Source organism: Rutidosis leptorrhynchoides, chromosome 9, assembly GCF_046630445.1.
Source record: "Rutidosis leptorrhynchoides isolate AG116_Rl617_1_P2 chromosome 9, CSIRO_AGI_Rlap_v1, whole genome shotgun sequence".
In the NCBI taxonomy this organism is placed as follows: domain Eukaryota; kingdom Viridiplantae; phylum Streptophyta; class Magnoliopsida; order Asterales; family Asteraceae; genus Rutidosis; species Rutidosis leptorrhynchoides.
In genome coordinates, this window is record NC_092341.1 from 296,293,743 (window position 1) to 296,437,921 (window position 144,179).

General features: G+C 35.0%; 2 protein-coding genes across 2 annotated transcripts; both read left to right on the forward strand.

The window, feature by feature from the left end:
- Nucleotides 1-14,271: 14,271 nt before the first annotated feature.
- On the forward strand, nt 14,272-18,581 carry LOC139866437 (uncharacterized methyltransferase At1g78140, chloroplastic-like). The gene is made up of 8 exons (XM_071854672.1): nt 14,272-14,524; nt 15,452-15,555; nt 15,672-15,812; nt 15,948-16,032; nt 16,547-16,740; nt 16,852-16,963; nt 18,097-18,204; nt 18,298-18,581. The coding sequence occupies exons 1-8, from the start codon at nt 14,327-14,329 to the stop codon at nt 18,436-18,438; spliced, it is 1,083 nt and encodes a 360-aa protein (XP_071710773.1). The 5' UTR covers nt 14,272-14,326; the 3' UTR covers nt 18,439-18,581.
- Nucleotides 18,582-19,861: 1,280 nt separating this feature from the next.
- On the forward strand, nt 19,862-118,240 carry LOC139868889 (uncharacterized methyltransferase At1g78140, chloroplastic-like). Its single transcript, XM_071857227.1, has 8 exons — nt 19,862-20,028; nt 61,193-61,305; nt 80,761-80,796; nt 114,962-115,038; nt 116,010-116,203; nt 116,283-116,394; nt 116,983-117,090; nt 118,103-118,240. Exons 1-8 carry the CDS (start codon nt 19,862-19,864, stop codon nt 118,238-118,240), a joined length of 945 nt encoding a protein of 314 aa, XP_071713328.1.
- The last annotated feature ends 25,939 nt before the right edge of the window (nt 118,241-144,179 follow it).

A 144,179-nucleotide genomic window follows, 5' to 3' on the forward strand; every position in this document is an offset into this window, starting at 1 on the left:
TGAAGAACGATGTTTGACTTTTTAAAATCAAAACTTTGACTCCAAAATTTGGGTTCGTTATTAGAAATTGAGATGTGAAACTTTGCAGAAAGTTTAACCTATAGATTCCTAACAACTTTGCAATTTTACATTTTGAAATACAAAACGAATTCAAGTTTTTGTGAAAAAAACTGAACGTGCAGAGCAGTTCCGGTTTTCATGCTAAATTTTATTTAATTTTGACAATTAAAAGTTGGAAAAAAATGATAATTGATATTGAGAATGTAATGTGGATTGAATGAAGTAATATATCAGTGTAAATTCTTGTTGTATAGCAAGATTCAATGACAGAAGAAATCGATCGTACACAAAAAAGATAAAGAATGATATTAACTTGTACTGGATTTTGTAGTGTATTGAAGAATTGATACTGACTTATAACAGATTTTGGAATTTAGTCTTTGATCCTGAATTCATGATATCGACCTAGTATCAATTAGGGAGACAGATTATACAGTATGATGGTGATATGCAAACAAATACGTATTCATTCAATATATATCCGTATATATATATATATATATATATATATATATATATATATATATATATATATATATATATCTGTATTTAAAATTATATATATATTAGTCTGTATTTTATATATTTATACGTATTTATATACATATCTGCAAATATATATCATTTAATTTTAACTAATATTAATAATTATTAATGTATTAATTATAATAATATTATTAACATTTATATTAATAAAAATACTAATTTTTAATAAATATAGTTTTAATATAATAATGATACCATTACTTATAATACTAAATATAATAAATTATATATATATAATTCAAATAAAAATACAATTAATAATTTTTAATAATTCTACTATTACTAACATTAATATTACTAATAATAATGAATGTAATAATAATATAACAATTATAATTAACTTGTAATTATATTGTGATATATAAATTTTACAATTTATTTATTTTGTAATATCTAGTAATTATATATAAATCCATCTGTTGAATATTTAACATTTACATATTTTATAACTGTTACAATATAATGATTATTAATAGAAATCATTTATATATATTTATCTATCTAGATTCACAATAATATTATGTATCTATTTATATATAAATATTTAATATTTTATTATTTTATATGTTTAGTTTTAATTGATTAAAGTTTATTTTTATTAACTCATAGTATCATATATACACTTTTATATTTATATTTATTTACAAATTTACTTACGCACAATGGCTTGTGAATCATCGAAAATAGCCAAGGGTTAATTGAATGTATAACAACAGTTCAAAATTTTGAGATTCAATTAAATAGACTTTGCTTATCATGTCAAAACTATATATAGATTAAGTTTATAATTGATCAGAAATTTCCGGACCGTCACAACTATATCATTCACCCTCCACCACCGTGAATCACCATCACCAACCTGCAACCCATCAACCTCCACCACCTTCATCGTTTTATTTTATTTTATTTTTTCTTCAATCATCACCTCACCACCATTATACCCGTCACCAATCGTTACTTCTGCTGCTGTTGTTTGCGAGTTCAAACCACCACCAAGAACCACGTTCACTACCTCTGTCACCTACCACAACCCACCATGAACCGCCACTACAACCCTATCTTACCTCTCTCTCTCTCTCTCTCTCTCTCTCTCTCTCTCTCTTCTCTCTCTCCCTTTTTATGTTTTCTTTTCAAATTCCTAGTTCGAATACAAAACTGCTACTGCAACATACAATCTGTCTCTTGCTGCTGCCGGGGACTAAACATACCACAACAATCATCATCACCACCAATAACTGCAAGTGCTCGTTACAAAAATTGTTAATTTATTTTTATTATTATTTTTTTCTTTCTCTTTCGGTCGTGTAAAGTCACCCTCCACCGTTTATATTTCATTCATCCAACACAATTTATCTGCAGTTACAACAATCCTATGCTACTACTAATGTTCCTGTTATCGTCTTTCTATTTATAATTCTTGTCGGAAACAACCCAAACAATCACTACCAATACCACTACTATACGCTGTTACTTTTTGCTGTTTCTGTCCCGAAACAGTAATGAAGAAAGAATAGAATGATTATTATTATGTTGATGATGATGGAGTTGATTTAAGATATGATGAATAGCGGGTTTAGCAACGCTGTTAAGATTATGGTTTTATGTGATTATGTTGATGACGTTATAAACAAGATTATGATTATGATAACGATGTTGAGGATGAGATGATAGATGATATTGATAAATGATTAAGTGATGAAGATAAAGGAATAGTTCTGAGTTTTAGTTTTTGAAGAAGAAAAGGAAACAGGTACATACTATTTATATATAATTAGAAACTGATATAAATCAGAAAAGTAACAATAGACGGATGGTTAGAGTGGGTGTTGAGTGAGCGAGAGGTCCCAGGATCGAACCTAGCCGGCTGCATACTTTTTTTTAATCATAAATAGAAGCTATTGGGCTTGAGTACTTGTAATCTTGGGCCATAACTGGCTCTTGGGCTGCCAATTGTTTAAACCTTTAGATTGGATCGATTGTTTGGGCTGAATTGAATTATTTTCAGTTGGGCCGTGAGATTTAGCTATTGGGCCGTAAACTTTGATTTAGATATTGGGCCCGATTGTTATATAGATGATGGGTTAGATATGTTGGGTTAGGAGATACAATACAAAAACAGAATTGGAGCCTTGGTTAAGGATGTTATCGGGTTAGCGGGACGTCGCCGGTTCAAACCCGGGCTTGGGCATTTTTTTAAGGGATACTTCTTTGAGGTAGTTTACTTATTACTCATTATTATTTTTATTATTACTCATTATTGCTATTATTATTATTATTATTATTATTATTATTATTATTATTATTATTATTATTATTATTATTATTATTATTATTATTATTGTTGTTACTATTAGTATTATAATTATATTATTATTTTTACCATATTTAATATAATTTTAGTATTGTTATAATTACTATTTTTAACAAACAAATGATATATATATATATATATATATATATATATATATATATATATATATATATATATATATACATACACTTAATATATATATACTTAATATATATGACATAACAAAATTAATATTTTTATATACAAAATGAATATATAAAACATATATATATTAATAATATAAATATGATATAATTAATAAATTTATATATATATGTATATATATGGTCAATTACAAATACATGGTTTAATAAATATATACGAATGATATAGGTTCGTGAATCCGAGGCCAACCCTGCATTGTTAGGTTTCGTCGTATGAATATTTTTACTACAAAATATCGTATGGTGAGTTTCATTACTCCCTTTTTATATATATTTTTGGGACTGAGAATACATGCGCTACTTTTATAAATGTTTTACGAAATAGACACAAGTAATCGAAACTACATTCTATGGTTGGATTATCGAAATCGAATATCACCCCTTTTTAGCTTGGTAACCTAATAATTAGGAAACGGGTATGGCCGCAAATCCTAAAGATAGATCTATGGACCTCGACAAGTCCCATCCGGGGTACGGATGCTTTAGTACTTCGAGATTATTATTAATATACAGACGAGAGGTTCTGTTTGGGGATATTCTATGCATTAAAGTTAAGTCAGTTATCAAGCATTCACCATATGAATGATTTTTAATTCGCGGGTTACGCGTATTATTTTGTACTCGGGTTACGTGTACAATTAAATATCTGGAAATCTTGTGGTCTATTAAAATGATGAAAATGAATGATTATGATAAACTAATGAACTCACCAACCTTTTGGTTGACACTTGAAAGAATGTTTATTCTCAAGTATGAAAGAAATCTTCCGCTGTGCATTTGCTCATTTTAGAGATATTACTTGGAGTCATTCATGACATATTTCAAAAGACGTTGCATTTGAGTCATTGAGTTCATCAAGATTATTATTAAGTCAATCATAGTTGGATATATTATGAATGGTATGCATGCCGTCAACTTTCGATGAAATGAAAGTTTGTCTTTTAAAAAGAAATGCAATGTTTGTAAATGTATCATATAGAGGTCAAGTACCTCGCGATGTAACCAAATGTAATGTATTCGTCCAGGTGGATTAGGACGGGTCTCTACAGGATGGATCCCACAACTAGTTCAAATTCCTCGGATTCCGACAGCTATTCCGATATGGATTTCCACTCGAGCTCCGAAAGCAGTGTAACCGGAATAGATCAACCAATTAGCCATCATCAATTCTGGATGAATTGGGGATGGGTTTGTAGTCGACTTAATCAATGGTGACGAGAAGAAGGTGACCCCTTCCACCAACCGAATTCACCTCTTGGCGAAGAACCTGAAGCACTTACCGGCGAACCAGTCCGAAACACCATTTTCACTCTCATTTCCAGAATAGCTCGCAACGATTACGTAATATCTACAATTCTAAATCTTATTCATTCCCTTGTTCAAACCGCCAATCATCCTGGAGTAATAGAAGAAGTCAACGATCTTCGCGCTCGAGTAGTGAATTTGGAGGATATGTTGCAAAACTTACAAGCACAACAACATCACCGGCACCAACAGTACCACCAGCAACAGCACCATTACCACCAACAACACAAGCCTCAACACCACACGTCCCAACATTACAATCTATGCTTCGAGCATAATCTTCGTTCTACATCTTGTTCTACATCGATTATCTTCGTCCTACGTGTCGTTCTAGATCATTTTCTTCATTCTTCATGGAGATTATGTAATCTCTAATGTTTTAGTGATTATGTATTCTAGTTCTAATGGCAAATCAAATGAGATTCATATCATATTGACTCATTAAATCCATGATTACATATGAAGAAAATATATATGTATATATATTTTCATAAAGATTGTAATTAAAAGTTCTCTTGTACAAACTATTAATGATGAGAATATTTTAACGGGTAGGTAATACCCGAGAAATATTTAGATTTCATATTAACATGTTATACTGTACATTCTTCAATTCCGATTCAACAGTCATTAACTATCCTATTTGCATCCGCAAATATATGTATACGTTCACCGAAGAACAATCATTTTCATTCAATTACATATTCTGATTTTGACAAATCAAAATCCAAGTCAAAAATTTAACAGGTGGCATAATGAAGAAAATTATGGACAAAATAAAAACTGATTAGAAACAAATTAATTAATTATGTGAAATTTGTTAAGAATCCACGCTAACCATATCCTATCTAACTTATCTTATATCCTTTCCTAGTAGAAATACAATATATAGTAGTCGTGATTAATTCTAGTACAATATATTATAGTCTTGATAAAATCGTAAGACACATGTATATAATATTCCTTGATATCCATAGACACGTATACAATGTTTTGACATATCATGTTGACACCATCTATATATATTATTTTGAATAACCCATAAGACACTATATGCGGTAATGCTCGAGTTAGCATATAATGGCTCGAGGTTGATTCTAAAATAATATATATACCATGGGTTGTGATCGAGCCTGAGACATGTATACAATGGGTCGTGGTTGATGCAAGATAATATGCATACTATGGGTATTGATTATATTAAGACAATATATTATAGTTTTGATAAATTTCAAAACTATATATATATATATATATATATATATATATATATATAATATCATTGGACTATATTTGGACTACTAACAGTGGACTACTGACATTGGACAATTAAAAGGTATTAAAATATTGATTATAACATATGAAACTAAACATTTCTTCAAGATTTCCACTTGATTTCATCTTAAACATCATTGTATCTTGACGATTACAATCTGCGTTCAAACCCTTTGAAATTATTGAAAACACCTCGGATTGATAACCAATGATTCAGATAATAATATAGAGAATGCTGATGAAGCAGCAAAAGCTATAGATGGTCTTAATGACCAGAAGCTTAATAATAAAGAATGGTGTGTCGAAAAGACTCAATTTTGGAACTGAAAAACGGATTGAGCAGACTATGAAGGAGGCTGTGGATAAATCACAAAATCTGTACTTACAGAATCCATATGATTCAGTACCTGCTGAAATCTTTAGCGAATACTTTGCTCCTTACTTATTCTAAATCCTTGCGGAAAAATTCTACAACATCCTTTGATCTAGATATTTTAAATTCTATGATATCGTATCTTTCGTTATAAATATCTTCGATATTTCTGAAGATACCTTCATAAATATCTTTGTCCGAAATTATCTATCTCCTCGTGCTATCTACGTTACATCATAAAAGGAACTGTTTTAGTTTCTAAATTTATGTAAAATTTGAGTTTAAATTATGAATGATTTCCGGAGAAGTGTTGGGAATTGAAGCATGAGTTAGTATAATATAATGACGCTTGGCCAACGTGGTTATATTACAGTAAGTCATGCTGAGTTTCTAATGGAATGCGATGATGGTAATATTTGACAGACTTTACCCTCGTCATGTGTCATGTTACATAACTCTTTCATTCTATTTAACCTCTAAAACATATCAAGAAAATATTTTTCTTGATGATTCTGTCTTTTCCGTGATTCCCGATAATTTAACAAATCAAATCATGCTATCACAATTCCTTTCTTAAGAACATTAGACATGTTCATTCAAAACTTGCAGATTTAATCTATAAATCCGAGACGTCTTAATCGCTTTACTTAAGGTCGAGAAGAGAAAACAGAAGCATGGAGCTTCGAAACATAAATAGGAGTATAAATCACAGCAAATAGGAGAGATCGTTAACCGTGGAATTCAATAATTATAGAAAGACATATGCAAGGAAGAATTACGAAAACCACCACTCCAAGAGCGAAGTAGAAGTAAACAGATTCCTCTGGTGGAAGTGGGAAAAGAAGAATGACAGATACGATAGTCAGGAAAATATCAAGAATCAGAACTGGATTAAGCATTTCACTAATCTTTTAGGAGTATGGATTAAGGAAGAAAATATAAGAATGGTGAAAATAATGGAAAGGAAGAGGTAAATTTATAGTGAAATAACAGACACAACAATCGAGGCAGATTACCGTATTTAACTAAAGAGATTCTAATTTCCTTATCTACTGAAGAATCAAATCTTATATAGATTTCGAAGATTTTCTTTAAATCCCTTGAAATCTGGAAATCAGCCGTGACTACGTCAAAAGTTAAAGCGAATTTCTATTACCTCGTTTCACTCGTTTGTGATAGCTTCATCCATACGCTTCACGTAATCGAATTGGTTTATCCATATTACTCAATGGTGATAAAACTCTATTGCTCAACTCATATACGTTATGGAAATATTCTTATTATCAACCATGACAACCTCTGTCAAATTTCGGGACGAAATTTCTTTAACGGGTAGGTACTGTCATGACCCAGAAAATTTCGACTAATTTTAAAATCAAACTCTCGATACGATTTAATATTTTTGACACTGTTATCCTGAGTCTCAAAAATTTTGAACTGTTTCATATATTCAATTGACCTTCGACTGCTATCAACGATTCACGAACAACTAATTGTATATATATATATATATATATATATATATATATGTATATGTATAATAATTTGAAATATTATTTGAAATAATATATGATTAAATTGTTGGAAATAAATATGTAAAATAAAATAATATACGATGTAATGAGAAATATTAATATATATTTAGTTATATAATAAAACATTATATTAAAATGTATTTATATATACATATAGTATATGGAAAATAAATGATTTCGAGCTTAGATAGTAACCGATTGTAATATTCAGTTGGCATTTTATTAGTGTTCATATAGATCTATTACATATATATGAAGGATTAAGATAAAAGTTGGACTGTAAATTGATTACAAAGATTTTAGGTTTGATAGAAATATTTTTACCTTTTTAGTTTAAGTTTTAGTAATCCGTACATATTATTTGGAACAGAGAATAAATATTAGACGCACCTTTTTGATCAGGTTTCAAACAGTTAATGACCAGAATAAATAAATGGTCTTAATTTAAAATTTTGAGATTTTTAGGAACAATTTTATATTTTAACTGTTTAGCAATAGACACGAAATAATGTCCCTAATAAAATGTCGGTAGATATTTTCATATTACTATTGTTTAATCACGTTTTAAAATCTATATAGGCATATTATATATTATATTAAACTTTTCTATAATGCTTCTTCACTTTTGGAATTGCATAGACAACTTGGATACCTATTTGATCCGTGAATTGATTTATAAAACTGTGTAGTACTATGTTACTTTTGCTATCTATCTATCTCTTATATATACAGAGGAGTTATATATCAACCATCCCCATTTACCTCCCTCACACTCTCTTGTACATCCGGCGACACTCTAACCTAACCACCATCATACAACCACCTCACCATACTACAACTTACCACTCGATCACCATCATCATATTTGTTTCCATCGAACACCCTTTAAACTACTTATGTTTTACTATTCCTCTTTTATTCTACAAACTTGCTAATGCTCGAGACTCACCCAACCATATCACACCTACAGTTTGATTAAGGTTTCTTCTGTCCCTTGTTTCTTGTTCGACCCAAGGTCGATGTTGGATCAAACGTGTCCATATTGCCACCATGAACACCACTTTACTTCTTAAGTAGTACACCACCCATGTTGATACTAAGGTACGCATCTGGTTTATATTTCTTTTTGTCGAACACCACAACTCCATCAGACACTAATCCACCACTCTACACCACCTTGTCTCCTCTTCTAACCAATCACCACGACACCACCATCCACCACCTTGTAACCTTCGATCGTTTCAGGCAACCACCAAACCGAAACCCAAGGTTATTTCTTGTTCTCTCCTTCGTGAACCACCACGTGAAACCCACGAACAACCCGGCCACCTCTATTCGAACCCATTTTGATCACCATCCTTTCTATCTACATAACTACCTCAACCCACCATCTTTGAAACCACCACCACCCATTTATGTATTTTTGTTTCTCGACAAATATCACCACCACGAATTTTGAATGCTTTTTCTTTCCTGTCGTGTGTGTTGATACAATGATTTCGAAGATGATGATCTATGTTATGAAGTCGAATAGGATGCTTCCTGGTATACGGTCGAATAAAGATAATGATGTTATGGTTTCTGTTTCTAACCCAAGATCTATCGCCACCACCTGCACAGCCATAGTATACGTTTATGTTTCTTATATAATCAAAAACCTCCAACACCTTAACTGCAACATGGAAGTTCTTGTTGCCGTCTGTTAAGAAAAGAAAAGAAAAATAAATATCGCTAATGCAACTTTCATCATATTTTATTTATAGCCCGATAAACTTTCTTAAGCCCATCTTCAATTCTTTTATAACCGACCCATTAAGTAGCCCAATACCACCAACGTGTGTGACTGCGCATGTTCTATTTCTGATTCTATTCTAATTCGGATAGTATAACGAAAGTGGTGATGATGTTAGATAGTTGGACGTGATCATGAGTATGATTATGATTATGATTATGATTATGATTATGGTAAAGTTTCAATCGAATTGCTTTGTGAAGAAGGAGAAAAAGGAAAACAAATAAATGTACGGGTTAAATAGATTTAGGCATTAATATAAATCAGAAATGAATGAGACAGAAGAATGGTTAGAGTGTTATCGGGTTAGCCAGAGGTCTCGGGTTCGAGCCCTGTCTGGGGAATATTTTTTGGGAAAACACTTTAAAGGTAGCCTATTTTCCTTTTTATTATTTTTATTATCATTATTATTATTTTTATTATTATTTATATTATTATTTTTATTTTTATTGCTAGTATTAAGTATTATTAGTATCATTTTTATTAGTAATACTATTATTATCAGTATTATTACTAGTATCATACTATTAGTATTATTATTAATATGATCATTAAAATATCTATTATAACTATAATTATTATTAAACTTACCATTATTATTAAAAAATATTATTTTTGCTAAAACTATCAATTTTACTTTATCATTATTATTAAAACTATCGTTTTTAATAAAATTACTATTATTACTATCATTATTGTTATTATCCTTAATCTGGTAATACTACAATTATTAATTTTACAAGACCAAAGATATAAATATATATATAAATATATTTATTGCATAAAGTATACTAATATTACATAAAATCATGTTTTAACTAATATTATTGATACAACATTAATTAAATATCAAATAACTATCATAATGTATTATAAGTATTAATAAAATTATATATAAGAATATTAATCTTAATACATAACAAAATATATAAACTTAATTGATTTATATTATAATGTGTTAATATATATACTTGATATAGGTTCGTGAATCCGAGGCCAACCCTGCATTGTTCAGTTCTGCCGTATGCATTTTTTTACTACAAAATATCGTATCGTGAGTTCATTTGATCCCTTTTTATTAAATGCTTTTGCAATATATATTTTTGGGACTGAGAATACATGAAATGCTTTTATAAATGTTTGACAAGATAGACACAAGTAAAACATTCCTCTAATGAATTAGTTGGACGTTATAATTGCCACTAATTGAAGTGAATATTTCCCCCTGATTATTATAGCTTGGTAACCTAAGAATTAGTTTGGACGTTATAATTGCCTACTAATTGACGCGAATCCTAAAGGTAGCTACCGGGTTTAACACCCCCACCCAGAATGTTCACTAGACAGTAGAGCTAGTGGGCGTGGTGTTTAGTACTTCGAGGTTTATATATTTATACAGACGAGAGGTTCTGTTTTGGGGATATTCTTATGCGCATTATATGTTAAGGTCGGTTACCAGGTAAAGGTTATATATAGGAAAAATGATTTTTATACACAGGTTATGTGTATGATATTTTGTACACGAGATATGTGTACGGTTGTTTCGTACACGAGATATGTGTACTGTATTTAAAAGAAATCGCATGTACATTACATGTGGGTATAGGATACGGACCCATTTGTACCATGCATATTTAAATCTTGTGGTCTATCAAAATTACTAAATTTTATTGTTTATGATAAACTTATGAACTCACCAATCTTTTGGTTGACACTTTTAAAACATGTTTATTATCAGGTATCAAAGAAATCTTCCACTGTGCATTTGCTCATTTTAAAGATGTTACTTGGAGTCGTTCATGACATATTTCAAAAGACGTTGCCGAGTTCAAAAAGATTATTATTAAGTCAATGACAGATTAGTCATTCATATTACGAGAATCATATATCATTTGTATCAAAAGGTTATATTTTGAAATGAGTTTGTCTTTTAAAAGAATGCAATGTTTGTAAAACGTATCATATAGAGGTCGGTACCTCGCAATGGAACCAGATGTTATTGTATTCGTCCAAGTGGATTTGGACGGGTCACTACACACCCGATTTTCCTACCTTCGGTTTCTGGATAAAATCACATTCACTGAAGCCTCATAACATGTTTACCCAAGAAGTATCAATCTGGTCTAATTTAGTTTCTTGCAAAGATAAAAAAACTCGGCTTTTCCTTCTAACACAATTTTCTTAACCCACTAAATTTCCCTTCTTCCCCATCTTTCTCAATCCCGAAACTACGAATGTTAAGCGATAGAATCTTCTTAATGAAAAAATAGGAAACGGAAGAGATGGTAAACACTTACTGGGTGAATTTCTCATTCCAATTTAATCCCATTATGTTACCAAAATCACGGATCTCACCACTCTCTGTAGACAATGCGGTTACTCCATTATTATTAACGTAGTTGCTCGCTGTACCCACATTCTTTTTGGTCTTGATATTTACCCTTTCACAAGATGTACATCTAGATCGAATTGGTTGCTTACCCAAGGTCTCCATTCTAGCAACGTTTTTCGCATTAAGAATCCTAGAATATGCTTTCCAGCTTCGAATTCTTAACCAACAACAATCATTTTTAGTGTCTTTCCCTTTTTTCCTTTGTTAAGATGCTTTAGCTCCTTTAACCTTGAGATTCTTATTCTTATTTTGTATCGAACGTTATCTCTTCCTTCCAGGGTTTTGATTTAATTTGTTATCGATATCTTTATTTTTTTTGTGTATCCACTTCAATAGGCCCAGTATTGGGCCCTTTGCTCTTTGATCCGCTGCCACTACGTCTTGGCCCAATAACAGGGTTGTCAACAGGTTTGTGAAAAACATTTTGAAGGCTACACTGAAGCCCAATATGTGGGCTAACCCTAACATTATTACTATTTGTGTTGTTGAATGGACTATGTGTATGCAATGGACTCTCTTCAATACCCCTTACTGGACTGACTTCATATGGACCCAAATTACATATAGGAGACCCATCATCCATCACCAAACCCTGCATTTTACCATCATCAAGTTTTACTTGATCCTCTTGAAAAATACCAACAGTTGTACACGGGGAATTAGGAACATTGGGGGCTACGTTTCCAGCTACGTTTCCATTCCCATTGCCATATCATCATTATCATTAATGGACAGATTCCCAATACCTAGGCACCTCGACCCTTCATCTTCAATCTCCTGGTTTCCCTGTTCCTGGTCCACATCATCACCTGCAACGTTAGGGTTTCCGAAAACATTACCACCGGCGATCGGAGACCCACAATTACCATCATAACAGTTTTCAAAAATATCACCATCACTCACGTCATCGAATTTAATATTCTCATCACTGAGTTATCATAAGTATCACCAATATACTCGTCATCATCATCTTCCTTAGCCTTTTCTACATCCTCCCAATCTGAGCAGTCCACCGGGTCAAAATCAAGATTTACAATTCGATTAATGTCTTCCTTGACATGAACAAGGATGTGAGTATTATTAAGAGACAAAGTAGCATGCCCATCAATAGTACCACAATTTTCCTTTACATGTAGCAGGACACTACCAAACGTAAGATTTTGATTCATATGGTTAATGTTACAATTTTCTAACATCAAAATCATTCCCCACCCGCAAGCCACCGAAGAGAATATTTTTTCATTCCAACACGTAACCGGTACTCCACTTATGTTTACCTACGCAAGTCTTCCAATTCTTCCATGCAGATCATAAGACGAATCAAAGACTTTAATCAAGCTACACCAATTCCTGATAACATGATCCTCCTGTTTAGCAATAGAAACAACCATGCTCTCCGAATTACAAAGAAGTAGGGTATGAGACCACCATGATACTTAACCACAAACTCATCTAAACCCTCCGCCTTACATAGTGCCTCAAATTGGTTGAGAATTTCAAATGACTTAACCTCAACCACCAAAGAACTTCCAAGCATCCCTTGATTACCATCTTTCTCTTTAATGCAAACCACCCTATCCTTTCCAGCCCTAGAGATATTTAATTTATCTCTCTAATCTTCAATCACCACCGAATGTTGTACCTTGGATAACTTCTCCCTAAGATCCACGCTTTTAGGTCGAATATTGGACAACTTTTCCCTTAGATCAACCCTAGATTCACCAGCAACATCACTGTAGTTTCGATTATCCCTATATGCATTATTCGTTGCACCAACGCCATTACGTTGTTGATGTGGTCTAGTGTTCCTGTCGTTTGGAAATCCATCAACCATCTCAACGGCCTTGAAAATCCGGATCGAATTACCATCAAAGACAATCTTCTCCAACGAACCTAGCAGGAGGTCCACACAGCTCACATCGCTCTACCGAACGAAAGTAAACTTTTGTCCATTCCCTAATCGTTTATTAGCCACATAGATATCCCTTAGCACACCATATGGCTTAAAAATTCTCCACATATTCGCCACTTTCCAATGCTCTGGAAATTAAAAAACATGAAGGAAGTCAAATGGATTCCGAATAGCCTCATTAGATGATTCTCAAGCCTCCCGTTGTATCAATCCCGCAACAATCTCGTGCCTGCCCGATATGCTCTCCTCTCAGCCTCACTAGCAATTCTTTCATTCTTTCTCCGCACTTTCTCTCACACACACACCCCATTTTCACAGTAAGTTAAGTTTTTGGGTGGTGATATATCCAAACTAATTTTTGATAGATCCACCCATATTTGATGTCTTTTCCAAAAATACCCTCTAATAAATTTTATCAAAAAATTGTGCAAGACATAATTTACGGATATATTAGTCGATTTAAGTTGATTTATCGAATAAAGTTTGAAAATATCAATTCCTTGGTTTTTAGCACTATTTATCTATTTTTTTTTTTTTTTTTTTTTTTGAACTTTTTAATATATCCATCCATTTTTAAGTGCAATACAGTATACGACGGATCTTTCCGTCGACGGGTACTCAAATGGCGACAAAGATGGTAGCCGTAAACTTATCGGTAGCAGCTCCGGCAGCGTGTCGACTCAGTAGCTCTTTTTCTACTTCAACTCGCAGTTCATATAGTAGTAAGTGTTTATCGTCAATGACGAATTCAACTTTTTACCGGAATTTCGCGGCAAAAATCCGCGCGTCGTCATCAACCGCCACCGTCAAAACCACTCCGGTATATATATGCGTAGATGTAATTACATTAATGCGTTTATTGTGCGGAATCGAAGGCCGGAGATAGTATAATATAATATATTTGTAGATGAAATTGTTTAATAAATACTGAATGGATGGATATGAATTCCACCGGTTTTTACTTCAATTTATTTATTATTGTTTGTTATCGACTTTTACGTTTTAGGCTTAATTGTCACTACTGCTATGTTTTGTGCTTTTAGTATAAATTCATTTATTGGTTGATTTTTTATTTTTTTTTTTTTTTTTTTTTCCTTTTTTGTTTTGATTAAGCTCAAAGCTATAGTTACAACTTACAACTCCAGTTAAATTTGCTACAAACTAGTCCAAGTCAATGAGTATTTGTTTTGCTAAGCTACTTAATAATATATAATAATATGTATATACGTATAATATATACTCCGTACTATATATACTGGTTTTAAAAATATTACAGTTATTTTAGTGATTATTTGTATCATAATCCATGTAAGTTTGAAGGTAGAATCACTAGAGTGATAAGTGTATTTAATTCATAAATCACTACTAAACTTGAATTACAAATATTCTATTGAAACTGCTATTATAGTATCGATTTGTGACTTTTTTTTTTCCGAAACGCATCGATTTGTGACTTTAACCCAATGGTTCTTGACTTATAACTCTAGTTAAAGGACATTTTGTGAAGAAGTGAACCTACATGCTATTAATAAGTTAATATATGAAAGCCACTTGTTTTTGCGTGGTTATGGAGTTCTTGTTGTATCCTTTTAGGATACGAAATTACTTTCTTGTATAAACATTCCCAGTATTCGGCAACCATATTCAAGGCATTAACGTCATAACGTGTCATGTCACATTAATTTGCACTGATTAGTTGTATATTTATTCATACATTCATTTATTTTTGCCCATTCTTAATATGCAGGGAACTAATTTCAATGAAAAAAAATTAAATGGAAAGAAGCAGGTTTTGGCTTGTCCCGTATGCTATGACAAGTTAATATGGAATGGTGATCCAGTTTTTTCAGTGTAAGTTATTTTGGTTATGTTGACATGTTTAACTGTGTCTACTAGTTTTCTTAAACTATTTGTTTTTATTGCTTTTCGATCTTTCTTCTGATTCTTGTCATTCATATATGTGTCAGAGATTGTACGCCTAGGTCTATTTTAAAATGCAGTTCCTGTAACAAAACTTACAGTGGTAATGAAACACATCTTGATCTGACTGTAATTAGTGGATCCAAGAACTATGGTGAATCTATGCCAGCTTCTTCTGAGATTTTCAGGTATTTTTTTAATAATTTCATGAACTTACTGATAGCTAGACCATCTTATACTTGTATACTTGACCAAACCAAAATAATATGTAACTTTAATTATGTATCTAACTGCCCATGAATGTCATGTGTTTACTGATACAGGTTGCCATTAATATCATTCCTGTATGAGAGGGGATGGCGACAGGGTTTTTCGGTATTGGGCGGTTTCCCAGGCCCAGAGAAAGAGGTAATATGTCCTTCATGTAATGGCCTTCCTGGAGAGTCTGTTAAATATATATGCTAGAAGTGTCAATTTTGACCCATTGATTTGGGCTATGTTTTGTCCCTAACAGTTCAGATGGCTAAAATCAAAAAGTTAGCTTAAACTGTAACGGGTTTAATGGGTTGCACCATAGTGTATTTTAAGGCATATAAGCTTCTAAATCATTTTATAGAAAATATTACTCTATATTGTATTAATGTGGAAGATAAAGTTTTGATTTTGTAATCATGTTTTACACAGTAATTATATAAAAAGGAGTTGTAGAAAGTAAAAAAAACAACATTTTGGTCAACACTACTTGATCCATACACAAGCTTTTCCATATTGACTCGAACCCAATTGACCCATTACAGAACCGCCCTTTTGCAACCCCTATTATATACAGAAAAAAAGATGTAACTTAAATCAACTTCCAGACTTATTTTACGAGGTTGAAAATATCAATTATGAACAAATTTTTGTTATTATTTATGTACAGTTCGAATTGATGAGAGATTATCTTAAGCCAGTCATTGGAGGAAGCATAATTGATGCTAGTTGTGGTAGTGGGATGTTCACTCGGCTTTTTGCAAAGAGCGGCTTATTTTCTCTTGTTGTAGGCCTTGATTTTTCAGAGTCCATGTTAAAACAGTGCTATGACTACATTAATCAGGAGGAAAATATATCTAAAGAGTACATATCTTATTTCCATATACCACTTCAAATTTTACATTGATCATTTATAATGCCTGTCAATTTTTTTTATCATGTCCAATGAGTTTGTAATGCGGACTATGTATTTAGGAACTTAATATTGGTTAGAGCTGATATTGCACGACTTCCATTTCCTTCAAGTTCTATAGATGCTGTGCATGCTGGTGCAGCTCTTCATTGTTGGCCCTCACCGTCTGCTGGCGTAAGTACTCTGTTAACATGTCTTTGGGTCATTTTTGGTTTCTATTTTGTTGATTTGGGTCAAACGGGTAAAAGAAAAGTATTAACTAATAATGAAACGAGTTAAACAGATGAAACAGATTATATCAGTCAAAACCTGACTAATGTCATGTGTATAAGTGTATTCAGGGGCGAATTTAGAAAAGGGGGGGGGGGGGGGGGGGGGGGGGTCGATTTCGAAATTTTAGTGTAAAAATTTGGATTTTTTTCATTTTGCCCCAAAACCTACATATTTTGCCTCAAAACCTTCAAATTTTGCCCACAATTCTCTAAATTTTGCCCCAAAACCTTCAAATTTTGCCCACAAACCTTCAAATTTTATCCAAAACCCTCAAAATTTTTGTCCCAAAAACTCCGTATTTTGCCCAAAAAAGTTGCTACGGTTTTAAAAAAAAATTTCGCCCCCGATGAAGAAAAATCCTGCTTCCGCCACTGAGTGTATTCATGTGTTTACTGTTTCCTAAATCATTTTATTCACTAGGAATCAGATCAGATCATTATGATAGTAAATAGTAATATGGCTTTATGATCATATTTAATACATTAACCTTGTACAAAAGAAAATTTAAAAGTTTGATAAAAAAAAATGTCAGTGTGTTGGGCCAACTCGGCCTGTTTTGTGACCCGTACAATATTAGTATCACTTGAACCTACGTACACCATTTACTAGACGGACATGCCCTTTTTGCCATATCTAGTTACATCTACGTTTGTGTAATATTTGGTTATCAACTTTGTTATTCCATATTAAGACAATAGTTACTATGTATTTGAAGAGTATCTCCATAATTTTTATAAGTTATTAACGTATCTATATATTTGCCTTTTGAAATAGTTATAAAATATGGAGATACTGACGTGTGGTCACGCGAACTCTTGTTTGTTTTTAATTTAGAGATTTCATAACTTATTAATAATATAATAAGCCGCATTGCATGCCAAATTATACAATGTTTTTGAACATTGTTCAAACACCTACTAAATTTAATTTTGCTTTTGTGCCTCCCAGAAAAGTTGTTCAATATTTTCCTGTCTTTATATTTGGTCTGTGTTTTTTTCGAACTCGTCTTCACCTAACAATGTGGTGTGTAACAGGTAGCTGAAATAAGTCGAATTCTTCGACCGGGAGGAGTTTTTGTTGCCACGACCTACATAATAGACGGCCCTTTTTCATTTATCCCCTTTTTACGTCCCATACGCCAGGTATGCAATTTTATGACTTATAACTCAATTCATTGCAATGTGAACTTGAGTTATTAATTATAAATAAGTGAATATTTGATTTTGTAATTGTAGAATATCGGTCAGATATCAGGGAGCCACCTGTACCTATCTGAACGTGAATTACAAGAGCTCTGCTCAAGCTGTGGACTCGTGGATTACACATGCATTCGAAACAGAGCTTTTGTAATGATCTCTGCCCGAAAACCTACCTGAAAACCCACTATAAATGTCGTTAAACATAAAGGTAGTTCTCGCTTATTGGAACACTGTACATGTGTCATGTTGTATATGTATATAAAGTCATCACAAAATTGTTTATGTAAATTCTTGGAAAAGTTTCTTTTCTATATTTAACACAGGCTTGATCTGTAGATCAATTAAGCAGTAGTGTTCTCTTTAAGGACGTCTAAAATGATGTATCGTTGCTAATTTTTAACCAAACAAACGTAACTGTATCGAATCCTGTCGTAACACTAGTGTTCTCTTTAAGTACATCTAATATATAATGTATCAAATCCAGTCGTAAGTGTATCATTGATAATTTGTATATACAATCTTTATATTAAGCAGTAGTTTTCTCTTTAAGGACATCTAAAATACTCCGTAATGTATTTTTTTTTTTTTAGAACGGCAATTTCGGCATCGAATCCTTTCATTTGCCACTCACGCACCCGTTACGAAGAAACTCATCGCATCCATTGCGCAAAGCGTACCCGAAATGCTTTAGGTTAACTGCTTAGCCCGCACAAAGTGAAGGATACCAGAGGCACAACCTTGGAGAAAACTCATATTTTTTCAAGGATACGGACCCACAACCAACTGAGGCTTTTTATCACTCAACCAATAATTCGGTGGTATCTAAAATAATGTATTCCCTCCGTCCCAGCTCAAGTGTGCACTTTATATTTTGATTAACCAGAAGACGTTCTCGATAGAGAAGATTTCTGAGTGGTGAAAAATTAAGTTAGTGGAATTTAATGGATGGTGAAGTAAAAAGAAACGGGTGAAAAAGTAAAAGGGTCAATTTTGGTAGTTTAGGGTAATTCTAATGGATGGTGATGTAAAGAGAGACGGTGAAGAAGTAAAAAGGTAAATTCTAGTAGTTTAGGATTACGGATGGAAATGGATATCCGATTTGATGAATATTCACACGATCCGATCCACTAAAAGCGAATATGGATGACCTAATATCCGATCCGAAGTATAGGGATAATAAAGAATAATTTTTTACAATAAAATGTTAACGTTTTCGACAAAATCAATAACTTTATTATATGTAATGTTTACTGGGATAAAAGTATATGTCTCCATTCACCAGTCTGAATTTATTTTTCAAAAACATTCATCATAAAGAATGTTATTATAATCATAAATATAGATAGATATTGGAAAAAAAATCATAAAACTTATTATCATTCACGTATATCATGAAATGGTATATAAATAAACGTACACGTTAAATATATATATGGAGTAAATAAAAACCCAACAGTAGGTATCATCGTGCAAAATCTAAGCACACACAAATTGACAACGTTACACAATGTTAATTTATGTGTGCTTTTCGGCAATCATATATCTAATTTATTACTTTCTAAGGATCATCCCGTCGAGAAAGACTCGAACGGCCACGACAATGGCTGCCGGAAACACATCGGCAGTTGGGCCGGTAGCGAGAAGACGCTCTACATTATTTGCTGACTTTAATGAAAAAGAAGATGCAATGGGAAAGAAGCAGATATTATTGGCTTGCCCCATATGCCATGACAAGTTAATATGGAATGGTGATTCTGTCTTATCAGAGTAAGTTACTTTCATTATTATGACTGAAAAATATTTTCTTTTTATTATGGGTTAATTTGACATGTTTATCTGTTTCTACTAGTTTTCTTATTTTTTTTAATGTTAACTTAAAGGGAATAGTGTTTGAGAATATATTATATATTACTCTATAGCAAGATATGCTTCAAGTGCGATTTGAACTGTTATAAGAATATCAGAATTCAACCACTAGTAGACTATCTTGTGCTCGTTTACTTGAAGTTATACGTATGATAAATTTTAAGTTATAGTTTGGTACATTAGTATTTGAAAAAACTATTCAAGATACCAAATTAAGATGTGTTACGTGGAAAAAAGTGCTCCGTAATTGATACCGCAAAAATAGAATATCAATATTTTTTTTTTTCGAAAAGCAAGGCATTCATTAAAGGGCTAAAAAGGGAGCCCAATCCAATTACAACACGAAAGGAGATTAATGCCGGTATCGGCCATGAGCATACAAACAATCATCGACTGGTTGCAGAGGGAGCAACAATAACACCTACTCTAACAATTCAAACAGCTTGCACAATAATGAACATCAACAAATTAAGAAGTGTATGCTGTAGGATTTGAAAGCCAAGTTAACCACTCGATATTCGTCTTCTTAACTCGGGAGGAAATCCATTCGAAGGTTTTGAGTTGTATCTCCATTAGTGCCGAAGGACCGCTCCAACTTTTATTTGCGAAGACCTTTTGATTTCGGTTATTCCACAAAAGATATGCGCACGTCCACTCCGTAGCTTGCCATATTTTTGTGCCGAGCGCTGTCATTGTTCGATTACTACAACCCCGGAAGGATTCACTTATGCTCAAACTAGATACCGGACCTAATCCCCACCACTTGTATAACCTTTCCCAAACATCAAAAGAGTGTCGACAAAAGAACAAGGAGTGGTCGATTGTTTTCACGTCATCATCGCATAAGGGGCATCTCACGGAGTGCAAGTCTATTCCTTTGTTATCTAATTCCACACGAGTTGGTAAACGTCTCCTTAAAACCCGCAACATGAATACTTCCACTTTCCCTGGTACTAGATTATTTTTTAAAGTTTCCTGTCGATGACTATCATTTAGTAGGAGTTGATCATCAATTAACCTTGCGAGTGTCTTTGTAGAAAATGAACCGTTTGATGCAAGTCTCCAACACCAGACATCTTCACCTTTATCGTGTTTTTCATAGCTTGCAATGCTTTCCGAAAGTGAGTGTAATTCGTCCAGTGCACGTCCTGATATGTCTCGACTCCAATTCCAAATACAGTGATGTGACTGACCCGTTCACGATACCCTATCACGAACTGATATTTCTTTCTCCACCTTCAAATGAAACAATCGTTTGTATTTATCTTTGAGTGGGATGTCACACAACCATGATTCAGTCCAGAAACCTGTCAAGCTGCCATCCCCAATGTCTTTCGTGATTGAGCTTCCAAAATTCAGCCCGATCTCTTCGATGTCACAACCTGCACGCACAATGTTTACCCAAATACTACCCTTCCCTTTCGGCCGGTTAAGGCTTTGAGGAATGAGTAGTCCGTTAGTCCCGTAAATGCTTTTTAAAATTTTCACCCAAAGAGAGTTTCCTTCGGTCTTGATCCACCAAAATCATTTCCCCAAAAGAGCTAGGTTTTTACCCCTGAGTGAACCAATGTTTAGACCTCCTTTGTCATAGGGCAAAAGAGAGTCATCCCATTTTATCCACACAAGTTTATTACGCTCACCCCCCCCCCCCCCCCCCCAAAGTACGTCTAATACTCTCAAGGCACTTAATTACACTCAACGAGGCACGAAATAGGAAGAAATAATATAGAGGCAAACTATTAAGAACCGATTTAACAAGCGTTAACCTTCCACCGAAAGAGATCGTTTTTGTTTTCCATTCCGCGAGTCTTGAAGAGAATTTTTCAATTATCGGTCTCCAACTTTCTATTCGATTCATGTTTTTTCCAACCGGTAGACCAAGATATGTAAAGGGGAATTTACCCTCTTTACATCCGAATCGTGAAGCCATACGATCAATTTCATCTTGTTTCACCCCCAATCTGAAAATAAGACTTTTATGGTAGTTGATTTTGAGACCCAAAACCTTTTCAAAGCAACTTAGAAGCTTCATGAGATTGCTAGAATTTTGTCTACCCCATTCACCTACGAAAATGGTGTCGTCAGCATACTGAAGATGTGAGATCAACACTTTGTCTGACCCGATTTCAACCCCCTTAAATAATCCCCCACTAATGGCATTTTTAGCAAGAAGATTAAGGCCTTCCGCTGCAATGATAAATAAGAAAGGAGATAGGGGGTCTCCTTGCCGGACCCCTCTTTCAAGATTAAACTCACTAGTCGGGGATCCACTGACCAAAACCGATACTGAAGCTGACTTGAGACACACATGTATCCATTTCCTCCATTTAACACCGAAACCCATTCTCTTCATCATCTCTAAAAGGAAGTCCCAGTTTTAGCTGTCAAAGGCCTTCTCGAAATCTACTTTGAAAACTAGACTCTTATTTTTATTTTTCTTAAGAAATTCAATCGCTTCATGTGATGACCCAGAAAATTTCGACTAATTTAAACCAATTCTCTATATGATTTACTATTATGTAAATATACATATAAATATATATATATTATAAGATGTACAAGTAAAACACTATTTGCTACAGTGAAACCGTATTTTGCTACAGTGCTACAGTGAAAACGACTTTGCTACAGTAAACACCATTTGCTACAGTAAACACTATTTGCTACAGTACACTATTTGCTACAGTAAAACACTATTTGATGTCGACGAACTAGCAAACAAAAACGGAAAAGGCGGCCATGCGATCGCATGGAAAAAACACTGAAAACTCATGCGATCGCATGAGCTACAGTAAATGGAAAAGTATTATAAATACGCCAGTTTTCTGCTCGTCAACACATCCTTCTCTTTTTTTCTTCTTATGTAATTTAAATTTATATATATAATTATAATTATAATTATAATTTTAAGTTTAATAATAATAAAGTATATTCGAGGGTATTTTTAATTCGGGTTTCAAATCATTTTAAGCTAAGGAAATATTGGGTATTGTTCGGGGTATTGTTCTTGAATCCAAGGTCAACCATACAGCCGTCTACCATCATTACGTCTACGCAATTTGCCTACAATATTGAGTCTCAATATTGAACTGTGAGTTTATAGTCTCCCTTTTTAAATACTTTAAATATTTTTGGGCTGAGAATACATGCAATTTATTTTAAACGCGATAAGACACAAGTACATACTAAATTCTACACTGAGTTAAACCGAAAATCCCTTAGCTTTGGTAACTAGTAGCTGCCAGTACATAGGATATGGACTGGTGGGCGTGAATAATTGTATATGGATCCATAGGGCTTGACATCCCCGTCCGAGCTAGAGCGCTAGCCTTTTAACGGACGTATATTTTTTGAGTTTAAGACACGTTGGTTTGCGTGTATTAAAACGAATGGGGTAATTATCACTATAGCGTTAAGTTTAGTTACCAGTGTGCTCTGTTACGTAGAATCTATTGATAAACTTTTGATGAAATCTTGTGGTATATCTTTATATATGTTTATGACTCGAGCAATTAAACCTATAACTCACCAACATTCGTGTTGACTTTTTAGCATGTTTTATTCTCAGGTCCTTAGAATGCTTCCGCTGTGATGTGCTTGTTGCCTGCATGGAGTCTCTCATGCTTTGTACAAAGTTTATTTCATTCAAAATAAAACTGCGTTGTGTAATAAATAATTGGACTGTGATGTCAACCTGTAAATTAAAGACTTATGTATTTCGGGATTTTGCTTATACCTAAGCACTCGCCCACATGTTTATAGCTTTCTATGTTTAGAAAGTCACTTATTTTAATGAATGCAATATTTTATCAAAACGTATCATATAGAGGTCAAAACCTCACTGTGGAATCAATGATTAACGTGCCGCGTCAATAGCGATTTTGACGGGTCGTTACACTTCATTTGCAATTAATGCCCCGTCCAGAATATACCTCCCTCTTATGAACGCACTTTGCTCCTCCTCTATGAGCTTCAGTATTACCTTTCTAATGCGATTGGATGTCACTTTTGTCAAGATCTTGTAATAGCTACCAATCAAACTTATTGGACGAAAATCATTCAAACATATTGGGTCGTTCCTTTTAGGTACGAGAGTGATAAATGATGCGTTACATCCCTTTGACACTTCACACTTTTCCCGGAACCAATTTAAAGCCCCGAGTAAATCTCGCTTGATAACATCCCAGTGTAGTTTAAAGAATTTGAATTTCACACCGTCTGGACCCGGGGTTTTTATATTGCAACATTCCTTTATGGCCTCAAAAACTTCTTTTTCGGAGAACATAGTTTCTAATTCATCAGCTTGTGAACTCGTAAGTATTTGTGCAGGTGGGTGTAGATTGTTTTGGTTTGACAGCTTCATGGTGCCGTTTGAACTATGCTGTTTGAATAACGATTGGAAGTGCTCGAAGATTTCCTGTTTTATATCAATGGGATTTTCATTCCATCTTCCATTAATATGCAATCCCCTAATGTTACGCTTCGAATATCTCCTCCGAATTGCCGAATGAAAATACCTTGTGTTTTCGTCCTCATCGGTTGTCCATTTAATTCTAGCCTTCTGTCTTGCCATATTTGAAACAATTTTCTCCTTTTCTATCAATTTTTTTCTCACATTCATCCACTTTTCTTGTTCGTTTTCTGATAGGTGTTTGACTTCAGCCGCATGTTCCCAATCAGATGCAAGTTTTGCAAGATCAGCACATTCTTTTTTTATATTTCCCAATCGATTCTGACTCAGCTCCTTGAGTTTGAATTTAACTTCTTTCAGTTTATTCCTGATGTAATGACCCGGACTTTTTCGATCAATTTATACTTATAAGATTAATATTTACATAAATTAAACCTTACCAACATGATAAGCAATCTAGATTGTTGAGATTTATGTTTTTGAAAAGAGTTTTACACAACGTTTGACCGTCCAATTTGACCGATGATATCACGAACTATATAACATACGATAATTATACGTTTATGTATATATATGTATTTATATATATTTAACATGATCTAAGGATGTTTAACATCTCATTGGGTACTAATAACAATGAGTTATAAGTATATTTTGAAACTACTAACTTAAGTTTTCAAAACGATAACTATACGTAACGTTCTTCGACATAAATACTTATAACCTATAATACTTATACATGCATCGTATAGATATGTATTTTATCACTTTTAAAGGGCTTACATACATAAAACAATATAAGTATATTTACAAAAGATAGCTATATTTGAATCCTCGTTCCGTTTTCTCAAAGATTTCTACACGTATATCTAGGGTATATGTACCCGTATCATACGCAGCTTCTAGATGTATTTACTATTGGTATATACCAATAAAAATCTGCTCCTTAGCAGCCTTAAATGATTAAGAAACATGTGGAACCAACCATTTGTCAAGTAGCATGAATTATTTAGCAAGAAAACAAAGTTAGGTATCTTTTTTTTCCTTTATAACCTAAAAACGTTTTTATGCATGCACACCATTTCTTCACCCCATTTTCTCATACTTACACTCCCATTTCTCTCTCAAAATACTCTTAACTTCATACTTGATCATCTCCAAGCATTTTCCCCATCATTTAGCTTCAAAAACAACCCTTAATCATCATAAGAAAAACCATACAAGAACACTTCAAGAATCCTTTCAAGAACACAAGTTTACTTCCAATCTTTCATCCAATTCCATCACTCTTTTGGTTCTAGGTTCTTACTCCTCTTTTACAGCAATCTTGTCCAAGTAACTTGAGGTAGTAACTTTGTTCATAACCTTATTCGATTCATATATATATAGCTATCTTATTTTATGGTATAAAATTTTAACAACAAGAACATAGTTTGAATGTTTTCAAACTTGTTTGCAAACTAAATAGATCCTTCTAACTTAACTTTTAAAATACTTCAAGACCTGTAATATAACTTAAATATATGCTAATTTAACAAGGTATAACTTGGTTTTTCAAAGAACACCTTAAAACTGAATCTACGGTGTCGGAGTGTAACCGGGGGCTGTTTTGGGTTGGATAATTAAAAACTATTTTGAACTTTGAATTGGAGGCTTATTTTCTGAAAAATTGATATTTACTATGAATATGTTAACACATAAAAATTTCATGATTTAACTCAAAGTATAAGTATTTTTAGAAAAATAATCATTTAAGGTTGTTTACATGATGGAAAATGATCAACTCCATAAGTTTCACTAAAGTTTGACCTATGACCTGTGATTTCGAATACAAACTAAGGTATTTACAGTTCATAGTATTAAAGAGGGACTCGATCCAAGGAAGTGGCAAGTTGAATCAACGAAAACGGAGTTGTAACGAAGAAACTATGACCAAAACGAGATCGGATATCTAAGACTAGTTTAGCTACGAAAATAATTGGAGAAAATTAAATAAATCACATCTTTTTAAAATAACATGATATTTTATATATATGTACTCATAATTTAATTTTATATGGTTCAGGATCACCCGTAAACAATACGAGAAGATTAATCATAAGATCCCATGATTGTACGCAACACGTCATTTGACAACACCGGTACTTTATGTACGCAACACGTCATTTGACAACACCGGTACCGTGGGTCAAGATTAATCTCGACCAATACATATTCGATGGGGGTTTTATTTATTTCATTGGGGGTTTATTAAACACCTAAAAATGAACCATTAAAATTGAATTACTAACATCGAGCTGCTAACTACGGACTAAGGAATTATTAAAAGTATTAAAAGTATAACAAGTATATATATGTGACGATTTTTTAAAAAGAAAAGGTATTGATATATTATATATGGATAGGTTCGTGATATCAATCGGAGACCAAGTCGAAATTACATATCTTCAAGACAAAAGTGAGTATATAGTCCCACTTTTAAACTCTAAGTATTTCGGGATGAGAATACATGTATTTTATGTTTTACGTTATGGACACAAGTAACTGAAAAATATATTCTACGTTGAGTTGTACCACTGGCATAGTTCCCTGTAGCTTGGTAACTGTTATTTACAGCGGTATTGTAAACGCGAATCCTGTTGATAGATCTATCGGGCCTGACAACCCCAACCGGACTGGACGACCAGTATTCAACGGTTGCACAGTACTTCGTTTTGTGACTACACTTGGTACGGTGTAGTAAGATTTCATAATAAAGGGAATATGCGACGTGATTAAATGTTAAGTATGGTTACCAAGTGCTCAACCACTTAGAATATTTTTATTAAAATGTTTATATATGAAATCTTGTGGTCTATATTTATATCGCTGCCGGCATTAAACCTATATCTCACCAACTTTATGTTGACATTTTAAACATGTCTATTCTCAGGTGATAATTAGAAGCTTCCGCTGCAACATGTTGAATTTAAACAAGATCTTGAGTATGCATATTTGTGTCAAAAATAAAACTGCATATCGGAGGATTTGTAATGTAAAATATGCTACAAATCGTATTGTTATCATCACATGTAAAGTTTGTAAGTCTAAGATTATCGCTAAACGATAATCATCTTTATTTTGACTAAAGCTTGTATCAAAATAAGAATTATGGTTTGTAATGTAAAATATATGGAGTTGTTCTTTTAAAAATGTCGCATATAGAGGTCAATACCTCGCAATGAAATCATACGTTATCTAACACGTTCTTATGGTTAAGGACGGGTTATGACATGTGGTATCAGAGCGGTGGTCTTAGCGAACCAGGTTTGCATTAGTGTGTCTAACCGATAAGTCGTTAGGATACATTAGTAAGTCTGGACTTTGACCGGGTCTGATTTAAAAACCATTGCTTATCATTGTTGGTTAAAATTTATATGTAAATATTATGTAGTACTAATGGGTTAGTTGTTGTATGATAGATGTCGGGCTCAAAACTTGTTATCACATTCAGCGACTCCGAACCAGAATCTTCAGATGGTGTTCCAGTCATTAACCTATCCGATGACGAAAATAATATCTTTGGGGAAGACTCACAAATTCCGGATGAACCGACTATAGAGAACCCGGAAAGTGAACCCGAGGAGGAAAGTGAACCCGAGGAGGAAAGTGAACCCGAGGAGGAAAGTGAACCCGAGGAAGAAATACAGGAAATTACAAAAGACGAGTTCGAACTAGGAAAGAAACGAAAGACTAATGAATTAGAAAATTCAAATCCCGAGTTTAGTAAGGATGATGTGGCACCAACTCCACTAGACACTACCACCCCTATTCCCGCTATTCCTATTCGTTCTATCCCGGCATCCAGTTCTTCAGCCCCACAGCCAAAATATAGGCAGACAGCCAGGATAAGCGTTAAGCGATTCTTTGAACCTAAACGTCCTAGAAAATAGACCAAACGATGCGCTGCCGTATTAAACCATGGGATCATATAATGTTTTGTATAATATTATTAGTGTGGTTTGCTTAATGTTCGATGTAAGATAAGCATATGTAAAATAGTGAAGTGTGAAATGCAATAATTTTCCATGGTTAAGTATTACTTAGATGGTAGTAATTGATTCTGTACTAAGCTATTAAGTATGGACATTAACGGGTAGGTACTACCCTAGATATAATTATAAAACGCTAATAAGAAGAAAAGGCTTTTATAATAATACCTGGTTCATATTATTAATAAGCTATAATGTACTGTAAATATACACTACATCTATAATATTCCATGTGAATAATTATTTTCTTTTCATTCTTATAGAAGAATATGGCGCGATTGAACCGAATGACGGAACAAGAAATCCAGGAACTCATCAATCAGCGAGTGAACGACAGAATGTTATGGGTCGAGGCTGCAAGAGGTGCTGCAGTTAACCCAAATCCTCGTGTGGGGTGCACTTACAAAACTTTTCAAGCTTGCAAGCCCTCATCATTCAGTGGAACAGAAGGACCGATCGGTTTAACCCGGTGGATAGAAAAGATGGAGACTGTGTTTAAAATCAGTGGTTGTGTTGAGAAGGACATGACCAAGTATGCATCGTGCACTTTACAAGATAGTGCACTCACGTGGTGGAAAAATTTTGTGAAGGCTGTAGGAGGAGATGTAGCTTATGATACTCCATGGGAAGAATTCAAAACAATGTTAATCAACGAATATTGTCCAAGGAACGAGGTTAGGAAGTTGGAAGATGAATTACGAAGTCTGAAGGTTATTGGTACTGAAATCACCAACTACAATCAGCGATTCATGGAATTAGTTTTGCTATGTCCTGAATTGGTTCCAACCGAAGAACGGAAGATTGAAATGTACAAAGATGGTTTGCCCAAAAAGGTCAAGGCAAATGTTACAGCATCGAAACCTAAGACAATTCATGAAGCTATAACCATGGCAAAAGAGCTAATGGATCAGGTCATCATGGATAAGAAAGTATCCAATACTGATGTGAAGGTATCAGGTAACAAAAGAAAGTGGAATGGAAATTATGATCGAGGTAACCAACAACAATCTTTTAAGAAACAAGAAATCACGCAAGGTGCGGGTAGTGGTTTAAGCTTTGGTTACAAAGGACAAAGTCCTTTATGCAACCGATGCCACAAACATCATTTTGGTTACTGTAGTGTGGTATGCAACAAGTGTAATCGACAGGGTCATCTTGCTGAAGATTGTAGGGCTCTCGTTACAAATACAAATGGTACCAAGACTCCTGCCACCAATGCAAATAGAACTGCTTTGGCTACCGTTACTTGTTTTGGGTGTGGAAAACAAGGTCACTATAAGAGCCAGTGCCCGAATCCAGAGAAGAATGTCGGACCTGCACGTGGGAGAGCATTTATTATTAATGCTAGAGAGGCACGTGAAGACCCGGAGCTTGTTACGGGTACGTTTACCATTAATAACTTATCAGCGTCTATTATATTTGATACTGGTGCCGATAGAAGTTACGTGTGTAGAAATTTTTACACTAAATTGAATTGTTCATCATTACCTCTAGATGCTAAGTACATGATTGAGTTAGCTAATGGTAAACTAATTAAAGCCGATAAAATTTGTCGTGATTGTGAAATAAATTTAGCCGGAGAAACGTTTAAAATTGACTTAATACCCGTAGAATTAGGAAGTTTTGATGTAATAGTCGGCATGGACTGGATGTCCAAAGTAGGAGCTGAAGTTGTGTGTGCTAAGAAGGCAATTCGCATTCCTAGTAAGGATAAAATGCCGGTGATGATTTATGGAGAGAAGGGTAATTCAAAGCTAAAACTCATTAGCTGTTTGAAAGCCAAGAAGTGTTTAGAAAAGGGATGTTATGCTATTCTAGCACATGTTAATAAAGTCGAAAAGAAAGAAAAAGAGAAGTGCATCAACGACGTGCCTGTGGCAAGAGATTTTCCTGAAGTTTTTCCGGAAGAGTTGCCGGGACTACCTCCATTTAGATCTGTAGAATTTCAAATAGATTTAGTACCAGGAGCTGCACCAGTTGCCCGTGCTCCATATAGACTTGCACCGTCCGAGTTAAAAGAACTTCAGAGTCAGTTAAAAGAATTATTGGATCGTGGATTCATACGACCAAGTACTTCACCATGGGGAGCTCCGATTCTATTTGTTAAAAAGAAAGATGGATCTTTTAGGATGTGTATAGATTATCGTGAATTAAATAAGTTAACTATCAAGAATCGGTATCCACTACCGAGAATTGATGACTTATTTGATCAACTGCAAGGATCATGTGTTTATTCGAAAATCGACCTAAGATCGGGCTATCATCAACTACGCGTCAAAGAAGAAGATATACCGAAAACTGCTTTTCGGACACGTTATGGTCATTACGAATTTTTGGTCATGCCGTTTGGGTTGACAAATGCGCCAGCTGTATTCATGGACCTCATGAATCGAGTTTGTGGTCCATATTTAGATAAGTTTGTTATTGTTTTCATTGATGACATTCTTATCTATTCCAAGAGTGAGCAAGAGCATGAGCAGCATTTAAGGTTGATATTAGAGTTGTTGAGAAAAGAACAGCTATACGCTAAATTTTCTAAGTGTGCTTTCTGGTTGAAAGAAGTGCAATTTCTTGGTCACGTTGTTAGTAGCAAAGGAATTCAGGTTGATCCAGCTAAAATTGAGGCCATTGAAAAATGGGAGACTCCTAAAACACCAATGCAGATACGCCAATTTTTGGGTTTAGCCGGTTATTATAGAAGGTTTATTCAAGATTTTTCCCGAATAGCTAAGCCGTTGACAGCATTAACGCAAAAAGGGAAGAAATACGAATGGACCTCGGAGCAGGAGAAGGCATTTCAATTACTGAAGAAGAAGTTAACTACGGCGCCTATTTTATCGTTACCTGAAGGGAACGATGATTTTGAAATATATTGTGACGCTTCGCGACAAGGTTTTGGTTGTGTTCTTATGCAACGAAAGAAAGTTATTGCATACGCATCTCAACAATTGAAGATTCACGAGCGGAATTATACGACGCATGATCTAGAACTGGGAGCAGTCGTGTTTGCGTTAAAGATATGGAGACACTACTTATATGGGGTTAGATGCACTGTGTTTACTGATCATAAAAGTCTTCAACATATTTTCGATCAGAAACAGCTGAACATGAGGCAACGTAGGTGGGTCGAGCTGATAAACGACTACGATTGTGAGATTCGCTATCATCCCGGGAAAGCGAATGTAGTGGCTGACGCATTAAGCAGAAAGGAACGAGAACCAATTCGAGTACGAGCGATGAACATAAAAATTCGCATGAATCTCAACTCACAAATCAAAGAAGTTCAACGAGAAGCACTTACTAAAGAAAACATAAGAAATGAAATAATGAAGAAGTATGAGAAGCAACTCGTTATACGGGAAGATGGAATTCGATATTTTGCAAATCGTATTTGGGTACCGAAGTTGGGTGGATTAAGGAAGTTGATATTGAACGAGGCACATAAGACAAGATACTCGATACATCCTGGAGTTGGAAAGATGTACCAAGATCTTAAGACACGTTATTGGTGGCCTAATTTAAAGACAGACGTTGCAACATATGTTGAGGAATGTTTAACTTGTTCCAAAGTCAAAGCTGAACACCAAAAGCCGTCAGGGTTACTTCAACAACCAGAAATCCCAGAATGGAAATGGGATGGTATTACCATGGATTTCATCACGAAGTTACCAAAGACTGCCTGGGGATACGACACCATTTGGGTGATTGTTGATCGTCTCACCAAGTCTGCACATTTCTTGCCTATAAAGGAAACGGATAGAATGGAGAAACTATTACGATTGTATATAAAGGAAATTGTTTCAAGGCATGGAATACCTATTTCCATTATATCTGATCGTGATAGTAGATTTACCTCAAAGTTCTGGCAATCACTACAAGAGGCCCTAGGAACTCGTTTGGATATGAGCACCGCATATCATCCGCAAACCGATGGGCAGAGTGAAAGAACAATTCAGACTCTTGAAGACATGCTCAGGGCATGTGTGATCGATTTTGGAAACGGATGGGATAAGTATCTACCATTAGCAGAATTCTCGTATAATAATAGTTATCATGCGAGCATTAAAGCTGCGCCATTTGAAGCACTGTATGGGAGGAAGTGTAGATCTCCTATCTGTTGGAATGAAGTAGGAGATCGACAATTAACTGGTCCCGAGATCATACATGAAACAACTGAAAAGATAGTACAAATCAAGGAGAGATTGAAAACAGCCCGTAGTCGCCAAAAGAGCTACGCCGATGTTCGAAGGAAACCATTAGAGTTTCAAATCGGTGACATGGTTATGTTAAAGGTGTCACCATGGAAAGGTGTAATACGTTTTGGAAAAAGGGGTAAACTAAACCCATGATATGTAGGCCCGTTCAAGATCATCGAACGCATTGGACCGGTAGCTTATCGACTCGAGTTACCGCAACAACTCGCCGGAGTACATAATACCTTTCACGTCTCAAACCTTAAGAAGTGTCTTGCAAAGGAAGATTTCACCATTCCTCTTGAAGAAATCCATGTCGACAAGAAACTACAATTCGTCGAAGAACCAATCCAAATCATGGACCGTGAAGTTAAACAGCTCAAGCAGAGCAACATACCGATTGTTAAGGTTCGTTGGAATGCTCGAAGGGGTCCCAAGTTTACTTGGGAATGAGAGGATCAGATGAAACAAAAGTATCCACACTTGTTTCTCGATGACGCAAAATAGGTACAATTTTAAAATTTCGGGACGAAATTTATTTAACGGGTAGGTACTGTAATGACCCGGACTTTTTCGATCAATTTATACTTATAAGATTAATATTTACATAAATTAAACCTTACCAACATGATAAGCAATCTAAATTATTGAGATTTATGTTTTTGAAAAGAGTTTTACACAACGTTTGACCGTCCAATTTGACCGATGATATCACGAACTATATAACATACGATAATTATAAGTTTATGTATATATATGTATTTATATATATTTAACATGATCTAAGGATGTTTAACATCTCATTGGGTACTAATAACAATGAGTTATAAGTATATTTTGAAACTACTAACTTAAGTTTTCAAAACGATAACTATACGTAACGTTCTTCGACATAAATACTTATAACCTATAATACTTATACATGCATCGTATAGATATGTATTTTATCACTTTTAAAGGGCTTACATACATAAAACAATATAAGTATATTTACAAAAGATAGCTATATTTGAATCCTCGTTCCGTTTTCTCAAAGATTTCTACACGTATATCTAGGGTATATGTACCCGTATCATACGCAGCTTCTAGATGTATTTACTATTGATATATACCAATAAAAATCTGCTCCTTAGCAGCCTTAAATGATTAAGAAACATGTGGAACCAACCATTTTTCAAGTAGCATGAATTATTTAGCAAGAAAACAAAGTTAGGTATCTTTTTTTTCCTTTATAACCTAAAAACGTTTTTATGCATGCACACCATTTCTTCACCCCATTTTCTCATACTTACACTCCCATTTCTCTCTCAAAATACTCTTAACTTCATACTTGATCATCTCCAAGCATTTTCCCCATCATTTAGCTTCAAAAACAACCCTTAATCATCATAAGAAAAACCATACAAGAACACTTCAAGAATCCTTTCAAGAACACAAGTTTACTTCCAATCTTTCATCCAATTCCATCACTCTTTTGGTTCTAGGTTCTTACTCCTCTTTTACAGCAATCTTGTCCAAGTAACTTGAGGTAGTAACTTTGTTCATAACCTTATTCGATTCATATATATATAGCTATCTTATTTTATGGTATAAAATTTTAACAACAAGAACATAGTTTGAATGTTTTCAAACTTGTTTGCAAACTAAATAGATCCTTCTAACTTAACTTTTAAAATACTTCAAGACCTGTAATATAACTTAAATATATGCTAATTTAACAAGGTATAACTTGGTTTTTCAAAGAACACCTTAAAACTGAATCTACGGTGTCGGAGTGTAACCGGGGGCTGTTTTGGGTTGGATAATTAAAAACTATTTTGAACTTTGAATTGGAGGCTTATTTTCTGGAAAATTGATATTTACTATGAATATGTTAACACATAAAAATTTTATGATTTAACTCAAAGTATAAGTATTTTTAGAAAAATAATCATTTAAGGTTGTTTACATGATGGAAAATGATCAACTCCATAAGTTTCACTAAAGTTTGACCTATGACCTGTGATTTCGAATACAAACTAAGGTATTTACAGTTCATAGTCTTAAAGAGGGACTCGATCCAAGGAAGTGGCAAGTTGAATCAACGAAAACGGAGTTGTAACGAAGAAACTATGACCAAAACGAGATCGGATATCTAAGACTAGTTTAGCTACGAAAATAATTGGAGAAAATTAAATAAATCACATCTTTTTAAAATAACATGATATTTTATATATATGTACTCATAATTTAATTTTATATGGTTCAGGATCACCCGTAAACAATACGAGAAGATTAATCATAAGATCCCATGATTGTACGCAACACGTCATTTGACAACACCGGTACTTTATGTACGCAACACGTCATTTGACAACACCGGTACCGTGGGTCAAGATTAATCTCGACCAATACATATTCGATGGGGGTTTTATTTATTTCATTGGGGGTTTATTAAACACCTAAAAATGAACCATTAAAATTGAATTACTAACATCGAGCTGCTAACTAGGGACTAAGGAATTATTAAAAGTATTAAAAGTATAACAAGTATATATATGTGACGATTTTTTAAAAAGAAAAGGTATTGATATATTATATATGGATAGGTTCGTGATATCAATCGGAGACCAAGTCGAAATTACATATCTTCAAGACAAAAGTGAGTATATAGTCCCACTTTTAAACTCTAAGTATTTCGGGATGAGAATACATGTATTTTATATTTTACGTTATGGACACAAGTAACTGAAAAATATATTCTACGTTGAGTTGTACCACTGGCATACTTCCCTGTAGCTTGGTAACTGTTATTTACAGCGGTATTGTAAACGCGAATCCTGTTGATAGATCTATCGGGCCTGACAACCCCAACCGGACTGGACGACCAGTATTCAACGGTTGCACAGTACTTCGTTTTGTGACTACACTTGGTACGGTGTAGTAAGATTTCATAATAAAGGGAATATGCGACGTGATTAAATATTAAGTATGGTTACCAAGTGCTCAACCACTTAGAATATTTTTATTAAAATGTTTATATATGAAATCTTGTGGTCTATATTTATATCGCTGCCGGCATTAAACCTATATCTCACCAACTTTATGTTGACGTTTTAAACATGTCTATTCTCAGGTGATAATTAGAAGCTTCCGCTGCAACATGTTGAATTTAAACAAGATCTTGAGTATGCATATTTGTGTCAAAAATAAAACTGCATATCGGAGGATTTGTAATGTAAAATATGCTAGAAATCGTATTGTTATCATCACATGTAAAGTTTGTAAGTCTAAGATTATCGCTAAACGATAATCATCTTTATTTTGTCTAAAGCTTGTATCAAAATAAGAATTATGGTTTGTAATGTAAAATAAATGCAGTTGTTCTTTTAAAAATGTCGCATATAGAGGTCAATACCTCGCAATGAAATCATACATTATCTAACACGTTCTTATGGTTAAGGACGGGTTATGACATGTGGTATCAGAGCGGTGGTCTTAGCGAACCAGGTTTGCATTAGTGTGTCTAACCGATAAGTCGTTAGGATACATTAGTAAGTCTGGACTTTGACCGGGTCTGATTTAAAAACCATCGCTTATCATTGTTGGTTAAAATTTATATGTAAATATTATGTAGTACTAATGGGTTAGTTGTTGTATGATAGATGTCGGGCTCAAAACTTGTTATCACATTCAGCGACTCCGAACCAGAATCTTCAGATGGTGTTCCAGTCATTAACCTATCCGATGACGAAAATAATATCTTTGGGGAAGACTCACAAATTCCGGATGAACCGACTATAGAGAACCCGGAAAGTGAACCCGAGGAGGAAAGTGAACCCGAGGAGGAAAGTGAACCCGAGGAGGAAAGTGAACCCGAGGAAGAAATACAGGAAATTACAAAAGACGAGTTCGAACTAGGAAAGAAACGAAAGGCTAATGAATTAGAAAATTCAAATCCCGAGTTTAGTAAGGATGATGTGGCACCAACTCCACTAGACACTACCACCCCTATTCCCGCTATTCCTATTCGTTCTATCCCGGCATCCAGTTCTTCAGCCCCACAGCCAAAATATAGGCAGACAGCCAGGATAAGCGTTAAGCGATTCTTTGAACCTAAACGTCCTAGAAAATAGACCAAACGATGCGCTGCCGTATTAAACCATGGGATCATATAATGTTTTGTATAATATTATTAGTGTGGTTTGCTTAATGTTCGATGTAAGATAAGCATATGTAAAATAGTGAAGTGTGAAATGCAATAATTTTCCATGGTTAAGTATTACTTAGATGGTAGTAATTGATTCTGTACTAAGCTATTAAGTATGGACATTAACGGGTAGGTACTACCCTAGATATAATTATAAAACGCTAATAAGAAGAAAAGGCTTTTATAATAATACCTGGTTCATATTATTAATAAGCTATAATGTACTGTAAATATACACTACATCTATAATATTCCATGTGAATAATTATTTTCTTTTCATTCTTATAGAAGAATATGGCGCGATTGAACCGAATGACGGAACAAGAAATCCAGGAACTCATCAATCAGCGAGTGAACGACAGAATGTTATGGGTCGAGGCTGCAAGAGGTGCTGCAGTTAACCCAAATCCTCGTGTGGGGTGCACTTACAAAACTTTTCAAGCTTGCAAGCCCTCATCATTCAGTGGAACAGAAGGACCGATCGGTTTAACCCGGTGGATAGAAAAGATGGAGACTGTGTTTAAAATCAGTGGTTGTGTTGAGAAGGACATGACCAAGTATGCATCGTGCACTTTACAAGATAGTGCACTCACGTGGTGGAAAAATTTTGTGAAGGCTGTAGGAGGAGATGTAGCTTATGATACTCCATGGGAAGAATTCAAAACAATGTTAATCAACGAATATTGTCCAAGGAACGAGGTTAGGAAGTTGGAAGATGAATTACGAAGTCTGAAGGTTATTGGTACTGAAATCACCAACTACAATCAGCGATTCATGGAATTAGTTTTGCTATGTCCTGAATTGGTTCCAACCGAAGAACGGAAGATTGAAATGTACAAAGATGGTTTGCCCAAAAAGGTCAAGGCAAATGTTACAGCATCGAAACCTAAGACAATTCATGAAGCTATAACCATGGCAAACGAGCTAATGGATCAGGTCATCATGGATAAGAAAGTATCCAATACTGATGTGAAGGTATCAGGTAACAAAAGAAAGTGGAATGGAAATTATGATCGAGGTAACCAACAACAATCTTTTAAGAAACAAGAAATCACGCAAGGTGCGGGTAGTGGTTTAAGCTTTGGTTACAAAGGACAAAGTCCTTTATGCAACCGATGCCACAAACATCATTTTGGTTACTGTAGTGTGGTATGCAACAAGTGTAATCGACAGGGTCATCTTGCTGAAGATTGTAGGGCTCTCGTTACAAATACAAATGGTACCAAGACTCCTGCCACCAATGCAAATAGAACTGCTTTGGCTACCGTTACTTGTTTTGGGTGTGGAAAACAAGGTCACTATAAGAGCCAGTGCCCGAATCCAGAGAAGAATGTCGGACCTGCACGTGGGAGAGCATTTATTATTAATGCTAGAGAGGCACGTGAAGACCCGGAGCTTGTTACGGGTACGTTTACCATTAATAACTTATCAGCGTCTATTATATTTGATACTGGTGCCGATAGAAGTTACGTGTGTAGAAATTTTTACACTAAATTGAATTGTTCATCATTACCTCTAGATGCTAAGTACATTATTGAGTTAGCTAATGGTAAACTAATTAAAGCCGATAAAATTTGTCGTGATTGTGAAATAAATTTAGCCGGAGAAACGTTTAAAATTGACTTAATACCCGTAGAATTAGGAAGTTTTGATGTAATAGTCGGCATGGACTGGATGTCCAAAGTAGGAGCTGAAGTTGTGTGTGCTAAGAAGGCAATTCGCATTCCTAGTAAGGATAAAATGCCGGTGATGATTTATGGAGAGAAGGGTAATTCAAAGCTAAAACTCATTAGCTGTTTGAAAGCCAAGAAGTGTTTAGAAAAGGGATGTTATGCTATTCTAGCACATGTTAATAAAGTCGAAAAGAAAGAAAAAGAGAAGTGCATCAACGACGTGCCTGTGGCAAGAGATTTTCCTGAAGTTTTTCCGGAAGAGTTGCCGGGACTACCTCCATTTAGATCTGTAGAATTTCAAATAGATTTAGTACCAGGAGCTGCACCAGTTGCCCGTGCTCTATATAGACTTGCACCGTCCGAGTTAAAAGAACTTCAGAGTCAGTTAAAAGAATTACTGGATCGTGGATTCATACGACCAAGTACTTCACCATGGGGAGCTCCGATTCTATTTGTTAAAAAGAAAGATGGATCTTTTAGGATGTGTATAGATTATCGTGAATTAAATAAGTTAACTATCAAGAATCGGTATCCACTACCGAGAATTGATGACTTATTTGATCAACTGCAAGGATCATGTGTTTATTCGAAAATCGACCTAAGATCGGGCTATCATCAACTACGCGTCAAAGAAGAAGATATACCGAAAACTGCTTTTCGGACACGTTATGGTCATTACGAATTTTTGGTCATGCCGTTTGGGTTGACAAATGCGCCAGCTGTATTCATGGACCTCATGAATCGAGTTTGTGGTCCATATTTAGATAAGTTTGTTATTGTTTTCATTGATGACATTCTTATCTATTCCAAGAGTGAGCAAGAGCATGAGCAGCATTTAAGGTTGATATTAGAGTTGTTGAGAAAAGAACAGCTATACGCTAAATTTTCTAAGTGTGCTTTCTGGTTGAAAGAAGTGCAATTTCTTGGTCACGTTGTTAGTAGCAAAGGAATTCAGGTTGATCCAGCTAAAATTGAGGCCATTGAAAAATGGGAGACTCCTAAAACACCAATGCAGATACGTCAATTTTTGGGTTTAGCCGGTTATTATAGAAGGTTTATTCAAGATTTTTCCCGAATAGCTAAGCCGTTGACAGCATTAACGCAAAAAGGGAAGAAATACGAATGGACCTCGGAGCAGGAGAACGCATTTCAATTACTGAAGAAGAAGTTAACTACGGTGCCTATTTTATCGTTACCTGAAGGGAACGATGATTTTGAAATATATTGTGACGCTTCGCGACAAGGTTTTGGTTGTGTTCTTATGCAACGAAAGAAAGTTATTGCATACGCATCTCGACAATTGAAGATTCACGAGCGGAATTATACGACGCATGATCTAGAACTGGGAGCAGTCGTGTTTGCGTTAAAGATATGGAGACACTACTTATATGGGGTTAGATGCACTGTGTTTACTGATCATAAAAGTCTTCAACATATTTTCGATCAGAAACAGCTGAACATGAGGCAACGTAGGTGGGTCGAGCTGATAAACGACTACGATTGTGAGATTCGCTATCATCCCGGGAAAGCGAATGTAGTGGCTGACGCATTAAGCAGAAAGGAACGAGAACCAATTCGAGTACGAGCGATGAACATAAAAATTCGCATGAATCTCAACTCACAAATCAAAGAAGTTCAACGAGAAGCACTTACTAAAGAAAACATAAGAAATGAAATAATGAAGAAGTATGAGAAGCAACTCGTTATACGGGAAGATGGAATTCGATATTTTGCAAATCGTATTTGGGTACCGAAGTTGGGTGGATTAAGGAAGTTGATATTGAACGAGGCACATAAGACAAGATACTCGATACATCCTGGAGTTGGAAAGATGTACCAAGATCTTAAGACACGTTATTGGTGGCCTAATTTAAAGACAGACGTTGCAACATATGTTGGGGAATGTTTAACTTGTTCCAAAGTCAAAGCTGAACACCAAAAGCCGTCAGGGTTACTTCAACAACCAGAAATCCCAGAATGGAAATGGGATGGTATTACCATGGATTTCATCACGAAGTTACCAAAGACTTCCTGGGGATACGACACCATTTGGGTGATTGTTGATCGTCTCACCAAGTCTGCACATTTCTTGCCTATAAAGGAAACGGATAGAATGGAGAAACTATTACGATTGTATATAAAGGAAATTGTTTCAAGGCATGGAATACCTATTTCCATTATATCTGATCGTGATAGTAGATTTACCTCAAAGTTCTGGCAATCACTACAAGAGGCCCTAGGAACTCGTTTGGATATGAGCACCGCATATCATCCGCAAACCGACGGGTAGAGTGAAAGAACAATTCAGACTCTTGAAGACATGCTCAGGGCATGTGTGATCGATTTTGGAAACGGATGGGATAAGTATCTACCATTAGCAGAATTCTCGTATAATAATAGTTATCATGCGAGCATTAAAGCTGCGCCATTTGAAGCACTGTATGGGAGGAAGTGTAGATCTCCTATCTGTTGGAATGAAGTAGGAGATCGACAATTAACTGGTCCCGAGATCATACATGAAACTACTGAAAAGATAGTACAAATCAAGGAGAGATTGAAAACAGCCCGTAGTCACCAAAAGAGCTACGCCGATGTTCGAAGGAAACCATTAGAGTTTCAAATCGGTGACATGGTTATGTTAAAGGTGTCACCATGGAAAGGTGTAATACGTTTTGGAAAAAGGGGTAAACTAAACCCATGATATGTAGGCCCGTTTAAGATCATCGAACGCATTGGACCGGTAGCTTATCGACTCGAGTTACCGCAACAACTCGCCGGAGTACATAATACCTTTCACGTCTCAAACCTTAAGAAGTGTCTTGCAAAGGAAGATTTCACCATTCCTCTTGAAGAAATCCATGTCGACAAGAAACTACAATTCGTCGAAGAACCAATCGAAATCATGGACCGTGAAGTTAAACAGCTCAAGCAGAGCAACATACCGATCGTTAAGGTTTGTTGGAATGCTCGAAGGGGTCCCGAGTTTACTTGGGAACGAGAGGATCAGATGAAACAAAATTATCCACACTTGTTTCTCGATGACGCAAAATAGGTACAATTTTAAAATTTCGGGACGAAATTTATTTAACGGGTAGGTACTGTAATGACCCGGACTTTTTCGATCAATTTATACTTATAAGATTAATATTTACATAAATTAAACCTTACCAACATGATAAGCAATCTAAATTGTTGAGATTTATGTTTTTGAAAAGAGTTTTACACAACGTTTGACCGTCCAATTTGACCGATGATATCACGAACTATATAACATACGATAATTATACGTTTATGTATATATATGTATTTATATATATTTAACATGATCTAAGGATGTTTAACATCTCATTGGGTACTAATAACAATGAGTTATAAGTATATTTTGAAACGACTAACTTAAGTTTTCAAAACGATAACTATACGTAATGTTCTTCGACATAAATACTTATAACCTATAATACTTATACATGCATCGTATAGATATGTATTTTATCACTTTTAAAGGGCTTACATACATAAAACAATATAAGTATATTTACAAAAGATAGCTATATTTGAATCCTCGTTCCGTTTTCTCAAAGATTTCTACACGTATATCTAGGGTATATGTACCCGTATCATACGCAGCTTCTAGATGTATTTACTATTGATATATACCAATAAAAATCTGCTCCTTAGCAGCCTTAAATGATTAAGAAACATGTGGAACCAACCATTTGTCAAGTAGCATGAATTATTTAGCAAGAAAACAAAGTTAGGTATCTTTTTTTTCCTTTATAACCTAAAAACGTTTTTATGCATGCACACCATTTCTTCACCCCATTTTCTCATACTTACACTCCCATTTCTCTCTCAAAATACTCTTAACTTCATACTTGATCATCTCCAAGCATTTTCCCCATCATTTAGCTTCAAAAACAACCCTTAATCATCATAAGAAAAACCATACAAGAACACTTCAAGAATCCTTTCAAGAACACAAGTTTACTTCCAATCTTTCATCCAATTCCATCACTCTTTTGGTTCTAGGTTCTTACTCCTCTTTTACAGCAATCTTGTCCAAGTAACTTGAGGTAGTAACTTTGTTCATAACCTTATTCGATTCATATATATATAGCTATCTTATTTTATGGTATAAAATTTTAACAACAAGAACATAGTTTGAATGTTTTCAAACTTGTTTGCAAACTAAATAGATCCTTCTAAATTAACTTTTAAAATACTTCAAGACCTGTAATATAACTTAAATATATGCTAATTTAACAAGGTATAACTTGGTTTTTCAAAGAACACCTTAAAACTGAATCTACGGTGTCGGAGTGTAACCGGGGGCTGTTTTGGGTTGGATAATTAAAAACTATTTTGAACTTTGAATTGGAGGCTTATTTTCTGGAAAATTGATATTTACTATGAATATGTTAACACATAAAAATTTCATGATTTAACTCAAAGTATAAGTATTTTTAGAAAAATAATCATTTAAGGCTGTTTACATGATGAAAAATTATCAACTCCATAAGTTTCACTAAAGTTTGACCTATGACCTGTGATTTCGAATACAAACTAAGGTATTTACAGTTCATAGTCTTAAAGAGGGACTCGATCCAAGGAAGTGGCAAGTTGAATCAACGAAAACGGAGTTGTAACGAAGAAACTATGACCAAAACGAGATCGGATATCTAAGACTAGTTTAGCTACGAAAATAATTGGAGAAAATTAAATAAATCACATCTTTTTAAAATAACATGATATTTTATATATATGTACTCATAATTTAATTTTATATGGTTCAGGATCACCCGTAAACAATACGAGAAGATTAATCATAAGATCCCATGATTGTACGCAACACGTCATTTGACAACACCGGTACTTTATGTACGCAACACGTCATTTGACAACACCGGTACCGTGGGTCAAGATTAATCTCGACCAATACATATTCGATGGGGGTTTTATTTATTTCATTGGGGGTTTATTAAACACCTAAAAATGAACCATTAAAATTGAATTACTAACATCGAGCTGCTAACTACGGACTAAGGAATTATTAAAAGTATTAAAAGTATAACAAGTATATATATGTGACGATTTTTTAAAAAGAAAAGGTATTGATATATTATATATGGATAGGTTCGTGATATCAATCGGAGACCAAGTCGAAATTACATATCTTCAAGACAAAAGTGAGTATATAGTCCCACTTTTAAACTCTAAGTATTTCGGGATGAGAATACATGTATTTTATGTTTTACGTTATGGACACAAGTAACTGAAAAATATATTCTACGTTGAGTTGTACCACTGGCATACTTCCCTGTAGCTTGGTAACTGTTATTTACAGCGGTATTGTAAACGCGAATCCTGTTGATAGATCTATCGGGCCTGACAACCCCAACCGGACTGGACGACCAGTATTCAACGGTTGCACAGTACTTCGTTTTGTGACTACACTTGGTACGGTGTAGTAAGATTTCATAATAAAGGGAATATGCGACGTGATTAAATGTTAAGTATGGTTACCAAGTGCTCAACCACTTAGAATATTTTTATTAAAATGTTTATATATGAAATCTTGTGGTCTATATTTATATCGCTGCCGGCATTAAACCTATATCTCACCAACTTTATGTTGACGTTTTAAATATGTCTATTCTCAGGTGATAATTAGAAGCTTCCGCTGCAACATGTTGAATTTAAACAAGATCTTGAGTATGCATATTTGTGTCAAAAATAAAACTGCATATCGGAGGATTTGTAATGTAAAATATGCTAGAAATCGTATTGTTATCATCACATGTAAAGTTTGTAAGTCTAAGATTATCGCTAAACGATAATCATCTTTATTTTGTCTAAAGCTTGTATCAAAATAAGAATTATGGTTTGTAATGTAAAATATATGCAGTTGTTCTTTTAAAAATGTCGCATATAGAGGTCAATACCTCGCAATGAAATCATACGTTATCTAACACGTTCTTATGGTTAAGGACGGGTTATGACACCTGAATATGCAATCCCTTCTTCTGTTGGAGGATTCGTCACCGTTATGTTGCTCCCAGACTTCTTTTATAACTTCATCAGCCCCTTCTAGATCAAGCCAGTCATCAAAAAGAGTCACTGGTTTTGGGCCAGCATCTATATTTTTATCACGGAGTACTATCGGACAGTGATCCGATATCTTACGATCTAGAGCTAACACTGATAGTTCATCCCAGTGAAGATTGAAGTCTTCCGAAACCAAGAATCTGTCGAGTTTACTAATTTTGAGCCCGTTGTCGCATATCCTTGTAAATCTCTTGCCCCCCATTGGAATTTCAATCAACCGTGCTATGTTGATAAACTCATTAAACCATTCTGCTCTCTTTTCAACGAACTCACAATTTTTCCTCTCCGATTGGTCTCTTACCTCATTAAAGTCACCACATAGAACATACGCCCCATCACAGTCACCTACAAATTTCAAAAGACTCGACCACATTTTTTGCTTATTAGAATCGTCATGAGGTCCATAAACATTGATAATAACACATTCTTTGTCCCACCCTTTCCATTTACCCTTAATCGCAATGAAAAACTCATCGAGCATCGATTGTTTGCAATCGAAATCATTTGAATCCCAAATCGTCATCAACCCCCCCCCCCCCCCAACTTTCCTACCTTTTCTTTTTGTATGAAATCGGAATCATTTGACCCCCATATTAAATTAACCCAACTTCTTTGAACCGAATTACATTTCGTCTCTTGTAAAGCAACAATAGAAGGTTTTTCACAAGTAATTAATTTCTTACAATCCCCAATTTTGCTTTCTTTACCCCTCCCGAAACCCCGTATATTAAAAGAGAGAATTTTCATAATTAAAACTAAAATATGCGAAAGTAAAGCAAGAAGAAGAAAGGGTTAGACCTGCTCTTCTTCCCAATCGAGGCCAATTTGTTTTGAAACCTCACCTAGTGCAACGCTACTTTCTGATTTTTCAGTTCCAGGAGGTTTCTGTGATTTGGATTTTGTTGCTCGACTATTCTTTGATCTTCTGTCCTTTTTCCCCCCATTACTTCTTGCTTCTTGTTTGCCTGAGTTTCTTACAGAATTTTTCTTTTCCTCCTTATGTTTAGATCTCGCCAAGCATTTTGCCCTCATTATCTTTGAAGAAGCTCTCCAATTACCCAGACTTTGCCAAGCATCGGTACGTCCGTTATCCGAATAATTAGACATCCTTTGCATAGGGATCTCAATATTCACGCCATCATCGCACATATCAGGAACAACTGTTTCTGTTTCGGTGTCTGAGGATGAATCGATGTTGATGTGCTCCTGGTAGTGTGAAGTGTTAGAATCTCTCTTATTGCTTTTGAGCTCTTTTTTCGCACCTGAGTTGGGCTTGTTGGTTTTATCCCCATTTGGGCCCAGCATGTTATCTTGTCCAACTAAGTTTTCTGGCCCAGTTTCTTGAACGTGGGTTTTTTCACCACTCTCTTCAATTATTGTTTGAGGGGATTCATTGGGCCCATTTATATTATTCATTGCTTCATCTGGGTTCGATGGCCCAACATCTTTTAGATTTTCTTCTGTGGACTTTTGATTCTCCATGTTGGGCCTGGATGCCCCAATCTCATCACTTCCTTCCCCGTTGGGCCCCATAGCTGGTTGGTTAATACCTTTTTCATAAGCTCGTGTAACATTATTTCCAGTGAATTCTCTGTCATCTGTTTTTGCCTTCCCCATGTCTTCTTGTCTCCCCTCATTATTATTTTGTTTTACGTCTGAATTGCATTCGGCGGCGCCATCATAATTATTGTTTCTCCCTTTTTCGTTTCCCATGCATCTACCCAAACAACCATACTCCTCATCTTCCACTTCGGTTTCTGGAATGATTTTTCCGCTCAGTTCATCGTTCCTATCTTGTCGCCGGTGCTCGTCGTCTTCATCAGACATGAAACTAGAGATTTCGTCTTCTTCTTGATCACTATGACTGTTACCACTCTCCCAATCGCTAATATCATCATCATCATCTAGGTCAATCTCAATGATATCTCCCATATCTTCTATGACTTTGACATAATATATGCTTAGTCCCACTTTTAGTCTGATTGTTTCGTTGATCAAGTTAATGCCCCGGACCCTGACCAGTACCCTTCCCGCAATCAAGTTTTGATTCCCTTTTAGTGAGCAATTTGCTGTCTCATGTATCACACCATACCACTGTGCTATTTTGCGAAAGGTGCTCTCTTTCCAGTACTTGATTGGGCTTCCCAAGATGTTAATCCAAGTTAGCCTTCCAGCAGCAGGAGTGACTGCATCTCCCCTTCGCATATTGTTTAGCCATTTCTTAAGGAAGTGATCTTCACAATTTAGGATATCTTTAGCTACTTGTGAATCTTCAAATACCACCATTATGTCCATGCCACCAATGTATTTTAACTCAAAATTGCAAAGACCTTCTGCTTCACAGATTGAGCGAAAGTTTTCTAGGGTTTCTATTTTTTAGACTTCCCCTATTATGGCTCTCTCCATGATATGCTGGTTGCTTTCATTCTCATGGATGGTGACGAGCCTTTCTTGCTGTTGAGCTTGGTCTTGTTTCAAGTTGCATCTGTCGCGCTTTTTATTCAACACCGTATCCCTCAGATCAGCTGCGTCATCTCCTGCTATCTTCAATCCCCGCACAACATCGCTGAAGTTTCATCCATCCCTTAGTGATTGAGGGGATGTAGGTTCGTTGTTTGTGCTTTGATTTTTGTTTGGTGGGGCTACTCTCTCACCTTCAGAGTTATTTGCTTCACTTGCATCATCTGCCCTTTCCCCTGTGTTGGTGTTTTTTTCCCTTTCTCTGCCTGCCCTTTCATTTGCTTTGAATACTCTTAACATCCAGCCGTCGATCCAAATTCCCCTTAACCTTTGTAGAAGTCTATCCTCATCCATAACATCTCCAAACCTAACGAAGGCGAATCGTTTACCGTTCCTCAATCTTTTCCTTGCCACGTACACATCTCTTACTGATCCGTCGTTTTTGAACAATCTCCATAGTTCTACTACTCTCCATTCTTCCGGGAAATTAAAGAACATAAACGATTTCCATGGCTTACCAGTATAACGCGAGTTACTAGTCCTAACGTTGCCGCTATAGAATTCCCTTGCCCGATTCGTGCCCGTCGATTTGCCATACCTCACCTCTCTCCATTAGAATTTTTCACTCTCTCTCTCTCTCTCTCTCTCTTGTTTCTCTCTCATCTCTATTGTTGTCGAAACCTATCATAAATCAATTTAATTTACGAATATCAATAATTAAGTATTATAAAATCAGTTATAAAACACATGAGTCTGTTTGCCACGGTACAATATATGACTTACGTTTCATATTAATAGTCCAGTATTATATTTTAGAATATTCTAAATTAATAGTCCACTTTCATAAATAGAAAAAAATTAGAAGCTTAAGTTCCATTATATCCTTAATGTATGTGGATATAATTAAAGAAGAAATAAAATGTAAGAGTAAAACTGGAAAGTAACCGAAAGTACAGTACTTTTATGAAATTTCCTTAAACTGTGTATTTTTTTGTCTGTTAACTATTAATATGAGACGGAGGGAATATATATTTAGAACCTATTTGTTGAACTAGTACATAGTATTTTCTTGAAATTTTTTTATAAAACAAGTCTACCCGGAGTTACCAACTCCGGGTTTAGCCAAGTCAAGAAAAACTGGTTCAATGAAGTGCTGATTTTAACCACATTTTCTGACATCTTTGTAAACCCATTGTAGCCAACATTGAATTTCCATTATTAGTGAGTCATATTTTTTTTTTACCAAAATAATGAAAACTATAAAAAAAGAAGGTTAATTCATCAAAAGATGCATGAACCGAACAAAGATACAGCAAGATAACGGAAGGCTCGAAACTAGAAAACAAAAACCTAACCACTATTTATGACCGAGCCTACCGAAAAAATAAACAAAACATCACAAACAACCAACTAAAACAATCACCAAACTAAACTTAACTAACTACTAACTACTAACTAAATGATCGTCACAAGAATCAAAGACAATACAATATCCCCATACGTTGTCACCCTTGATGATTTTTATTTTGACGTGGATACTACTGTGCCTACGGATGGCGCCCGCGAGCAACGGGTACGGGTTCTATATACCCGCGACCCGCCCGTCGGGTTGGTTTTTTCTCGTAGAGAACCGTTACCCGCCCGTGGTTAAAAATATTTCGCCCATGCCCGTGACCCGCGAATACCCATGACCCGCAGGTAAACCCGCGGGTAATAATAATATACAACTTCGTTAAATTTTTTTTTTTTACAAAAGTCAGGAAATTTTATTAATTATAAACAATATGTACAATAACATGTGTAAAATCACGTGAAAGTCAATCTTGTTATAATTCAGTAGGCTTATAACTACCTTTAGTGGTTCTTGACTGTAGAAGGTATATAGAGATAGAGATACTGTAAAACGGAGAAAACAAAGGTTGAACAAAAGGTATGAGTAATTGGTTTTTTATTTATAGAAAAATGTACAATGAGAGTTTGGTGGCATTTGGAATCTAGAGAGAGAGAGTGTTTTTGTTAACCAAAAAATACATATAATAAACTCTAACTCAACACACCTATTTATACTCAAAATAAAATATACTATGCAATATCTATAATAATAATAAAATTATCATCCAATTATTACTTTTATAACACTCCCCCTTGGATGATAATTTTATTAGTGAATAACTAGTACTGCCTCGTTAAAAACCTTGCTAAAGAAAACCCTTTGGGATAAAACTTTAGCTAAGGAAAAAAGAGTGCAGCATAGAGTTGACTCCCCCTCAAGTAGGCAACGCCTGAGTTGTTACATCTTCTGAACATGCCTCATGCCAATATTATGAACGTGTGTTCTGAAAATAGCAGTTGGAAGTGCTTTGGTGAAAAGGTCAGCAGAGTTTTTGCTGGACTGAACATATCTCATTTCAATCTGGTTGTCCTTAATGAGATTTTGAGTGTATGAGAAGAATCTAGGGGGTATGTGTTTTGTTCGGTCACTTTTGATATACCCTTCTTTCATCTGTGTTATGCAAGCTACATTATCTTCATAGATAGTTGTTGAACTTTTATTGCGTTCTAGTCCACAAGAATCAGTAATGAGTTGTGTCATTGATCTCAACCAAAAACATTCCCGACTGGCTTCATGTAATGCAATTACTTCGGCATGATTTGATGATGTTGCAACAAGTGTTTGTTTTTGAGAACGCCATGATATTGCGGTACCTCCATTTAGGAATACATATCCATTTTGAGATTTAGCTTTATGTGGATCAGATAAATAACCTGCATCTGCATAACCAACCAAATCTTTTTTTGATTCGTTAGAATAAAATAATCCTAAATCAGTAGTTCCTCGAAGGTATCGAAATATGTGTTTGATCCCATTCCAGTGTCTTTTGGTAGGAGCTGAGCTGAACCTTGCCAACAAATTAACTGCAAAAGAAATGTCAGGTCTTGTACAATTTGTAAGATACATAAGAGCTCCAATTGCACTAAGATATGGTACTTCTGGTCCCAGGATATCTTCATGATCTTCACAGGGATGAAATGGATCAGTGTCAACATTAAGTGATCTAACAACCATAGGAGTACTTAATGGTTTTGCCTTGTCCATATTAAAACGTTTTAAAATCTTTTCAGTATATGTTGTTTGATGTACAAGTAAACCATTAGGCATATGTTCAATTTGTAAACCAAGGCAATACTTGGTTTTTCCGAGATCTTTCATTTCAAATTCTTTCTTTAGAAGTTGAATGGCTTCATGGATCTCTTTATTTGTACCTATGATATTAAGATCATCAACATAAACAGCTATGATCACATATCCGGATGTTGTTTTCTTAATGAAAACACATGGGCAAATAAGATTATTGGTATACCCTTTGCTTATCAAGTAATCACTTAATCGTTTATACCACATGCGACCCGATTGTTTCAACCCATATAAAGACCTTTGTAACTTGATTGAGTACATTTCTTTGGGTTTTGCATTGGTTGCTTCTGATACCTTAAATCCTTCAGGTATCTTCATATATATATCACTATCAAGTGATCCATAAAGATAAGCAGTCACAACATCCATGAGATGCATTTCTAAATTTTCAGAAACTGCCAGGCTGATTAAGTATCTAAAAGTAATTGCATCCATAACAGGAGAATAAGTTTCCTCATAATCAATTCCCGGTCTTTGAGAAAAACCTTGAGCTACAAGTCTAGCTTTATACCTTGTAACTTCATTTTTCTCATTTCTTTTTCGCACAAAAACCCATCTATATCCTACAGGTTTCACATCTTTAGGTGTGAGAATGATAGATCCGAAAACATTTCTTTTATTGAGTGATTCAAATTCAGCTCGTATTGCTCCTTTCCAATGATCCCAATCATGTCTATTTTGACATTCCATGATAGATTTTGGTTCTGGATCATCATCATCATTCATGATGTCATATGCAACATTATATGAAAATATCTCATCAAGATTTTTCATTTCATTTCGGTTCCATAATATTTTTGAATGTGCGTAATTGATTGAAAATTCCGTATTGACATCATCAATCTCCTCTGCAGAAGGAGTATTGATTTGTAGTTCTTCTTGAACACTTTCTTTTACCTCATTATCAGCTGATTTTCTTTTCCGAGGATTTTTATCTTTGGAACCAATTGGTCTCCCACGTTTCTGGCGTGGCAAAGACTCAAGAATAACATTATTGCCAGTTTTTGGAATTTCAATTCGAGCTGGAGCATTTGCTGCTGGTATATATGATTTAGTCACTCTTTTTGTATCTGTAAATGCATCAGGCAATTTATTTGCAAGTTCTTGCATATGCATTATTTTTTGAACTTCGATCTCGCATTCTTTTGTGCGAGGATCAAGATACATTAATTGAGGTTCACACCATGAAACATCATTTTCTTTATTTTTTATTTCTCCCCCTAATCTAGGGAATAATGTTTCATTAAAGTGACAATCAGCAAAACGTGCTGTAAAAACATCACCCGTCATGGGTTCAATATATCTTATTATTGAAGATGTTTCATATCCAACATATATTCCCATCCTTCTTTGAGGACCCATTTTAGTGCGTTGTGGTGGTGCGATAGGGACATAAACTGCACAACCAAATGTTCTAAGGTGGGAAATATTTGGCTGATGACCAAAAGCAAGTTGCAAAGGAGAATATGTATGACTTGCGCTTGGTCTAATGCGAATCAATGATGCAGCATGCAAAATTGCATGGCCCCATACAGATACTGGGAGTTTTGTTCGCATTATCAATGGTCTAGCTATTAGCTGCAATCGTTTAATTAATGATTCAGCTAAACCATTTTGTGTATGCACATGGGCAACGGGATGTTCAACAATAATCCCAATAGACATGCAAAAGTTATTAAATGCTTGAGACGTAAACTCACCGGCATTATCTAGTCTCACCCTTTTAATAGTATAATCAGGGAAATGTGCTCTCAATTTAATAATTTGAGCAAGAAATTTTGCAAATGCCATATTTCGACTTGATAATAGACAAACATGAGACCATCTAATAGATGCATCTATTAGAACCATAAAATATCTAAATGGTCCACATGGTGGATGAATTGGTCCACATATATCACCTTGAATTCTTTCAAGAAACATTGGTGATTCTTTTTCAACCTTAAGAGGTGATGGTCTTATTATCAACTTTCCAAGTGAGCATGATGTACATGGGATAAGTGCATCATGAGGGATCCTTTGATCCGCCAATGGATGTCCATGTGTATTTTGTATTATTCTTTTCATCATTGTTGATCCTGGGTGACCTAATCTCTCATGCCACAAACTGATCATTACAGGATCACATAATTTTTCTTTAACTACCACATTTACTTCAGGTACATTTATATGTGTATAATGTAAACCAGAATGAAGTCTTGGTAGTTTTTCAATTACACGATTCTTATCAGTGATACTTAAATATTTTTCATTTTCTGTTGTCACTGACTGATAATCATATCTATTTTGGTATATGTCAGAGAAACTTAACAAATTTCTCTTTGACATGGGAGAAAATAAGGCATTATTTATCAGAAAATTCGTACCATTTGGTAACATGAATTTTGCCTTTCCCATTCCTTTTATTAAGTCCACAGGACCTGATATAGTATGTATAGTTCCTTCCGTTGCTTTCAAGTCTGTGAAATATTTTTTAGATTTGAGTATGGTGTGAGTGGCACCACTGTCTGCAATACAAATATCTCCACCATTTGACTGATTTTTTACTCCAGCAGTATACATCATGAACTTCAAAAAAAATATGAGAAACAAATAATGAGTATATAATTCATCAATACATTACATTCAAAACATGTTACAAACGATAGCACATAATAAGGAAATATGTAGTAAACTAGATATGGTGTAGATTGAAAATCTACAACCATTTATTTAACGAGAACATATAATAGGATATCTATATATATATATATATATATATATATATATATATATATATATATATATATATATATATATATATATATATATAGATATTAGAAATTTATTCATTAAAGTAGTCACAAGTTGGCTCAGTGATTTTTGTATCAAGGTCATCCACAAGATTTGCTTCTTTTCCTTTTCCCTTTAGGGATTCTTGATACCGATTAACAGAATGCTGATTTGTTCGGCAGTTTTTAGACCAGTGGCCAATTTTACCACATCGGTAACAAGAATCTTCAACATTCTTTGAAGAGCCTTCTTCAACATTGTGATTTGTGGGATTGTATGGTGTTTGGATTTTATAATTTTGTGGATTATTATTTCTTTGTCCACGACCACGACCACCACCACCACGGCCACCACCACGACCATTACCATAAGAGTGATTTCGAACATAGTTATGATTTTTATTATTGTTATGGTAATTTCCATGATGATGGTTTTGGCCAATATGGTTACGACCTCTTCCACGCCCTCGTCCATGTGCATTTCTTCTTTTATTATTATTATTATTATTGTTAATAGCATTAGCTTCAGGAAATGCTAGCGCACCGGTAGGACGAGATTCTTGATTTTTCATCAGTAATTCTTTATTAACTTCTGCAACTAAGAGATAAGTTTGAAGTTTGGAAAAAGTTTTATAATTCTGCAATCTTAAATTTTCTTGCACAGTTATATTTGCAGAATGCATTGTGGAGAAAGTTTTCTCCATCATATCAGCATCACTTATTTCTTGACCACAGAATTGAAGCTTTGAACGGATCTTGAACATGGCCGAGCTGTATTCACTTACCTTTTTGAAATCTTGGAACCTTAGATTTCTCCATTCTTCCCTCGCAGCTGGAAGTAATATTTCCTTTTGATTATCGAATCTACTCTTGATACTTTCTCATAAAACATGTGGATCTTTGATAGTGAGAAACATATGTTTTAAGGTGTTATCAATATGTTTGCGAATAAAAGCAATTGATTTTAATTTATCTTGATCGGAACAAGTATTATTTTCTTTTAAAGTTTCTAGAATACCCAATGATCCAAGATTTATTTCTACGTCCATAACCCATGATGTGTAGTTTGTTCCCGATACGTCTAAGGCATCAAACTCAAGCTTTGATAAGTTTGACATTTTCTATTTTCAGAAAGATGAACAACATAAATCATAATCATAATCATAATCATAATATTTTTTTTTCGTAGATAAATAACAACATGCAATTAGAATTAGTTTAGATTCATAAGTAGTAAACAAAGGAATAATGGTATGATTACAAATAATAAAATCATAAGGGAATATAGGTTCATATTATATTATATTATTAATGATATTATTATAATATATATTAAGTTATAATATATATTATTATAATATATTTTCTTATTTTAACCTTTAAGATTTACTTTTAATAAAAATACAAACTACTTTTCTTATTTTAACTTTTAAGATTTACTTTTAATAAAAATACAAACTACTTTTTTTATTTTAACTTTTAAGATTTACTTTTAATAAAAATACAAACTATTTTTTCTATTTTAACTTTTAAGATTTACTTTTAATAAAAATACAAACTATTTTTTTTTATTTTAACTTTTAAGATTTACTTTTAATAAAAATACAAACTACTTTTTTTATTTTAACTTTTAAGATTTACTTTTAATAAAAATACAAACTACTTTTTTTTTTATTTTAACTTTTAAGATTATAAATTTAAGAATAAACATTAGTATGCATGAAATAAATAATGATTAATTGCATAAGTAATCATAAATGTTAGATAACATATAAAGACCCCATCGTATTCGTATTGATCAGAATTAATCTCGACCCATGGTACCGTGTTGTCAAATGACGTGTTGCGTACATAAAGTACCGTGTTGTCAAATGACGTGTTGCGTACAATCATGAGGTCTTATTAACATAAATATAAATGTTAGTGAAGTTAATAAGAGTTAGATTACAGAAAATATAATTCAGGTGGTATAACCGACCATATATAACTTAAATAACATAAATATAAATGTTAGTGAAGTTAATAAGAGTTAGATTACAGAAAATATAATTCAGGTGGTATAACCGACCATATATAACTTAAATAACATAAATATAAATGTTAGTGAACATAACTGTAAATGTTAGTATACATAAATAAATGTTAGATAACATAAATGTAAATGTTAGTATACATAAATAAATGTTAGATAACATAAATGTAAATTAGGCGACAGTGTCGACCATATATCATTTAGGTGGTATAACCGACCATATATTAGTTAGGTGGCAGAGCCAACCATATTTAGTATAAATGTTGAGATAATCGTGCTGATAACGTGTTATAATTCAGTAGGCTTATAACTACCTTTAGTGGTTCTTGACTGTAGAAGGTATATAGAGATAGAGATACTGTAAAACGGAGAAAACAAAGGTTGAACAAAAGGTATGAGTAATTGGTTTTTTATTTATAGAAAAATGTACAATGAGAGTTTGGTGGCATTTGGAATCTAGAGAGAGAGAGTGTTTTTGTTAACCAAAAAATACATATAATAAACTCTAACTCAACACACCTATTTATACTCAAAATAAAATATACTATGCAATATCTATAATAATAATAAAATTATCATCAAATTATTACTTTTATAACAAATCTTTTTTACTTATATGTAATATTATATTTTTAATCATTATTGCATTACAAGTAAAATCCCTTTTAAATTCATAATTGTATGTATAAACTCGCGAATAAATTAAAAAAAGTCTCATGAATTAGCGGATCAGGTTTTACCCACGACGGGTAGTATGTACAGCAATCTGCCCGTGACCCGTTGGCGGGTATAATTTTTTACCCGTACCCGTGCCCGCGGGTAAGATTTTATGAGTTTACCCGCCCATCAAGGATCGGGTACCCGCGGGTCCCGGGTTTTTTCTCTACCATTGCCATCCCTAACTGTGCCAAGACTTCAAAAATTCTTCGTAACTCCGGCATTCACTTCTCGATTGTTTCGAACCTATACGCTCACCCTTAACCATTTTAGAAGTCAAAAAATTGTGAGATTCGTTGGATCAACCGCCGCACACTTCAATGAAGACGTTTCATGTATGAATGTCTCACCCAACACCTCAACATTCTTTAGTTTAGAATTTTACACCTCATTAAAACCAACACCAGTCACAGCAACCTTATCTAACAGACATGGCAAAGCTACCAAAGAATATAGTGAGTCATTTAGTTATAGCGAATCATATTTACCTAACAATATACTCCGTAATAAAATTATAATGATATAGATGAAGATGTATGTAATGTGGAGCCATATCTACCAAGAAGTTTTTATGATTGTGATTAACTTCTGTCCAATTCATGGGAAGAGCGTCACGTGTCTTATGACACACTGCGAGATAGTACGAAAGAGTTGTACTCCGTATTTTAAAAGTCTTATTTCTTTTTAAAATATACTACGTAGCAAATTACTCTAGTTTTTAATAAATATAAATAATAATAAAGTTCACTCCTATTTAAGATAAAAATAAAGCATAAGACCACGTAGAAGGCGTTTTTTGTGATGTCACTTGCTTTTTTGCACTTTTTTAATGATTAGGACGTGTGTTTTTTTAGTGGAGCAGTGGTTGTGTTTCTTTTTTGTGTTACTTAGGAGTATTGTGGTGATGTGTTAAAATATAATTGGGTTAAGTATTAAAATGAGATAAAAATAATATTTTTAAATTAATTAAAAAAAAAAAGTGACACAAGTTTTTTCTTCCGTCACTTTCTAACAGACGCCTAAGTGACATCGTAGAGTGACACCCTGATACGGCCTTCGCAGGCGTTTCTTGCTCGCCACCTAGGCAAGTGACGGCGTCACTTGCCTCCGATACAAATGGTCTAAGATGTAAAATACATAAAAGGTACAATCTAATAATTATATTTCTGTAACTGTTTGTTTTTTGTTTGTGGATAATTAATATGACACGGATTTCATTGAAAACAATTAATATGGTGCGGAGGTAGTACATTCGGAACACGTTGTACGTTGCACTTCAAAACTGAATTCCCACTAACGAAATTACAACAACAAACCCAATACCACATAAGTGGTGTATGGGAGAGGTGAGATATAGACAATCCTTCTCCTATCCTAGAATAAAGACAAGTCATTTATCCACTCAGAGTGAAAACACTCTCAAAAGTGGAGAAAGTCATCCCTCTCCTTATTCGACAGATAGAGAGATTGTTTCCGTGTGGAGGGGAAATTTTTTTTTTAATAAAATATAAAATAAAATTGAGACGCCATGAAAATGATAAAATCAAACTTTCATGAGTTTTAAATCCTGCCTGAAATTTAATTAGGGTCTAAGAGTCAGTCAAGTCGTCAATAAATCGACGCTTGATGTCAACTCAATAACTAGAGCCGTAACCCACTAACGAAATTGTCCCAAATTAATGATTCGGTTTCATAAGATTAATAATGTGAAGTTCTTTTATGTTATTACTTTATGCATGTAAAACAAAAAATAGTGGTAAAAAGTAATAGGTAAATTTAAAAAGGTAACAAAAGATGTATGTAACAGTCATTTTTTCTTAACTGTTTGATTTTTGTTTAAGAACAATTAATATGCGACATAATGAGTAATAATGGAAACCCGATGTTGGCAGCACCGGGTTTACAGAGATGTTAAAAAATTGGTCAAAACCCGCACCTCGCAAAATCGGTTTTCCCTTACTTGGTTAAGCCTGGATTGGCAACTCCATGCATACTTGTTTTACAAAGAATTTCAAGAAAATTTTAGTTTAACAAATAGGTTCCAAATGTATAATAGCCTGCCAAAATCTTAGTGCATAACGTAAGTCCCTAGTTCATTTTCATGTATTCGTTAGTATTATGGACATTGTAAGTACTTGGACAATTGGTTGTTGGTTTATTATGTTTTCTATTTGGTTTAGAATCAATTGTATGCATTTATCGTTAAGATACTTACTGTCTGTGTAACCGCATCCGCACGGTTGCAAACTGCAACCACACGGTCACACGTGCAGAGCCTATATAGTGAGGATTGTGGGTTCATTGTTGGGGTTACGAACCTTTACACAACCCTAGTCGTCTCTGCTGGTCTACTACTCAATATTGTCGATCTAAAACACCTACAAGTCGATTTAATCAATAGATCAAAGGTGTTTAGTTTGTTTTGATAATTAAACCCAATATTGAGTATTTTCGCGCTCGATATTGTTGATTTGGTCGATTAATATCGTTTAATCGTTCCTACAAGTGGTATCACAGCTCTTGGTATCATTAATCGACCGTTTGTTTTGTCAAAATCGAGTTTTAGGCTTTGGGTTTGGTGGTTTTGAAAGAATTCATTAAGATCAAATATTTATCACGTTAAAAGCTTTGTTTTATTAATCCATTGTGTTAAACATGTTCTAATAAGTGTTTTCAACATGTAACATTAAGGTTTTTGACCAAAGTTGAGTTGCTAGATCGATCCCAACCCTAAACCCTAGTTTTGGTGCAGTTTCTGCCCAAAATTCGTCAAGAACACAACCGCATGGTTACACTTTGTAACCGTACGGATATCATACCCGGATACCTGTAACAGCACGGTTTTCATCATTACATCTGTGTCACTTAGTAACCGTACCCTGCATCCATGTAATCTTAACGCATACTGCATCCGTGTTCAAACATGTAACCATACCATCATTAACCCGGATACACCCTGCATCTGTGTTATTTTTCACCCGACTGCATCCATATAATTTCCTGCATCCGTGTAACTTTTTTGCAACCGTGTATTACAACCACACAGATACAATATCATAAACCAATGATTTTTCAGAAACCCAATATGCCTTATTCAGTGCTTCTTCCTCTGGTTTACAAAGACTTTTACAGACTGAAAATGAAATAGGAAGTTTGACTAGGGTTCCTAGACTTGAATCATTATATGACTATGCTGAATGGAAACCTAGATTCCTCATCACTCTTAACGAGATAGACACCAGGATGTTTAAATGTTTGAAGGAGGAATACAAATTTTCCTGAGAAAGCACCTGGAGAACCTAAAACTCCACTAGAGCTTACTATTGCAGAAAGAGAGACTTATAGTCTTGAATGTAAGACCTACAGTCATCTTACATAAGGTCTCTCAAAGGAAGTTTTCCACCAATTTTAGACTCATATAACCTCATACGGAGTCTGTAATGCTATTGAGACTGGGGTTGAGGGAAGTGTTGAGTATAAAATGTATTATGATTGAACGGGTAAGGTAAGTGGTGGTAATATTTTAAGTTGGGCATTTTTCAAGGCTTAGACTGTTTCGGTATTAGAAAGGAAAACGGTGTTGATTACTTCAAGCATCCTGTTGATTTTAAGACGTTGAAGTATTTCGAAATGATGGAGCTGGCCCGGTTGACACTACTCTATAGCGAGACAGACTGTTGGGGTCAGTGGATGCAGCGTCAGATAAAGAAGAGTTTAAGTATGGTTGGTCAGTGTTAGCTCCACAGTTTCCAAGAATTTCATACCGGTCTGATGCTGAAACTGGACAAAGAATAAAGGTGTACGATATAAGGCTGCGAGGACAATGAAGTATGCTCTGGTTCGCAAGATGCCACAAAACTTTGGTAAGAAATTTAAGTGGTGGTATTACGACAGTCGAACTGAGGAAGCGGTGATGATCTTGGAGTCTGAAAAAGAGCTGACTCAGATTGGGATATTCTATCCAAGGTGGATCAAGAACATGTGCAAAGCGGACATCAAGGTGTTGAGAAGACACCCGATCTTTCATGAGCTTCACAACATGGAGCAAGCTATTCAATTCAATAGTGTAGTCCGTACTTGTTACGCTTATGATTTGTGTACTTAAAGTTTATCTTGTCAAATTTAGCATTTTTTGTAACGAACTAGGTCCTATGGGGAGTTTGTTAGTGCATAAAGTAAGTCCCTAGTTCATTTCCATGCATTTATGAGTATTATGGACATTGCAAGTACTTAGACAATTGGTTGTTGGTTTATTACGTTTTATATTTAGTTTACAATCAATTGTATGCATTTAGCGTTAAGGTACTTACTATCTGTGTAACCGCAAATGTATCCGTACGGAGGCAGAATGCATCCGTACGGATACAAGTGCAACCACATGGTTACACGTGCAGACCCTATATAATGAGAATTTTGGGTTCATTATTGGGGTTATGAACCTTTACACAACCCTAGTCGTGTTTCTGTTTCTCTGCGGGTCTAGCACTCAATATTGTCGATCTAAAACATCTACAAGTGGATTTAATCAATAGATCAAAGGTGTGTAGTTTGTTTTTGATAAATAAATCCAATATCGAGTATTTCCGCACTCGATATTGTTGATTTGGTCGATTAATACTGTTTAATCGTTCCTATAAAAAATTCAAGATATGTACAACCGAAGTAAGATACTTGTCTGAAAATGCAGATTTGAATGTGTGTAGCTACTGTGCAATTTTGTACCTTTTAATTGGTAGGGATGGCCATGTATGTATATATACACTAAAACAAATCATAACCATATATGATTTGGTTATCATCTTTAAGAGGCTCGAAAGAGGAAATACTTGTGAAGCAATCTGGATCTTAAATCAGCCCTTGTGGGTCAACCAAAGCTCTTACACTAATGAGTTATGGGTCAAAAACAGACCCATGGATTGGGTGCAAACTTGACCTAAAAACCAAACCTTTTTCACTTTTAGATCCCAACATTGACCACCTCAGTTTGAAGCAAGATATCTCATTCACCATAACGTAACTTTAAACACATAATATACTGTTACAATTAGCCCTTGTCAAGTGCTACATAAGCATATAAACTATCGTTGATAAATATGTCATATACGTATACATATTTTGGTGGTGTTGTTGTTGTTGTGTATACATATTTTGGTGGAAAAATACATTTGAGAGTGAATATTTTCCCAACAATTACCAATTACTAATCCCTTCTTAAACTATCTATATTTGTTACTTCGGAATTATTTATTGTTTTTCTGCTAATTCTTTTTGGTCCTATTTGTTGCAGAGATTCAACACCTAGGTTTATGTTAAAATGCAGCACATGTAAAGTAAATTACAAGGGTAATAAAACATATCTTGATCTAACTGCAAGTAGGGGCTCCAACAAATATGGTGAATCCACGACGATATTTTCTTATTCGATAAAATAGTTTACCTATGTTATTTTTGTACTAGATATCATACGTGTAAATATACACAGCTAATATATCAATTAGTCAATTGATGTAAATCCCTTCCAAAAATCAAGGGATATTAGTTAAAGATAGACTAGGTTTCTTACTTGTATATATACGGTTGTAAGCTATCATCATCAGTCAATGAAAACGATTTGTAACATGGTATCAGGCCTTGTTCATGAAAACCTTCATAATCAAACAAATCCCCCTCTCTTTTTCAATAACTCTGTCCAGTTTTCTCTTTTCACCATGACTGATAACAACCGATTTCACCCTGCTCTTGCAGTCAACAACATCAAGAACATGATACCTATCACCCTTAATCTCAAAACTAGCCAATACAATTCCTGGGCACAACTATTTAAAATACACTGTTGTGCATACGATGTCATTGATCACATACTTCCAAAAACCTCCACCACAGATTCATCTTCTTCCACTACCACAACCGACACTGTTACTCCTGCACTCTGGAATCGACTAGATGCCATAGCCCTTCAATGGATCTATGGCACCATATCCACTGATCTTCTCACCACAGTAATGGAAGATGAATCCACAGCCGCCAACGCCTGGACACGTCTTTAAAGTGTTTTCCAGGATAACAAAAACACTCGGGCTCTATATCTATCACGCAAGTTCAACACAATTCGATTTTGCTGTTGTTTCCTCATATTGTCAGGAAATCAAATCAATTGCCGATCAATTGGCAAATGTTGGAGACAAGGTAAAGGACGACCGAATGGTAATTCAGCTTATTGTAGGATTGAACGATAACTATGACACAGTGGGTACTTATTTCACATAAATGAGTGAATTACCTTTGTTTTATGAAGCCCGTTCGAAGCTTATTCTGGAGGAGACAAGAAAAAATCACACGTTCAACAACAATTCATCGGCAACTGCCCTATTAGCCGCCACTCCACCTAATCGATCTTCTAATCACAATCAGCCTGATTCGTCTCAATAATCAGATCGGCTCGCCAACAATTCTAGGTCTAACAATTATCGAGGTCGTGGCCGAGGTAATGGTGGTGGTTATCGTGGTAGGAATAATCGGGGAAGAGGGAATGGTTACAGAGGAAATGCATCGAACTGGACATACAACAGTGCACCTAATTGGGCTTCTCCACACCAACAGGCCCAACAGGCTCCTTGGCCTGTTCCTCCTTATCCTTATCCAACGAATACTTAGGCTCCTTCTACCCATCAGCCAACTAGTGAAGGTATACTTGGGCCTCGCCCAAATCAGGCCCACATGTCATCTGCTTCTTCTTCTAATGCAGGTTATTGCCCTACTGACATTGATAGCGCGATGCATACGATGACTCTTCATCCTCCGGAGGATACATGGTACATGGATACGGGGGCCACATCTCACATGACCGCTAATGAAATGTCCCGTTCATGATAATTATAATCGTTTCATATTAATTGATTTCGTTGCGAGGTTTTGACCTCTATATGAGACGTTTTTCAAAGACTGCATTCGATTTTTGAAACAAACCATAACCTTTATATTTTCTATAAAGGTTTAAAATATTACGAAGATTATCAAATAATGATAATCTAAAATGTAGCATTTTATAGTTTTAATTCGGGTAGTACCTACCCGTTAAGTTCATACTTAGTAGCTACTATACAATTCAACTACTATGATTCTATATGAAAAACTAAATACAATAATATTTCGCGTTCAAACTTTTATACAATATTTTTACAAATTAACAATACCGCTATTTTACATATAGCATGAAGTATAGCACAATAACTTTGATACAAGGCAGTTGCGAAAACAATTCTAGTTAATACGCAAGTCGTTTAACAAAGGCAATAAAGACACGTAATTCATAAGTCCAGAAACAAGTCATGCATTCGGATTTTACTAGTATTATTTCCCATTCTTGGTCTTGTGTTAAATAACCGTTGTGACCGTTGACTAGGCAGCATGTTATAATGTTGTCAAAAGGACGAGGGTTACGTAATGCCCAACAGCCCCGTAACAATCTAAAAACCTTGTTTCTCACCCCAACTACCGAATCCGTCACTTGTAGAAACGTTTTATTTAGCAGTTGTAATCCGATGTTCTTTTTCTCAAATTGGTGAGAAGCGAACATCACTAACCCGTAAACATAACATGCTTCTCTAAGTTGCATGTTGGAAGCTCTTTCTAAAGAACTAAGTCCTATGTTGGGATATGTGGAGTCAAAATAAGCTCTCAACCCGTAGCGTAAAATTGCATTTGGGTTCCCCGCATTTAATGCTTTAAAGTAAACACGGGGTAACTTAAAGTCTACCCAATGTGATATACCCCATCTTTCAAAGGAAAGCCTTTTACAAACTAAGGCATGCCTGTAACGTCTTTCAAATGTTTGACAAACTAATTTCGCCATAAATAATTGTGCTGATGAATTCTGACCGACTCTAGACAAGATTTCATCAATCATGTCCCCGGGTAGGTCTTCTAAAATATTCGGTTGTCTATCCTTAACGTCCATTGTGAGTTTTTATACTGTAAAATAGACGAGGATTAGATTCGTAAAAGATAATTAACAAACAAACAAGCAATTTATACATATAACATAAAAGTACAAGCACACTTCAATACATATATTACACATCATGATTACTACTCTTTATTCCGACTCACTTGTTTCTTCCTCTTCGGACTTGGTTCGTTTCGCTAATTTCCTAGGGATATATGGTGCTCCCCTAATACGAGCCGTTGTTTTCATAAATGGTTTAGAAAAATCTGGTGGCTTAGATGTCCCCGGGTTATAGTTAAAACTTAAGAAATACGGGTGTTGACGGTATTTCCCATCGGGATATTTCATGTTAACATAAAGTTCATCGGGGTAAGAATTAGGTTTCTCTATTTTGATGCCTTTTCCCTTATTGTTTTCTTTTGCTTTTTTAAATTGGGTCGGGGTAATTTCTATAACATCATCGGAGTCCTCATCGAAATCTGATTCATCAGAAAATTGGTAATTTTCCCAATATTTTGCTTCCTCGGCAGAAACACCATTGACCATTTTTAACTTTGGTCCATTGGTTGAGGATTTTCTTTTATTTATCTGATTTTCTGTGGTTCCTAATATTTCCTCCTCTGGTGAAGGTATTTCGTATGCCCGAGAGACATATTAAATTAATGTGGCTAATATGTTTTGATCCAAGTCGGGTCATACCCAATAACAAGCTTACCGACACCTTAATCGTATTTTGATCTTAACGATTGGATCGTTGATTAAATTAAGCAACACTTGAGATTTAAGAAAAATGGTTTTCTTAAATAAAATTACTTGATGTGTATATAAATTATGGTATAATTTATATAATAAGAATTTAATTATTTATAGGTTAAATAATTAATAAAGTTATGTTACATTTTATAAAATTGGTTTTATAAAATAAAGTAAACATAACTTATAATATGGAATTCATAAAAATGAGTTTTATAAATATGTATACATAATTTTATAGAATGCAAGTTTATAAAGTGTGTTTTATAAAATCTAATTTTATAAAAACAACTTTATAAAATGTGCAAGTATATAAAATGTGTCTAGTTTATAAAATTATTTTATAATAATGTGAGTGGCTTTGGAAGTGAATTAAGCATGCTTAGATCCCTTTTCTTGGTCAATTACAAGGGCCATTCTTCTATAACATGCAAGGCTTGACTCATTCCAAGAGAACACTTGAAAATACACATCAAAAGAGAGCAAAAAAAAACTGCACAACACCTTCATTCAGGCTGCTGGCTGCCGTGGCCTATTTGTGTTCAAAAGGGGTTCAACATTTGTTTTTTGGAAGCTCTAATCAAGTGCTAATAAGTCCTAACTAAAGTGCAAAGGTTTGGTAATTAAAGGCTTAGGGTATTACACACTTGAGGCTTCAAGTTAGAAGCTCTATTCTCCATCATCTTCATCACTTATCAACAAGCTTGGAGTAGGTATAATCTCCTTTCTTGCTTGTAGTTTGTAAGTATATTTCATAACTTGATCCTAATTGGGATTTAACTTTAATTGGTTAAAGATTAACAAGTTATAAATCGGGTTTTATATGCTTCCGCTAAGTTTGATTCTTATTATGTTTTAAGCATTTTGAAACTTGTTAAATCCCAACAATGGTATCTAGAGCCGAGGTTGTTGAAATAGGCTTCGAGATGGTTATTATACTCACTTTATATTTTGCATTTTATGTACATGCATGATAGTAAAATGCAAAAATTAAAGGTTTTGGGTGGGTTTAATGTTTTGGCCGAATTTAAGGAGACCCAAAATGGGTTTTGGGTTCTTCCATTTGGTCATATTTTGGTTGTATGTTAATGTTCACAATCTAAGCCTTGGCCTTGTGTTTGGTTGCATGTTTGAATGAGTTATATTTATTCATTTGGTATGTAATATTAATTATTCATTTGGTTTGTAAAATTAATTATTCATTTGGTATGTAATATTAATTTTGGTTATGTAATTTATTTTATATTTGGTATGTAAAATAGATTAGGTTGTATTTTCATTTTTTAGAAAAAAATGTATTAGGATATATTTTGTAAAAATGAAGATGCAAGATGAAGTCTTGAAGAACACAAGAAGAAGCATTTGGATGCAAGATTAATTGGGAGATTTAAAATCTCCTACTTTGTGTTATAACCCCTTAACCGGTGGCATTTGTTTTTGGCTAAACAAATGCCTACCAAAATGGCTTGATTGTGAACATATTTGTTTTGCATGCATGGTTGTTTATTGTATGATTGTGGATTGTATGTTTGTATGCTACAAGTTAATCACACAAGTAAAACAACAAGCAAAATGGCAATTTAATTGGTTGAATTAAACATTATTAACAACATGCAAAACGACAATTTAAATGGTTAAATTGAAATGGCAAAAGGACATTAATAAATGGTTATTAGAACACATATAAAATGGTTTATATCAAATCATGTAATTGGCTTAATTACAAGACATGAAAATGGATTTTCATACAAACCATACACTAAATGCATGTTGGTGTATGGTGTAAATGTTTTCTCAAACTAGAATTAACGAAAACTTAAAATCCCTATATTTACAAGGTAAACAAGTTAAATGCCATCCTTATTGTGTAACACTTAGGCATACTAGGGAACTCATGATGGGATAAAGGTCACCTAACCATTATGAGCAAACTAATATGATTAAGGTAAATTTGGCACACTTGTGGGATAAAGGTCACCTAACCACTTGTATGTTGAATTTTACAAGTTTACACAAGTAGGACGACTTGATTTGGGAATCATGAACTTAGGGTCACCGAAGCATGAGGAACAAATAGGCATTGATGGGATAAATATGCCATGCAAAAGGATTGCATGATCCCATAACTTAGAAGTTGCAAAAGGATTGCAATTGTCATATAATGACTACCTAGCTAAATCAAATGACGGGATAAAGGTCACCTAACCGAAATTTGGTTTACCGTTGGATTCTAAAATTTAATAAATATCAATTGGATTTAAAGGGTATTGATTGTTAAATTAAAATTGATACTTAAACTACTTTGTTAAATTTTGTAGATGACCGCCAATAACAACAACATTCCAAACGCACCAATAAACTTTAACAACCTATCATTGAGGTCAATCCTCGAAAAGGAAAAACTCAACCATACGAACTTCATAGATTGGTTCCGCAATCTAAGAATTGTCCTCAAACTAGAGGACAGGGCGTATGTGTTGGAAGACCCCATTCCTGATCAACCGGACGAGGATGATACGGAAGGCATGGCTAATTGGGAGAAATATTGCACCGATTCGGTGCAAGTTTCTTGCCTCATGCTTGGGACTATGATACCAGAACTCCAAAAGGATTTCAAGCATCATAGTGCATATGACATGATCACACAGTTGAAGGAGATGTTCCTTCAACAAGCTCGTGTCGAGCGCTTTGAAACGGTCTGAGCGCTTCATGCATGTCGGATGGACGACTCCCAATCCGTTTCATCTTATGTCCTTAAGATGAAAAGCCTAATTGATTGAGCAAACCGTCTAAATTGCAACGTGTCTAATGAATTAGCCACGGACCTTATTCTCAACTCATTGTCAAAAAGGTTTGACACATTTGTAATGAATTACAACATGAATGGTTGGGATAAAAGCATTGGCGAATTACATGCCATGCTTAAGACGGCAGAAGCAAGCATGGGTAAAAGGGCTTCACCCGTGTTTACGATCAATGAAGGCGGGTCCAAAAACAATAACACTTCTAAGCCGAAGGCAGCTAAGAGGAAAGGACCCCCCTACCAAGGCAAGGGCAAGGGAAAGGGGAAGATGTTTACCCCAACCAACAATAACAAGAAGCAAAAGATTGCTGGAAAGGCTAACCCCAAGGAAGATCCGTGCTTTGGTTGCAGTGAAATGGGTCACTGGAAACGCAACTGCCCGGTCTACCTAAAGGAGTTGAAGGAAAAGAGGGATGCAGGGCAAACCTCAGGTAATGTATATATGGTATACATTGAGCTTAGTATTACTTCTTCTAATACATGGGTATTAGACACATGATGTGGAACTCATATTTGCAATTCTTTGCAGGGGTTCAAAAGAAGTGATCAAGAAGTGGGAACAACAAGTCTCTTCATGGGAAATGGAGCAAGGGTGCAAGTGAAAGCTTAAGGAGACTTTGTTTTAAAGCTACCAAGTGGTTTGGAGCTTATTTTGAAAAATGTTTTATATGCACCCGATTTATCTCGAAACATTATTTCTGTATCCCGTTTGAAACAATATGGTTTTAATCTTAATTTCATTAATGATGATATCCATGTTTCTTTAGATAATGTGTTCTATTTTAAGGCCTCGCCTTCAAATGGTATTTATGAATTGGTTCATGATGACACATCATACAATAGCTCAATGTTCCATGCAAACACCAAGAAACTCAAAAGGGATTTGAGTGATTCATACTTATGGCATTGTCGCCTTGGTCACATAAACAAGAATCGAATGCATACACTTCAAAAGAATGGCCTTTTGAAATCAAATGAACTAGACTCGTTTGATGTATGTGAATCTTGTTTACAAGGAAAAATGACTAAAGCACCTTTCAAAGGGACCTATGAAAGGGCTAAGGACTTATTGGGATTAATACATGCGGATGTATGTGGACCCTTTAAGCCCATAACTAGGAATGGTGAAAGATACTTCGTTACTTTCATTGATGACTTCAGTCGTTTCGGATATGTCTACTTATTAAGACATAAGGACGAAACTTTTGAAGCATTCAAGGAATATCAAAACGAAGTACAAAATCAACTCAATAAGACAATCAAGGTACTTCGTACCGATAGAGGAGGTGAATACCTAAGCGACACTTTCCAAGATCATCTTAGAAGTTGTGGAATTATCTCGCAACTTACTCCACCCGGGACACCACAGCTTAATGGTGTGTCCGAAAGGAGGAATCGAACCCTAATGGATATGGTTTGATCTATGATGGCTAGAAGCTCGTTACCTCTATCATTTTGGGGTTATTGTCTATGCTCCGTGGCTCGTATTCTAAATATGGCCCCAACCAAGAAAGTGGAACGAACTCCTCATGAGATGTGGTTTGGAAAACCTCCATCTCTATCATACTTAAAGGTATGGGGATGTGTAGCTTATCCTAAGTGTTACGTCCCTAATAAGTTAAATGCTCGATCCACAAAGTGTATCTTCATAGGATATCCCAAGGATAATATGGGATATTATTTCTATGATCCTTCTGAACAGAATGTATTTGTTGCTCAGAAGGCTGAATTCCTTGAAACTAAGTTCCTAATGGAAGGTGATAGTGAAAGGAAGATAGATCTTGAGGAGGTTCAAGATCAAGTAGATGATACACAATTGGTTGATACTAGCACTCAACATGAAAATGTTGAGAATAATCAAATGGATGATTAAAATACACAAGATGTTCGCAGATCTGGTAGGATTAGTAATCCTCCTGAGAGATATGGGTTTCTCATGGATGGTTGCTATGTGGTTGATTTGGATGAACCAACAAACTACCAATATGCTTTATCAAGGATTGATAAGGATAAATGGCAGGAAGCCATGAACGCTGAGATGCAATCCATGTATGAAAACCAAGTTTGGGAACTGGTTGTACAACCTACTGGCTCAAGGCTAGTTGATTGTAAATGGCTTTTCAAAATGAAAACCGACATACATGGAAACTTGGATACATATAAAGCTAGACTTGTAGCAAAAGGTTTCACTCAAACTCAAGGGGTTGACTATGATGAAACTTTTTCGCCTGTGGCAATGCTAAAGTCTATTAGGATATTATTTGCCATTGCTGCTCATTATGATTATGAAATATGGCAAATGGATGTCAAGACCGTTTTCCTAAATGGATATCTTGTGGAAGATGTCTATATAGTTCAGCCTGAAGGTTTTGTTGATCCGAAATATCCTAAAAAGGTATGCAAGTTAAAGAAGTCAATCTACGGATTGAAACAAGCATCTAGAATGTGGAATCATCGTTTTAATGAGGAAGCCGAGAAATTTGGCTTCATTAAAAATGGTGATGAAGCTTGTGTATATAAGAAAGCTAGTGGGAACACTATCATGTTCCTTGTACTATATGTGGATGATATATTGTTATTTGGAAATGATATTCCGGCAATGCAAGGAGTTAAAACTTGGCTAAGTAAATGCTTCTCCATTAAGGATCTTGGAGAAGCACAATACGTTTTGGGGATTGGGATCTACAGGAATAGATTCAAGAAACTGATAGGTTTGAATCAAAGTGCATACATTGAAAAGGTCTTGAAAAGGTTCAAGATGGAGAACTCTAAGAGTGGTTTGGTACCTATTCAAAGAGGAACGCCTCTCAGTTCATCTCAGTGCCCTACCACGAAAGATGAACAAGAGAGAATGAAGAGAGTCCCTTATGCATCTGCTATTGGGTCAATCATGTATGCAATGATATGCACTAGACCGGATGTGTCATGCGCCCTAAGCTTGACAAGTAGATACCAGAATAACCCAGGAAATAGTCATTGGATTGCGGTTAAAAGTATATTGAAATACCTTAGGAGGACTAAGGATATGTTTCTAATATATGGATCTGGTGAGGAGGAACTCGCTGTAAAAGGTTACGTGGACGCGAGTTTCCAAACTGATCGAGATGATTCTCGATCACAGTCCGGTTATGTATTTACGTTAAATGGAGGTGCGGTCTCTTGGAAGAGTTCAAAACAGGATGTTGTTGCATTATCCACTACAGAGTCGGAGTACATTGCCGCCTCATTGGCAGCTCAGGAAGCTGCATGGATGAAGAAATTCATCGACGACTCAGGAGTAGTCCCTTCCATTCAGGACCCTCTTGAGATCTTTTGTGACAACGAGGGTGCGATTGCTCAAATCAAAGAACCTCGTGCTCACCAAAAGACCCGTCACATTGAGCGGAGATTCAACTACATAAGGGATGAAGTTGAAAAGGGAAAGATATGTATTCGCAAAGTTCACACAGATCTTAATATAACGGATCCTCTCACGAAGCTCTTACATGGATCAAAACATACAGGACATGTTTGTGCATTAGGGCTTCGATATTCTAGTGATTGGTCATGATCTGTTTTAAGTATTGTAATGGAACGAAATTGTTCAAACTCATTAATATAATTATGGTATTAATTTATTTTGAGTTATGTTCCTATTTTGCATATTTAATCCATGAATAAGTAAATATTCTAAATTCTGTAGTTGATCACATTTGTGGGAGCAAGTGTGAGGTTTAGACTATTATGAACTTAGATTGGTATACATTCACGGACTGAATGTGGGGCAAGGTTGCTACCAAGGTTCATAGATATTTGTGGGATACAAATATTGGAAGACCCGCTCTCAAGATTCACTAAATGGAGCCTTTGTGGTTGATCACATGTAATCTTGAGTAAAGGCGAATATCATTGTATCCTCTGACCTGAGATGCATATTAGGTTCAGATATTTACCAAGTATTGTGCCTTGATTCTTTCCTTCGCTATTCTGAAATATGGTAGTTCATAAGGAAGAGCTCGGGTATAATGCAAGGTGTATATTTAGGACGTATGTAGTCAAGATGGAATTTGTCCCTCTTATTCGTTGAGAGTCAGATGTCTAAGGCCTGATAAAGTTAAATCTAAAAGAGAGTGATCACTCCGTGTCTCTTGGATTTAACATGACATCTAGGACGAAAGGATAGAATGAAAGATTCACCTATTCATATTCAAGATAGGAACTCGAAAGGGATGATGTTATTGAATGGCACTAAGTCATAACATATTGGGGGTGATGGACGGTCGTTAGGTGGTATCCATCACTTGCATTAATTTCTTATGTTTCTCGTGCAAGTGGGAGATTGAAGGTATTTCGTATGCCCGAGAGACATATTAAATTAATGTGGCTAATATGTTTTGATCCAAGTCGGGTCATACCCAATAACAAGCTTACCGACACCTTAATCGTATTTTGATCTTAACGATTGGATCGTTGATTAAATTACGCAACACTTGAGATTTAAGAAAAATGGTTTTCTTAAATAAAATTACTTGATGTGTATATAAATTATGGTATAATTTATATAATAAGAATTTAATTATTTATAGGTTAAATAATTAATAAAGTTATGTTACATTTTATAAAATTGGTTTTATAAAATAAAGAAAACATAACTTATAATATGGAATTCATAAAAATGAGTTTTATAAATATGTATACATAATTTTATAGAATGCAAGTTTATAAAGTGTGTTTTATAAAATCTAATTTTATAAAAACAACTTTATAAAATGTGCAAGTATATAAAATGTGTCTAGTTTATAAAATCATTTTATAATAATGTGAGTGGCTTTGGAAGTGAAGTAAGCATGCTTAGATCCCTTTTCTTGGTCAATTACAAGGGCCATTCTTCTATAACATGCAAGGCTTGACTCATTCCAAGAGAACACTTGAAAATACACATCAAAAGAGAGCAAAAAAAAACTGCACAACACCTTCATTCAGGCTGCTGGCTGCCGTGGCCTGTTTGTGTTCAAAAGGGGTTCAACATTTGTTTTTTGGAAGCTCTAATCAAGTGCTAATAAGTCCTAACTAAAGTGCAAAGGTTTGGTAATTAAAGGCTTGGGGTATTACACACTTGAGGCTTCAAGTTAGAAGCTCTATTCTCCATCATCTTCATCACTTATCAACAAGCTTAGAGTAGGTATAATCTCCTTTCTTACTTGTAGTTTGTAAGTATATTTCATAACTTGATCCTAATTGGGATTTAACTTTAATTGGTTAAAGATTAACAAGTTATAAATCGGGTTTTACATGCTTCCGCTAAGTTTGATTCTTATTATGTTTTAAGCATTTTGAAACTTGTTAAATCCCAACATCTGGAACCTCTTCTTCTTCCGGTTCCTCTTCTTCCGATTCCTCTTCTTTCGGTTCCTCTTCTTCTGGTTCCTCTTCGGAAATTTGTGAATCTTCCCAATATATATTCGACTCTTCATTATTATTAGGTGAGTCGATGGAATTTGTACTAGAGGTAGACATCTATCACACAATATCAAACTCGTTAAGAGATTAATATATCACATAATATTTACATGTTAACAATATGTAGTTTCCAACAAAAAGTGTTAATCAAGCATTTTTAAAGAAAACACGGTCGAAGTCCAGACTCACTAATGCATCCTAACAACTCGGTAAGACACAGTAATGCAATTTCTGGTTCTCTAAGACTAACGCTCTGATACCAACTGAAATGTCCCGTTCATGATAATTATAAACCTTTCATATTAATTGATTTCGTTGCGAGGTTTTGGCCTCTATATGAGACGTTTTTCAAAGACTGCATTCGATTTTTGAAACAAATCATAACCTTTATATTTGCTATAAAGGTTTAAAATATTACTAAGATTATCAAATAATGATAATCTAAAATGTAGCGTTTTCACACGACCATTACATAATAGTTTACAATAATATTACACAACAACTTAAGTCTTCGAATGCAGTTTTTAAACAATATTGTACAAGCATGCAGGCTCCAATCCTGTCTTTATTTAGCATGCAACAGCGGAAGCTCATAATAATCACCTGAGAATAAACATGCTTTAAACGTCAACAAAAATGTTGGTGAGTTATAGGTTTAACCTATATATTTATCAATCGTAATAATAGACCACAAGATTTCCTTTTTATTTCTCATAAATACACATCTTATATCAGGCATTTCGCAAACTGCATAGAGATAAAAATCATTCATATGGTGAACACCTGGTAACCGACCTTAACAAGATGCATATAGAATATCCCCATCATTCCGGGATAACTTCGGACATGATAAATTCGAAGTACTAAAGCATCTGCGACATGGATGGGGCTTGTTGGGACCGATAGATCTATCTTTAGGATTCGCGTCAATTAGAGTGTATGTTCCCTAATTCTTAGATTACCAGACTAAAAGGGCATATTCGGTTTAATAATTCAACCATAGAATGTAGTTTCACGTACTTGTGTCTATTTTGTAAAACATTTAAAAAATTTTGCATGTATTCTCATTCCAAAAATATTAGATTTTAAAAGTGGGACTATAACTCACTTTCACAGATTATTACTTCGTCGGAAAATTACACTTGGCCACTGGTTGATTCACGAACCTATAACAAATAAATACATATATATCAAAGTATGATCGAAATATATATTCACAATATGTTTTATTATGTTGTAATGATTTAAGTTTATTAAGTTAACAGTCCAACGTTCGTAGTCCACAATTAGTTGTCCATAGTTAGTAGTACAGAAATAAATCAATATATATTATCTCGAATCAATCCACGACCAAGTGTATACAAGTCTCAGACTCGATCACAACTCAACGTATATATATTATTTTGGAATCAACCTCAACCCTGTATAGCTAACTCGAACATTACCGCATATAGAGTGTCTATGGTTGTTCCAAATAATATATATAGATGACGTCGATATGATATGTCAAAACATAGTATACGTGTCTATGGTCTATCAAGATTACATAATATATGTTAGAATACATGTATAATACAATATAAGTTAGTTAGGATATGGTTAGTATAGATTTTTGTCAATTCATCCCGTAGTCAAATTAACCATTTTTAACCAATTTTGTTTTACCCATAACTTCTTCGTTTTAAATCCGTTTTGAGTGAATCAACTTGCTATGGTTTCATATTGAACTGTATTTTATGAAACTAAACAGAAAAAGTATAGGTTTATAGTCGAAAATACAGGTTACAAGTCATTTTTGTAGAGGTAGTCATTTCAGTCGAAAAAATGACGTCTTGATGACCATTTTGAAAAACATATTTTCACTTTGAGTTTAACCATGATTTTTGGATATAGTTTCATGTTCATAAGAAAAATCATTTTTTCAGAAGAATAACTTTTAAATCAAAGTTTATCATAGTTTTTAATTATCTAACCCAAAACAGCCCCCGGTTTTACTACGACGGCGTATATCCGGTTTTACGGTGTTCTTCGTGTTTTCAGGTTTTAAATCATTAAGTTAGCATATCATATAGATATAGAATATGTGTTTAGTTGATTTTAAAAGTTAAGTTAGAAGGATTAACTTTGTTTGCGAACAAGTTTAGAATCAACTAAACTGTGTTCTAGTGATTACAAGTTTAAATCTTCGAATAAGATAGTTTTATATATATGAATCGAATGATGTTATGAACATAATTACTACCTCAAGTATAGTAGGTAAACCTACTGGAAGTGACAAGATTTGATCTAGCTTCAAAGGATCTTGGATGACTTGGAAGTTCTTGAAGTAGAATCACGACACGAAAACAAATTCAAGTAAGATTTATACTCGAATTAAGATTGTTATAGTTATAGAAATTGAATCAAAGTTTGAATATGAGTATTACCTTGAATTAGAGAGATAACCTACTGTAAATAACAAAGGTTTCTTGATCCTAGATGATTGCTTGGAATGGATTAGAAAGCTTGGAAGTAAACTTGCAAACTTGGAAGTGTTCGTGATTTTATGAAACTAGAACTTATAGAATTTATGAAGAACACTTAGAACTTGAAGATAGAACTTGAGAGAGATCAATTAGATGAAGAAAATTGAAGAATGAAAGTGTTTGTATGTGTTTTTTGTCGTGGCTCATGGATTAGATATAAAGGATGTGTAAGTTTGTTTTCTTGTAAATAATTCATGAATGAATTATAAATTTTTTTGTAATTTTGTGAGATATTTCATGCTAGTTGCCAAATGATGGTTCTCACATGTTTGATGACTCATTAAGGCTACTAAGAGTTGATAATTGAAGTGTATATACCAATAGTATATACATCTAGGAGCTGTGTATTGTACGAGCATGAATACGGGTGCATACGAGTAGAATTGTTGATGAAAATGAATGAGAATGTAATTGTAAGCATTTTTGTTAAGTAGAAGTACTTTGATATGTGTCATGAAGTCTTTCAAAAGTGTAATATTACATCTTAATACACTACATGTAAATGCATTTTAACGGAGTCGTTAAGTCATCGTTAGTCGTTACATGTAAGTGTTGCTTTGAAACCTTTAAGTTAACGATTTCGTTAAATGTAAATAATCCCATTGTTAATATATTTAATGAGATGTTAAATTGTTACATTATCATGATAACATAATGTATTAATATATCTTAATATGATATATAAATAGTAAGACGTTATTACAACGATAATCGTTACATATAGATATCGTTTTGAATTCCTTAAGTTAGTAGTCTTGTTTTATGTATATAGTTTGTTGTTAATATACATAATGAGATACTTAAATATAATTTCATCATGTTAAACATATCTATATGTCCATATATATATATATATATATATATATATATATATATATATATATATATATATATATATATATATATATATATATATATATATATATATATATATATATATATATATATATATATATATATATTAACATGTCATATACGAGTTATAACGTTCGTGAATCATCAGACAAACTGGGTGGTCAAACGTTAACACAAAATCCGTTTCAAGTAATCAAGTCTTAACAAGTTTGATTGCTTAACATGTTGGAAACATTTATTCATGTAAATATTAATCTCATATAATATATAATCATGGAAAAGTTCGGGTCACTACAGCTAATGCAGGTAATTTACAGTATTATTGTCCATTAACACAGTCTCAAAATATAATTGTCGCAAATGGCCATGGAATCCCAATCAAAGGATTTGGACAATCACAAATCCCTAATACTTCTCGTCCTATATACCTATGAAATATTCTTCATGCCCCTAACCTCATTAAAAATCTTATTTCTGTTCGTCGTTTATCAACTGACAATAATATCTTGTTAGAATTTGATCCTTTTGGTTTTACTGTGAAGGATTTTCCGCAGGGCACACCGGTCCTGAGATGCAATAGTACTAGTGATCTTTACCCAGTTTCTTCTCAACTACTCAGCAACTTGTCTTCACCTTCAGCGTTTACTGCTTTATCTTCGCATTTATGGCATCATTGACTCGGTCATCCTGGCGTTGATGTTCTACGTATTCTTAGTAATAAAAAGTTTATTGATTGTAATAAACCTTCAATTAATAATACTTGTCAAGCTTGTGTGTTTGGAAAACAAATCAAATTACCATTTGTTTCTTCTTCTTCTTCTTCTATTTCTTTATCACCATTTGACATTGTACACAGTGATTTATGGACAAGTCCCATTCCTAGTACTTCCGGTCATAAATACTATATACTTTTTCTTGATAATTACTCTAACTTTCTTTGGACGTATCCCATTAATAATAAATCCGATGTTTTCTCTACATTTCTCACTTTTTCCAAATACATACGTACACAATTTGAAAAGCCTATCAAATCATTCCAATGTGACAATGGTACAGAATATAATAACAAACAATTTCATAAATTTTGTGCCGATAATGGTATGACTTTCCGTTTCTCTTGTCCATACTCTTCACCTCAAAATGGTAAATCCGATCGCAAAATTCGAGCTATAAACAACATCATCCGCACACTTCTTGCTCATGCATCCTTACCTTTATCTTTCTGGCATCACACGCTCAACATGGCCACATATCTTCTAAACATCATGCCTAGTAGACTTCTCCACTACAAAACTCCAACTCAACTCCTTTATGGTCGTGTACCATCATACTCTCATCTCCGCACCTTTGGTTGTTTATGTTACCCATTACTACCATCTCCCACTAGAAATAAACTCCAACCACGTTCTACTCCTTGTGTGTTTCTCGGTTATCCTCCTAATCATCGTGGCTACATTTGTTACGATTATCACTCAAAGAAATTCATAATCTCTCGTCATGTTCAATTCGATGAATCCATTTTCCCATTTTCTAAAATAAATCCCACTTCTACACCTTATAATATGATTACTGATCCTCCACATCCTGCCTTCACCATACCCTCACCGGCCCAATATCCACCTACGGTTAGCCCAACACACTCCACCCACTCAACTCAAAATAATTCCGCTCAGTCCACTTCTGGCCCGTCTCCGGTCCATCTATCACCAACACCAACAGTCCAATCCTCCTCTGGTCCATCTAAGGCCCATCCTTCGCCACAAAATACGATCCAGTCCGCAAATAACCAATCCGCTTCAAGCCCATCTTCGGCCCCATCATCACCTACGCACCAATCACCTTCTATGGGCCAAACAGATCCAGTCACTACAATCGGTCCACATTATCTTCTATACCGCAAATCATTCCCGATCACTCTTTTGATCCTTCTGATTCCAACATAAGTCCACCACCAACTCGCACAATAATAACACGTAGTATGACCGGTGTTCATAAACCGAAAGTTCCTTTTAATCTTTTCGCTACTACTTCTTTGTCTCCCATTCCTCGTACACCTAAAGACGCCATTTCTGACCCTAACTGGCACATGGCTATGACCGACAAATATAAGGCTTTAATAGACAATAATACTTGGTTACTTGTACCACGGTCACCAGATATGCATGTAATTCGCAATATGTGGATTTTAGACATAAGTTGAAATCTGACGGTACATTAGAAAGATACAAAGCACGTCTCGTTGGTGATGGTCGCTCTCAAACTGTTGGTGTAGATTGTAATGAGACGTTTAGTCCCGTTATTAAGCCTGCAACCATTCGTCTTGTTTTATCGATTGCATTATCTAAAGCATGGAACATTAATCAGCTAGATGTAAAGAATGCTTTTTTGCATGGTACCTTAAATGAGACTGTATACATGCACCAATCTTGTAACAACCCAAACCGTAACCGACCGAACACGACAAAATTTCAAGCAAAAAAAAAAATTTTCTGGTGCAGGCCATCTGCGCAGCGCGCCAGGTGGCCGCGCGGCGCGCCAATTCACCTGGACAGCCCGCTGTCCCCGGAAGTCTATTTAACGAAAATGTTTGACTAGTTCCCGACATTTTTAGCCAAAACGCTTTTAACCATACATTCATATAAGTAAAACTAGCACATAACTAAGGTTTGAGCGAGTTTTACAAAGTGGGGCCCACACGTGCCCAAAACGCCACTAAGTTTAAAATACAATGTTTAATACAAATTAGAGTTTCGACCACAAAAGTTTTAATTGCCAAACGACACAACGAGCATGGTATTTGGGGTTAAACTACCCAAGTCTCGGTCAAACTCCAAGCCATAACCCAAAAGTGCTTCCTAATCATCGAAGCGGGAAACTCAATCCAAGGTAATGCCCTTACCCTTGTCCACGCACGATCCTATAAAAAGGTAAACAACGAGAGGGTAAGCAAAGCTTAGTGAGCAAAATAATTATACATATACATATATAATCTACCTACTTGCATCACTTACACAACATCATACGCGGGATCAACAATTCGACAATCATGCAACAATAATATGCATATACCAATAACCGCATTTCCACAAGTAGCTAATAATACAATAGCATACGATTCATAATTAAATACTTTCAATACATAATTCACGCAACCTTGGTTAACCAATTCGAACAAGGGAAACGGTACATACAAGACCGTTGGAGTTCGTAACATCCGTTAGTGCTACTTAATCAACGCGTAGTCACTAATCCCCCGGGTGATGTCTTAAACAACGCGACTCACTCACCCATTACAATGTGGCGTCTTAAACAACGCGACGATTCCACATGCCATTCAATACGATGGATGGTGTCTTAAACAACGCGACATCCCCTCCATTACATTGTGGTGTCTTAAACAACGCGACATCCACTTCTTTACCATGTGGTGTCTTAAACAACGCGACAATGCCACATTCATACGACACAAATAAGTACATTATATATACATACGCATAATTATTCCACTCACCTTAAACCTTCGGTGATTATTAAACCAAGCTTGAATTCCAAGGTAACGTACCTATTTCACAAGCATATAATCAATCAATCGACTTGGCCTAAACTCATAACACACACATCATCCTAGGTCATCTTGACCCATTTTGACACTTAACCCTAATTTGGGTCATTCTTACCAAAAACCCTAACTCTTGGCACTCAAGGCCTTCATACACTTTAAATCACTAGGTTTTAACACAAAACACTAACGTTAACCAAATCTTGGTCCATTTTGACCCGTTTGACTCAATAAAAGTCAATACACCCACTTTGGGTCATTTATACCCAAATCACACCCATTTTCACTTCCTTAAGGTATTCTAGCAAATTATTAGCCAATTAGGGTTTCATAACAACAATTAATACTTTTAAAACCCTAGCTAACCCATTATTGAGCCTACATAACCCAATTTACCCAAGAACACCCAATTTACCCAAAAATGGGTCTTAATGTTCATCTTCACACAAACCCTAACCCATACACGAAATCAAAACAAGAATTGAAAGTTAAGGCATACCACAACTATCAAAATGTAGCAAATGACGAGATGAACAACTTTAGAACTTGGGCTTTAGCAAGAAACCCTCTTCTTCCTCTTCAAAGTGAGCTTTCCCTCTCTAAAACTCACTCTCTCACTAAAATAAATTGGGAGGTGATAAGGTTGGTGAACAAGGGAGTAAATGAGCTCCCAACTACTGAACCAAGCATTAAACTCGGCCTTGATGTGAATTTACCAAAATACCCCCAAAATATCTAATTTAAAAAGAGAAAGGGATCTGTCACAGACAGTTGGCGCGGCGCGCCACAAGGCCGCGCGGCGCGCAACCCTGCCAGTTCAGCTCCTTTTGTATTTTAAATACACGCAACAGAACCCCGTTTCAAGTACCGTACATTACACTTATATACACATATGTACACTATAAATAATCGGGTCTTACAACTCTTCCCCACTTATTCAGATTGCGACCTCGCAATCCATGCCGCATGACAAGCGGGAAGATAAACCAACACAAACTCTTCAGGTTCCCAAGTGAACTCGGAACCCTTATTCCGCCGCCATTGAACTTTAAAAGTCCTAACCTCCTTATGCCTCAACCTCTTGACCTTTTCATCAAGTATTGCAATTGGCTCTTCAACATACTCCAACTTATTGTTTAGCTCAATTTCATCTAAAGGCATCCATGAAGAATCATCCGCAAGGCACTTACGGAGGTGAGAAACATGAAACGTGTTATGGATCCCCGCAAGCTCTTCGGGCAATTCCAATCGATATGCAACTTCACCAACACGAGCTAAAACTTTAAACGGTCCAATAAACCGAGGAGCTAACTTTCCCCGTTTTCGAAATCGAATAATACCCTTCCATGGCGAAACCTTAAGCATAACCATGTCGCCCTCTTGGAATTCGATTGTTCGTCTACGTTTATCGGCATACGACTTTTGCCTATCTTGAGCCTTTTTCAAATGCTCCCGGATAATATCAATCTTGTTATTCGTCTCTAGAACCAAATCGGTACTCCCGATTTCCCTTTGTCCCACTTCTCCCCAACAAATGGGAGTTCGACATCTTCGACCATAAAGCATCTCGTACGGTGGCATCCCGATACTAGTATGAAAACTATTATTGTACGAAAATTCCACCAAAGGTAGATGCTCATCCCAACTACCACCGAAATCGATAATGCACGCCCGTAACATATCTTCCAAAGTTTGGTTCGTACGTTCGGTTTGACCGTCCGTTTGAGGATGATACGCCGTGCTCAACTTTAATTGTGTACCCATATCTTCGTGAAACTTTTCCCAAAATCGAGATGTAAAACGGGTATCTCGATCCGAAATAATAGATATAGGAACGCCATGTCGCGAGACCACTTCCTTGATAAACAACTTAGCCAAGGCCTCCGACGATATTGCTTCTTTAATGGGGAGAAACAAAGCACTTTTCGTCAACCGATCCACTATAACCCAAATCGAATCATATTGAGTTCTCGCCGCCTTAGGTAATTTAGTGATGAAGTCCATGGTAATGTGCTCCCATTTCCATTTCGGGATCTCTAACGGTTGCAACTTACCATACGGCTTTTGATGTTCGGCTTTAACTTGCAAACAAGTAACACATCGTTCAACGTATTTTACAACATCGCGTTTCATGCCCGGCCACCAATAATCTTTCTTCAAGTCATGATACATTTTCGTCGCGCCCGGATGAATGGAATATTTCGACTTATGTGCTTCATCGAGTAGCACCCGTCGGTAATCACCCGTCTTAGGCACCCACACCCTTCTTTGAAAGGACAACAAACCCCGCGGACCCATAGTAATAAACTCCGATTGGCCCACAATTCGTTCCGTGTGCTTATCGTGAACATAAGCCTCTATTTGGTCTTCACCCATCTTTTCAAGAAAGTCGTTAGTGATAATCAAACGTAACGATGTTATACGTATCGCCGGATGTTGAGTCTTTCGACTTAACGCATCCGCGACCACATTCGCCTTACCCGGATGGTAAAGTATCTCACAATCATAATCTTTCACCACATCCATCCATCTACGTTGACGATAATTCAAATCCCTTTGAGTAAAAAGGTGTTTCAAATTCTTATGATCCGAATATATCGTACACTTGACACCATACAAGTAGTGGCGCCAAATTTTCAACGCATGCACAACCGCCGCCATTTCAAGATCATGAGTCGGGTACCTCGTTTCGTGTTCCTTTAATTGCCGAGAGGCATAAGCAATGACTCTACCCCTCTGCATAAGAACGCACCCGAGCCCATTTAAGGAAGCATCACAATAAACCACCATGTCTTCGACGCCTTCCGGTAACACTAACACCGGAGCTTGACACAACTTCTCTTTCAATAATTGAAAAGCAATTTCTTGCTCGTTTTCCCAATTGAACTTAGCACTCTTCCTCGTCAACTTTGTTAATGGAGAAGCAATCTTAGAAAAGTCTTGGATAAACCGACGATAATAACCGGCCAATCCGAGAAAACTTCGGATCTCCGTGGGCGTAGTCGGTCGTCCCCAACTCTTCACCGTCTCAATCTTCCCCGGATCCACTTGGATACCGCTTTCGTTCACAATGTGACCAAGGAATTGAACCTCCCTTAGCCAAAATTCACATTTAGAGAACTTTGCATACAACTTCTCTTTTCTTAGCGTCTTCAAAACTTCACGCAAGTGACGTTCATGTTCGTGCATACTTTTCGAGTAGACTAGTATGTCGTCAATGAATACAATAACCGACTTGTCCAACATAGGTTGGCACACCCGGTTCATAAGATCCATGAATGCCGCCGGTGCATTCGTAAGACCGAAGGGCATAACTACAAATTCATAATGCCCGTAACGCGTTCGGAAAGCCGTTTTCTCAATATCTTCCTCACGGACCCGCATTTGGTGATAGCCGGACCGTAAGTCGATCTTAGAGAAATACGTTGCGCCTTGAAGTTGATCAAACAAATCGTCGATCCTAGGTAACGGATAGCGATTCTTGATCGTCACTTTATTCAACTCACGGTAATCGATGCACATACGCATACTACCGTCTTTCTTTTTCACAAATAAGACCGGAGCGCCCCATGGCGAAGCACTCGGTCGGATAAAACCCTTCTCGAGCAATTCTTGAATTTGATTCAATAACTCTTGCATCTCCGTTGGTGCTAAACGATAAGGAGTTTTAGCAATGGGGGTAGCCCCCGGAACCAACTCGATGCGAAATTCGACTTGTCTTTCCGCCGGGACACCCGGTAACTCATCCGGAAAGACATCCTCAAACTCATTAACTACCGGAATTTCACGAATTGGTGGTGGCTCATTACGAGTGTCGACAACATGAGCAAGGAAAGCCATACCACCGGTAACAACGTGACGTCGTGCCCGAGCAAAAGTGCATATCGGCACCGATCTCATTCGTTTGTCACCATGAATAATCATCTCTCCCCCACTTGGTGTCTTTACACGAATAAACTTGTCGTGGCATGCAATATCGGCTCTATAACGATCGAGCCAATCCATACCAACGACAACATCAAAATCACCCAAAGTCATCGGAATAAGATCAATTTCGAAACTTTCGGCGCCAAACACAACATTGCAATTTTTACACACATCAACCACTAGCGCCGTCTTGCCATCCGCTATTTCAACTTCTACCGGACGACTCAACTTTACTAGCGGTTTATTTAACTTAGGCACAAATCTTGGAGATACGAAAGACAAATTAGCACCACTATCAAAAAGTATCCGAGCCGGATTAGAATTAACCATGAAAGTACCTGAAACGACTTCATTGGATTGTTTAGCTTCTTCATTAGACATCAAGTAGTTACGACCCCTAGCCGTACCCGCCGCCTTCTCTATCCGCTTAGCATTATCATTACGCAACTCGGGACACTCGGGCCGTTTGTGCCCTTCTTTACCGCAATTGAAACAAGTAAACTTGGGTGTAGTAGAGGGATTGGTGCAATCACGGGCCATATGTCCCTTTCGCCCACAATTATGGCAAGTATAACGAAACTCTCCCGGCGCACTCTTCTTGACACTTCCGACACTCTCGGTTGCACCCTTCTTTGAAAAGTTTGACTTCTTGCTTGAAAAATTTGAATGACTAGAACCTTCAAACTTTCTCTTCCTCAACACAATCGCCTCAAACCCTTTCGCCATATTAAACAACTCATCGAAGCTCTTCACCACGTTTACGCTAATCTTTTCTTGATAACTATCATTCAAGGTTCGATAGAAATCTTCTTTCAACATTTTATCATTCCCGACATACTCCGGGCAAAATTGCGTCTTGGACAAGAACACGGATTTGAGAGTGTTCAAGTCCATCGACCCTTGCCTCAAGGTACGTAGCTCGTCCTTAAGTCTTGTAAGATCGGCCGAAGTTCGGTACTCATCGAAGAACTCTGCTTTAAATTCCTCCCAAGTGAAGTCCATACATTGTTCTTCACCATAGAGTTGGATCTTAGCATCCCACCACAATTTCGCATCACCCCTTAACATGCTACAACCATACCTAGTCTTCTTGTCGGGTGGACACTCACAAGTACGGAAGGCCCCCTCCATATCGGAGATGAATCGGGCACTCTTGAGTGGGTCCCGATCGCCCTCAAAAGTAGGAGGTTGAGCATCCCTAAAGTTCTTGAAGAAAAAGTCACGCCTTCCCCCATTTTCTTCTTGAAGAGCAGTCTTAATTTGCTCCTTAACCAAAGTGACGACTTGTTCGTCAATCGTCTCGAGAAACATCTTCTTAACATCTTCGCGAAACTCCGCCTTTTGGCGTTCAAAGATGGCCTCAACCTTGGCCGTGAACTCGGGGTCCTCGCTCGTGCCCCCATTATCAAGTTCGGTGTCGTGTCCGTTTCGCGTCCTCATTCTATAAAACGGAATAGATTAAATAACGAAACGAAAGACATGACAATGCGCATCTCGCTCGACGATCATCGTACATCGCTTGTTTGACACGATTTGCACCCGTAGTAAGGGTAGCTAATCATTACTACGCGAGCACGTCGCGCTAACGCGCTAGTACAATGTCCATTTCGCTCGATGATTACTATACAACACAACCAATAATGCATGATTAGTTCACATAAACCTATGTACTAACCAAGACCCGGTCCGACCCAAAGTCCTACAAGTCCCGCACAATACGCACACAAAGGTCTAAGTCTAGGCGCCTATCTCAAGTCACCTAAATCCCTTAGACCATGCTCTGATACCACTTGTAACAACCCAAACCGTAACCGACCGAACACGACGAAATTTCAAGCAAAAAAAAAAAATTTCTGGTGCAGGCCATCTGCGCGGCGCGCCAGGTGGCCGCGCGGCGCGCCAATTCACCTGGACAGCCCGCTGTCCCCGGAAGTCTATTTAACGAAAATGTTTGACTAGTTCCCGACATTTTTAGCCAAAACGCTTTTAACCATACATTCATATAAGTAAAACTAGCACGTAACTAAGGTTTGAGCGAGTTTTACAAAGTGGGGCCCACACGTGCCCAAAACGCCACTAAGTTTAAAATACAATGTTTAATACAAATTAGAGTTTCGACCACAAAAGGTTTAATTGCCAAACGACACAACGAGCATGGTATTTGGGGTTAAACTACCCAAGTCTCGGTCAAACTCCAAGCCATAACCCAAAAGTGCTTCCTAATCATCGAAGCGGGAAACTCAATCCAAGGTAATGCCCTTACCCTTGTCCACGCACGATCCTATAAAAAGGTAAACAACGAGAGGGTAAGCAAAGCTTAGTGAGCAAAATAATTATACATATACATATATAATCTACCTACTTGCATCACTTACACAACATCATACGCGGGATCAACAATTCGACAATCATGCAACAATAATATGCATATACCAATAACCGCATTTCCACAAGTAGCTAATAATACAATAGCATACGATTCATAATTAAATACTTTCAATACATAATTCACGCAACCTTGGTTAACCAATTCGAACAAGGGAAACGGTACATACAAGACCGTTGGAGTTCGTAACATCCGTTAGTGCTACTTAATCAACGCGTAGTCACTAATCCCCCGGGTGATGTCTTAAACAACGCGACTCACTCACCCATTACAATGTGGCGTCTTAAACAACGCGACGATTCCACATGCCATTCAATACGATGGATGGTGTCTTAAACAACGCGACATCCCCTCCATTACATTGTGGTGTCTTAAACAACGCGACATCCACTTCTTTACCATGTGGTGTCTTAAACAACGCGACAATGCCACATTCATACGACACAAATAAGTACATTATATATACATACGCATAATTATTCCACTCACCTTAAACCTTCGGTGATTATTAAACCAAGCTTGAATTCCAAGGTAACGTACCTATTTCACAAGCATATAATCAATCAATCGACTTGGCCTAAACTCATAACACACACATCATCCTAGGTCATCTTGACCCATTTTGACACTTAACCCTAATTTGGGTCATTCTTACCAAAAACCCTAACTCTTGGCACTCAAGGCCTTCATACACTTTAAATCACTAGGTTTTAACACAAAACACTAACGTTAACCAAATCTTGGTCCATTTTGACCCGTTTGACTCAATAAAAGTCAATACACCCACTTTGGGTCATTTATACCCAAATCACACCCATTTTCACTTCCTTAAGGTATTCTAGCAAATTATTAGCCAATTAGGGTTTCATAACAACAATTAATACTTTTAAAACCCTAGCTAACCCATTATTGAGCCTACATAACCCAATTTACCCAAGAACACCCAATTTACCCAAAAATGGGTCTTAATGTTCATCTTCACACAAACCCTAACCCATACACGAAATCAAAACAAGAATTGAAAGTTAAGGCATACCACAACTATCAAAATGTAGCAAATGACGAGATGAACAACTTTAGAACTTGGGCTTTAGCAAGAAACCCTCTTCTTCCTCTTCAAAGTGAGCTTTCCCTCTCTAAAACTCACTCTCTCACTAAAATAAATTGGGAGGTGATAAGGTTGGTGAACAAGGGAGTAAATGAGCTCCCAACTACTGAACCAAGCATTAAACTCGGCCTTGATGTGAATTTACCAAAATACCCCCAAAATATCTAATTTAAAAAGAGAAAGGGATCTGTCACAGACAGTTGGCGCGGCGCGCCACAAGGCCGCGCGGCGCGCAACCCTGCCAGTTCAGCTCCTTTTGTATTTTAAATACACGCAACAGAACCCCGTTTCAAGTACCGTACATTACACTTATATACACATATGTACACTATAAATAATCGGGTCTTACAAATCTTATGGTTTTCGAGACTACAATAAACCTGATCATGTTTGTCTTCTGAAGCGCTCACTCTATGGTTTGAAACAAGCGCCACGTGCATGGTACCAACGGTTTGCTACGTTTGCTTATTCTATTGGCTTCATTCAAAGCAAGTCCGATAATTCATTGTTCGTATATCACCATGGCTCTCAAACCGCCTATCTACTTTTATACGTTGATGACATTATTTTGGTAGCTCCTCTACATCTCTTCGGCACACCTTAATGTCACTTTTCTCTCAGGAATTTGCGATGAAAGACCTTGGCACTCTTAGCTATTATTTGGGTATTGCCGTGACTTCCAATGAGCATGGGTTGTTTTTGAGTCAACAAACATATGCACAAGACATACTTGAACGGGCTGGTATGAAGCATTGTAACATCGTTAAAACACTAGTTGCCACAAATGGTAAGTTAAGTACATTGACAGGTGCCCCTTATAAAGACCCAACATAATTTCGCAGTCTTGCTGGTGCCCTACAGTATCTTACTTTCACTCGCCCGGACATCTCTTATGCAGTCTGTAGTGACCCGAACTTTTCCAAGTTTATATATATTAATTGAGATTGATATTTACATGATTAAATGTTTCCAACATGTTAAGCAATCAAACTTGTTAAGACTTGATTAATTGAAATATGTTTCATATAGACAATTGACCACCCAAGTTGACCGGTGATTCACGAACGTTAAAACTTGTAAAAACTATATGATGACATATATATGGATATATATATATATATATATATAGTTAACATGATACTATGATAAGTAAACATATCATTAAGTATATTAACAATGAACTACATATGTAAAAACAAGACTACTAACTTAATGATTTTTAAACGAGACATATATGTAACGATTATCGTTGTAAAGACATTTAATGTATATATATCATATTAAGATATAATCATACATGATAATATCATGATAATATAATAATTTAAAATCTCATTTGATATTATAAACATTGGGTTAACAACATTTAACAAGATCGTTAACCTAAAGGTTTCAAAACAACACTTACATGTAACGACTAACGATGACTTAACGACTCAGTTAAAATGTATATACATGTAGTGTTTTAATATTTATTCATACACTTTTGAAAGACTTCAAGACACTTATCAAAATACTTCTACTTAACAAAAATGCTTACAATTACATCCTCGTTCAGTTTCATCAACAATTCTACTCGTATGCACCCGTATTCGTACTCGTACAATACACAGCTTTTAGATGTATGTACTATTGGTATATACACTCCAATGATCAGCTCTTAGCAGCCCATGTGAGTCACCTAACACATGTGGGAACCATCATTTGGCAACTAGCATGAAATATCTCATAAAATTACAAAAATATGAGTAATCATTCATGACTTATTTACATGAAAACAAAATTACATATCCTTTATATCTAATCCATACACCAACGACCAAAAACACCTACAAACACTTTCATTCTTCAATTTTCTTCATCTAATTGATCTCTCTCAAGTTCTATCTTCAAGTTCTAAGTGTTCTTCATATATTCCAAAAGTTCTAGTTTCATAAAATCAAGAATACTTTCAAGTTTGCTAGCTCACTTCCAATCTTGTAAGGTGATCATACAACCTCAAGAAATCTTTGTTTATTACAGTAGGTTATCATTCTAATACAAGTTAATAATCATATTCAAACTTTGGTTCAATTTCTATAACTATAACAATCTTATTTCAAGTGATGATCTTACTTGAACTTGTTTTCGTGTCATGATTCTGCTTCAAGAACTTCGAGCCATCCAAGGATCCGTTGAAGCTAGATCCATTTTTCTCTTTTCCAGTAGGTTTATTCAAGGAACTTAAGGTAGTAATGATGTTCATAACATCATTCGATTCATACATATAAAGCTATCTTATTCGAAGGTTTAAACTTGTAATCACTAGAACATAGTTTAGTTAATTCTAAACTTGTTCGCAAACAAAAGTTAATCCTTCTAACTTGACTTTTAAAATCAACTAAACACATGTTCTATATCTATATGATATGCTAACTCAATGATTTAAAACCTGGAAACACGAAAAACACCGTAAAACCGGATTTACGCTGTCGTAGTAACACCGCGGGCTGTTTTGGGTTAGTTAATTAAAAACTATGATAAACTTTGATTTAAAAGTTGTTATTCTGAGAAAATGATTTTTATTATGAACATGAAACTATATCCAAAAATTATGGTTAAACTCAAAGTGGAAGTATGTTTTCTAAAATGGTCATCTAGACGTCGTTCTTTCGACTGAAATGACTACCTTTACAAAAACGACTTGTAACTTATTTTTCTGACTATAAACCTATACTTTTTATGTTTAGATTCATAAAATAGAGTTCAATATGAAACCATAGCAATTTGATTCACTCAAAACGGATTTAAAATGAAGAAGTTATGGGTAAAACAAGATTGGATAATTTTTCTCATTCTAGCTACGTGAAAATTGGTAACAAATCTATTCCAACCATAACTTAATCAACTTGTATTGTATATTATGTAATCTTGAGATACCATAGACACGTATACAATGTTTCAACCTATCATGTCGACACATCTATATATATTTCGGAACAACCATAGACACTCTATATGTGAATGTTGGAGTTAGCTATACAGGGTTGAGGTTGATTCCAAAATATATATAGTTTGAGTTGTGATCAATACTGAGATACGTATACACTGGGTCGTGGATTGATTCAAGATAATATTTATCGATTTATTTCTGTACATCTAACTGTGGACAACTAGTTGTAGGTTACTAACGAGGACATCTGACTTAATAAACTTAAAACATCAAAATATATTAAAAGTATTGTAAATATATTTTGAACATACTTTGATATATATGTATATATTGTTATAGGTTCGTGAATCAACCAGTGGCCAAGTCTTACTTCCCGACGAAGTAAAAAAATCTGTGAAAGTGAGTTATAGTCCCACTTTTAAAATCTAATATTTTTGGGATGAGAATACATGCAGGTTTTATAAATGATTTACAAAATAGACACAAGTACGTGAAACTACATTCTATGGTTGAATTATCGAAATCGAATATGCCCCTTTTTATTAAGTCTGGTAATCTAAGAATTAGGGAACAGACACCCTAATTGACGCGAATCCTAAAGATAGATCTATTGGGCTTAACAAACCCCATCCAAAGTACCGGATGCTTTAGTACTTCGAAATTTATATCATATCCGAAGGGTGTCCCGGAATGATGGGGATATTCTTATATATGCATCTTGTTAATGTCGGTTACCAGGTGTTCACCATATGAATGATTTTTATCTCTATGTATGGGATGTGTATTGAAATATGAAATCTTGTGGGCTATTATTATGATTTGATATATATAGGTTAAACCTATAACTCACCAACATTTTTGTTGACGTTTTAAGCATGTTTATTCTCAGGTGATTATTAAGAGCTTCCGCTGTCGCATACTTAAATAAGGACGAGATTTGAAATCCATGCTTGTATGATATTGTGTAAAAACTGCATTCAAGAAACTTATTTTGTTGTAACATATTTGTATTGTAAACCATTATGTAATGGTCGTGTGTAAACAGGATATTTTAGATTATCATTATTTGATAATCTACGTAAAGCTTTTTAAACCTTTATTGATGAAATAAAGGTTATGGTTTGTTTTAAAATGAATGCAGTCTTTGAAAAACGTCTCATATAGAGGTCAAAACCTCGCAACGAAATCAATTAATATGGAACGTTTTTAATCATTAAGAACGGGACATTTCAGTTGGTATCCGAGCGTTGGTCTTAGAGAACCAGAATTTTGCATTAGTGTGTCTTATCGAGTTTGTTAGGATGCATTAGTGAGTCTAGACTTCGACCGTGTTTACTTGAAAAATGATTGCTTAACAAATTTTGTTGGAAACTATATATTTTTAACATGTGAATATTATGTGATATATTAATCTCTTAACGCGTTTGATATTATGTGATAGATGTCTACCTCTAGAACAAGTCCCATTGACTCACCTAATAATAATGAAGAGTCAAATGTAAATTGAAATGATTCATGGACTGATTCACAAGTTCCCGAAGAGGAACCGAAAGAAGAGTCGGAACCAGAAAAAGAATCGGAACCGGAAGAAGAATCGGAACCGGATGAAGAAATAGAACAGGTGGGGGAAATAATAAAATGGTTAAGTAAAAGAAAATCCTCAACCAACCGACCAAGGTTAATTATGGTCAATGGTGTTTCCGCTAAGGAAGCAAAATATTGGGAGGATTACCAATTCTCCGATGAATCGGATTCCGACGAGAATTCCGATGATGTTATAGAAATTACCCCAACTGAATTTAAAAAGGCAAAAGAAAATAATAAGGGAAAGGGCATAAAAATAGAGAAATCTAATTCCAACCCCGATGAACTTTATATGTATCGTCAACCCCCGAAGTCCTTAAGTTGTAATAATGACCCGGGAACCTCTAAACCACCAGGTTTTTCTAAACCAATGTGGATAACGACGGCTCGTATTAGGGGAACATCATATATCCCTAGAAACTTGGCAAAACGAACCAAAACCGAAGAAGAAGAAACAAGCGAGTCGGAATAAGATAGTTGTATTTGTGTGGTGTAATATATGTAATATAGTGTGCTTATGCTTTATGATATATGTAAAAATTGCTTGTATTAATAAGTATTTTTTTTATGAATCTAACTCTTGTCTAGTTTACAGTATAAAAACACAAAATGGATAGACAACCCAATATTTTAAGAGACCTACCCGGAGACATGATTGATGAAATCTTGTCTAGAGTCGGTCAGAATTCTTCGGCACAACTATTTAAGGCGAGATCAGTTTGTAAGACATTCGAAGAACGTTCCAAGAATGCCTTGGTTTATAAAAGGCTTTCGTTCGAAAGATGGGGGATATCACATTGGGAAATCCATAAGTTACGATGTGTTTACTTTGACGCATATATTGCGGGGAACCCAAATGCTATTTTACGCAATGGGTTAAGAAATTATTTTGACTCAATATATCCGAATATTGGACTTCGTGATTTAGAAAAAGCGGCTAACATGCAACATAAAGAAGCATGTTATGCTTACGGATTAGTAATGTTCGCTTCTCACCAAAGTGAGAACAAGAACATCGGCCTACAACTATTAAACAAAACGTTCCCACAAGTGACGGAGTCGGTAATTGGGGTAAGAAATGAGGTTTTTTGATTGTTACGGGACTGTTGGACATTACGTAACCCTCGTCCCTTTGACGACGTTACAACACGCTGTCTTATCAACGGCCATAACGGTTATGTTCCACAAGACCAAGGATGGGAAGTAATCCTAGTAAAACCAGAATGCATGACTTGTTTCTGGACGTATGAATTACGTGTCTTTATTGCCTTTGCTGAACGACTTGTGTACTAGCTAGAATTATCTTCACAACCATCTTGTATCAAATTTATTGTGTGCTATATTTTATGCTATATGTAAAATAAGCGGTATTGTAAGTTTGTAAAATATTGTGTAAAAGTTTGAACGCGAAATATTATTATAATCAGTTTTTCATATAGAATTGTAGTAGTTGAATTGTATATTAGCTACTAAGTATGAACTTAATGGGTAGGTACTACCCGAATTTAAACTTATAAAACGCTAATATGAAGAAAAAGCTTTTATAAATGAGTTCATATTATGCTATGAAATACTATTAACTACTCTTAATATTCTGTATGATTAACTTGTTCCATTTGACTATTTTGAAGGAAATGGCACCGACTACTCGACACACCGTAAATATGAATGAAGAGGAATTCCGTACTTTTCTAGCTTCAAACATAGCCACGGTACAGGCTGCGCTACATACCAACAATAACCTTGGATCTAGCAGTACAGGAAATCGTGTAGGATGCACCTACAAAGAATTCACTGCCTGCAAACCTTTGGAATTTGATGGAACCGAAGGACCGATCGGATTGAAACGGTGGACCGAGAAGGTCGAATCGGTGTTTGCCATAAGTAAGTGTACTGAAGAGGATAAAGTGAAGTACGCTACGCATACCTTCACAGGTTCTGCGTTAACATGGTGGAATACCTATCTAGAGCAAGTGGGACAAGACGATGCGTGCGCACTACCGTGGTCAGCATTCAAGCACTTTATGAACGAGAAGTACCGTCCCAGAACCGAGGTCAATAAGCTCAAGACAGAACTTAGAGGGTTACGAACCCAAGGATTTGATATTACCACGTACGAAAGACGATTCACAGAATTGTGCCTATTGTGTCCGGGAGCATTCGAAGATGAGGAAGAGAAGATCGACGCGTTTGTGAAAGGATTACCGGAAAGAATCCAAGAAGATATAAGTTCACACGAGCCCGCCTCCATACAACAGGCATGTAGAATGGCTCACAAACTAGTGAACCAGATTGAAGAAAGAATTAAAGAACAGACTGCTGAAGAGGCCAATGTGAAGCAAGTCAAAAGAAAGTGGGAGGAAAACGGTGATAAGAATCACCAATACAACAACAACAGCAATTACAACAATAATCGCAACAATTATCCAAACAATCGTAACATCAATCGCAACTACAACAAACGGCCCAACAACAACAACAACAACAACAACAGCAACTACAACAATCATCCCAACAACAATAATAACCGCAACAACAACAACAATCAGAAGCAGCTATGCCAAAGGTGTGAAAAGTATCACTCGGGGTTCTGTACCAAATTTTGTAACAAGTGTAAAAGAAATGGTCATAGCGCGGCAAAGTGTGAGGTCTACGGACCAGGGGTTAATAGAACGAAAGGAACAAATGGTGTCGGAACGAGTAATGGCGGAGCAAGTAGTGTCGGAGCAAGTTATGCCAATGTAGTTTGTTATAAATGTGGAAAACCGGGCCACATTATTAGAAATTGCCCGAACCAGGAGAACACGAATGGACAAGGCCGCGGAAGAGTTTTCAATATTAATGCGGCAGAGGCACAAGAAGACCCGGAGCTTGTTACGGGTACGTTTCTTGTTGACAATAAATCTGCTTACGTTTTATTTGATTCGGGTGTGGATAGAAGCTATATGAGTAGAGATTTTTTGCTAAATTAAGTTGTCCATTGATGCCTTTGGATAGTAAATTTTTACTCGAATTAGCAAATGGTAAATTAATTTTAGCAGATAATATATGTTGGAATCGAGAAATTAAACTGGTTAGCGAAACATTTAAGATTGATTTGATACCAGTAGAGTTAGGGAGTTTTGATGTGATAATCGGTATGGACTGGTTGAAAGAAGTGAAAGCAGAGATCGTTTGTTACAAAAATGCAATTCGCATTATACGAGAAAAAGGAAAACCCTTAATGGTGTACGGAGAAAAGGGCAACACGAAGCTACATCTTATTAGTAATTTGAAGGCACAAAAACTAATAAGAAAAGGTTGCTATGCTGTTCTAGCACACGTCGAGAAAGTACAAACTGAAGAAAAGAGCATCAATGATGTTCCCATTGCAAAAGAATTTCCCGATGTATTTCCGAAAGAATTACCGGGATTACCCCCACATCGATCCGTTGAATTTCAAATAGATCTTGTACCAGGAGCTGCACCAATAGCTCGTGCTCCTTACAGACTCGCACCCAGCGAGATGAAAGAACTGCAAAGCCAATTACAAGAACTTTTAGAGCGTGGTTTCATTCGACCAAGCACATCACCGTGGGGAGCTCCTGTTTTGTTTGTCAAGAAGAAAGATGGTACATTCAGGTTGTGTATCGACTACCGAGAGTTGAACAAACTTACCATCAAGAACCGCTACCCACTACCGAGAATCGACGACTTATTTGATCAACTACAAGGCTCGTCTGTTTATTCAAAGATTGACTTACGTTCCGGGTATCATCAAATGCGGGTGAAAGAAGATGATATTCCAAAGACTGCTTTCAGAACACGTTACGGTCATTACGAGTTTATGGTCATGCCGTTTGGTTTAACTAATGCACCAGCTGTGTTCATGGACCTTATGAACCGAGTGTGTGGACCATACCTTGACAAGTTTGTCATTGTTTTCATTGATGACATACTTATTTACTCAAAGAATGACCAAGAACACGGTGAACATTTGAGAAAGGTGTTAGAAGTATTGAGGAAGGAAGAATTGTACGCTAAGTTTTCAAAGTGTGCATTTTGGTTGGAAGAAGTTCAATTCCTCGGTCACATAGTGAACAAAGAAGGTATTAAGGTGGATCCGGCAAAGATAGAAACTGTTGAAAAGTGAGAAACCCTGAAAACTCCGAAACACATACGCCAGTTTTTAGGACTAGCTGGTTACTACAGAAGGTTCATCCAAGACTTTTCCAGAATAGCAAAACCCTTGACTGCATTAACGCATAAAGGGAAGAAATTTGAATGGAATGATGAACAAGAGAAAGCGTTTCAGTTATTGAAGAAAAAGCTAACTACGGCACCTATATTGTCATTGCCTGAAGGGAATGATGATTTTGTGATTTATTGTGACGCATCAAAGCAAGGTATCGGTTGTGTATTAATGCAACGAACGAAGGTGATTGCTTATGCGTCTAGACAATTGAAGATTCACGAACAAAATTATACGACGCATGATTTGGAATTAGGCGCGGTTGTTTTTGCATTAAAGACTTAGAGGCACTACTTATATGGGGTCAAAAGTATTATATATACCGACCACAAAAGTCTTCAACACATATTTAATCAGAAACAACTGAATATGAGGCAGCGTAGGTGGATTGAATTGTTGAATGATTACGACTTTGAGATTCGTTACCACCCGGGGAAGGCAAATGTGGTAGCCGACGCCTTGAGCAGAAAGGACAGAGAACCCATTCGAGTAAAATCTATGAATATAATGATTCACACTAACCTTACTACTCAAATAAAGGAGGCGCAACAAGGAGTTTTAAAAGAGGGAAATTTAAAGGATGAAATACCTAAAGGATCGGAGAAGCATCTTAATATTCGGGAAGACGGAACCCGATATAGGGCTGAAAGGATTTGGGTACCAAAATTTAGAGATATGAGAGAAATGGTACTTAGAGAAGCTCATAAAACCAGATACTCAATACATCCTGGAACGGGGAAGATGTACAAGGATCTCAAGAAACATTTTTGGTGGCCGGGTATGAAAGCCGATGTTGCTAAATATGTAGGAGAATGTTTGACGTGTTCTAAGGTCAAAGCTGAGCATCAGAAACCATCAGGTCTACTTCAACAACCCGAAATCCCGGAATGGAAATGGGAAAACATTACCATGGATTTCATCACTAAATTGCCAAGGACTGCAAGTGGTTTTGATACTATTTGGGTAATAGTTGATCGTCTCACCAAATCAGCACACTTCCTGCCAATAAGAGAAGATGACAAGATGGAGAAGTTAGCACGACTGTATTTGAAGGAAGTCGTCTCCAGACATGGAATACCAATCTCTATTATCTCTGATAGGGATGGTAGATTTATTTCAAGATTCTGGCAGACATTACAGCAAGCATTAGGAACTCGTCTAGACATGAGTACTGCCTATCATCCACAAACTGATGGGCAGAGCGAAAGGACTATACAAACGCTTGAAGACATGCTACGAGCATGTGTTATTGATTTCGGAAACAGTTGGGATCGACATCTACCGTTAGCAGAATTTTCCTACAACAACAGCTACCATTCAAGCATTGAGATGGCGCCGTTTGAAGCACTTTATGGTAGAAAGTGCAGGTCTCCGATTTGTTGGAGTGAAGTGGGGGATAGACAGATTACGGGTCCGGAGATTGTACAAGAAACTACCGAGAAGATCATCCAAATTCAACAACGGTTGAAAACCACCCAAATTCGACAAAAGAGCTACGCTGACATTAAAAGAAAAGATATAGAATTTGAAATTGGAGAGATGGTCATGCTTAAAGTTGCACCTTGGAAAGGCGTTGTTCGATTTGGTAAACGAGGGAAATTAAATATAAGGTATATTGGACCATTCAAGATTATTGATCGTGTCGGACCAGTAGCTTACCGACTTGAGTTACCTCAACAACTCGCGGCTGTACATAACACTTTTCACGTCTCGGATTTGAAGAAATGTTTTGCTAAAGAAGATCTCACTATTCCTTTAGATGAAATCCAAATCAACGAAAAACTTCAATTCATCGAAGAACCCGTCGAAATAATGGATCGTGAGGTTAAAAGACTTAAGCAAAACAAGATACCAATTGTTAAGGTTCGATGGAATGCTCGTAGAGGACCCGAGTTCACCTGGGAGCGTGAAGATCAAATGAAGAAGAAATACCCGCATCTATTTCCAGAAGATTCGTCAACACCTTCAACAGCTTAAAATTTCGGGACGAAATTTATTTAACGGGTAGGTACTGTAGTGATCCGAACTTTTCCATGTTTATATATATTAATTGAGATTGATATTTACATGATTAAATGTTTCCAACATGTTAAGCAATCAAACTTGTTAAGACTTGATTAATTGAAATATGTTTCATATAGACAATTGACCACCCAAGTTGACCGGTGATTCACGAACGTTAAAACTTGTAAAAACTATATGATGACATATATATGGATATATATATATATAGTTAACATGATACTATGATAAGTAAACATATCATTAAGTATATTAACAATGAACTACATATGTAAAAACAAGACTACTAACTTAATGATTTTTAAACGAGACATATATGTAACGATTATCGTTGTAAAGACATTTAATGTATATATATATCATATTAAGATATATTCATACATGATAATATCATTATAATATAATAATTTAAAATCTCATTTGATATTATAAACATTGGGTTAACAACATTTAACAAGATCATTAACCTAAAGGTTTCAAAACAACACTTACATGTAACGACTAACGATGACTTAACGACTCAGTTAAAATGTATATACATGTAGTGTTTTAATATGTATTCATACACTTTTGAAAGACTTCAAGACACTTATCAAAATACTTCTACTTAACAAAAATGCTTACAATTACATCCTCGTTCAGTTTCATCAACAATTCTACTCGTATGCACCCGTATTCGTACTCGTACAATACACAGCTTTTAGATGTATGTACTATTGGTATATATACTCCAATGATCAGCTCTTAGCAGCCCATGTGAGTCACCTAACACATGTGGGAACCATCATTTGGCAACTAGCATGAAATATCTGATGATGTAGCATGAGGGTACGAAATAGTATTATTTTTAATACAAAATACTACAAAATATGACACAAGTTTTATTAATTTACGGATGGGATATACCTAAACCTTGCTACAACACTATAGGCAGTGTACCTAATCGTAGAGTAGTGTAGTTTTTAGTAAGTCCGGTTCGTTCCACAGGGAGCTGGTGATACTTACTATATTTTTAACTATATTTATACAAAATATATATAATTATATAAGTAGTAATATTATTATAAAAGGGGGGTTTTACCGTTTAATGACCGGTTTGTCGATTCTATATTTTAAGCGTAAAGATAAATGACGATAATTAAAGTGCGTAAAATAATGACAATAAATAAAATGACAGTAAATAAAATTGCGAGTAATAAAATGACAGTAAATAAAGATACGATGAGAAATATAATAAAAGAATTATGCTTATTTAAACTTCCGTAATCATGATGTTTGACGTGTTGATTTTAATTTATTACCATGGGTTAATTGTCCTTTGTCCTGGTTTATTTGATACATCTATCTGGTTTTTTGTCCATAATAGTCCATCGGTCATAAATATAAAGTGCGAGTATCCTCGTCAAATTACCCTTATACCCGAAGTCAAATATTCCAACTGATTAAGGATTTAAACTGTGACGCAGTTATCACTTCTGTCAACAATTACACCAGTTATCACTGTATGTAATTCACCCCTGTTTTAATTAGTTTATGAATATTAATTCATCCACTTGATCAGAATGAATAATCAATTACCCAACCCAATTGATTAATTAAATGATTATAACAGATTCCATATGAACATCACTAAATAGGACAACCATAATCATTATTAATTATTAGGTTAATTAATTTGAAGATAGGTTCGACAGACTCCAATGAGTTGTCACTCAATTAGACAATACCCCCCATCTATTAATAGTCAATAGTTCAATTTCCACAAGCGTCGGTCTTTTGCCCAAACCTTAATTATGGTACAAAGCCCAATTACCCAATTTTAGTAATTAGCCCAACATCATGATTACTTCGTTTTAAATAAGCATAATAATAACTTAGCTACGAGACATTAATGTAAAAAGGTTGAACATAACTTACAATGATTAAAAATAGCGTAGCGTTACACGGACAGAATTTCGACTTACACACTCAAACGATCTCTATCATAAATCTTATTATTATCATAATTTAAAATTAAAATTAAGATTATTGTTATATCTGATTACATTAACATTATGATAGAGAATTATAGATATAAATTATAGATATTGATATTGATAGATAGAAAAATAAGAAAAAGATAGAAAAAATATCGAAAAGGGTCTCCCTACTTTGATCGTAAATCATCGATCTTATAGGCGAAATTAGAATTGAAATTTTCATTTACGACCCCTGAACTATGCTCAATTAACAACTTTTTATTATTTAATATTATTCTTATTATGAATTATTTAAATATTATATTTTATTCTTGTGCATAGTTGACTCGTAATTTTTACACCGTTGCGTCGAGCGTTGAGAGTTGGTTCATGTCCTGGTTCCGGATTTTCGAACGTCCTTTCGTACAATTTAATATCTTGTACTTTGCGTTTTGTAACTTGTACTCTTGTCATTTTTAGACGTTCTTCATCAATAATTTGAACCTTTTTAATTGTATCTTGTACTTTTGAGCTTTTTGGACCTTTTTGTCTTCAATTTGTCGAATCTGCCTTTTGTCTTCGCACTTATTTAATATAAACGAATATCACTTGAAAATGGAACAATTGCAACTAAAATCTTGTCTTTCTTGGGGGATAATGCTATGAAATATATGTTCGTTTTTAGCCTTATCAATATCCCCACACTTGAGCGTTGCTTGTCCTCAAGCAATATAGTCTTGAAATACTAGAATCACTTCTTTATTCTTCACACTTTGTACATCAGTGATTTTGATATGGCGGTATGAACAATGGTAGTAACGATATGGTTTACAGTCCCACATGACTATAAAAATTTAGATCCATTAAGGAAATTGGATCTTTATGAAAACATTTGATCTTTTGAAAATTCATTCTAGCTTTTACCCTAGATAAGTTTTCTGATTTGATCCATCATCGGTGTTGCAAAATATATTTGTGGATCAATATTTTGGCTAAAACTTTTAGGTTCGTGTAATCCACTGCTATCCCGGTATCGGAAAGCACACATCCAGTTTACTTGTTCCGTATATTACCTTTCGGTAAACTACCGTCCGGTTGTAAAGGAAAGCGATGAACAAGAAACTGTTAAGGCAATGTCCCGTGACATGCAGATGATTATGGTCTTATTAACGTGTCGGATGCTAGAACTATCCTTGGTAGGAGCGATAGTAAAGATCATCCTATGATTTTTCGGTCTGGCACAAGGTCCTGTCTCCGACCATGCTATGCAACCACCGTTCTTACGGTTGACACCCGATTTAGTTCAGGTGACCTAATGAATTCCAGGTGAATTCCTAGGATTTTACGTTCAATTGTAATGAACGCATTGAAAATGGATTTTCAGAAAACAAATCGGTTTGCAATTTTGATCAAAATATTTTCTCGTTCAAGCTCGAGTTTAGATATCATTGAATTCCATGAGTTTGAATTCTCAATCTTTAAGGTCAATCTCTAGGATTGAGTATCATCAGTCTTAAAAGCTGATTTTTAATCTTTAAGGAGATTATCCTTTTCTGGGGATCTGATTCATTAGTCTTATCAAGCTAATTTGCACGGTGCCTCCCCATTGTACGAGATAAATCCTTCTCATGGTTAGGATAAATCTGACCACTTGGCGACCCTGTTTGATGCTGAGGTCCGTGGATTTCCTGCTGATTTTAGAGATGACTTTTCTAGATTTTTCGTCAACCTACAGCTGGTCTGGACGACAACTTCATGACCTAAATCAAGAAGCGCGTGTCTTTTTCGGAAGACTTTACTTCCTTTTAATGATGGAATTGATTCATCGTGTAGATCCATCTTTCTTTCAAAAGTATTATAGTAAATCGGGTAAAACTGATTAGTATCATCCAAAACAAAAGTACCTGCAATAATCTTGTACAAAAATATGTGATAGATAGTTTTTAATTGAATAACTTGGTACATTCTCCCCACACTTAGTTTCTTTCTTTGCCTTTTTATTCTCCTTTATTCCATTTTAAATGAATTCAAGCATTTTAGGTTGTTTCTCAATTTATGTCTTTTTCGAGGTAACGATAATTTCGGTATTATCACCTAGTTTTCAACGTTCATAAATATATATAAACATGATTTTAAATTCATTTAGTTGAAAATTTTTTCAAATTTTCACAAAATTTGGCAAATAGACTAAGTGCAAACCCGAGAGAATTTATAACCCTTCCCCACACTTGAGATCATGCAATGCCCTCATTTGCATGAAATCAGACTATAATTATAAATTCATGAGGGTGATTAGTGTAGAAAAGTGATTAAAAATACCCAGTTTGTAAGCATATTATTTTACATCACATTTGATATTTTGCTTCTTGTCGTCAAAATCAGTAGCTATTGTTGAACTTAATGTTAGTCTTTGAAAGTGTGTTGTTCTACCCTGTTTTGTACATAATATAAAATACAAACATATATATACATATTTTTGAAGTTGGGTATATAACCCCACGTTCAAAAATTTATAAAACATAGTATTTTTTTTTGGCATACTTTAAATCAATAAAATTAAAAATAATGATAACAAAATTTTTCGTCCCGCCCTCGGGTAAAGCAATTTCGGTTCAACTACCTAATCTTCAACTCACGACGAATTTTAGAAATCATTTTTTTACTTAATGAAATAAAGTAAATTTTGTTTTTAAATTCACACAAAACTTAAATTTAAAAAGCATATTAATTTCATTTAAAACCTACAAAATAAAAAAAAAATCAGAATGGGGGGAGAAAACTAGTTCTTTAGTGTCTGCTAGCGGAAAAGACCAATCGAATTCCATTCTCGGAACTACACGAGAACAGAACAAATAACTTTAGACAGCATTATCTTTTTAGAACATTCGAATCTCCCCACACTTAGGTAGCTGTGGTGTTGAAATTGTGATTAACTTCATCGTCAATTTCTCTTGGTCCATAATCAACTTGCATATCCGTGACTTTTTCTTTAAGCCATTGGTCGGATTCCTGTGTAATATCCACAATTTCAACTAGTTTCTCCTTTTCTTTAGGTGATAGATTGGATACTAACCGGTTACATAACTTAAAGTTCCCCTTGGTTTTAGCATCGCGAATCCGTTTAATAAGTTTCTTCATTGAACTATTAATTACGGGATCATTTAATTTCGTATCAACAATGGGGTTCTTTGTTATCATGTCATCATTAGGTGTTACTTCATTTTCCCCACACTTAGGCGTTTCATTATTGCTAAGTATTACCGTTGGAGTTGGTAAAACAACATGGTTCTTACCAATCGTTTTTGCTGGTTCAACGGTTTTGGTTGGTGGAGATTTAGTCTTTCGAATCATAGAGGTGATCGATTTGTCACCACTACTAAGTGTCATTCTTCCATTTCCTACATCAAATAACGCCCCGGTGGACGCAAAGAATGGTCGACCTAAAATTAGAGGAATGTTTGGGTCCTCTTCTATGTCAATGACAATGAATTCGACTAGAAAGGTTAAATTGCCTACTTGAACGGGTAGGTTGTCAGCAATTCCAACTGGGTGCTTAATGGTTTGATCAAAGAGTCGAACACTCATATCCGTTGGACTTAACTTACCTACACCTAATCTCTTATATAAGGAAAGAGGCATAACACTTACACTTGCACCTAAATCTGCTAGTGCATCATACATGACACAATCACTAAGTAGACAAGGAACAATAAATTCACCCGGATCACCTACCCTAGGTGGAGGTTTTGGTGGAACTGTCTTCACCGGGTTTATATTTACGGCTTTTGTTTCTTGCACTTTCTTATTCTTTTTCTTCTTCTTCTTTCCAGAGGTATCACAATCTTTATTACCTATCACTTGCTCATACTCAACTCCTTTTCTTGGAAACGGGATGGGTGGTTTGTATGGTGCCACCACTGGCTTTACATACTCGGGTGGTGGTGGTGTAACTTCTTCATTGTTACTCTCATCTAAAACCTTCCCATCTTCTGGTGCTGGTTTTTCAGAATTCGTTGAAACCATATTAACATTCTCATTCCGAGGATTTACTTCAGTATTACTCGGTAGCTTTCCTTGTTCCCTCTCACTCATCATGCTAGCAAGAGTACCTACGTGTTTTTCTAGATTCAAAATGGAAGCTTGTTGAGTTCTTAATGACTGATCAAACCTCTCGTTCGTTTGGGTTTGAGTTTCAATAAATTGTGTTTGAGATTCAACTAGCTTGAATACCACGTCTTCCATATTTGACTTTTTCTCTTCGGTTTGTTGTTGTGGTTTATATAAGCCAGGTCTTTGTTGATTGAAAGTGTTCTTTTGAGTTGGTTGGTTATTCGGACCTTGTTGGTTGTACGAGTTGTTGTTGGGTCCATTTGGATTGTAAAGAATGTTTTGATTTCGATTAAAGTTTAGCTTTGGCGGTTGATAATTATTCTGATAATTATTTTCCGGCCTTTGGTTCATATAGGAAACATTCTCTCGTTGTTCCATCGTTGGTTCAATGTGACAATCTTTCGTTAAATGTGGTCCACCGCATTGCTCACAACTGATTCGTATTGCGTGAATATCTTTATTCATCTTTTCCATTCGTCTTTCGAAAGCATCTATTTTTGCTGAAACGGAATCAAAGTCATGGCTAGAATCGGCTCTAGCCGCTTTAGATGATCGAAAGATATCTTTTTCTTGATGCCACTCATGTGAGTGGGAGGCTGTGTTATCAATAATTTTGTAAGCTTCAATTGCGGTTTTCTTCATAATGGAACCACCAGCTGTTATGTCGATGTCTTTTCGTGTGGCGATGTCTACGCCTTTATAGAAGATTTGTACTATTTGAAAAGTATCTAATCCGTGTTGAGGACATCCTCTCAACATCCTTCCGAATCTTGTCCACGCCTCATATAATGTTTCATTTGGCTTTTGCGCGAACGTAACAATTTCTCCTTGAAGTCTCACGGCTTTAGATGCCGGAAAGAATTGTTTAAGAAATTTTTCAACTAAAACATCCCATGTGTCAATCGCCCCTTCAGGTAACGATTCTAACCAATCTTTGGCTTCTCCCTTTAAAGTCCAGGGAAACAACATGAGATAGATCTGCTCATCTTCCACTTCTCGGATTTTGAATAGTGTACAAATTCTTTTAAACGTACGAAGGTGTTCGTTAGGATCTTCATTCGGTGCACCACTGAATTGGCATTGGTTAGTTACCATGTGTAGAATTTGTCCTTTGATTTCATAATCTGACGCATTAACTTCTGGCTTAATAATGGCGTGACCTTGGCCAGTGCGTGTGGCTCTCATTCGATCTTCCATACTTAGAGGTTCCGTTACTTCCATAATTGAATTTGTTGAATACGAATCACTAGAGGATTCTGATTTAACGGTTTGTGGTTCAGGAGGAATAATTAGTGGTTCAGGATCTTGGAATTGTCCTTGAATATGCTCCGGGTTCTTAATTGTGAAGTCGGGTTCAAAAGATGGATTATCGGAAATTTGAGTTGGAGTTCTTGTTCGACTAGATGACGATTCTAAAGAAAAATCAACGGCGACAATATTTGCTAGATGTCTTGATCGAGTTACAGGTGGTGAACGTATGAAAGGTGGTGAACGTTTTGCTCGGTGCATTCACTGAATATCCTATTAGTTTTTAAAAAGGAAAGAAAAATTATAATAAGTTATCCAATTAATAGACTTTTCTGATTTTGCCCACGTTTCGAATAGCCAAAAGATGCAGCAGAGGGGCAGGATTCGTTTGGTCTCAATATAATTGAGGACTGTTTGGCTCCAATAACCCGGTCCACGTACAAATCCAACTATTACTACGAACCAGAAAATTTTGATGTCTATCAATTTAACCACTTAAAATAAATTTTCGTAATTTTAAGAAATTTAGAGAAGAAGTAGAAAAAATTCTAAGTCCTAAAAACTAGAATGACGAGAAATAAGAGAGAAAAAGAGTGCACGTCGAAAAGTGTCGAAAAACGAAAAAGGCGAAGAGTGGCTTATAAGACTTTAAAAACACGCGATTAATCCAACCTTATAACTATCACTATCTTAAAATTAAAACTACAAATAGAGATTACTAATTGGAATTGTAATTGATACATAGGTAAAAGGCGTCGAAAAAAAAAAAAAAAAAAAAAAAAAAAATAAGAAAATAGCACGAAAAATGGCGTCGCAAAATTTTAAGGCACCTAAATTTTAATCTAAAGAAAAAGTACTTAAGGGATTTTACGGCAATACTAAAAATTCTAGAAGTAAAAATAACTATGGCAAAACTAAACTTAATACTAAAAGTTGCGAATATAGTCTAAAAATCTAAAGGTAATAAAACTAAAAAAATTTTTTTTTTATAGACAAAATCTTAAAAATATATTTTTTTTTTTTTAAAAAACGTTTTTTTTTTTTACAGAATTTTTTTTTTTTTTTTTTTTAAAAACGAATTTTTTTTTTAAAAAAAACGTTTTTTTTTTTTTTTTTTTACACAAACTTGATGTGTGTCGCGAGTAATAGCAATATCGGCGTAAATGAGAGATGTTTGAAATATTAAGGTGCTTTAATCATCCACTAGCAAGCCAAAGAGTTGATACAATCTTTGATTTTCTCGATTTGGGAATGTTAAAAAAAAATCAGAGGATGTGGACAGTTAAATGGTAATGGTGGATTTTTTTATATTGAAAAACTCTACCTTCACGGCTTCACCTAAATTACACTCAAATAATTTGTGGGATTTAAAAAGAAAAGTGAAAATATTCACCCTTACTAGCAAGTGGGGTTTGTTTATTTTATTAACTATAACAGCAAAATGTCGGTTTGTTTTATTAATCATCCACTAGCAAAATGTCGGCCATCAATTTTCAATAACATCAACATGAATAAAATAAGGCTAGTGTAATTTTCGACCATGAGTGTGGTCCAAGGTGGGACGGCCCGGTTATTTGTAATTTGTGATGATGCGATTTTTTTTATATATCTTATTTCTTAAATGATGTGTAATGACTATGTCAAGTCTTCATGTGATTGACCAAGACCCACTACTAGTATGACACCAAGTAAATTATTAGTGTTTAGTTGATGAGTGCTTTTTTTTTTTTTTTTTTATCAATTTTTTTTTTTTTTTTTTTTTTAAATAAAATTAATTAAACTTAATAGTACTATGAATGGAAGTTGTCTAAGACCACAGCCAACGCTCAACGCTATAGTCATTTTCTCGTCATTTTTCAATAATTAAAAGACACGTAAGGAGTAGCATGTGCTTGCAGTCCTTTTGAAGCAATAAACTCGAAATAGTCCTACTGAAAAATTTGAAAGACATACAAGGATGAGCCCCAATATAAAATAGTTAATTAAATATGTCCTTCTTTATTCAACTTGTGGTGAAATATACTAACACGTCTCTTTTTTTCTTTTTATTTTAATTTTACTTTAAGATTATTGTAGTAGTTTATTTTAATAATGAATGAATGGGTCCAGTGTGTCTAATGAGTAGCCGAAGTCTCAATTCCAGCTCTTTTTTTTTTTTTTTTTTTTTTTTTTTTCAAACTTAAATTACAATACGCAACTTCAAATAAATTAATTAAAAAAAAAAAAACTTGTTGTCAATTTATTCTTTTTTTTTCGGAAGGAAAAAAAACGTGGTAATGATTAAACATTTGGGACTGAGGTTTAGTTTAATTAATCGCAATAATAGTCTTATTATGTATACCACTCATAAATACAAAGTACTTTTTTCATAGATCAAATAATCCACTTATGGTTACTTAGTGGCTATCATATTCGTTCCTTTAACTCTACACACTTCCTAATGATCTAAATGAATCTGGGTCCTTTCAAAATAAGTATTTAATTTAAACTTAAATTTAAATAATTCAACATTCAATCTAAACCGATATTAAATTCAAAATGCCCAAAATTTTAAACCATGAAGTTACTAAAGAGTTTTTTTTTTTTTTTTTTTTTTTTTTTTTTTCACTTATTATAAATACAAAATATTTTTACAGAATAAGAAATTATATATTTTTACAATAATATAGTTTTAATAAAATATAGCGTTTTTCACCGATTCCCCGGCAGCGGCGCCAAAAACTTGATGATGTAGCATGAGGGTACGAAATAGTATTATTTTTAATACAAAATACTACAAAATATGACACAAGTTTTATTAATTTACGGATGGGATATACCTAAACCTTGCTACAACACTATAGGCAGTGTACCTAATCGTAGAGTAGTGTAGTTTTTAGTAAGTCCGGTTCGTTCCACAGGGAGCTGGTGATACTTACTATATTTTTAACTATATTTATACAAAATATATATAATTATATAAGTAGTAATATTATTATAAAAGGGGGGTTTTACCGTTTAATGACCGGTTTGTCGATTCTATATTTTAAGCGTAAAGATAAATGACGATAATTAAAGTGCGTAAAATAATGACAATAAATAAAATGACAGTAAATAAAATTGCGAGTAATAAAATGACAGTAAATAAAGATACGATGAGAAATATAATAAAAGAATTATGCTTATTTAAACTTCCGTAATCATGATGTTTGACGTGTTGATTTTAATTTATTACCATGGGTTAATTGTCCTTTGTCCTGGTTTATTTGATACATCTATCTGGTTTTTTGTCCATAATAGTCCATTGGTCATAAATATAAAGTGCGAGTATCCTCGTCAAATTACCCTTATACCCGAAGTCAAATATTCCAACTGATTAAGGATTTAAACTGTGACGCAGTTATCACTTCTGTCAACAATTACACCAGTTATCACTGTATGTAATCCACCCCTGTTTTAATTAGTTTATGAATATTAATTCATCCACTTGATCAGAATGAATAATCAATTACCCAACCCAATTGATTAATTAAATGATTATAACAGATTCCATATGAACATCACTAAATAGGACAACCATAATCATTATTAATTATTAGGTTAATTAATTTGAAGATAGGTTCGACAGACTCCAATGAGTTGTCACTCAATTAGACAATACCCCCCATCTATTAATAGTCAATAGTTCAATTTCCACAAGCGTCGGTCTTTTGCCCAAACCTTAATTATGGTACAAAGCCCAATTACCCAATTTTAGTAATTAGCCCAACATCATGATTACTTCGTTTTAAATAAGCATAATAATAACTTAGCTACGAGACATTAATGTAAAAAGGTTGAACATAACTTACAATGATTAAAAATAGCGTAGCGTTACACGGACAGAATTTCGACTTACACACTCAAACGATCTCTATCATAAATCTTATTATTATCATAATTTAAAATTAAAATTAAGATTATTGTTATATCTGATTACATTAACATTATGATAGAGAATTATAGATATAAATTATAGATATTGATATTGATAGATAGAAAAATAAGAAAAAGATAGAAAAAATATCGAAAAGGGTCTCCCTACTTTGATCGTAAATCATCGATCTTATTGGCGAAATTAGAATTGAAATTTTCATTTACGACCCCTGAACTATGCTCAATTAACAACTTTTTATTATTTAATATTATTCTTATTATGAATTATTTAAATATTATATTTTATTCTTGTGCATAGTTGACTCGTAATTTTTACACCGTTGCGTCGAGCGTTGAGAGTTGGTTCATGTCCTGGTTCCGGATTTTCGAACGTCCTTTCGTACAATTTAATATCTTGTACTTTGCGTTTTGTAACTTGTACTCTTGTCATTTTTAGACGTTCTTCATCAATAATTTGAACCTTTTTAATTGTATCTTGTACTTTTGAGCTTTTTGGACCTTTTTGTCTTCAATTTGTCGAATCTGCCTTTTGTCTTCGCACTTATTTAATATAAACGAATATCACTTGAAAATGGAACAATTGCAACTAAAATCTTGTCTTTCTTGGGGGATAATGCTATGAAATATATGTTCCTTTTTAGCCTTATCAATATCTCATAAAATTACAAAAATATGAGTAATCATTCATGACTTATTTACATGAAAACAAAATTACATATCCTTTATATCTAATCCATACACCAACGACCAAAAACACCTACAAACACTTTCATTCTTCAATTTTCTTCATCTAATTAATCTCTCTCAAGTTCTATCTTCAAGTTCTAAGTGTTCTTCATATATTCCAAAAGTTCTAGTTTCATAAAATCAAGAATACTTTCAAGTTTGCTAGCTCACTTCCAATCTTGTAAGGTGATCATCCAACCTCAAGAAATCTTTGTTTCTTACAGTAGGTTATCATTCTAATACAAGGTAATAATCATATTCAAACTTTGGTTCAATTTCTATAACTATAACAATCTTATTTCAAGTGATGATCTTACTTGAACTTGTTTTCGTGTCATGATTCTGCTTCAAGAACTTCGAGCCATCCAAGGATCCGTTGAAGCTAGATCCATTTTTATTTTTTCCAGTAGGTTTATCCAAGGAACTTAAGGTAGTAATGATGTTCATAACATCATTCGATTCATACATATAAAGCTATCTTATTCGAAGGTTTAAACTTGTAATCACTAGAACATAGTTTAGTTAATTCTAAACTTGTTCGCAAACAAAAGTTAATCCTTCTAACTTGACTTTTAAAATCAACTAAACACATGTTCTATATCTATATGATATGCTAACTCAATGATTTAAAACCTGGAAACACGAAAAACACCGTAAAATTGGATTTACGCCGTCGTAGTAACACCGCGGGCTGTTTTGGGTTAGTTAATTAAAAACTATGATAAACTTTGATTTAAAAGTTGTTATTCTGAGAAAATGATTTTTATTATGAACATGAAACTATATCCAAAAATTATGGTTAAACTCAAAGTGGAAGTATGTTTTCTAAAATGGTCATCTAGACGTCGTTCTTTCGACTGAAATGACTACCTTTACAAAAACGACTTGTAACTTATTTTTCCGACTATAAACCTATACTTTTTCTGTTTAGATTCATAAAATAGAGTTCAATATGAAACCATAGCAATTTGATTCACTCAAAACGGATTTAAAATGAAGAAGTTATGGGTAAAACAAGATTGGATAATTTTTCTCATTCTAGCTACGTGAAAATTGGTAACAAATATATTCCAACCATAACTTAATCAACTTGTATTGTATATTATGTAATCTTGAGATACCATAGACACGTATACAATGTTTCGACCTATCATGTCGACACATCTATATATATATTTCGGAACAACCATAGACACTCTATATGTGAATGTTGGAGTTAGCTATACAGGGTTGAGGTTGATTCCAAAATATATATAGTTTGAGTTGTGATCAATACTGAGATACGTATACACTAGGTCGTGGATTGATTCAAGATAATATTTATCGATTTATTTCTGTACATCTAACTGTGGACAACTAGTTGTAGGTTACTAACGAGGACAGCTGACTTAATAAACTTAAAACATCAAAATATATTAAAAGTATTGTAAATATATTTTGAACATACTTTGATATATATGTATATATTGTTATAGGTTCGTGAATCAACCAGTGGCCAAGTCTTACTTCCCGACGAAGTAAAAAAATATGTGAAAGTGAGTTATAGTCCCACTTTTAAAATCTAATATTTTTGGGATGAGAATACATGCAGGTTTTATAAATGATTTACAAAATAGACACAAGTACGTGAAACTACATTCTAAGGTTGAATTATCGAAATCGAATATGCCCCTTTTTATTAAGTCTGGTAATCTAAGAATTAGGGAACAGACACCCTAATTGACGCGAATCCTAAAGATAGATCTATTGGGCTTAACAAACCCCATCCAAAGTACCGGATGCTTTAGTACTTCGAAATTTATATCATATCCGAAGGGTGTCCCGGAATGATGGAGATATTCTTATATATGCATCTTGTTAATGTCGGTTACCAGGTGTTCACCATATGAATGATTTTTATCTCTATGTATGGGATGTGTATTGAAATATGAAATCTTGTGGGCTATTATTATGATTTGATATATATAGGTTAAACCTATAACTCACCAACATTTTTGTTGACGTTTTAAGCATGTTTATTCTCAGGTGATTATTAAGAGCTTCCGCTGTCGCATACTTAAATAAGGACGAGATTTGAAATCCATGCTTGTATGATATTGTGTAAAAACTGCATTCAAGAAACTTATTTTGTTGTAACATATTTGTATTGTAAACCATTATGTAATGGTCGTGTGTAAACAGGATATTTTAGATTATCATTATTTGATAATCTACGTAAAGCTTTTTAAACCTTTATTGATGAAATAAAGGTTATGGTTTGTTTTAAAATGAATGCAGTCTTTGAAAAACGTCTCATATAGAGGTCAAAACCTCGCAACGAAATCAATTAATATGGAACGTTTTTAATCAATAAGAACGGGACATTTCACAGTCCAACAAATATGCTTACACATCCATAATCCTAAAGACTGTCACATGCAGGCATTACGACGCATTATGCGATATATTCGCGGTACCTTAACTCACGGCTTGCAACTCACCAAGTCATCACTTAGTTCTCTTGTCTCATATACTGATGCAGACTGGGGCGGATGTCCCGACACTAGTCGTTCCACTTCAGGTTATTGTGTTTTCTTGGGTGGCAACTTGGTAACGTGGTCAGCAAAACGCCAACCTACAGTGTCTAGGTCTAGTGCGGAGGCCGAATACAGAGGTGTCGCTAATGTTGTCTTCGAATCATGTTGGATTCGCAACATATTACTTGAGTTACGTTGTCCCATCGCTAAAGCCACCATTGTTTATTGCGATAATGTCAGTGCGATTTTCTTGTCCGGAAATCCCATTAACATCAACGAGCGAAACATATTGAAATGGATATACATTTTGTCCGCGAAAAGGTTTCCAGAGGTCAAGTTCGAGTTCTTCATATACCTACAAGGTTTCAGATTGCTGATATATTCACCAAGGGATTACCGCGTGTCTTATTTGAAGATTTTCGGCACAGTTTAAACGTTCGTCTTCCCTCCCGCTCAAACTGAGGGGGTGTATTAGATAAAATAGTTTACCTATGTTATTTTTGTACTAGATATCATACGTGTAAATATATTAGTTGGCATAGCTAATATATCAATTAGTCAACTTGATGTAAATCCCTTCTAAAAATCAAGGGATATTAGTTAAAGATAGACTAGGTTTCTTACTTGTATATATACGGTTGTAAGCTATCATCATCAGTCAATGACAACGATTTGTAACATTTCTGAGCTTTTCAGGTTATTTATTTTAAAGCTTCGTGATTAATATTTGATAGACGTACTGATACCTGTTAGACCCACATTATGAAAGTGTTGAATTTATTTACTGTAATACGTAACAAAACCAAAATAATATGTAATATGTTACCATCATTAATTAGGTGCCTATGAAATAATGTCACACATTATGGAAGTGTTGAATGAATTCAATACTTAATAAAACCAAAATAATATGTAATATGTTATCATCATTATGAAATAATGTCACACGATCGTTGATGCAGGTCCCCGTTAGTATCATTTAGGGGTGGTCAGTATTTGGTTTGAAACCGTGAAACCCGAAAACTAAACCGAAACCAAACCGGAAAAAAACCAAACCGAATTTGAAAAACGGTTTTCGGATCGAGTCAAACCGAAACCGAATTTGAATTCGGTTTTTGGTTCGGTTTTCGGTTTTGAAAATTCTGAATTCGGTTTAACCGAAAACCGAATTCAAAATCGAATTCAAAATTTTTATATATTTAATTTGTATATTTATGTTTTAATGTCATTATAATTTGGGATCCAATCAATTAAATATGTTCTCACCCATATGACGTTTTGGTAGCTCACATTATAATTATGTTACTCAAATTATTATTTTCTTCTTCTTAATAACAGAAGCAGTAAACGTCATATTTAAGCTGTAAATATTAGGGGTGTTCACGGTCCGGTTTGGTCCGGTTTGGTCCGGTTTTGACTAAATCTCAAACCAAACCGGCATCGACGGTTTCAACATATATAAAACCAGACCAGACCAAGAAAGTTGTCTGACTGGCCGGTTTGGTCCGGTTTTACGGTTTTGAGTTCTTTTATCTTTCTTTTATTTAATTAAAACAATAATATTAAATAACTTAAATAAGTTTGATAAAGGAGTAACCCTCAAAGTCCTCGACATTTTTTGTGATTGAGATACTATTGTTATTGCACATTAATAAGATTGCAACATCAAATTCCATAGCTTCGCATAGTTTCAAGCAAAACCATTTTTGAAGTTGTTACACCTATAACATAAGGAAGGTAAACACTGGCACATAACATTGGTAAAAACAAATTATTTAAATGGAGAATCTTAAGAGTAAGACAGTAAACAAGAAGACCTGAGCATATATATATATATATATATATATATATATATATATATATGTATATATATATATATATATATGTATATATATATATATATATGTATATATATATATATGTATATATATATATATATGTATATATGTTAGGGATTGTTGTCATACTTCGTACTTGTTGTAAAACAAACCACTGTATAGCTATTGAAATCGTAAATCGAGAACTCTACATTCATCGTATTGGTTAGTCCGGTCCGGTCCGGTTTAACCGGTCGGTGGCCTAATGAAATCGCAAACCGGACCGAGTTTCGCGGTTTGGAGATCTTAAAACCGGCGACCGGACCGCTAATATCAAAAACTGGACCGAACCAATAAATCGGTCCGGTCCGGCCGGTTTTTGCGGTTTGACGGTTTTATGAACACCCCTAGTAAATATTAATAAATCATCGAATTCTTGATAATTTAATAGTACGCCATTGTTTTAGGATATGAATAACTAAGAAATCAGTAACGCCACAATTAAACTACCATCGTTCTTAGTTTTTTCATAATATTCGGTTTTAACCGAAAACCGAACCGAATCCGAATTTGAATTCGGTTTTCGGTTCGGTTCGGTTTTAACTTTGAATTCGATTTTCGGTTTTGCCCAAAAAAATTTCAAAACCGAATACACCGAACCGAATAAACCGTAAACCGAACCAATGAACACCCCTAGTACTATCATTCCTGTATGAGAGGGGTTGGCGACAGTATTTTTCAATAATTGGCGGTTTCCCGGGCCCACAAAAAGAGGTAATATGTGATTTTTTTAAAATAGTAAGAGCATTCCCATTCATGAAGACATTCTTCATGTTAATACACTGTCACATCAGCGCCACATCATCATTTCCTTCTCATTTTCTTTCCATCACTAACCCGTCACAATTCACTCCCAACCATCACACCTTTCCTCAACCCCTATATATTAATTAATTAATTCATAGTATAAATTTAAAAGCAGCATGTACAATTAAATAAAACCAATTTACCCGTGATGAATTATGCTACAAAAAGACTAACTGGTTGGCGATGGTACATTGGCTAACCCATCACAATCTGCTGCCAATGGTGTTAAATATTGGCTAGGTAATTGGCTGAAGATTAACAATAGCGTTGGCAATCCTCTAATAATACATTTAAATGTTACAAAAATAGATTTACAAAAATAGTAAAACCGGAATTTGGAATTCCGGTTTGTCACTTTTTACCCGAAACCGGAGTTTGAAACTCCGGTTTGTGTCCTCTCTCATCAGAATTCTGCAATTATGATCATTGAAAACAAACCATCAGTACGCAAACCGGAGTTCCAAACTCCGGTTTCGGGTAAAAAGTGACAAACCGGAGTTCCAAACTCCGGTTTTACTATTTTTGTAAAATAAATTTCAACATTTCTATTTTTGTAACATTTAAATGTATTATTACTATCCAAAAAAAATAAAAAATCATAATATGTCTATCTCTAACAGGTTGAATGGGTAAAATAAATTAGAGTTTTCTTAATAGGCATACAATTATTGAAATAGTATTGATTTCATAATCATGTTTTGCTTACTAATTATTTATTAAACTTTTAGGAGAACATTAGCAGTCACGTTTTCATGTTGACTCGAACTTGTTTGACCCGTTATAGAAATCTCAAATGGCATAACTGAATCCATAGCAAACATTTTTATGAGGCTTGAAAAATTAACTATTATCAAAAATTTGTTATCATTTATTTACAGTTTGAATTGATGAGAGAGTATCTTAAGCCAGTCATTGGAGGAAGTATAATCGATGCTAGTTGTGGTAGTGGGATGTTCACTCGGCTTTTTGCAAAGAGCGGGCTATTTTCTCGTGTCGTAGGGCTTGATTTCTCAGTGTCCATGTTAAAACAGTGCTACGACTACATCAATCGGGAGGAAAATATATCTAAAGAGTACATACCTTATTCTTATATAAGATATATTTATTTTTATCATTTGCAATGAGTTTCTAATGAGGGGCTATGCATTTAGGAACTTAATACTGGTTAGAGCTGATATTGCACTTCTTCCATTTTCAGCAAGTTCAATAGTTGTTGTGCATGCAGGTGCGGCTCTTCACGCTTGGCCGTCACCCTCAGCTGGTGCAAGTGTTCTCTAATCATGTCCTTTTCATCGTTACACAAAAGCAGGGAAGACGTCGTATTGCTTAGCATCTGAAATATTCCGCGTACTGTGACCAAATAGGAATACTTGAAGATTGTTTAGGTTGTGTTTACACGTAAGCCCTTTAACTTGGGCATTCTATGCGCTACCTGGTAGCCAACAATGTAAGCCCTAAAATTGTGGGGTGTGTGTGCCACGTCACCCTTACTATCATGGAAAGTTTGTTATGTTCACAAATAGTACGTGTGACACATCAGCCGCCAATCTAACAAACATTTCCGCCTATAAATAAACTCCTTAGGTCAGTCATTTAATGATCTTCACACACACGCTAAACTTACTCTATGGAAATTCAGTCTTATACTCAAGTTCTCAATTTCAATCGAATTCCGATCTCCATAATCGGAATTCATCACTTTAGATATTAACTATTTGATTTAATTGAGTAGATTAATCCTTCAATTGTTTAATACCCTCCCGAATTTAAATTTCAATCGGTGGTAACAGTTGATGAATTATGTACTTTTATTATGTTATATTCACTAAATTATTGTGTGCGTTACTGCAGGTATCTGAAATAAGTCGAATTCTTCGACCTGGAGGAGTTTTTGCTGCTACCACCTTCATATTAGATGGCCCTTTATCTTTCATCCCCATTTCATGGCTTTTAACTCAGGTATGCATTCAGCTTGCTCAACATCCTTTTACTCATTAATGGGCCAATATAGTTAAAAAAGACTCCTCGTTTTGTAGTAGTTATAGGGTATGTGTATTTAAATGTGTTAATCACATCTATATAGTCATATAAAGCTTTAAAATGATGATGTCATCATTAAGCAAATTACCCTTTAATTTTCATATTAATGATGTCATAATTATATATTAATTTAATTAAAAAAATAATAAGAAATTTTTTATAAAAGGAAATACTAATCTCTCCTAAATTGTAATTTTAATTTTCTAAAAAACTTTAAGACATTTATTATTACTAATAATAATTATTATTATTAAAAATATAAATACTTAAATTTGAGCGAACTTTATTATTATTATTTACTTTTAATATAATAATTATAATTATAATTATTAAATTATTAATTTTCAAATATGGATTCTTTTTACGAAATTAATTACGTTACATATGTATACGAAAATACATGTCTCTATATAGTTGTAAAAAACAACGACGAGTTTCTTAGTCAAACGGGTCATTAAAATAAATGACTTCAGCATTTACATGCACTTAATACCTAAAACATGTCATTAAATTTTTTCGTTTAAATAAACCCGTGATGTCACGGGTCATTTTACTAGTTCAAGAATTAGTTATATATTCTAGTAAAGTTGTGAAATAAACAAAAAGTGTTTTAAGGTTTAATATCCTCGACTCTTGGGCTATATTTTTCATAATAATTTATTACCATTACCAACAATACTAAAACATAAAATTCAAAGGCATCATATCATTGGCAAAGAGGCAAGTTATTAGTAGGGGACTGCATGTTGACATTATCATCCATTTTTTTTACAAAAAGAAAAAAGGAAAACTTTTTTTTATTTTTAATTAATTACTCACCCAACAACGCATGAGCTTTTTATCTTGTTAACACTATAACCATTGCAATGTTTATACTTGACTTATTTATGGAGCAGATCTTTAAATTTTTTAATTGTATAATTTGGGTCAGATAATAGGAAGCCACTTCTACCGATCTGATCGTGAACTACAAGAGCTGTGCTCAAACTGTGGACTGGTGGATTACACATGTATTAGAAACAGAGGCATTGTGGGCTTTGTTATGATCTCTGCCCGAAAGCCCAACTGAGCAAGCCCAAATTGACTAAACGAATCTAGCTGAAGATCAATGATATGGATTACTTTAAGGGTCAGACTTAGCACTAGTAAACGTTTTATTGGTCACAACTAGTCAAAGTTTTAGTTGCTCAATAAGTAACGGGTTAAGGAGGTTTTTACTTTTCATCGTATTGTGTGTTAGACATATTATATATCCATATTACTTTAGTCCATGTATTATGTTTGTTGAATTAGCCCACTAGTCATTATTAGAGTATTTGGCTATATATAGCCACACTTATGTACTGCACGTCTGCACATCATCGATCAATAACTGAATAACATATTTCGTTATATCATTTATATACAAATCTAACATGGTATCAGAAGGGTTTTGATCCCGGCCTATCAACAGCCGTCATCAAACATCACCATTGAAAAAATATTCGTTTGTTGAGCTGCAAAAATTCACCAGTCGTTGCCTTTCACAATAACAATTATTTTATTGTATAGCCTATCTGTTGTTATTTCTCTTTTCTTTTTCTTTGTATACCAACCATCCTAGCAGTGGCGGAGGTAGAAATTTTTTCACCGTGGACGGATTTTTTTTTTTAAAGCGTAACAACTTTTTTAGGGCAAAAGATGGAGGTTTTGGGACAAAATATAGAGTTTTTGGGTAAAATTTAGAGGTTTTTTGGACAAAATTTGAAGATTTTTGAGTAAAATATGAATGTTTTAGGGCAAAATAAAGAGATTTTTTGGCAAAACATGAATGCTGTGGGGCAAAAAAAATCCACGGGGGGCATAATCAAAATATCCAAAAATTTTACACTTAAAATTACAAATCCACTAGAGGCGGCCGCCCTCGCTTGTCCGTTCATATTATCGCCCCTGCATCCTAGCATCATCTTAATTCTTCCATTCTCTTGTTACCACGTTGCCTTTCAATATTAAATGCTCAAAGGTGTTTGACACCTTGAAAAACAGAAAATCACGCGATCAAAAGAAGAAAAAAAAAAAAGGAAAAGAAAAAAAGTTGATTCCTTCTCAATACGTTGCAAGTGATATTTTTTTTCCTTTATTTCTTTGTCCATTGTAACAACCACCAAATACATTTATCTCTTGATTAAAAAAAAGAAAAAGAAAAAAAAAAAAAGACAACAAGATATTTTCTCCAATGGCGGCTGACATGTGCAAATCTTCAGAATATACACAACCATGGTCATTAGACGGCAAGATTGAAACAAACCCTATAGAAGCTCAATTACCGTACATTATAAAAGCCCAACAATATCTTATTGCAACCCAACAACAACAGACCCAACAGCAGGCTCAATGCTCCCACTTCTTTTGGGTCCTTTGCGGTCGATCCACAAACACAGACTCAGGAGACTATTCATCCTAGTGCATTCAGTGCAATGACTCTTCAGGATTACGGTACTTCCGGGTGACACATGGACCCGGGTGTGTCTTCACATCTTACCTCATGTATTAATAATCTTAATACTATTTTTAATAATTGCAAATATTCATCTGTAGCCGTTGGTAACGGGAACATCATTATCGTCACTAACACCGGCCATAGCTTGTTACCCAATGTCCACCGACCGTTACATTTAAATAATGTACTTGTAACCCCTAACATCTTTAAAAACCTCATATATGTTCGTCAATTTACCCATGATAATCTAGTTTCTGTTGAATTTGATCCTTTTGATTTTTCTGTGAAAGATATCTAATGTGTCGTCTGCTTCTCCGGTGTGATAACACCGGGGATCTCTACCCACCTCTCACTCTCCTCACCAGGCTCTCCTCACCAGTCCCGTTACATGGTATCATCGTCTCGGACATTCCGGGCATGATGTTTTTCGAAGTTCCCTTTCTGATAAAGAAATTATAGTCAAATATAGCCAAATACCCTAATAATGACTAGTGGACTAAGCCAAACAAACATGATACATGGCCTAAAGTAATATGGATAGATAATATGTCTAACATTATGAACAATAGTAGTTTATGAAACTTTAAACTTATGAAGGTTTAAACTTGAGCATTTATTTTCCAAGATTTATAGCATTTTTTTAGTGGTAAATTTTTCAAGGCTTGTGAAAAAATAAATCTTAAAAAAATAATGCTAACTAAAATAGCATTTTATGAGTTCGAAGGTTTTTCTCTTCGAGTTACTCGGAAGGTCGAATAATTCAACTTCATACATCATTGTATACAACTTATATATATGGATTACTCGTTGGCTATTTTCAACCATTTTCCGGTCACCTCAATATTCGAACATGATCCTCTTGCAAAAATATCAAAGCCCCAACTGTCACACCCCCAAATAGGGCCTGGTGTATTTGTGACTAATTATATCAAATCACAGTTATATAAACGAGAACGACTCTATATGAGACATTTTATTGAGTTTTGCAGCGGAAGATAAATATATTACATTGTATTTAATGAACAGCGCATTAAATGTCTTTAATTGATATGATATGTAATGAAGACTTCAATCATAGCAAGCAATCATCATCAAATTAGCGAATGCAAGTCTTTCAAATTATCTATGAATGACTCGTTGAAATGTTGCTTTCAATTAGCAAATACACAGCGAAAGCAATATTTAAGTACCTGAGAATAAACATGCTTAAAAAGTCAACACGAGGTTGAGTGAGTTCATAGGTTTATCATAAATCAATAGTTCAGTATAGCATTAGACCACAAGATTTCAGTTTAAAGTTGATTAATACCAAATATATCAATCGAAAGAGTTGCTGTTTGTAATATCGCAACTAAACAAAGTTACCCAGTGACACTTGTTATTCATGTCGTTGAATCATTATTATGTATCTAAGACCAACGGTTAAATGGACAGAGACGTTACTCTCAATAGCGCTACTCACAATAACTAAGCTTGCATCTTATACCTCAGCAATTAACGATATTACGGCAGGGATTTAGCATGACAAAGCACGTATATAGCATAAAAGTTTGAGTGCTTGTGTCTAAACGTAAAACAGTTATAAAAGTTGCGCATGTATTCTTAGCCCAAAAATATATATAAAAAGGGAGCTATGAAAACTCACGATACGATACGATAGTTTGTAGTAAATATGCATATGACAGCACTGAACAAGTGTAGGGTTGTCCTCGGAATCACGAACCTATATCAAGTATATATATTAACACATATACTTGTAGTCGAATAAGTTTATATATATGTATATATATAAATTTATTAGTTATGCCAGTTTTATATATAAGTTTCTCATATTCATTTTATATATTTAAGAATATAAATTTTATTATGTTATGTGTAAATATATATATATATATATATATATATATATATATATATATATATATATATATATATATATATATATATATATATATATATATATATATATATCATTTGTTTGTTAAAATAGTAATTGTAATACTACTAAAATAATATTAGTAATGATAAAAATAACAATGATAATACTTAATGTTTATGATAACAATGTTAATAAATCTATTAGTGATAAAAATAATGATATTAATAATAATAATTGTAAAAATATTAATTTTACTGTTAATGTTACTTATGATAATGATTTTAGTAATTACATAATAATAATACTCATTATAATATAAATAATAATACTTATAATAATAATATTAGTAATAACAATAATAATAATAATAATAATAATAATAATAATTGTAATTATAGTTATGATAATAATAATAATAATAAAAATAAAATAATAATAGTAATAATAAAAAATGTTAATTTTAATAAAAATGATAGTTTAATAGTAATTTCAATAATCTTATTAATAATAACACTAAAATTAATGTTAAATGGTAATTCTAATACTAATATTAATAATAATGATACTTAATGTTATTTAATCATAATAATGATAATACTAGTAATAATAATTATAATGATAATAATAATAATAATAATAATAATAATAATAATAATAATAATAATAATAATAATAATAACAAATAAAAAAATGAAACTACCTTTAAAAGAAGCCTTAAAAATAAATGTCGTCTCCTAGACTGGAACCCGAGACCTCTCGTTAACCCGAAACACCCCACACCACTACACTACCGGCTGCTTTTCTGTTAAATCTAACACCCAAATTTATTTAACTCTTATTTCTATCCCTTCTTCTTCTTAACTTCAATCGAACAGTGGACCGGCTATAGTTTAAAACAGCGTGTAAAAAATGGATTTGATTTAAGGCTCGTAATTGAAACAGGAATAATTGTTTGTGGGTAATTGATCATCAGACAAGTGGAAAAAAACAGAAAAATTAAACAGCAGCAGCAGCAGGTGCTCGATGATGAACTCGAACACTGACTTGAATTTATAGACCCTTTTAGATTAAATTTTCTTCATGAAATATATAGAAGTTCCCTCATAGAAACTTTGTAAATCACCAATCGACCCATAAACAACAACATGAATTCGAATTTTATGAAGAACACTTTAGTTGACTTTTTATTTTTAAACTTTGACTTCAAAATTCGTAATCGATTGGAGAAATTAGAAGTTGTACTCTTGCAGATAGTTTGAATAGATAATTCCTAAGACAAATGTATTTTTAGTTTTTGCAGAATGATTCGAAATTAAGCTTTTGATTTATCACAGGTCACGAACAAGAACAGGGGTCGTTTTCTAAATTTTTACATTTCTGTTTAATTATCGAATTGCAGTAAGGAATTTATATGGTGTGATTGTATAATGGTTGTAGTATTTAAATCGATCATAACTGTCTGGTAGTGTAATGGTGGTCGACAGATTGATAGATTAAGAACAAAAATAAATAAAAAAATAAAAGTAGATACGAATAAAAAGGCAGATCACGATTTATATAAAAAAAATTAAAAGCTGGATCATGATGGATTGATAAATTAAAAAGCAGATCATGGTACATAAAAATATAAACAGATCAGTACCTTGTTTTTGACTTTTATATTTTTATTTTTATTTATTAATAAATATATTAATAACTAATTAATAAATATATTAATAATAATAATTTGATAATATTATTAATAATAATAGAAGTAATAATAAAGATAATAATAATATTATTAATGATAAATAAAAATAATGATAACAATATTAATGATAAAAATGATAATTTTATTTATAATTAATAATAATAATCATTATAGAATGTTAATAATACTTTTAATAATAAATGTATTAATAATAAAGATATTTATAATAATCTTAATAATAATCTTATCACTTTTAGTAAAAGTGATAATACTAATAATATTAATGTTATTAATAATTATTAATAATAATAACATTAGTAATAGTTGTAATACTTGTAAATGATAATGATGAGTGATAATAATAATATTAATATAACAAATTAATATTAATACATAACTATTTACATATAATGGTTCGTGAATCGTCAGAATTAGTTCGAAGCTAGGTTTAAATTTAGTTGGAAATTTCCGGGTTGTCATAGTACCTACCCGTTAAAAGAAATTTCGTCCCGAAATTTAGTTGTTGCCATCAGTCAGCGTTGTTCGTAAATAGATGAAGATATTTACGTTTTATTTGGTCTTCACGTTCCCAGGTATACTCGGGGCCTTGCGTGAATTTCAACGAATAGAATATTGTTTTGTTTCTAGCGTTTAAATCTTACGATCCATAAATTCTACGAAGTGCATTTTATTATTAATGCGGAGGTTATCTAAAGGATTTAACAAGAGTGTCATTGTTTAGGTTTTCTCAGAAAGAGATGATGACACTATACAAGCATTTCAATACACATGAAATGTGTTATGAATAATAGTGAGCTTATTTAAACCTTGAGCGTTTATGCCACAATATTAGGGTAGACAAAATAGAGAGGAGTTCGTGAAAATTACGGTCATGAAATTTGATAGAGATAGTCATTGTTTACAACAAGAATGATGAATATGAGTTGAAAAATAGAGTTTTATCAACATTGGGTAATATGGATGAAACAATTTGATTATAGGAAGAGTATAAACGAAGCTATCGTGAAAGATTGAAATGAAGTAATAAAGTTTTGTCTTAACTTTTGACGTAGTCATAGTTGATTTCCGGAACTCAAGGGATTTAAAGGAATCTTCATAATCTATAAGATTTGATTCTCCGGTAATTAAGGAAATTTGGATTTTCTTTGATTAAATGCGGTAAATTGCCTCGATTTCTGTGTCTGGAATTTTGCTATAAATTAGCTTCTTCCATTTCATTATCTTCACCACTTCTATACTTTCTTTCTCGATTCGTACTTCCAAAAGATTTGTCAATATGCTTCATCCAGTTCTAATTCTGGATATAGTCCTGACTTTTATATTTATCGTGCTTCTTTTTCATCTATCGCCGGAAGAGTCAGTTTACTTCTACTATGCTCTTGGATTTATAGTGTTTTTTTCTTTATATTGCTATACGCATTGATATACAAGGTTTGTAATTTTGGTGTCGTTATCGGGCTTTATATTTTCCCTTATATGTCGAAGCTTCATGCTTTTGTAGAGCAAGTAATGGTCCAGAATTCGTAGGTATGAAGTTTTGAATGAACATAATTAATGTTCTAAGAAAGCAATAGCACGATCTTGATTTGTCAAATTACCAGATAGAACTATCAAGAATATATGTTCTTGATATGTTTAGAGATTAGGTAGAATGTAAGAGTCGTGTAACATGACAAATGATGATTGTAAAGTCTATGAATCATCATCTTCCATTAAAAATTTAGCATGACTTACTGTAATATAATCACGTTGGCCTGACGTCATTATATTATACTAACTCATGCTTCAATTCCCAACACTTCTCCAGAATTCATTCATAATTTAAACTTGAATTTTACAGAATATAGAAACTAAAACAGTCTCCTTTATGAAGTGATAAAGATATCGCAAAGAGATAATTAATTGCGGACAAGAATCGTTATGAAGATATCTTCAGAAATATAGAGGATATTTATAACGAAAGATACGATGATATCTTAGAATTTCTAAGATCAAATGCAAATGAAGAAAATTCTTCCGTAAGGATTTAGAATGCGTAAAAAGATCTTCTGTGATTTCCTTCAGAAATCGAATCATCTAGATTCTTTGGTTATAGGTTTATTCCTTGTGATTTATCCACAGTCTCCTTCATAGTTTGCTCAATCCGTTTTTCAATTCCAAATTTTTCATTGAGCGTTGCCAACACTCCATTCTTTATTATTAAGCTTTTGGCCATTAAAACCATCTATAGCTTTTGCTGCTTCATTAGCATTCTCAAGGTTAACGAATCTGAATCATTGGTTATAGTTCTGAGGTGTTTTCAAGAGTTTTGATTTTGTGCGTTGAACGCATGATGTAACCGTCAACGGATCTAACGGTTGTCGAAGAAATGTCGTAAATGATATTTTCGGTGGTTTGATGTGATAATTCATCACAGAATACGAATGAATATAATTCAGGAATGTAGTGATCTTTAGGAAGATAACACTTGCTAGAGCTTTAATTGGATTCTAATATGTCAAAATATGTAGTGGTTGTTCTTTAGTGAACGAATACATGTATCTTGTAAATAGTATAGTTAGTGACTATTGAATCAGAATTGAAGAATGTACAATGTAACATATTAATGTGAGATATAAATATTTCTCGGGTATTACCTACCCATTAAAATATTTTCACAATTAACAGTTTGTACAAAAGAATTTTTAATTACAATCTTTATAAAAAATATATTTTCTTCAGATGTAATATAGATTTTAATGAGTTAATATTAAATTAAACTCATTTGATTTACAGTTGGAACGAGAATAAATAATCTCCAAAACTTTAGAAATTACATAATCGTCGCGGAATATTTCTCTAATGAAGTTACGAGTCAATACTTCATCATTCATTATTGTTGATATACCTCGGTATATGATGTTGGTGCTCGTGGAATTCTGGTGAACTTCGCAAGACACGAATAATGTTCTCTAGAAAGTTTCGAGTACATCAAAAATGGAAGTATATAATCAAACATGTATTCGAATAATACACTTGGTTTATTATGAAATGGAGTTTATTATGTTGAAGCAGTGATTAACGATTGCTAAGTCATTAACAAAGGATGTACATCATAGCATATTAGTGATATGAATCAACCAAGTAGTACATACTAGTTAAGATTCACACGTAATAGCGTAGTATGAAAAGATTTATTATTGTTCCAAATCACATATATATAAAGTATACATATATAATTATTCAGGAAGAATGAGTCAATACATCTTAACTCATTATTACTAATATTCTTCGGTGGATGTGGTGTTGCTGTCTTCTGTAATTTTAGAGTTTGCGGAGCTTGTGATTGAAATGTCCCATTCTTATTGATTAAAAACGTTCCATATTAATTGATTTCGTTGCGAGGTTTTGACCTCTATATGAGACGTTTTTCAAAGACTGCATTCATTTTTAAAACAAACCATAACCTTTATTTCATAGATAAAGGTTTTAAGAAACTTTACGTAGATTATCAAATAATGATAATCTAAAATATCCTGTTTACACACGACCATTACATAATGGTTTACAATACAAATATGTTACAACAAAATAAGTTTCTTGAATGCAGTTTTTACACAATATCATACAAGCATGGACTCCAAATCTCGTTCTTATTTAAGTATGTGACAGCGGAAGCTCTTAATAATCACCTGAGAATAAACATGCTTAAAACGTCAACAAAAATGTTGGTGAGTTATAGGTTTAACCTATATGTATCAAATCATAATAATAGACCACAAGATTTCATATTTCAATACACATCCCAGACATAGAGATAAAAATCATTCATATGGTGAACACCTGGTAACCGACATTAACAAGATGCATATATAAGAATATCCCCATCATTCCGGGACACCCTTCGGATATGATATAAATTTCGAAGTACTAAAGCATCCGGTACTTTGGATGGGGTTTGTTAGGCCCAATAGATCTATCTTTAGGATTCGCGTCAATTAGGGTGTCTGTTCCCTAATTCTTAGATTACCAGACTTAATAAAAAGGGGCATATTCGATTTCGATAATTTAACCATAGAATGTAGTTTCACGTACTTGTGTATATTTTGTAAATCATTTATAAAACCCGCATGTATTCTCATCCCAAAAATATTAGATTTTAAAAGTGGGACTATAACTCACTTTCACAGATTTTTACTTCGTCGGGAAGTAAGACTTGGCCACTGGTTGATTCACGAACCTATAACAATATATACATATATATATCAAAGTATGTTCAAAATATATTTACAACACTTTTAATATATTTTGATGTTTTAAGTTTATTAAGTCAGCTGTCCTCGTTAGTAACCTACAACTAGTTGTCCACAGTTAGATGTACAGAAATAAATCGATAAATATTATCTTGAATCAATCCACGACCCAGTGTATACGTATCTCAGTATTAATCACAACTCAAACTATATATATTTTGGAATCAACCTCAACCCTGTATAGCTAACTCCAACATTCACATATAGAGTGTCTATGGTTGTTCCGAAATATATATAGATGTGTCGACATGATAGGTCGAAACATTGTATACGTGTCTATGGTATCTCAAGATTACATAATATACAATACAAGTTGATTAAGTTATGGTAGGAATAGATTTGTTACCAATTTTCACGTAGCTAAAATGAGAAAAATTATCCAATCTTGTTTTACCCATAACTTCTTCATTTTAAATCCGTTTTGAGTGAATCAAATTGCTATGGTTTCATATTGAACTCTATTTTATGAATCTAAGTAGAAAAAGTATAGGTTTATAGTCGAAAAAATAAGTTACAAGTCGTTTTTGTAAAGGTAGTCATTTCAGTCGAAAGAACGACGTCTAGATGACCATTTTAGAAAACATACTTCCACTTTGAGTTTAACCATAATTTTTGGATATAGTTTCATGTTCATAATAAAAATCATTTTCTCAGAATAACAACTTTTAAATCAAAGTTTATCATAGTTTTTAATTAACTAACCCAAAACAGCCCGCGGTGTTACTACGACGGCGTAAATCCGGTTTTACGGTGATTTTCGTGTTTCCAGGTTTTAAATCATTAAGTTAGCATATCATATAGATATAGAACATGTGTTTAGTTGATTTTAAAAGTCAAGTTAGAAGGATTAACTTTTGTTTGCGAACAAGTTTAGAATTAACTAAACTATGTTCTAGTGATTACAAGTTTAAACCTTCGAATAAGATAGCTTTATACGTATGAATCGAATGATGTTATGAACATCATTACTACCTTAAGTTCCTTGGATAAACCTACTAGAAAAGAGAAAAATGGATCTAGTTTCAACGGATCCTTGGATGGCTCGAAGTTCTTGAAGCAGAATCATGACACGAAAACAAGTTCAAGTAAGATCATCACTTGAAATAAGATTGTTATAGTTATAGAAATTGAACCAAAGTTTGAATATGATTATTACCTTGTATTAGAATTATAACCTACTGTAAGAAACAAAGATTTCTTGAGGTTGGATGATCACCTTACAAGATTGGAAGTGAGCTAGCAAACTTGAAAGTATTCTTGATTTTATGTGACTAGAACATGTAAAATATATGAAGAACACTTAGAAATTGAAGATAGAACTTGAGAGAGATCAATTAGATGAAGAAAATTGAAGAATGAAAGTGTTTGTAGGTGTTTTTGGTCGTTGGTGTATGGATTAGATATAAAGGATATGTAATTTTGTTTTCATGTAAATAAGTCATGAATGATTACTCATATTTTTGTAATTTTATGAGATATTTCATGCTAGTTGCCAAATGATGGTTCCCACATGTGTTAGGTGACTCACATGGGCTGCTAAGAGCTGATCATTGGAGTGTATATACCAATAGTACATACATCTAAAAGCTGTGTATTGTACGAGTACGAATACGGGTGCATACGAGTAGAATTGTTGATGAAATGAACGAGGATGTAATTGTAAGAATTTTTGTTACGTAGAAGTATTTTGAAAAGTGTATTGAAGTCTTTCAAAAGTGTATAAATACATATTAAAACACTACGTGTATATACATTTTAACTGAGTCGTTAAGTCATCGTTAGTCGTTACATGTAAGTGTTGTTTTTAAACCTTTAGGTTAACGATCTTGTTAAATGTTGTTAACCCAATGTTTATAATATCAAATGAGATTTTAAATTATTATATTATCATGATATTATCATGTATGAATATCTCTTAATATGATATATATACATTAAATGTCTTTACAACGATAATCGTTACATATATGTCTCGTTTAAAAAATCATTAAGTTAGTAGTCTTGTTTTTACATATGTAGTTCATTGTTAATATACTTAATGATATGTTTACTTATCATAGTATCATGTTAACTATATATATATATCCATATATATGTCATCATATAGTTTTTACAAGTTTTAACGTTCGTGAATCACCGGTCAACTTGGGTGGTCAATTGTCTATATGAAACATATTTCAATTAATCAAGTCTTAACAAGTTTGATTGCTTAACATGTTGGAAACATTTAATCATGTAAATATCAATCTCAATTAATATATATAAACATGGAAAAGTTCGGGTCACTACAGTACCTCCCCTTTAAATAAATTTCGTCCCGAAATTTTAAGCTGTTGAAGGTGTTGACGAATCTTCTGGAAATAGATGCGGGTATTTCTTCTTCATCTGATCTTCATGCTCCCAGGTGAACTCGGGTCCTCTACGAGCATTCCATCGAACCTTAACAATTGGTATCTTGTTTTGCTTAAGTATTTTAACCTCACGATCCATTATTTCGACGGGTTCTTCGATGAATTGAAGTTTTTCGTTGATTTGGATTTCATCTAACAGAATAGTGAGGTCTTCTTTAGCAAAACATTTCTTCAAATTCGAGACGTGGAAATTGTTATGTACAGCCACGAGTTGTTGAGGTAACTCAAGTCGGTAAGCTACTGGTCCGACACGATCAATAATCTTGAATGGTCCAATATACCTTGGATTTAATTTCCCTCGTTTACCAAATCGAACAACGCCTTTCCAAGGTGCAACTTTAAGCATGACCATCTCTCCAATTTCAAATTCTATATCTTTTCTTTTAATGTCAGCGTAGCTCTTTTGTCGCCTTTGGGCGGTTTTCAACCGTTGTTGAATTTGGATGATCTTCTCGGTAGTTTCTTGTATAATCTCCGGACCCGTAATCTGTCTATCCCCCACTTCACTCCAACAAATCGGAGACCTGCACTTTCTACCATAAAGTGCTTCAAACGGCGCCATCTCAATGCTTGAATGGTAGCTGTTGTTGTAGGAAAATTCTGCTAACGGTAGATGTCGATCCCAACTGTTTCCGAAATCAATAACACATGCTCGTAGCATGTCTTCATGCGTTTGTATCGTCCTTTCGCTCTGCCCATCAGTTTGTGGATGATAGGCAGTACTCATGTCTAGATGAGTTCCTAATGCTTGCTGTAATGTCTGCCAGAATCTTGAAATAAATCTACCATCCCTATCAGAGATAATAGAGATTGGTATTCCATGTCTGGAGACGAGTTCCTTTAAATACAGTCATGCTAACTTCTCCATCTTGTCATCTTCTCTTATTGGCAGGAAGTGTGCTGATTTGGTGAGACGATCAACTATTACCCAAATAGTATCAAAACCACTTGCAGTCCTTGGCAATTTAGTGATGAAATCCATGGTAATGTTTTCCCATTTCCATTCCGGGATTTCGGGTTGTTGAAGTAGACCTGATGGTTTCTGATGCTCAGCTTTGACCTTAGAACATGTCAAATATTCTCCTACATATTTAGCAACATCGGCTTTCATACCCGGCCACCAAAAATGTTTCTTGAGATCCTTGTACATCTTCCCCGTTCCAGGATGTATTGAGTATCTGGTTTTATGAGCTTCTCTAAGTACCATTTCTCTCATATCTCCAAATTTTGGTACCCAAATCCTTTCAGCCCTATACCGGGTTCCGTTTTCCCGAATATTAAGATGCTTCTCTGATCCTTTGGGTATTTCATCCTTTAAATTTCCCTCTTTTAAAACTCCTTGTTGCGCCTCCTTTATTTGAGTAGTAAGGTTATTATGAATCATTATATTCATAGATTTTACTCGAATGGGTTCTCTGTCCTTCCTGCTCAAGGCATCGGCTACCACATTTGCCTTCCCCGGGTGGTAACGAATCTCAAAGTCGTAATCATTCAACAATTCAATCCACCTACGATGCCTCATATTCAGTTGTTTCTGATTAAATATGTGTTGAAGACTTTTGTGGTCGGTATATATAATACTTTTGACCCCATATAAGTAGTGCCTCCAAGTCTTTAATGCAAAAACAACAGCGCCTAATTCCAAATCATGCGTCGTATAATTTTGTTCGTGAATCTTCAATTGTCTAGACGCATAAGCAATCACCTTCGTTCGTTGCATTAATACACAACCGAGACCTTGCTTTGATGCGTCACAATAAATCACAAAATCATCATTCCCTTCAGGCAATGACAATATAGGTGCCGTAGTTAGCTTTTTCTTCAATAACTGAAACGCTTTCTCTTGTTCATCATTCCATTCAAATTTCTTCCCTTTATGCGTTAATGCAGTCAAGGGTTTTGCTATTCTGGAAAAGTCTTGGATGAACCTTCTGTAGTAACCAGCTAGTCCTAAAAACTGGCGTATGTGTTTCGGAGTTTTCGGGGTTTCCCACTTTTCAACAGTTTCTATCTTTGCCGGATCCACCTTAATACCTTCTTTGTTCACTATGTGACCGAGGAATTGAACTTCTTCCAACCAAAATGCACACTTTGAAAACTTAGCGTACAATTCTTCCTTTCTCAATACTTCTAACACCTTTCTCAAATGTTCACCGTGTTCTTGGTCATTCTTTGAGTAAATAAGTATGTCATCAATGAAAACAATGACAAACTTGTCAAGGTATGGTCCACACACTCGGTTCATAAGGTCCATGAACACAGCTGGTGCATTAGTTAAACCAAACGGCATGACCATAAAATCGTAATGACCGTAACGTGTTCTGAAAGCAGTCTTTGGAATATCATCTTCTTTCACCCGTATTTGATGATACCCGGAACGTAAGTCAATCTTTGAATAAACCGACGAGCCTTGTAGTTGATCAAATAAGTCGTCGATTCTCGGTAGTGGGTAGCGGTTCTTGATGGTAAGTTTGTTCAACTCTCGGTAGTCGATACACAACCTGAATGTACCATCTTTCTTCTTGACAAACAAAACAGGAGCTCCCCACGGTGATGTGCTTGGTCGAATGAAACCACGCTCTAAAAGTTCTTATAATTGGCTTTGCAGTTCTTTCATCTCGCTGGGTACGAGTCTGTAAGGAGCACGAGCTATTGGTGCAGCTCCTGGTACAAGATCTATTTGAAATTCAACGGATCGATGTGGGGGTAATCCCGGTAATTCTTTCGGAAATACATCGGGAAATTCTTTTGCGACGGGAACATCATTGATGCTCTTTTCTTCAGTTTGTACTTTCTCGACGTGTGCTAGAACAGCATAGCTGATGTGCGAAATCGTGTCTATAATTTATCTTATGGAAAATACCGGTTTTAAAGATTGCTACACACTAACGGGCAGTGTACCCGATCGTGTAGTAGTATAGATAATGGTAAAATCCGTGTATCGTTCCAAGGACAGTTATATCAGTCAAACTAGAATTAGAAACTATATTATGATTAACTAAGTTAATTAAAGTAAAAGTACAAGTTTTATGTTTTGGTGGCTGTTTTAACGATTTAGCCAAATCCAAGAAGGTTAAATGTAAAAACAATATTTTTAGTCTTTTGGTTTATAAAATGCAAATAAATACAAATAAAGCAAGTAAGATAGTTTTGAATTAAATCAAAGAGATGAAATGTTCATCTAGATATTTTACCCTCGGTATTGGATGTAGTTTAGATATTAAGCCCTGATTGAATACTTAGGCGTGTAGTTATCTAATAGGTTTACTAAGAGTTCTCTCGGATAAACACGCAAATACAATAACAAGCTCAAGGTTTCCCTTTTTACTATGGTTCTTGTATTTGTAATCAAATAACTATAAGTATGCTAATCACCTAAATCGACTCACCAAGAGTTCTCTTTAGCAAGTACTCAAACTAGAATTCCTAAGCGAGGATTCCCTATAACTTAGACCTTTTCGTTTGTGACTAGTTGATCAACAAGATTAAAGACTTGAATAACAATTGCCTTTGCGTTCGCTCTACACAATTCATTCCTATTTTGTTTAACCGTTTTAATCTAGTTTACCCCCTTGGTCCGGTTTAGCAAACAATCAATCTAAGACAAGTTGATTGTAAATCAACATGATACATCAACAAGAGTTCTCTTTATCAACAACATATCAATTAACTAGATACAAATGGTTTTAACAACAATAAGCATGGTTCTTAATTCAAGCTTCAATCTATCACGCATAATACATTCAATCAATAAGTTTACATCCAATACCTTGGTTATTAATCTAGACAAACATTATAGAAACTAGCCAACAATCATGGTAACAGACAAAAATACATTCAAATAATAAACTGAAATCATTTCTGAGAACAAGTGAATAACCTACAAGAACAAGAGTTCTTGGATGAAGAAGATGTTGATGGATGATGCCTTGATGTTGAGCCTCTTCAAAGAGGTTGGAATTCTCCAATATGCTCCTGAAAATCGTCTCTAAAACTCTCTGGTTCGTACTCCCTTTGAAACAGTCCCAAAAATGAGGTTTTAAGGTGGAGAAATTAGGTAAAAAGCAGAAAAGTCTGGTACACCTACTTTGGGACGTCGTCCTAAAAGGCAGGACGGCGTCCCACTTTACAGAGAAAGACGGCGTCCCAAATCTGCAAGACGGCGTCCCAGTTAAAAGGCCAGGACGGCGTCCTGGGACCCTAGACGGCGTCCTGGTTGGATTTAAGGCACTGTTTCGTTTTCTTTTTAATATTAGCTCATTTGGACGAAGCCTAACATATCGGAAGCATTGTTATATCATTTTAGAGTGCTATCTTGACCCTAACTCGTATCGGGATCAACCAATGTCATAAATCATCGAAATTCTTTGCAAATCATTCTTCCGATACAAATTCGCGCATCTTGTCTTATTACTTGTAGATCACCTTCATTATCTTCGATTATAGAGCGTTTTAAGTGATATTGCGATAGATATATATGATGTAATTGAGCAATATCAAAACACCCCACACTTAAACCTTGCTTGTCCTCAAGCAATTCTTTCGTTACAAAGTAGAACAATATCAATCATAATCACACAATATAGATTACAAACATTACATGAATTACTCGAAACACACGAAACACACACTTTAAGTAACACACTCACGCTATATACACTATGGAAACACACGCTTTAAGTATAGTACACTTTTATTGAAATCACACGCACGCTTTATACACAATGGAAACACACACACATTTTTGGTAGATTAGAGCCAAGTATCCGAAAAAATTGATCCTAGGGAAATCAGGACCTTGATGAAAACGTTTTATGGTTTTGAAAATATCATGCTAGTTTTTAATACTAGACACGTTTTCCGATTTTGTCGGATTTTTGAATTTTGAAAAAAAAATGAGTGCGGGTTTCCCGCTATTGGTCAAGCCAATCCCTCCCACGGTACCTAACATCATGAGATGTCGGTAGAAAATAATGTGCTTAGGAGGATACACATTACGTCCGGATATCATTGATAATCATGAGGTAATTATCTAATCCGTTAAGTCAATCATAAAGATTGAAGTTCATCAGGCTTAAAAGCTGATATATTACCTTTCCGGAGGTTATCCTTCCGGGGATATGATAAATCACTAACATTTTGTGTATACATGGTGCCCCCCCGTTTTACTAGTTAATCCCCCTCATTGAGACAAACCTTGACTACCAGTTTCCCTGTTTGACGTTGAGGCCTGGTAGATTTCCAGTCGATGTTAGTAATGACTTTTCAAGAGTTTTTGTCACCCTACAACTGGTCTGGACTACATCTTCTGAATTGAATCAGTAAGTGTGTCATTCGGAAGACTTTACTTCCTTGAGGATGGAACAGATACATCCTATTGGTTAAAATAGGTGGTCGGACGCAACATTGTCCTTGTTAGGAGAAACAATGAGGATCGTCCTTAAGGTTTTCGATCTGGCGCGAGATCCGGTTTCCGACCACGCTATACAATCACCGCTCTCTCACGGTTTACACTCGTTTTGGTACAAGTGACCTACAAGTTAGCTTACTAAACTAGTAGGATTTTCATTCAAATAATTGAATGATATTGCAACTTCAAAGACTATTAATAATTTAAAATGTAAACCAACATTTATTTTCTAGATTTTAAGACCATAATGTGTATAACGTGGTTTTTGGGCTTTTAATCGTTTTTAAGGCTTACATGAAAATTTTAAAATTTTATAATAAACGCCTTAATTTTTGTGAAACGAGTTCCCGATAAATTTCTATTCCCCACCCCACACTTGAGATCATGCAAGGCCCTCATTGCATGAAATCACAAAAAGGATTAAATTTAGAGGGCAAAGTGATAGGGTGATTGTAGAAATTTTCAATTTTTAACCTGTAAATCGTGGAATATGTAGACGGATGCCGCTGAACTTACTGCCAGCATAAGAGCATCGTCTAGTCCGCGATTATCATCATACACACATCATAATATCAAATGTCGCTGAACTTAATGCCAGTCTTTGAAGTTCAATCATGCTGCACAAAATAAACAAACCACACAAAGCATATAAAAATAACGGTGTTTTTACAACCACATCCGTTTATCAAACCACACATTAGTATATTATTACAAACCATAATTGTATCAAAATACATCACACAAATAAAATAGTCTAAAAACAAGGTACAAAATGATCCAATAGGCACGCAGGCCTAGTTATCAAACGGCCAAAAATAATTACCCGAACCATCGCGGTACGGGCGCCCCTGTGGATATTGCTGCTCAAATCTGTTCCGAGCATCCTGCAACGCAGCGATATTATCATAAATCGGGTGAGGCGGAGGTGGGTTTTGAGGATCCGTGTAATATTGGGGTGTCAGACGTGTCGTCCCATAGTACTGCTCGGGGTTGGAATAAAACAACTCTGAGTTATGGTTATTCCAATCAATACCATAACTCATCCATCCCTGATCGTGCACTTGAGCAATCTGTCGTTGCTCCATTCGCTGCTGACTATCCCACATTCGATCGTTGTGCATCCTTTGTTCGTTCGGGCTTAACCTCATGTTATTAACACTACCAACCAAACTGTCCCAACTTGATTGGGACGGATGCCACGGAACCTGTTCACCAACATTAGTTTGTGCCTCCATTTCCGCCTCCTCTTCCTGTTGCTGCTCTTGCTGAACACCGCTGCCACTTGCGCCACCTGCACCAGCTGCCACAAAGGGTACCAAATGCCCATTTCTGTCTTTCATAATGATTTCGGCATTAATATAAAAAACCTTTTTCAATGGTTTCATCACACTCGTAAATTCCTGTAATCTGTCGAAATCAATGTTAAAGTGTCGGGAAAATCGGGTTATGTAGTGCCCCCCCAGAAGTGGCTTCCGTAGCTGTGTCTCAGTCGCAATGGCAAGGAAATAATTACCGATTAGCCCAGGAATGTCGGTATAGGAACCCCGATAATCCACAAATCTAATGTTTTCACCTTCTCATTACCCTCAATCCTCGCATTAAACGTGCATGCGATGAGTCAATGAAGCAGCCTATCATCCCGGGCTGCGATTTCGTTGTACCGGTGTTTGCTTGATCGAAAATGTGCAGGCGCATTATTTGGCTTACAAATTCTGCGCCAATAAGAAGTGTCATCAAACTGATGTCGGCCAACATAATCAGAAGCCCTCAAGTATTCACCTAACTGTGTGTCGGTGAGTTCCTCAAAAATACCCAGAATTCGACAAAGCTGAAAACTGCTCAAACCCCTGTCTTGGCCTCCTAGACGAAACCGTAGAAACTCAGTTGACAAATAATCACTTACATTGCTAAACCGCATAGTAGAGTAGAATTCTTTAAGAAGCACCGGGTAGATTGGTTCATTGATGCTAAAAACATGTTCCCAGGCGTGGGCTACTACTCTACCGTAAGGAATGGCGAGTAAATTAGTAACATGTCGGCGCATGCCCACCTCCTCCAATGGCCCCCAGAAAAAATACCAAGTGGCATTAATCGGCCTACGGTTTATTCTCTCAAAAGTTTCGGTGTAGTCTTCGTCATTCTGTACCTGTGTTAACCAAACTCGAGGATCGTTTAGATCCTCCTCCGCTTCTTCTCCGGAAGACGATGATGAATGATGTTGTTGTTGTGGTGGTGGTGGTTGTCGTGGAGGAGCTAAACCTGCTGTTCTTCCTCTTTTTGCCGGTCCTCCTCTGCTTGATTGTCCCTGCCAAACATTATACACCAAACCAAAAGAACATAGAAACCTTTGTGTTAATGTTAGCTAAAAACATAACCGAGTAGCAGGAGAACTTCATCATTCAATTCCTAGTTCAAAAGCATTATGATTCATTTACACCAAAAGTGCATGTTCACAAGTTTATACCAGAGTCAACCAAAGTCAACTTGAATTCATTAACACACTTTCAAAAACGAAAATCACAACTTAACAAAGTAGCACAAACTTAGGACCTAAAGGATTCAAGTATGTTGTGTCATAGGTCATAGCATTTAACCTTGCATACTAATCATATTCATCACAAATCATAATACAATTTTCACAACTTTTAGCTCAAATGACCTTATAACATCATACATTATGGCATTCCATTCCCTTATTTTGATTCAACAGGCCCTTACAAATGAAAAACAAGCATACACATTTCATAAATTCATTACAATTCAACAATATGCTTAGAAATTCACTAACATTCAAAAATGACCCGGCCAAGTTGACATCAACATCACCAACACATTCATATACTTCACAAGAATCATAAACATCATACATAAACTCAACATCATAAATTAAGCATCCCAAATTCGGATTTAATTTCTACAAACCCTAGAATCATGAACAAACCCTTAAAAACATGTAATCTTTGCAAAATAAACACATTAAGGGCAATTAAACTACTAAGGTATGTTAATATTAACAATAATCATGCAAATCAAACACCCCACACTTATTCTTCACCAATTTATAGATATAGACATACAATTCAAGTAATGGATAAAGAAAAGTGTAAAAATGGAGTATCCATACCAAAAAGTTCATGATTTGAAGCTTGAATTTGAAGATTAAATCGCGAATTTGAAGTAGAAGTTAGGGTTTTTGAGAGTGGTTCGGTTTTTGGGAGAGAAAAATAGAGAAGAGTGTGTTTTGTGGATAAGAAATGAGAGGGTAAGGGTTTAAAACGCGTAATTTTTTTTCTGTATCAGGGGTTCGGGACGTCGTCCCAAAATACAGGACGGCGTCTCGATATTTAATGTGGGACGGCGTCTTCCCTTTTGGGACGGCGTCTTGATCTGAAATGTAGGACGGCGTCTAGGAACGTTGGGACGGCGTCCCGTAACACTAAAACTCACTGACCTGATTTTCTGAGTCGTTTGCGTTTCGGGGTCATACGTTAATCATTTTGTACCAAACAAAAATTTATAGCACACACAATACAAACCTAATTACAAATGTGAACCATTTTTTTACGAGTCGTTCACCAAACTCGTCCCCGTTTTGATTTAGGCGTTTTTCTTGAAGTTGAGGCTAACCTCATCCTCAATTTCCAGGGGACCATCAACGTAGTGTTTGACCCGGTGGCCATTCACTTTAAAAATATCACCTTTCCCGTTCTCCATTTCGACTGTACCATAAGGGTACACCTTTCTAACAACAAACGGTCCCGTCCACCGGGACTTAAGCTTTCCGGGTGATAACTTGAAACGGGAATTATAAACAAGGACACGATCGCCTTCCATGAATTCCTTTGGATGTTTCAATCTTTTGTCGTGCCATTGTTTGGTTTTTTTCTTGTAAATTAGAGAGTTGTCATAGGCTTCAAGCCTCAACTCGTCTAATTCATTTAGTTGGGTCAAACGTAACCGACCCGCTTCTTGGTAATCCAAATTGCATGCCCTTAGCGCCCAATGTGCTTTATGTTCAATCTCCAACGGGAGATGGCACGCTTTTCCGTATACCATACGGAAAGGAGTTGTTCCAATCGGTGTTTTGTAGGCCGTGCGAAAGGCCCATAATGCATCGTTTAACTTGGTTGACCACTCTTTTGGATTGGCACCAACGGTCTTTTCAAGTATGCGTTTTAATGACCGGTTGGTGTTTTCTACTTGCCCACTCGTCTGAGGATGATAGGATGTCGAAATTTTATGGATTACTCCATATCTTTTCAACACCTTTTCCATTTGCTTATTGCAGAAGTGGGTGCCCCGGTCACTTATAAGAGCTTTTGGCGTGCCAAACCTAGAGAAAAGTTCCATCAAAAAGTTTACCACTACTCGGCCATCATTTGTTGGTAGAGGTTTTGCCTCCGCCCATTTAGAAACATAATCTATGGCGACAAGTATGTAGAGGTAAGAATGAGATTTTGGAAAGGGGCCCATAAAGTCAATTCCCCAAACATCGAACACCTCGCATACTTGGATGCTTTGTTGAGGCATTTCATCCCGTTTAGTTATTTGACCGGCCCATTGGCACGCGTCACAAGCTTTACAAACAGCGTAGGCATCTTTGAATATTGTAGGCCAATAGAAACCGGCCTCATAAACTTTCTTCCCCGTGATTTGAGGACCAAAGTGCCCACCTGTTGGACCAAGGTGACAGTCAAGCAGAATTTCGGTGCATTCCTTCCCCGAAACACACCGACGGATTATCCCATCGGGACACTGTTTAAAGAGATATGGGTGTTCCCAAAAATAGTATTTTAAGTCACTAAAGAATTTCTTTCTTTTCTGGTGTGACATACCGGTTTCTAGGAATCCACCCGCAAGATAGTTGGCAATGTCTACAAACCATGGATCATTAATTTTCTCAACCCTCATGAGATTTTCATCAGGAAAATTATCTTGGATAACGGTCTCATGTAGAACCCCAAGATTCGGGTTCTCAAGTCGAGAAAGGTGATCGGCAGCTAGGTTTTCGGCACCCTTTTTATCTTTTATATCGATGTCGAATTCTTGCAAAAGCAAGACCCAACGTATTAAACGGGGTTTAGCATCTTGCTTAGAAAGCAAGTACTTTAATGCCGAGTGGTCTGTGTAGACAACCGTCTTTGCTAGCACTAAATAGGATCGGAATTTGTCAAACGAAAAGACGATTGCAAGGAGTTCCTTCTCGGTGGTAGTGTAATTAAGTTGGGCTCCTTGCAGTGTCTTACTAGCATAGTAAATGGGCTTGAAATGTTTTTCTATTCTTTGCCCCAAGACGGCACCAATAGCAAAGTCACTGGCGTCACACATAAGTTCGAATGGTATTGACCAATTCGGCGATATGAGAATCGGTGACTGCGTGAGCTTTGCTTTAAGAAGATTAAAGGCGGTAAGACACTCGTCCGTAAAGACAAATGGAGCGTCCTTCTCAAGAAGTTTGTTCATGGGGGTTGCAATTTTGGAAAAATCTTTAATGAACCGCCGGTAAAAACCGGCGTGCCCCAGAAAGCTTCTAACACCTTTCACATTCGTTGGTGGTGGTAATTTGGCTATTACTTCCACTTTAGCCCGATCCACCTCAAGACCTGCACAAGAAATTTTATGACCCAATACAATTCCCTTTTTTACCATAAAATGGCATTTTTCCCAGTTTAGTACAAGATTTGATTCTTCACACCTAATCAACATACGCTCAAGATTTTTAAGACATGAGTCAAAAGAATCACCGAAGACTGAGAAGTCATCCATGAATACTTCCATAAAATCTTCAATCATGTCATGAAAAATAGCCACCATACATCTTTGGAAGGTAGCAGGAGCATTGCATAAGCCAAAAGGCATACGCCGATAGGAGAAAGTACCATAAGGACATGTAAAGGTCGTTTTCTCTTGGTCCTCGGGTGCTATAGGGATTTGAAAATATCCCGAGAAACCGTCAAGAAAACAATAAAAATTCTTTCCCGCTAATCTTTCCAACATTTGATCAATGTAAGGAAGGGGAAAATGGTCTTTTCGGGTAGCATCATTTAATTTTCTGTAGTCAATGCATACCCTCCAACCCGTGATAGTCCTGGTAGAAATTAATTGGTCGTTTTCATTTGTGACAACGGTCATGCCACCCTTTTTGGGCACGCATTGGACCGGACTCACCCAAGGACTATCCGAAATTGGATAAATAAGACCCGCATCTAGGAGTTTTACAATCTCCTTCTTAACAACTTCTTGCATATTGGGGTTGAGTCGCCTTTGTCTTTGTACACACGGCTTATAGTTATCTTCCATTAATATCTTATGTGTACAATAAGAGGGACTTATACCCTTGATGTCATGAATTTTCCATGCTAGAGCCGTTTTATGGGCTTTTAACATGGAAACAAGCTTAGATTTCTCACTTACAGAGAGTTCGGATGAAATGATCACCGGGAGAGCAGAACCTTCTTGTAGGTAAGCATATTCCAAGTGACTTGGAAGTGGCTTTAGTTCCAAAACGGGAGGTTCTTCAATCGATGTTTTACATCGGTATTCATTCCCTAAATCCAACTTTCTGTATTCTTCTTCATTTGGCTCATACCCGTTAGCCATCAGAGTGGTCAACATCTCCACTTCTTCAACCATTGTTTCATCATCACCTTCCGCAAAAATGCATTCTCCTGTACCGTGCAATTCTGGAAATTCCTGCAATAACTCCGAATACGTGTCTACGGTTTGCAAATAATAACATTGATCATCAGTAGACTCGGGGTATTGCAAGGCATGGTCAACGGAAAAGGTAACCTTCATATCCTCAATACTAAGGGTCAATTTCTGCCCATGAACATCTATCATAGCTCTAGCGGTATTGAGGAAAGGTCGACCTAATATAAGAGGCACACGTGTGTCCTCCTCCATGTCTAGAATTACAAAATCAGCCGGAAATACTAGGGTACCTACTTTTACTAACATATTCTCTAAAATTCCACGATGGAATTTAACAGAGCGGTCTGCTAGTTGGATTGCCATTCGAGTTGGTTTCAGTTCCCCGGGGTTTAGCTTAACATATAATGAATAAGGCATTAAATTTATGCTAGCCCCTAAATCCGCTAATGCTTTAATGCATTCCAAATCTCCCAGGAGACATGGTATGGTAAAACTTCCAGGATCAGCTAACTTTTTCGGTATTTTGTTCATCAAAATTGCTGAACAATTTGCATTCATGGTGACGGATGAAAGTTCCTCCATTTTCTTCCGATTAGTAAGTAAGTCTTTTAAAAACTTAGCATACTTGGGCATACCTGAGATTACATCAATGAAAGGCATGTTTATGTTAATTTGTTTAAACATATCTAGGAATTTTGACCTTTCGGCCTCTAGCCTCTCTTGTTGTTGTTTTCTTGGGTATGGGAGCGGTGGTTGATATGGTTTCACTACGGGTTTTTCCCGTTCTTCCTTTTCAACCACTTTTTCCGGCTCCTTAACCGGTTCATCATTTTGGTTCAATGGAACCCTGAAATCAGAATTTTCGGGCATTTTTGGAGCATCGTATGCTAGACCACTCCGTGTGGTGATAACATTTGCGTGCTCGTTTCGTGGGTTTTTACTGGTATCGCCCGGTAAACTACCTGGTTTCCTTTCACTCAGTAAATTGGCTAAACCACTCATTTGTTTTTCTAAATTTTGAATTGATGCTTGTTGGTTTCTAAATTGATGTTCGTTTTTCTCGTTGGTTTGGTTTATATTTGTGACAAGCTGAGTTTGTGATGTAATTAACTTTTCCAACATACTCTCTAAATTTGACTTTTTCTCTTCCTGTTGGGGTTTTTGGTAAAAACCCGGAGTTTGTTGTTGGAACCCACTACCTGACCCTTGTTGAAAATTGGAAGTTTGACCTTGAGGGTTGTAGGGGTTGTTAAAGTTCCGGTTAAATTGGGCTCTTCCCTGAAACTGGTTATTATTTCTTTGGCTTATGAAAGCCACTTCTTCTTTTTGAGCCATGGTTAACCCGGCATCACAATCTTTTCCTAAGTGGAGACCTCCACAGTATTCACAACCTACTTTCATACTATGGATTTCCTTGGTGATTTTGTCCATGTTTCGGACAACACCATCTATTTTTACACCTAGGGAGCTTAAGTCATCATAAGCACCGGCGCTTTGGACTTGAGCATTTCGAGTAATTGGGCGTTCTTGATGCCACTCATGAGAATAATCGGCTAGTTTCTCGATTATCTCATAAGCCTCTTGCTCGGTTTTGTCCATAAGAGAACCACCGGCCGCTTGGTCAATTGAAATTCGGGTTGCTACATCACAACCTTTGTAAAAGATTTGGACCTTTTGAAAGGTATCCAAACCATGGTTTGGACAACCTCTTAGCATTTTGGAAAATCGATTCCATGCTTCGTACAGGGTTTCCATCGGCTTTTGACAGAATTGGGTAATTTCGTGTTGGAGTCTCGCGGACTTGGATGCTGGAAAATATTTCTTAAGAAATTTTTCCAACATACCATCCCATGTTTCTATCGTAGCCTCGGCCAATGAATCTAACCAACTTCGTGCTTCCCCTTGGAGTGTCCAAGGGAAAAGTCTTAATAATATGGCCTGGTCAGTTTCTGGTTTAAGTTTAAATAGAAGACATATCTCTTGAAAGAGACGAATATGTTCGTTTGCATCTTCATTCGGACCACCACCAAATTGACACCTGTTATTAATCATTTGAAGAATAGGTCCTTTTATTTCAAAAGTTACCTCACCAGTAGGTGGAGTAATAGCACTACCTTGTCCGGTCCGGGTTGCTTTCATCTTTGCTGCCATTGATTGTCGTGGTACCAACGG

Bases quoted from the DNA above. Each gene is read 5' to 3' on its own strand.
- LOC139866437 (XM_071854672.1), top strand. From the start codon at position 14,327: ATGGCGACAAAGATGGTAGCCGTAAACTTATCGGTAGCAGCTCCGGCA. The intron at 15,556-15,671 runs GTAAGTTATTTT...TATATGTGTCAG, and splicing joins GGTGATCCAGTTTTTTCAGT to AGATTGTACGCCTAGGTCTA. The intron at 15,813-15,947 runs GTATTTTTTTAA...TTACTGATACAG, and splicing joins GCTTCTTCTGAGATTTTCAG to GTTGCCATTAATATCATTCC.
- LOC139868889 (XM_071857227.1), top strand. From the start codon at position 19,862: ATGGCTGCCGGAAACACATCGGCAGTTGGGCCGGTAGCGAGAAGACGC. The intron at 61,306-80,760 runs CCACGACGATAT...GCATGACAAGCG, and splicing joins CTCCAACAAATATGGTGAAT to GGAAGATAAACCAACACAAA. The intron at 117,091-118,102 runs GTATGCATTCAG...AATTTGGGTCAG, and splicing joins TTTCATGGCTTTTAACTCAG to ATAATAGGAAGCCACTTCTA.